The 118,092-nt window shown below is 51.1% G+C and overlaps 23 non-coding genes across 23 annotated transcripts; 19 read left to right on the top strand and 4 right to left on the bottom strand.

Annotated features, from left to right (window-relative positions):
- Positions 1-886: 886 nt before the first annotated feature.
- Positions 887-959, top strand: TRNAK-CUU. The gene has a single exon. It is a non-coding gene; the product is annotated as a tRNA-Lys (tRNA).
- A 2,651-nt stretch (positions 960-3,610) lies between these two features.
- Positions 3,611-3,683, top strand: TRNAK-UUU. Its single transcript has one exon. It is a non-coding gene; the product is annotated as a tRNA-Lys (tRNA).
- A 5,599-nt stretch (positions 3,684-9,282) lies between these two features.
- TRNAE-UUC lies at positions 9,283-9,354 on the top strand. The gene has a single exon. It is a non-coding gene; the product is annotated as a tRNA-Glu (tRNA).
- Positions 9,355-10,575: 1,221 nt separating this feature from the next.
- On the top strand, positions 10,576-10,647 carry TRNAA-UGC. Its single transcript has one exon. It is a non-coding gene; the product is annotated as a tRNA-Ala (tRNA).
- A 5,124-nt stretch (positions 10,648-15,771) lies between these two features.
- TRNAI-AAU lies at positions 15,772-15,844 on the top strand. Its single transcript has one exon. It is a non-coding gene; the product is annotated as a tRNA-Ile (tRNA).
- A 4,350-nt stretch (positions 15,845-20,194) lies between these two features.
- On the top strand, positions 20,195-20,267 carry TRNAK-UUU. The gene has a single exon. It is a non-coding gene; the product is annotated as a tRNA-Lys (tRNA).
- A 2,039-nt stretch (positions 20,268-22,306) lies between these two features.
- Positions 22,307-22,380, bottom strand: TRNAT-UGU. Its single transcript has one exon. It is a non-coding gene; the product is annotated as a tRNA-Thr (tRNA).
- A 1,776-nt stretch (positions 22,381-24,156) lies between these two features.
- On the bottom strand, positions 24,157-24,238 carry TRNAS-GCU. The gene has a single exon. It is a non-coding gene; the product is annotated as a tRNA-Ser (tRNA).
- A 5,205-nt stretch (positions 24,239-29,443) lies between these two features.
- TRNAC-GCA lies at positions 29,444-29,515 on the bottom strand. The gene has a single exon. It is a non-coding gene; the product is annotated as a tRNA-Cys (tRNA).
- A 7,676-nt stretch (positions 29,516-37,191) lies between these two features.
- Positions 37,192-37,264, top strand: TRNAR-CCG. The gene has a single exon. It is a non-coding gene; the product is annotated as a tRNA-Arg (tRNA).
- A 3,507-nt stretch (positions 37,265-40,771) lies between these two features.
- Positions 40,772-40,845, top strand: TRNAN-GUU. Its single transcript has one exon. It is a non-coding gene; the product is annotated as a tRNA-Asn (tRNA).
- Positions 40,846-43,260: 2,415 nt separating this feature from the next.
- Positions 43,261-43,334, top strand: TRNAN-GUU. Its single transcript has one exon. It is a non-coding gene; the product is annotated as a tRNA-Asn (tRNA).
- Positions 43,335-51,924: 8,590 nt separating this feature from the next.
- TRNAQ-CUG lies at positions 51,925-51,996 on the top strand. Its single transcript has one exon. It is a non-coding gene; the product is annotated as a tRNA-Gln (tRNA).
- A 1,094-nt stretch (positions 51,997-53,090) lies between these two features.
- TRNAK-CUU lies at positions 53,091-53,163 on the top strand. The gene has a single exon. It is a non-coding gene; the product is annotated as a tRNA-Lys (tRNA).
- A 2,671-nt stretch (positions 53,164-55,834) lies between these two features.
- TRNAK-UUU lies at positions 55,835-55,907 on the top strand. The gene has a single exon. It is a non-coding gene; the product is annotated as a tRNA-Lys (tRNA).
- A 3,313-nt stretch (positions 55,908-59,220) lies between these two features.
- TRNAE-UUC lies at positions 59,221-59,292 on the top strand. The gene has a single exon. It is a non-coding gene; the product is annotated as a tRNA-Glu (tRNA).
- Positions 59,293-65,254: 5,962 nt separating this feature from the next.
- TRNAK-UUU lies at positions 65,255-65,327 on the top strand. Its single transcript has one exon. It is a non-coding gene; the product is annotated as a tRNA-Lys (tRNA).
- Positions 65,328-72,631: 7,304 nt separating this feature from the next.
- Positions 72,632-72,705, top strand: TRNAN-GUU. The gene has a single exon. It is a non-coding gene; the product is annotated as a tRNA-Asn (tRNA).
- Positions 72,706-82,682: 9,977 nt separating this feature from the next.
- Positions 82,683-82,822, bottom strand: LOC120375939. Its single transcript, XR_005586873.1, has one exon. It is a non-coding gene; the product is annotated as a U4 spliceosomal RNA (small nuclear RNA).
- Positions 82,823-87,284: 4,462 nt separating this feature from the next.
- TRNAS-CGA lies at positions 87,285-87,366 on the top strand. Its single transcript has one exon. It is a non-coding gene; the product is annotated as a tRNA-Ser (tRNA).
- A 2,125-nt stretch (positions 87,367-89,491) lies between these two features.
- Positions 89,492-89,564, top strand: TRNAR-CCU. The gene has a single exon. It is a non-coding gene; the product is annotated as a tRNA-Arg (tRNA).
- A 7,144-nt stretch (positions 89,565-96,708) lies between these two features.
- TRNAS-CGA lies at positions 96,709-96,790 on the top strand. Its single transcript has one exon. It is a non-coding gene; the product is annotated as a tRNA-Ser (tRNA).
- Positions 96,791-98,917: 2,127 nt separating this feature from the next.
- On the top strand, positions 98,918-98,990 carry TRNAR-CCU. The gene has a single exon. It is a non-coding gene; the product is annotated as a tRNA-Arg (tRNA).
- The last annotated feature ends 19,102 nt before the right edge of the window (positions 98,991-118,092 follow it).

Below are 118,092 nucleotides of genomic sequence, written 5' to 3'. Positions count from 1 at the left end.
AAAGCAGCGGAGGCCAGGGCAAGAGGAGGGGAGGACCATGCCTATGTGTGGCCAGCAGACAGCCACAGGGCCAGCCTGCTCCCTGCTGTGCTGAACCCCACTGAAGGCCACCCACAGACCAGCATGTGGGGAGGCTGCTGATGCTCTGTGGCCAACATCAGAAGAGGGTAGGAAAGCAGGGCCAGCCCCCCTGGTGGGGCCTCTGACCGTTCCCCTCATGGTGCTCACTTTGGAAGTGGAGCCGCCCATTTTCTTTGGCAAGTCAGGAAGAGCGAAGGCAAGACTGGAAGCACCTGGGGCTCATGCCCCAGCCTTTGTGACACCCACCCCCCAACTCCTTCCCGGAGCTCTAGCTGAAGGCAGAGCATTGGCCTGAGCGGCCAAGAAGAGGTTCCAGCTGTGAAGAAAGCAGGACTTGCAGCACAAAGTGAGCACAACCATGAGGGGACTCAAATCCTGAATCATCCAATCCACAGGGAGATGCCTTATCCTTTAGGCCACATGATGAAGGGGTCTAAGCTCTTCTTTGGAAAAGCCGGACACTGTGTTTCTCAGGTCATCTGCTGAGGGGGCCGAGACGCTCTGGGCACAAGAAGTTAAGTTCCCAGCGACAAGTGAGACTTAATTGTATGGAGCCAGGTGCAGGGCTTTGGCAGGGAGGCTCGGGCATGGGGGATTGAGGTGCAGCGGATGGACCGGCTGCCTAGGCACAGAGATTTAGTCTCCCTGAGGAGGAGGAGGAATCCTGCTGCCAGGCAGTGGCTGTGCAGAAAAAGAGGAGGGGTTCCTGGGCCTTTTTTTGCCTCTCTTTTGCCTGCCTGCTCACTCTTGCCTGCACACTGGGATAATCACTCTTGTGGTGAATGGTGAAGATGTTTCCTAGCAAGCCCAGGTAGCTCAGTTGGTAGAGCATCAGGCTCTTAATCTGAGGGTCCAGGGTTCAAGCCCCTCTCTGGGTGCTCAGCTTTTAAGTTGCCTTGTGTGCCAGGAGCCAAACTCTGTTCACAGTCACAGAGGGATTCCCAGAAGCCGTGACTATTTCCTGGAAAGGTTCCTTTCCTTAGCAATCAGGAGAAAGGCCGCAGGTGCAGATAGCGCAGGAGCAGGTCTAGAACATTCAGTCTCTGGCTGGCAGGAAGCGCTGTGGGGCCAGGTGCTGAGAAAGCCCAGAGGGGGAGCAGCAGAGATGAGGGGAAGGGAGACAGAGAAGCAGTGAGGACAGAGCACAAGTGTAAAGGGGGCATCTGGTCTGGCTATTGTGGGGAACTTGCCTGGTTTATACATGACCCTGGTGGAATTGGCCAGCGGAAGAATCTGAGTCCCCACCCCCTTACCCAGAGGCTGCCTGACCTCGAGGACTGTTAGGATACAGAGATTCAGGCCTGTCTGCAGAGGCCTGTACTTTAAGAATTTAGGTGTATTTTTATCACTTAGCTAGTTATAAAGATATAAAAGAAAGAATAAAAAATCACTGTCTGTCTGTGTAATGGCCTTCTCTCACTGTGACAGTCTGAGGCCTGGTTGTTCGGCTAAGCAGCAAAGGCAGCCATAAGCTGGGAAGTGTATGGTCACATCCTCACATTCCCAACTAGTCACATTGAAATAAGGTGCGATTGGGCTGTGAGGAATACAATCCTGTCCTGATATTCCATCACCTCCAGAGAAAGGGAAACTTAGTTTGGTAGCATCATCCTGTCTGGCAAGAACTCACTTATCAATAGACACAGCTGGAAAACCCTTATGTCTGTATAGATGTAGTTGTGAAATCCTCCCTTCTGTATTGTTTTGTATGTTTATTTGCATGGTCTCTGTCTGGTTCTGTGATTGTTTCTGTCTGCTGTATAATTAATTTTGTTGGGTGTAACCAGTGAAGGTGGTGGAATATAATTGGTTAGATAATCACGTTACAGTATATTAGGATTGGTTAGTTACATTTCAGTAAAATGATTGGTTAAGGAATAGCTAAGCAAAACTCAGGTTTTACTATATAGTCTGCAGTCAATCAGGAAGGGGGGGAGGGGGGAAATGGGACCGGGGATGGGTGAATTGGGATCCTGTTTTGCTACAGGGGGAAATGGGAACAGGGGATGGGAACAGAAACAGGGACACAGGCAAGGCTCTGTGGTGTCAGAGCTGGGAAGGGGGACACTAAGGAAGGAAACTGGAATCATGCTTGCTGGATGTTCGCCCCAATAAACATTGAATTGTTTGCGCCTTTGGACTTCGGGTATTGTTTCTCTCTGTTCATGCGAGAAGGACCAGGGAAGTAAGAGGGTGAAGGAATAAGCCCTCTAACATTGTCATTTGTTGTTCTAGGCTCCACATTCACATCCCACTCCTGACACAATCACTGTCTTCTGTCTGACGAAATAGCCTAATTTCAACCTCTCCTGTAACATTACACCACCAACTATTCAGCATTTGTATGAGAAAAGTTGGAGGGAATTCAAACATCTTCAAATGGCAAAACTTCCCCCCCGGCCTGGTCACTGAATCCTATGGTGAGAAACTTTCTGTGCATTTCAGTTTCTTGTATTGTTGGATGGGGCCTGAGGTGCTGGAAGGGAAATGTCCATGGAAAACTTGGACATCACTGTTGTCCAAAAAAAGGCAGGTGTTAGACACAATCGCTTCTCGTATTCCCATGGAATCCGAGTCTAGCTGAAGAATTTCTGTCTATCCTATAGAGATCTTCAGGTCGAGTCAGCGCCTTTAAAAAATATTTACTGAGCAAAAAGCCATTCTTTGCCTTGTTGATAAGGATAAGAAGCCCTCTTTTCCTTTCCATTTCAAATGCAAAATGAATGGAGATTTTCATTGAAAAACTTCTGGTTTTCAGGGGGAATTGAACCCAGGCCATGGCTGTTAAAACACCAGAACCTGCTGCTTAAAGCACCAGAGAGGGCTGTTTTTTTCTGACAGCCAGTGTTGTTTTTCTCAGCCTCCTACTTCACCAATGTCAGACTCTGAGTGCAGTTAAGCTCTGGAATAGGCGCCCAAAGGTGTCTGTGGTGTCTCTGTCCTCAGAGGTTTTTAAGAAGAGGTTGAACAAACCTCTGTCGAGGATACTCTGCATATACTTGGTCCCATAGACAACCTGCTCTGGCTCTATCTGCTACCTTCATCGTGTTTGGATGTAAAGGTGGGAAATGATGGGGAAATTGGCCCCTCTTTCAAGTTTAAATGTTGTAACTTCTACATCTAGACCGGGGTGGCCAACCAGAGCCAACGTAACTGCCAAACGTGCACCTTTGTATGCAACTGCTGAGTCAGTTGTGAACCTTGCTACCATTATCATTATCCCTTTGAAATAATGATGGTGATGGACACTTGGCTGTATATCCCAGAGTGCCCTGGACGTCTGCAGGCTGCGTTAGCCAATCCAACCATTCGGCACTTACAGATGGGCACCTCTGTATTGTGCCTGAGTCTTGTACAGCTATGAATGGCTGGTAGATGCCGATATTTTCCCGTCTTTTTAACCAGCACTAATACCCAGCCAGGCCAGGGCTGGGAAGAGAGAGAGAGCAGCAGGTTTCCCCTATTGTGGCCGTCTCGCTTTTTCTTGACTAGCTTCACCTCTGCACCAACTTGTGTTTTTCATATGTGAGCCTGGCTAGCTCAGTTGGTAGAGCATCAGACTTTTAATCTGAGAGTCCAGGGTTCAAGTCCCTGGTCAGGTGAAAAACTTCTTACTGTGAGTATAAAAATCTGTGTCTCTGGAGTCTTGTTCAGTGTTACTCTTTCTCTCCAGGATTTTGCCTTTCCTAAGAAGGGCCTTTCTGTGGGGGGGATTGAAGGAGCAACTCCTTGACATCCCCTCTGTCCTTGCAGGCTGGAGGAATAAAGTCCTCTGGGCATATGGCATGTTCCTCCCCTGCACACACAAACACACAGAATATTCATAAGGAATTAGAATTAGAATCCACCATTTTCCTTGGGAGCTTGTTTCTGTCGTGAATCATCCTCGCTGTTGAATATTTGTGCCTTAGTTGTAATATGAAATTTCTCTTTTCACCTTCCAGCCATTGGGTCTTGTTATGCCTTTCTCTGCTCGATTAAAGAGCCCTTTCATAGCCAATCTTTTCTCTCCATTAAGGCCCTTCAACACTTCAGTGAAATCACCTTTCAATCTTCTTTTGATAAGCTAAACAGGTTGAGCTCGTTCAATAGCAAAGAGCCACCAAATGTTCTGAGGGCTGGAGAAAAATGTCTTCTAGGGAAAGTGGTGGATTCTCCATCTCTTGATATCATTTAATGAAGACTAGATGCCTTTCTGGAATGTGTTTGCCCAAAAGTAGCTATTGTGTCATACAGGAGGCCAGTAATATGCAGGGGGTCAAATAAGATGCTCTAGTGGTCTCTTCTGGCCATAAAGTTGACTAATTTCTGAAAAACTGAGTGTAGCATTGGGAGCAGCATCTGATGTTTTCCTGTCTAGCCGGCTTGCTTCCTAGAACGAACGCTCCTTGAGTGGGGTGATCCACAGGGAGTAGCTCAAACCTCCACAGTGCCTGGCCAGGGGCAGGACATTAGCACAGCAAGAGAGGGGTGTGGCAGTGACATCACAAAGGCCTTTTACAGGACCTCAGACTATTGGTCAAAGGTGGTGGGGAGGTGGTGACCTCACAGAGAGATGCTGACATCAGCCAGGCAGGACAGGGGCGAGGGGCCAGGGAAACCTCAGAGACCCCTGTGGCTTTGCTTCAGCAAGTCTCCTTCTCCAGGTCTCTCTTTGAGGACTGCGAGAGTATTCGGGTTCAGGCATGTGAGTGCCAGGAGGAACCTCTTTCGAGTTTTCTCTTTCCCTTTAGTGATTTTACTAGAAAACAGCCGTCCCTGTTTAGAAGGTAAGAGCCTCCTCAAGGGAAGGGGTGTCATGGGTGTGTCACAGTTCGGATGCCAGTGGCCCCCCTACACTGTCAGGAAGTTCCCGCCACCCTGCTCTGTGTTCGCAGGGCGGGAGAGAGCAGCATCCACGGCAGTGATTTGCTCCTGGCTGCCGGAGCAGAGCAGCAGGCTCAGCTGTCAGAACTTCCCAGAGCAATGAAAGGGGAGGGGCCTGTGGCTCTGTAACAGGAATGCAGGGCAGGCGAGTTCACAGAGGGCATTGTGGGATACTGGGGAAGGCCAGTTATGGTGATATAATGAACAGCAGCGTTTACTCTGTTACTTTAAGTTTCCTGCAAAAAGCTCTAGATTCTGGCAGCCACAATGAGCATTTGGGTGAGAGCTCAGGACCTCTCATCAAAGTCGTTTTATTTTGTCAGCAAAACAGGGCACTTTTGTCACCAGACATGGCATTGCAGTGTGTGCACCAGCCACAAGCTACCGACCGAGAGAGCGTTGTGTGTTTTTCACACACCTGAGCAATATAATTCTGCTGAAACAACTTTGTAGTGCAGACCTGGCCAAAGATTCACACACACACAGCTTGCAAGGAAAACCTCACCTGCTCCTCTGCTTTGCAGAATCCAAACACAAGCAAAGCTTGTCAGGCCCTGGTGGCGATGGCAGGGAGTCAGGTGTGGGCAGACAGTCTGTTATAGCTACCCCCAGGCACCATGGCTTAGTTGGCTAAAGCTTCTGTTTCATAAAAAGAAGATCCTAGGTTTAACTCCCAGTGGGGACTGGTTGTTAGGGCACCTGCTATTGGCTACTATCAGAAGACAAGGTTCAGAGCTAGATGGGCCTTTGGTCTGGCCCAGTGTGGTTTTTCTTATGGTTTAAATAACACTCACAGGCACTGATAATAGAGTTACTGAACATTTGGGAGTTAGGAGCGGGTAGGTCAGTGGTCCAGTCCCCACACAGATGACCCCTGTTTCCCTCTGGGACAGGGGCAGGTCTGAGCTCTCCCCCAAATGCTCATTGTGGCTGCCAGAATCTGTGAGCAGCTTGTTTAGTTTACAGCAAAGGTTGAGTCCTGCTTTGTGCACCGTGTGTGAGAATGAAAATCCTAAAGCCCCCTTTGAAATAACGAAAGCAGCAGGACGTGTGATTGTCCCTGCCCCAAAGCAGACAGACCAATGGAGAAATGCCGTCGAGTCCAAGGTAATACTCCGCTGCCATTTTACCTTTTTTGCTTGCTAAACTCCTTCTTATCTGCCTGGCCCAGGCTGTTCTCTGCCTCAGCTGCTGCTCCCGGCCTGCTCTAGAGTCAAACACGCAGGGCCCCCAGGGGAACAGAGGCTGGGACAGGGCAGCAGCCTGGGCTGGGCTGGGAAGATGCTGGGAGTTCTCGTTCCCTGAGAACTGTCCTGGCTCCCTTCTCAACAGCAAACAAATCAATTCCACGTCCCCTCCCCAGAAAAACCAGCCTGGAGCCAAGGGCAGCAGGGGAGGATTCCCTGCAGTTCCCACCGAGGCAGGAGAGAACCCAGGGTGTTTGTAGCAGAGCTTATGGAACTGACGTGGGGAAACCACCCTTTAATAACAGGCAGTTCCAGTTTAAGCTCAGTGTTTTTAACAATTTCTACAACATTAAATAACCCTTCAATCATAGTGTCACCATCCATAACATTGCTTCAGCCTTATAGGTTCCTAAGTGCACAACTAAACATCTCTTCAAACACAAGGGAGTGGAGATCAGTCAGTGTTCAGAGTCATCCCATATAAAAGAACCATGTTGTCATACATACTGGCCCCATCATGTGGCCATCGCCTTTCCCTCCTCTCTGTTAAAAGTTTTAGTATTTTGCACAGAAACTTTTTTCCCTCAGGAGAGTCCTGGGAACCAGGGCTGCCAGCCAGACAAACACCTTTAAGAGGCGGCATAATCTGTCAAAAAATGATCTCCCTCCTTCAGTTCAGTGACACCCTGAAATGTTACTTATCAGGGCAGAGCCAGAGGATTGAAAGCAGCTACATGAAACCCCTGTGTAGCTAACAGGAATGAACACAAACACTCCCTTGTATCTGAAGAGATGTTTAGTTTTACCCTTGGTAAACTACAAGACTAAAGGGAAAGGCAGTGGTGGTGCCAGATATAAAGAGTGAAACACGAGACAATCATCATAGTTATGCCCATAGTGACTGCAAATTATTTCTAAATTCTTCTTATTATCATCAGTGTATTATTTTCTCTGGAGTCTAGACATTGACTATATCTTGACCAAGAAATTTAGATCTTGATAAAATAATCGACTATCCCTGGTTAAGGCGATGGACTTGATACCCAGTGGGGTGTCCCTACACAGGTACAAGTACCAACAACAGTGGCTGCCTTTTAGCCATAGATTTTAATCAGGGCAATAAATTGATACAAATTCCTGTTAAATAATTTCTCAGCCAGAGTCCATCACGCACATTCCTTAGGGCATTGGGCCACCATGTGGACGTTTCATTTCCCTCCTCAGTTTCACACAGAGACACAATTTCCTTTGCACAGATCCATGAACAGCAAAACCTCCCTGTGTCTCTTGTCTGAGCCAGGGCATTCGATTCCATTGAAACCTTCTCTCCTGCAATGGTGATGGTCAGACAGAGAGGACGTTGCCACTTTCACCTCTGACAGTGAGATATTGGCTCAGCTCTTTCTTTATGCTGCTGTTGTTAGTCCATGAAACATCAGGGATGGAATGCAAGGCTGAGCTCACACACCAACTCCCTGAAACATTTCAGTGCCCCAGAGAAATCCTGACCCTGGCTGTTGGAATGATATGGTGGAGATTCGAATAGGAAAGGGACTGTCTGAATTGTCAGTGTGGGGAATGAACAACAACCTATAGCAATGTCATTAACCACAAACACACTCTCATCCTGCTCCAGCTGGAAGGGAAATGGGCAGGAACTCTTGCTGTTCAGCCATGGACACACTTACACTAATGCAGCCGTGAGTGTGCTGGGGGAGCTGGTCTGAGCAATTTGAAGTGACAATTCTGTGAGAAAAGAATCATGGTGTAGTGAAGTAACTGTACATTAAATACTTGTGGCTGAGTGGTTAAGATGATAGACTAAAAATCTGTTGGGGTCTCCCCACGCAGGTTTGAATCCTGCCAACTATGGAGGCATTAGTATGTTGCTAGTGCCTGAGTGTCCATAGAGCCAGATCTGGTCTCACTGTGAGGCTGGTTACACTTAAAATGCTGCTGTGACACTGCTCTAGCACTGTGGAGTAGACAGCTGCTACAGTAACTGGAGGGGTTTTGCATCCCTGTAATAGCTACATTGACAGAACAATCTTTCTTTTCATTTAGCACTATCTAACCATGGCTTAGGTCAGCTTAATTATACTGGTTTTGGGGTTTTTCACACCCTGAAAGACCATCATGCTCTACCAACTGAGCTAGCTAGATTTAAAGTCAGTCAACTGCCCAGTCTCCATGTAGAAGGAGCCCTGAGGGTGTTTATTTTTGAGCTGAGGTTCCCTGTCTGACATTTGCCTTCTTTCCTGGTCCGTTATGTCTCCAGCGAGCAAACCGGACCTGTCACAAGGCTGGTTAGATGCTGCTTTCTAGCCCAGAGAGCTGGGGTTGATTTAACATGCTGCCGCCATCAGCTGGTCAGAGTAACCAGGGTGGGAGGGTGGAATTTAGGATTCTCCCACCAAGGGGAGGTGCTGTTGGACTCATCTAGTGGGGGAAAGTCTGAGTCTGAGTTCCCCACATGCCACACACACATTTTCACAGGGAATCAGGTCCCCTGGGGAAAAACTCAAAAGAAGCCCAGGCCCAGGAGTGTCAGAGAAAGGAATCACTGTTTGCCTTAAGAGGTGGGTGAGGGAAACCTGCAGGTCCTTAGATCCCTCCAGCGCCTGATAGAACCATTTGTGGGGAAGCCGAGGAGGACAAGGAGACGGGAAAAGGGCTTGCAACTGTTGTGCAATCCCCATGCTCCCAGCAGAAGGGTCCGGGGGGCTCAGCACTCAGAACTCACAAGATGGCAAAGCTCAGAACCCCGTTACACAGAGTCAGACTGTGATCAGCTCACGCTCAGGGGGAGCAACACCCTTCCCTTGGTCTCTATGCCAGAGCTCCTATCAGCTCAGTGTCCTTCCCGCAAGAGCGGGCTGCTGAGACGGTTGCGATGGGGTAAATGAAGGCAGAGGAGGATTGTTCCTCATGTGGTTTTTTTGTGTGGCTCTGTGATCCTGCTGGAGGAAGCATCATTTGAGTTTGTTTCAGTGACTTGGGTTGGGCTGAGGTTGTGATCCTGAGCACAGGGGTTCCTGCACTCTCTGCTCCTAGCCCCTCAGGGAATGGACAATGGAACGATTTCAGAAAGTGGATAGAAAGTAGCCTAAGAAAGTGTAACATAAGTGAGAAGAAAAATAACATCAGCTCTCTGGTGGTCTAGTGGTTAGGATTTGGCACTTTCACTGCCAAGGCCTGGGTTCAATTCCCAGTCAGGGAAAAGTGACTTTAAACCAGAAATGCTTCAGTTATTCTTCACTTGCAATGTAAACGAATCCGTGGTATTTTCCTGATTCCCCCCATCTTCCCAGTGTCTCCATGGCAGGGCTGACTTCAGGCACCACAGCAGCAAGCAGGTGCCTGGTGCGACCAATGGAAAGGGGAGGCTTCAGCAGCAGTTTGGCCCTCTTGGAGGGAAGGACTTGCTGCTGATTGCAGCTTTCCCCCCCCCCCCCTGCTTGGGGCGGCAAAAACGCTGGATCTGGCCCTGCTCCATGGAAGACAATTTGTTAAATCCCAGATGAGTGCAGTTCTATCAGTTCTCAGCCTGAGTCCTTAGGTCTTAATCCTGAGGATATTGTCCCATCATGGGGCCATTTCCCGCCTCTCTTTCCTAGGGAAGCACAATTTTCCTTGCACAGACACAGGAACAGCAAGATCTTTCTCTGTCCCTTGTGCAAAGCAGGAGGCCAAATTCCATGGAAACAATGGACAAGCAGGGGGCCCTGGACACATCCAGCCCTGGCTGTGAGATGTTCCCTCCCCTCTTTCTTTATGCCCCTGTTGTTATTTCATGGATTGTCTGGGATGGGGGAAAAGCTGAGTTCACTGCAGGTGGAGGGGAAAAAGGACCCTGAAAATCTCAGGACCCAACCCCTGCTACCAGGATCACCGAGGTGCTGGGGATTTGAGTAGGAAAGGGACTGTGTGAATTGTCAAGGTGGGGAATGAATAACAATCTACCACAAGATCCACCTCATTAACCACTGACACAGGCTAATCCTGCTGTCGATAGAAGGGAAACTAGGAATGATTCTTTGCTGTTCAGCCATGGAAACAGTGACCCAATTGCACCGCAGTGAATGTGCTGGGGAAAGCTGGACTTCACAGGCAGGTGGAAACACCTGGAGCTCCCCACCCCACTTCTGCGGCCAGGGTGAAGTGTTGAGCTGCTCACAGCGTCCCCCACCATGACCTTGCAGCACGGGGTGGCAGCACCCCCCACCCAATGCAGGGGAGAGGGCTGAACGTATCTAACACTCTCTGCCCCACACATAGAATCTGGCCCTGCTGCAAAGTGACCCCTATGAACAATTAACCTCCAGGAGAGCAGGATTGGCCCTCAGAGAGGGGAATGGGCTTCTCGTGAGGCTTATAGGTCACTGGATGCAGTGGAAACAGGAGGGCTCTGAGTGTAATCCATAGCCCACCTAAACCATCTGGGGATGTAGCTCAGTGGTAGAGCACATGCTTTGCATGTATGAGGCCCTGGGTTCAATCCCCAGCATCTCCAAGTTCATTTTTTCACCCTGGTGCTTTGCTCATGCCCAGAGGGGATGTGGCCCACCAGTCTCCCTGCACCAGTTTCAATCCTGCTCACTAAGGGGCAAGTGCCAATTGCATGGAAGGTCTGGGGGGTGGTTTCTGCTCCTAAGTCACCTTGGTACATGTAAGATTCCCACCCGCTGTGCTGCTTGGGACAAGGGTAGATGAGAAGGGCGAATCCTCCAGCACCGGAGGGAAAGGTCCCATCTGCACAGACTGAGAGGCAAGGAAACACAGGGGCAGTCAGTGCTCAGAGAGGAGAGAGGTCAGTGATTTACACCCAACAGGGGACACTGTCTTTTTGAGGCGAGTGCAGTTTGCTTGGGATGATGCTGATGATGGATAGAAAAAAGGCTGGAGTCAATGACAGATGAGACCACAGAAGGGGAAGGGGAATGGCAGCCCCACAGAAGGTCCTGGGTGCTCAGATGCCCCAGTTATTGCACCCTGGCCTGTCACAGAGAGAGAAAAGACACTGAGGGACCCAGCCCCCCTACAGTGATCCCATGGACAAGAACCTGGTTGGGAGTGGGGTGAAGGTTCCCTCTGGGCAAAGGGGAGCTGAAATCCCTCAGTGTCCTGGAGTTTAAGCAATGGAAGCTTCAAACCCTGCTGAGGTGCATCATCAGAAGGTTGGGCTGGACGGGGCGGCAGGTTTGTACAATTTTTGGTGGTGCCCAGAATGGGACCAAGTCCTGCCCCCCCCCCCCCCCACACACACTTGCCTAAGTCTCTGGGAGGGAGTTTGGGTGTGGGAGGGAGAGGGGCTGGGCTCTGGGAGAGTTTGGGTGCAGGGTCTGGGCTCAGTAGGGGATTGTGCTGCAGGAGGGTGTGCAGGGGGCAAGCTCTTGGAGGGAAGTTGGGTGCAGGTGTGGGGTCTGGATTGGGGTTGGGGGTGCAGGAGAGGGTGAGGGGTGCAGCATTTACCTCGGGCATCTCCCAAAAGCAACCTGCACCCTCCTCTGGCAGCAGCCCCTAAGCGGGAGGGCCAGGGGTGTCTCTGTGCATGGCTGCCCGCAGACTTCACCCTTGCAGCTCCCATTGCCACAGTTGGCAGAGTTGGCACTCAGGGCGGGGCAGCGCACGGAGACCTCCCCCACACCAGGGACGTGCCAGCCGTTTCCGGGAGTGACGTGCCACATGGAGTGAGGGTGGGCAGGAAACCGCCTTAGCCCCCTTGTGCTGCTGGCGGTGGTGGCAGGGGTCCCCGGGCCCTTTTAAATTGCCCAAGGGTGGCAGGCAGCACTGAGGGGGACACTCCCAAGGGCCTAACGTTGCTTTGCACAAGGATAAATCTTGGAACAGGACAGAAATGAAATGGCGGCAGAACCTAAGGAATTAAAAGCCTCCGGATTCTTGTGTGTGCACTGACTCCGAACGGAAACTGTAATTTGACTCGCTTTGTGTCTGCGGCTGGTAAAATATCAAGGCAAAATCATTCCAGTGATTGTGACCCTGGGATTGAGGAGGCTTTGGTCTTATTAAAATGTAACTAGCATGTTACACTTGTGTTTTTAAAGGTGGCTTCCCCAAGCAATCCCAAGTTGTTCTTCCCACAGCTGGCTGATGGGGGCAGCAGGGGATCTCCCCAATCTGGGGGAATCTCTCTGGGCCCCACTGTTAATTCTCCATCCTTTCTCTCCCTAACCATGCCCACCCCTCCCCCCTCCATTATCAACGTTTTGGAGCAACCCCTCCCTCCCTCCCTCCATTTATGGGATACAGACTCTGTGACAGAGTCTGACTGGGGCTCCTCTCTGCACGGCCCCAGTGGGGAAGGAAAGAGACTGGAGGGAGGGGGAGAAGACGGGCAGAAGGAGTCAAATGGGGCTAAACCAAAACAGAGATTTTCTTTCTGTCAAAATATCCTGGAGTCTCATGGCTGAAAAGCCGCATCTTGAGTTAGGTTTGATGCATCAGCCTTTCAATTACCAGGCAAAGGTGTGAATCACAGAGACTGATAACTGCCTGCTTCCCAGCTTTGCCTAAGGCTTTGGCTACACTTGCACTTCAAAGCGCTGCCGCAGCGCTTTGAAGCGCTAAGTGTAGTCAAAGCTCCAGCACTGGGAGAGAGCTCTCCCAGCGCTGTCCGTACTCCACCTCCCTGTGGGGAATAACGGACAGAGCTGGGAGCCGCGCTCCCAGCGCTGGGGCTTTGACCACACTGGCGCTTTGCAGCGCCGCAATTTGCAGCGCTGGAGAGGGTGTGTTTTCACACCCTGCTGCAGCGCTGCAAATTTGCAAGTGTAGCCAAGGCCTGAGAAGCACCTGCACTGGAGACTGAAGGGACAACCATAAAGAACCCAACTGACTCTTCCGATATGGCCGTATTTTTTTTACCCCACTGGGTGCAGCACCGGGTATGGGATGGCCGATAGTGGCGGAAGGGGGAGGAGATTAGGAAGGCCCCCGCCGCCCCTGTGTTTTTCTATTCCCACCTTACATCCTACAGGATTTTCAGTGGGTGGCTAGGTGGAAGGTGCTTCCAGGATGGCTTCATCCGCAACAGTGGACACCCTCACAGCAGTGGCAGCCACAGCAGCAAGCCCACTCCCCATTTCGGCTCAGTCTGAACAGAGGTCAATGTACCACTGGGTGAGACAGGCCAATTTTAGGGAGCTTCCTCTGAAGGTGAGCAACTGTCCCCAGAACTTACTGACAGGAGCTTTAAAGTATTTGCAAATGTGCACAGCCGGCATGTGCAGAGCAAAGGCGGCCCGGGGCACTGTGTCAGGCTCTGGCACCGCTCGAGACAATGGACCATCTTCAGCCACCAGGCGACCCAGGATCTAAGGCAGGAATGGGGTGAGGAAGCAAGTCAAGCTGAGCAAGGCAGGCAAAAATTCATCTCGCCTTCATGGGCGCTCGCAATGATACCCTTTTTGTGTGCCAGGGCTGACAAAAACCTCCCAGACAGAGAAGCAGCAGGCCAAAAAAGCAGCAGTGGTATTCTATCTGCTATCCAAGATCCATAAACGTAGAAATCCTGGATGCCCCATCATTTCAGGCAATGGCACCCTGACAGCAGGATTGTCTGGCTGTGTAGACTCCCTCCTCAGGCCCTACACTACCAGCACTCCCAGCTATCTTCGAGACACCACTGACTTCCTGAGGAAACTACAATCCATTGGTGATCTTCCAGAAAACACCATCCTGGCCACTATGGATGTGGAAGGCCTCTACACCAACGTTCCACACAAAGATGGACTACAAGCCTTCAGGAACAGTATCCCTGATAATGTCACGGCAAACCTGGTGGCTGAACTTTGTGACTTTGTCCTCACCCATAACTATTCCAGATTTGGGGACAATGTATACCTTCAAGTCAGTGGCACTGCTATGGGTACCCGCATGGCCCCACAGTATGCCCACATTTTTATGGCTGACTTAGAACAACGCTTCCTCAGCTTTCATCCTCTAATGCCCCTACTCTACTTGCGCTACACTGATGACATCTTCATCATCTGGACCCATGGAAAAGAAAACCCTTGAGGAATTCCACCATGATTTCAACAATTTCCATCCCACCATCAACATAAACCTGGACCACTCCACACAAGAGATCCACTTCCTGGACACTACTGTGCTAATAAGCGATGGTCACATAAACACCACCCTATACCAGAAACATATTGACTGCTATGCTTACCTACATGCCTCCAGCTTTCATCCAGACCACATCATACAATCCATTGTCTACAGCCAAGCTCTAAAATACAACTACATATGCTCCAACCCCTCAGAAAGAGACAAACACCTACAAGATCTCTATCGAGCATTCTTACAAGTACACTACCCACCTGCTGAAGTGAAGAAACAGATTGACAGAGCCAGAAGAGTACCCAGAAGTCACCTACTACAGGACAGGCCCAAGAAAGAAAGTAACAGAATCCCACTAGCCGTCACCTTCAGCCCCCCAACAAAAACCTCTCCAGCGCATCATCAATGATCTACAACCTATCCTGAAGGACAATGCCTCACTCTCACAGCTCTTGGGACACAGGCCTGTCCTTGCTTACAGACAGCCCCCCAACCTGAAGCAAATACTTACCAGCAACCAAACAACAGAAACACTAACCCAGGAACCTATCCTTGCAACAAAGCCCATTGCCAACTCTGTCCACATATCTATTCAGGGGACACCATCATAGGACCTAATCACATCAGCCACACTATCAGAGGCTCATTCACCTGCACATCTACCAATGTGATATATGTTATTATGTGCCAGCAATGCCCCTCCACCATGTATATTGGCCAAACCAGACAGTCTCTACGTAAAACAATAAATGGACACAAATCACATGTCAAGAATTATAACATTCAAAAACCAGTCGGAGAACACTTCAATCTCCTTGTCACGCATTTACAGACCTAAAAGTCGCAATATTACAACAAATAACCTTCAACAACAGACTCCAACAAGAGACTGCTGAAGTGGAATTAATTTGCAAAGTGGACACCATTAAATTAGGCTTGAATAAAGACAGGGAGTGGATGGGTCATTACACAAAGTCAAACTATTTCCTCATGTTTATTTGTCCCCCTACTGTTACTCACACCTTCTTGTCAACTGTTGGAAATGTGCCGTCCTGATTATCACTACAAAAGGTTTTTTTCTCCTGCTGATAATAGCTGACCTTAACTGCTCACTCTCATTATAGTGTGTATGGCAACACCCATTTTTTTCATGTTCTCTGTATATATATATCTCTTCCTGCTGTATTTCCACTGCATGCATCCGATGAAGTGGGTTTTAGCCCAGCAAAGCTTATGCTCAAATAAATTTGTTAGTCTCTAAGGTGCCACAAGTACTCCTCTTTCTTTTTGCAGATAAATGAATGGAGGTTAAGTCCATGAATGGCTATTAGCCAGGATGGGTAAGGAATGGTGTCCCTAGCCTCTGTTTGTTAGAGGGTGGAGATGGATGGTAGGAGAGAGATCACTTGATCATTACCTGTTCAGTCCCTCTGGGGCACCTGGCATTGGCCACTGTTGGCAGATAGGATGCAGGGTTGGATGGACCTTTGGTCTGACCCAGTGTGGCCATTCTTATGTACTTATGAAGGGAGGGGCAAAGCCTTCTGCCAGAGTTTCTGTAGTGTAGTGGTTATCACGTTTGCCTAATACGCAAAAGGTCCCTGGTTCAAAACCAGGCAGAAACACACTGGCTTAATTTTCCGAGCTCCTACTGGCGTGTCCGTGCTGTTGTAGGAGCAGCAGTGATTTCTATGCTCAGAAGGTCTGTTATACTTCCCCTGCTCCCACTTTTGTCTCCTCTCCCTCTCTGAATGCCTGTGAAGTGGCTTTTCCCCTCCCGCTCCCTCCTGGAATGCTTGTGGGATGAATGGGCTAGTTGAAGAGCAGAAGAGCTCCCAGGTAGACAAGGTGTCTGGGATGCTAATTAGGCAGCGCTCACACACCCAGAGCATGGACACTGCCCAAGGTGGAGTGTGACCAACCAGATGCAGCCAAGTCATCTCTAGTCACAGGCCATGAGGAGCAGGTCCTTAAAAGGGGAAGGGGCCCTGTGCTCAGGAGAGCACTCACAAGCTTGTACCTCCAGTGATTGCCCTTTGCCTGGACTGCCGTACCTTGCAGAATCCTGACATCTCCAGTGCTGTGCCTGTCCTGGGAGCGTGAGTATGCAAGTGTGAGTGTGACACCCCCGCTACCCCCGCTTCTTCTTTTGAGCTTAGCTGTCAGTATAATAAACGTGCTGCTTTCTGCCAAACTCTGGTGGGTCATTAGCTTACTAGCTGGCCCAATTTTGGGTAACACCTGCGATAAACTCAACCCCTGCAAGATAGCGGGTGGTGAAATGAGCTGGGAAAAAGCCTTGGCATCAGCAGGGGAAAGCTAGAGGACCTTGGCCAGTTACCTTTTGAAGCCTTGTGGCTTGGTCTCCTCTGCCCTGGGAGGTTGGCATATGGCGGCCGGCTCTTCCTGCTGGCCTCCTCTGTGTGACTTGCCAAAGGAGGAAGTGAGGCAGCAATGGGGCAAAAGAGGAAAGTCGAGCTGAGGAAGGCAGGGCAGAAGCTAAGCACCTCAGTGCGGCTAAGTGGGGTTAGTAGAGCACCACCAGTCGTTCTGCAAAGCCTGGGGAGGTGCGGTTGGCTGCTGGGAGGTAGAATCCTGTGCCTGTCTCTTGGCTTCCCAGGGATAGCTACTTGCAGCCCAGGAGAAGAAGGACAGTTCTAGGTGAAAGGAAGACAAGCAAAGCTCTGGGAGGAAATTTGGGTGCGGGGTGCGGGCTCTGTGCTGGGGGAGGGGGTTGGAGTGCAGGAGGGGTGGCGCTTACCCTGGGCACTGCAGCTCCCCAAGTGACTGGTACACACAACCCTCCGGCAGCAGGTCCTAGGTGGGCCATGCCAGGGGGTCTCTGTGTGCCGCTGCCTGCAGGCGCTGCCCCCAGAGCTCCCATTGGCTGCAGTTCCTGGCCAATGGGTGCTGCGGAGTTGGTACTCGGGGCAGAGGCAGTGAATGGAGACACTCCCCCCACCGCAGGGGATGCTGGGACGTGCCAACCACTTCTGGGAGCGGCACGGAGGAACGGAGGCAGAGTGGGCAGGGAGCCACCTTAGTGCTGCTGGCACATCTCTGCACAGCGATGGGGGGAGGGGAGCCTCAGAGGGCCTCCATGTGCTGCCTGGGGTAGGGGCAATGCACAGAGCTGCCTCCCCTCCCGGGTCTATTACAGGAGTGGGTGGGTGGTGTCTTTTGGCCTGCAAGGTGCAGCAGGTCGGACTAGATGATCACATTGGTCCCTTCTGACCTTAAAGGCTTTGAGTCTAAAAGGGAGAGGGAAGTAAAGATGTTTTTTTTAAAAAAATAAACCAAACATTGTAATACCAGATAACTCCAACAGCTCATTGTACAGTCCCACCCCTTTCTTCCTCCATTGTGTGTTGAATGACCTGCAGGACATTGATTCTCTCATTTCATTGATAAACTGATACAATGTGACTGAAATAAAACCAATTCCCAGTAGAGAAAATGTCATATCCTTGCATTGGCTGGGAATCGAACCCAGGTCAACTGTTTGGAAGGCAGCTATGCTCACCACTATACCACCAAGTATCAGAGGGGTAGCCGTGTTAGTCTGGATCTGTAAAAGCAACAAAGAATCCTGTGGCACCTTATAGACTAACAGACGTTCTGCAGCATGAGCTTTCGTGGGTGAATACCCACTTCTTCAGATGCAAGCCAATGCATCTTGCAAAAGTGCTACTTATGCTTGCCTAATGAGGCTAGAGCAGCATTGAGGCACTTTTCTGCCTGTTAAAATGTACTGGATTCTCATCACTAAAAAAACACCTCCATCTTCACTTGGGTTTGAACCATCAGCCTTTCAATTAGCCAGCAAAGTTGTTAATCACAGGGTATGTCTACACTACAGCATTATTCCAATTTTACAGAAACTGTTTTTTGGAAACAGATTGTATAAAGTCAAGTGCACGCGGCCACACTAAGCACATTAATTAAGTGGTGTGCGTCCCTGTACGAGGCTACCGTCGATTTCCAGAGCGTTGCATTGTGGGTAGCTATCCCATAGCTATCCCATAGTTCCCGCAGTCTCCCCCGCCCATTGGAATTCCGGGTTGAGATCCCAATGCCTGATGGTGCAAAAACAGTGTCATGGGTGATTCTGGGTAAATGTTGTCACTCAATCCTCCCTCCGTGAAAGAAATGGCAGACAATCATTTCGCGCCCTTTTCCCTGGTTTGACCGGGCAGACGCCATAGCATGGCAACCATGGAGCCCGTTCAGCCTTTTTTCACTGTCACCGTATGTCTACTGGATGGTGCTGACAGACGCGGTACTGCAGCGCTACACAGCAGCATCCCCTTGCCTTTTGCAAGTTAGCAAAGATAGTTACTAGCCATACCGTCCCGTCTGCTGCTTTGCAAGTTGACAATGACAGTGACTAGTCATAATGTACTGTCTGCTGCTGTCATGGGTGCTCCTGGCCGGCCTCGGTGAGGTCGGCCGGGGACGCATGGACAAAAATGGGAATGACTCCCCCGGTCATTCCCTTCTTTACGTTTTGTCTAAAGGGAGAGTCAGTCCTGTCTAGACTATCAGGCAAGCCTACTAAAGAACCAGAGAGGCAAACAGCCGCTCCGGGTCAGAGCCCCAGACATCCCGCAGAAATGATGGGCTGTACGCCATTCTAGGGGGTGCCCCTGCAACAACCACACCCATTGCTTCCCTCCTCCCCCACCCCTCCTGGGCTACCGTGGCAGTTATCCGCCCATTTGAGTGACGAAGTAATAAAGAATGCAGGAATTTGAAACAACATTGACTTTATTGCCTCTGCAAGTAGAGCTCAAAGGGGGGAGGGGAGGGCAGCCTCCAGCTGCTATGATATTCCAGGCAGGACTGAATCTCCATTATACAAAGCTTAAAGAAGAGAATGACCTGGGAGTCATTCACATTTTTGCCCAGGTGCCCCTGGGCGACCTCACCAAGGCCAGCCAGGAGCACTCATGGGACAACGATGATGCATACCAGTCCTACTGTACCGTCTGCCATCTGGAAGGGAAGGGAAGGGAAGGGGATGCTGCTGTGTAGCGCTGCAGCACCACGTCTGCCAGCAGCATCCAGTAGACATACGGTGACATTGAAAAAAGGCGAGCAATGATTTTTTTCCCTTTGCTTTCACGGGGGAGGGGGAGCAACGACATATACCCTGAACCACCCGTGACAATGTTTTTGACCCTTCAGGCTTTGGGAACTCAGCCAAGAATTCAAATGGTTTTTGGAGAGTGCGGGAACTGTGGGATAGCTACAGTCATCAGCCGCCCCTCCCTCCGTGAGTGTCCATTTCATTCTTTGGCTTTCTGGTAAGCTTATCTCAGCTCCTTAAGTTTCAGCACTGTGTTGAGTCCCTGTTGTGGCCTCTGTCCATCATAGCCTGGGAGATTTTTTTCAAATGTTTTGGCATTTCGTCTTTTGGAACGGAGTTCTGATAGAACAGATTCATCTCCCCATACAAAGATCAGCTTCAGTATCTCCCCTACAGTCAATGCTGGAGCTCTTTTTTGATTCTGGGACTGCATGGTCACCTGTGCTGATCGGCGCTCCACGCTGGGCAAACAGGAAATGAAATTCAAAAGTTCATGGGGCTTTTTCTGTTTACCTGGCCAGTGCATCCGAGTTCAGATTGCTGTCCAGAGCGGTCACAATGGTGCACTGTGGGATAGCACCCGGAGGCCAATACCATCGAATTGTGGCCACATTAACCCTAATCCGACATGGCAATGCCGATTTCAGCGCTACTCCCCTCGTCGGGGAGGAGTACAGATACCGGTATTAAGAGACCTTTATATCGATATAAAGGGCTTCGTTGTGTGGATGGGTGCAGGGTTAATGCGATTTAACGCTGCTAAATTTGATATAAAGTCGTAGTGTTGACCAGGCCAGAGAGAGCAGCAGGTTTCCCATATTGTTTCCCGCTCTTGTTTTCTTGACTAGTTTCTCCTCTGCACCAACTTGCGGTTTTTTTTTTGCGAGCCTGGCTAGCTCAGTGGGCAGAGCATCAGGCTTTTAATCTGAGGGTCCAGGGTTCAAGTCCCTGGTCAGGTGATAAACTACTCCCCAAGATCTTACACTGTCTTGCTGGAGTCCTCTTTGATGTTACTTTTTCTCTTCAGGATTTTCCCTTTCCTCAGAAGGGCCTTTTTGTGTGTGGTTTGAAGGGGCAACTTCCTGACAGCCCCTCTGTCCTTGCAGCCTGGAGGAATAAAGGCCTCTGGGCATAGAGCATGTTCCTCCCCTGCGCGCACACACACACACACACATACAAACACACAGAATATCCCTAAGGAATTAGAATCACCTGCTGCCTTCCCCAGTCCTGCTGGATCCCCAAATGAAGATGCTCTTCAGCCTAAACCCATGTCCCCTCTTTTCCCAGTGCCCCTCAGACCCAACCCTCAGTCCCTCCTATGCTCACTGCTCCTCACTCCCAACCAGAGCCTGCTCCTCTTCATCCTTCTCCTCTGTCCCAACCCACAGGCTCCTTCTCCTCATGCTGCTCCTCAATCCCAATCCATGGCTCCCTCCTTCCCTCCAGCAGCAGGTGCTTCAAACCCCCTCAGGAAGATTTTCTTGCAAGGTTTCATATATGAGTCTGCATGTGGATTTTACAGTGTGTTGGAAATAGGTTGGGTTGCTTGCCGAAATGATCACTTGTGGCTGGTGTTGGATTCCCAGTCTCCATGTTATAGGGGCAGGAGAAATAAAGGGTTGTTATCCTTGTTGTGTGAATCGAGGGCAGCACAACTGTGCTTGGCAGACCCCGATTGAGGGACTCACCCTCAATTCAATAGCACTTGCTAGGCAGGGGACAGGGGTTCCAAAGCCAAGTGGGCTGGGGTCTGGGTCCCAATGCTAAAATGTAGGTGTCAGACCAACGTTAGGACAGGGTGGCAGTGGAGGGATGAGTGAGTCCCTAGACAACACAGTGAGTACGGAGCCTTCTTATTTTCCCCCCTTTTCCACCCAGGATGGCAGGTGAACTCTACAGAGGCACCTCTGGGCTTGCACTGACTAAGGACAACAGCTGTGAGTGGGGTGCAGAGAGGGGATGGCTCATGTTAAAGGACTTTTGGTTGCTGGACTTACGAACCGTAGGGAGAAGGACACTGCCCAGCTTATCTGGGGGGTGGGTCTTTCCCTCATGGTTTATGTTTATGTGTTGGGGTTGCTGACATGACTTCTACTAACCTTGGGCTTACATTGCAGTGTAGACATACCCTGAGAGGGCATCTATACTGTGATAAAATCCCACTGGCCCGGCTGGCCTGGATGATCTGATTTGGGCTCCTGGGGCTCAGGTTGTGGAGCTAAAAACTACAGCGTAGACATCTGGCCTCAGACTGGAGCCCAGGCTCGGAGACCCTCACCCCTCGTGGGGTCTTGGAGGCTGGGCTGAAGCCCAAGTGTCTACGCTGAATCAACTGACCCAGGGTTTGAGAATAGTGACTTGGGTGTGTTAATGGCAGTGTAGACATAATGCTAGGCTATGTCCACACTGCAATGAAACACCCACGGCTGCCCCGTGCCAGTGCAGGCTCCCAGGCTAGGGCCATGGGGTGGTAAATTTGCAGCGTAGACCTCTCGGCTCAGGCTCAATACTGGGCTCTGGAAGCCCTCAAGGTTGGGAGGGAGTTTAGCAAGCAAAAAAGGTAAAATGGCAGTGGAGTATTACCCTGGACTCAATGACATTTCTCCATTGGTCTGTCTGCTTTGGGGCAGGGACAATAACACGTCCTGCTGCATTCTTTATTTCAAAGGGCAGTTTAGGATTTTCATCCTCACACACGGTGCACAAAGCAGGACTCAACCCTCGGTGCAAATTAAATGAGCCGCCCACAGGTTCTGCCAGCCACAATGAGCCATTCAGTGTGAGAGCCCAGACCTGCCCCTGTCCCAGAGGAAGCAGGATCATCTGTGACAGGCTGGAACACTGACCTATCAGCTCTTAACTCCCAAATTTTCAGTAAATCTGTTATCAGTGCCTGTGAGTATAATTTAAACAACTATACTGGGCTGGACCAAAGAGCTCTGTGTTTTGTCTTCCCACAGCAGTCAATACCAGGTTGCCCAAAAGTTAGTCAACAAGGCACCACTGGGAATTGAACCCAGGATCTCCTGTTTACAAGACAGGTGCTTTAGCCAGCTAAGCCATGGTGCCTGCCTGTGGCAGCAACACACTGTCTGCCCACACCTGACTCCCTGCCATCCCCACTGGGGCCTGAAAAGCTTTGCTTGTGTTTGGATTCTGCAAAGCAGAGGAGCAGGTGAGGTTTTCCTTGCAAGCTGCGTGTGTGTTTGTGTGTGTGAATCTTTGGCCAGGTCTGCACTACAAGGTTACTTCAGCATCATTATATTGCTCAGGTGTGTGAAAACCACACAACACTCCCTCGGTCAGCAGTTTTTGGCTGGTGCACACACTGCAATACCACGTCTGGCGACAAAATTGCCCTGTTTTGGTGACAAAGTAAAACCACCTTGATGAGAGGCCTAGAGCTTTGTGCAGCAAACTTAAAGTGACAAATGTCAGTGTAAATGCTGCTGGTCATTATATCACCATAACTGGCCTCCACCAGTATCCCACCATGCCTGCCGTGAACTCACCTGCCCTGCATTCCTGCTACAGAGCCATGGGTCCCTCCCCTTTCATAGCTCCAGAAAGTTCTGACAGCTGAGCCACTATCTATACCGGGATTAGCTTGATAGAACTGCATTGCCAGCCTAAGTCATGTAATTACACCAACCTAATTTTGTAGTGTAGGCCTGTCCAAAGAATCACACACAAACCTTGGGAGCAAAACTTCATCTGCTCCTCTGCTTTATAGAATACAAACACAAACAACACTTGTCAGGGCCCAGTGGGGATTGGCAGAGAGTCAGGTGTGGGCCATCTTTATCCCAGGAGAGATGGACTCTAAGGGTACGTCTCCATTGCAATGTAAGCCCAGGTGTAGCACGCTGTGCTCAGAGCAGCACCTGGAAGCCCCATATTCACCACTCTCATATAATGATGACATGGTTTGTACAAGTCTGCCTTGTGACGTATCATTTCAAAAGTCTTGATCTGTTGAAAATTAATATCGTGTTGGATTGTGTGTGCTCGCATTGGTTGGGAAGTTATGAAGTTTTGCTCTGTGTGTGTTACTGAGATATGTTATGAGGTTGGGAAATGCCCCCCACCAGCCTTTCAGGTGTGACAAGGGAGGAGCCAGACTCGCTGCTGGCCCATTGAAGGGATCCACACTCCCAAGGACTATCCCAGGAACCGTGTACAATGCAGACTTCTCCGAGATAGCACAGCGACAATGGACACTGCTTGAGTCACATGGTAACAAAGGAGCTTCCTAGCAAGTTGGAAGAAACTATGAAAGAGGGGAAGAGACATCATGACTTGGTCTCTCTCCCCCACAACTCAGCAGCTGGAAACACACCTGGAGGACAAAGACTGAACTGATTCAGAAATCAGAAGAGAATAATAACAATAATACTTGCAAACCAAAGTCCCCAAACAGACTAGTATTAGTTTTTCAGCAGAAAATTTTCAGTTTGGGGAATTTTGTTTTCTCAGTCAGACCTTGCCAAGGGAAGCAGGGAGAAAATGTTTGAGTTGCCTCCTTCAGAACAGCTTGGCCTAGACACTAGCTCTGGTTCACTGCTCTGGCCTTGCTCGGGTTGAGGGTATTTTAATAATTTGGGCAGGTCCCAGGGTGTTTGGGGAGAAGATGAGGATGTTACCTCTTGAGATAAAAACTAAGAAATACAGCACTAGAGAATTTCTTTTTTAAAGAAATCTGGGATTTAGACATTTTATTTAAAGCAAGGGAGTTCTGAGTTTCTGAGAAGGTTTTTGTTTGCAAGAAGCAAGATCGTTTGAGCTGTCATTGTACCAAAGGGGGAGATGGTTGTCTACAAAGGAGGGGTGAAAACTAAATGCATCCGATGAGGATGGGATTTGAACCCATGCGTGCAGAGCACAATGGATTAGCAGTCCATCACCTTAACCACTCAGCCACCTCATCTGAGCTGTTAAAAAGGGACAGGAGGAGAAATCTAAGGCCAGCAGAGCTAGGGACAATAAGGAGTTTTTAAATACTACGCAGAAGCAGGGGCTGAATGAGCTCCCCCCTCACATCTAGTGAGGAGCTGGGGGAAAGACTTCAGGAACAGACCGTGTTTGCGTAGACACACCTACTCTGCCTAGATATGCAGCATGATGGGGCCGCTTTCCCAAAATGACCAGTTTTGGCTGGTGGTGGGTTACAAATCACTTTAGGATTGAGTGGAATGAAATGTTATTATCCTTCCTGCATGAGTGAAGGGCCGCAGAACATACCTAGTCTGTCCTGATGGAGGGGTGGGTAGGTGAGGAATTGCTTTTATTGGACTTCATAGAAGTGATTGAGAACATCATCCTAAACCAGTGGTCCCCAAACATTTCACTCTGTGCCCTCTTAGCCATGGCTGTGGCCCCTTGGAAGCCGCAGTCAAGAACTGAGGCTGGGAGTGGGGCTGTTGCTTGCTGGGGAGAGGGGTGCAGACAGGGGTAAGGGGGTCGAGGCTGAGCTGGGAGCCAGAGCCCCAGGCTGAGGGTGGGGTTGGGGAAGAGCTGGGGCAGAGTGGGGCTGAGTGCTGCTCCCTCCATGGGGGCTGGCTCAGGCCCTGAGGTGCCCCCATGAATGTTCCTCTGTGTCCCCCTAGGAGTCATGCCCCACATTTTGGGAACCACTGAACCCTACTCACTAATCAGGGGCTAGTGATACCAAAGCCCAGGGAAAGGGAGAACAAGTGTGGGGCCCCCAGCACTGGAGCCATGTGAAGGGGCTGCAGGAGAGGGGCAATGGCTGGTGGCCCAGGGAGTTAAGGGCAAAGGGGGCACAGGAGGGGGCAGGAGTTATGGGTGAAGGAGGTGCAAGGGTTGGGAGTGCAGGAGCTAGCGGTAAAGGGGGAGTGGGGATCGTCCAGGGGCAATGGGGAAGTGCCAAAGTACAAGCTTTGCCCAGGGCACCATTTTCCCTAATGCTGGTCTGAGCAAACAATTGGAAATAACCCTTCAGTGAGACCAGAACCATCGTGTAGAAAAGGCCCTTTGTTAAGTGTTGGCGGCTGAGGGCTTAGGGAGATGGGTTAGAAAGCAACAGGCGTCTTTCTGTGGAGGTTTGATTCTTGCCTGTTAGGCAAGGCTGGTGTGTGGTGTCTCCATGGCTGCACTTTCAGTGTCTGATCTGCCACAGGGAGCCAAGTCTAGACATATTCAGAGGCTCTATGCCAGGGTTTCTCAAATTTCCTTTCACTGCAACCCCCTTCTGCCCAAAAAAAACTTACTCCATGGCCCTGGAAAGAGGGACCAGGCCCCTCCACACTGGGCAGAGGCAGGGAAGACAAAGCCTGAGCCCTGCCCCAGTTGGGGGAGGGCAAATCCAGAGCTTGAAGGATTCAGCCCTGGGTGGTGGGGCTCAGAAATTTGGCTTCAGCCCCAGGCCCCAACAAGTCTAACGCCAGCCCTGGCAACCCCATTAAAACACGGTCACATCCCACTTTGGGGGCCTGACCCACAGTTTGAGAACCACTCCTCTATACTGAGGGGAGACAGTTTTCCTGTGGGTGTAGTTAATCCACTTTGCAAGAGGTGGCAGCTATGTCAGTGGGAGAAGCTATATCGGTGGGTGTGCAAGCTGTGGTGTTTGCCACATTTAAGAAGTTTAATCAAACCCCATTTTTAAAAACCACCTGTGGTCTGGGAATGGCAAAGGAGCTTGATGAAGCAGGGTTTGTCCTTCAAAGTCCTGAAAATCACGATTCCCTACTCAGGTCATTGTGGGGGTATAGCTCAGCGGTAGAGTGCTTGACTGCAGCTCAAGTGATCCTCAAGTGGTCAGATTAGATGCTCTAATCGTCTCTTCTGGCCATAAAGTCAACTAATTTCTGAAAAACTGAGTGTAGCATTGGGAGCAGCGTCTGATGTTTTCCTGTCTAGCCGGCTTGCTTCCTAGAACGAACGCTCCTTGAGTGGGGTGATCCACAGGGAGTAGCTCAAACCTCCACAGTGCCTGGCTGGGGCAGGACATTAGCACAGCAAGGGAGGGGTGTGGCAGTGACATCACAAAGACTTTTTGCAGGACCTCAGACTATTGGTCAAAGGTGGTGGGGAGGTGGTGACCTCACAGAGAGATGCTGACATCAGCCAGGCAGGACAGGGGCGAGGGGCCAGGGAAACCTCAGAGACCCCTGTGGCTTTGTTTCAGCAAGTCTCCTTCTCCAGGTCTCTCTTTGAGGACTGAGAGAGTATTCGGGTTCAGGTACGTGAGCGCCAGGAGAACCTCTTTCAAGTTTTCTCCTTCCCTTTTAGTGATTTTACTAGAAAACAGCCGTCCCTGTTTAGAAGGTAAGAGCCTCCTCGAGGTTTGAAACCTGTTCAGTCTGAGCCATCAGGTGACAGTTGAATTCTAGGCATGGAAAACACGAGCTTAAGGTGGCAGAATTTTATTTCACACTTGGGATTTTGTCCCTGTGACGGGTCTGACACCCCAGCACCCCCTTGTGGCAGGGGCGGGCTGGGGGCCTAGCGCCACACCACTCACTTGTCCTTCAATCTGCCCCTGGCAGCCGGCGTATTACGGCCTAGCGGCCAGAGTCCACAGATGCCCCCTTCGGGGCACGGCAGGGCAGTGCGGCCTAGCGGCCAGAGTCCATAGACGCCCCCTTCGGGGCGGGGCAGCGCGGCCTAGCGGCCAGAGTCCATAGACGCCCCCTTCGGGGCAGGGTATTAAGGTGTGGGGTAGGGGGACTCGGGCCCACCCTCTCCACCGAGCCCCGACCCAGGGCCCTGATTGTGGCAAGCTCTCCTTGCCACCCGCTCCGCGGGGATCCGCCCGCAACACGCCGAGCGGTACTGCAGCTTTAAGGCTGTCAGTCTCTACAATCCCCTGGGTCACTTCCTACCCTGTCTGGCCGGTCATCGGCGTTGTGGGAGCCGTTCCCCCGTAGATCCCTCGCGGCAGGCATCCCTCTCCGGGGTCTCCGGTACGGCCTCAGCTCGGCTGACGCCCCGGTCCACGCTCACTGACTCTCCTTCTGCAGGAGCTGACGGTCTGCATCCTTCTCCCCCGGTGGCCAGCCCAGACTGAGCAGACCTGCAGGCTTTTATACCGGTCTGCCAGTTGGAGCATGCCCAGCAGAACTTCCTGGGCGTGGCTTCCTCTGCTAGCAAAGAAGGGTTAACCCCTGCTGTACCAGTGCGGGGCTGTCCCGCCCCGTCACAGTCCTATAGAATCAGTGGGGACATTAAGGTTTGTCCTTTTTGTTTCACCTTTTCCTCCATCCATCCCTCCCTCCTTTCTCTTCGTCTCTTGCTTCTTTTGTCCTTTCTCCTGTTCCCCTCCCAACAGCAGGAGTGTTGTGTGTGTGTGTGTGTTGCAGGGGAGTGCTCTGCAGCTCCCACTCTGGGAGGTCCACCCAAAAATGTGGGGCTGAAATAGTGCTCAGGCAGTGATCCCCACCGGTGACCTGGGCCATCCTTTGGGCTCTCTGGTGAGAACCCTCAGCCTCCCATCCTCAGTCTCTACCCTGATTGGCTGAGCAGGGGGTTATTGACAGGGAGGAGACTCAGGTCCTTGTTGTTCTCTTTTAAGACCAAGGAAATAAGTCATAACCAGTTCTATGTTTGATTAATTTTGCTGCTTCGCTGCATTAATGGTCTCTGAGCAGATCATGATTCTCTCTAACATTGCAGTTCTCCTCAAATACATGCTGAATAATTACTGTGCACTGTTGTTAGTCTGGAGCTCGTCTGACAGCACTTTATTCAGGTCATTCAATGTCTGAAATTCAAGATCTGATAAACCTGCCCCTGGAAATTTCCACTACTTGCATCCGAAGAAGTGGGGATTCACCCACGAAAGCTCATGCTGCAAAACGTCTGTTAGTCTATAAGGTGCCACAGGATTCTTTGCTGCTTCTACAAGATCTGATGGTTAGTTTGAAAATCAGGGCTCTTATGTCCTACTCCCAACTCTTCCACTGACTGGCTGTGTGACCTAAGACAAGTCAATTCTCCTTTCTCAGCCTTAGCTTCTCCCTCTATCAAGTAGGGATACTAATGATCCGCTCCTACCAGGGCCGGCTCCAGGCCCCAACACGCCAAGCACATGCTTGGGGCAGCATGCCGCAGGGGGCGCTCCACCGGTTGGTGGGAGGGCGGCAGGCGGCTCCGGTGGACCTCCCGCAGGCGTGCATGAGGATGCTCCACCGGAGCCGCGGGACCAGCGGACCCTCCGCCGGCACGTCTGCAGGAGGTCCACCAGAGCCGTGGGACCGGCGACCGCCAGAGCACCCTCCGTGGAGTGCTGCCATGCTTGGGGTGGCGAAATTCCTAGAGCCACCCCTGGCTCCTACCTACCTCACTGTAGGTGGAGGCAGGGCCGGCTCTAGGTTTTTTGCCTCCCCAAGCGAAAAAAATGTTGTCTGCCCCCCCCATCCCCTTGCAGCCTGAGCCCTGGGCTCTCCCCTCCCTACACCTGCACCCCCTGCCTCCCCAGCTCTGGGCCTCCCACCACTTGCACCCCCCTGCTGCCCCAGCCCTGGGCTCTACCCCCTGACCCTCACCTCCCTGCCAAGCCAGCCCTGGGCTCTCCCCCACACACATCCTGTGCTGCCCCAGCTCTCGACTCTCCCCTTCCCCCCTACCAGTGCTCCCCCACCCACACCCGCCCTGCTGCCCCAGCCCTGGGCTCCTCCCCACACTTGCACCCTCCTTCCTCCCCAGCCCTGGGTCACTGGTAACTTGCTCCCAGTTTAATAGAATAGAAAAAAGAGAGGATTGAATGTGTAACAGGGAGTTTGGTAAATCTTGGTTATTTTAGTTTTGCAACAGGCTCCTGTCCACCTCCAGTAGAGTTTTCAGTCCCAATGGCAACTTACTTACCAAATGTAATACAGACTAGTCCATGCCTCCCAAGGGGATGTGGTTCTTGTTCTTCTGCACATTGTAGCCCATGGAGGCCAAGGACCTGCAAATGTCTCTTCATGGGCCTTTGTTTCATTGATGAAAACATAAACTAGACTCTTAGAGGATTGGAACTGATTTCAGCTGGGGGACATATTTGTTAGATTTTTATGCATTTGCACAGGAAAATGTTGAGTGTTTCCATTCATCCCTAGTCAGTGGAGCTCCTGAACATAATGGAAATGGATATGCAATTACTTTTTGTTGAAGGACCAGGCTTTTAAGGGGGTACTTGGATTTGAACCAAGGCCCGTTTGATCTGCAGTCAAACACTCTACCACTGAGCTATACCCCCTGACAATTACATTGGCAAGTCAGTGATCTTAAGTATCTTGAAACCTGAGAGTGGAGTTTGTTTCTTCCACACCAGTGTTGCTGTCTGTGCATTCCAGAGCTATGGGGTGAGTGGGAAATGCCCACAACTAGCTTGTCAGTATCAAGAAAGGAGCAGCCGACATCAGGACCAACGAGACGTGTTGGTGGCGCATCAGGAAGAATCCACACTCCCAGAGACTTCTCGGCGAGGGCACGGTACACAATGGGGGCTACCTACCTGCCACGTCCCATCAAGGGTCTTTCTAGTCCCACTTCAGCGTTACCCAATTTCTAATCAGGCTTTGGCCCAGATTCCCTCCCTGAGCGGCACCAGCACATACCTGGGCCCCCTGCTAGTGTTAAATCTGCCTTGAGCTGGGACCCAGCTTGGCAAAGAGCCTGCAGCCCCCTCTATGCTGGAGGAGTGAGAGCAGCCCTGGCACTGGGCAGGGCAGCCCTGAGGGAATGACCCCGATGTGCCCGTGAGGCACTGATCCAGAACCTCTGCCAGGCAGCTTGTGCTGCTCGGGCGTCTCTAGTCTCCAGCGAGGATTCAAAGCTTCTCTGCTCCAGGGGAACCCCTGGGGGAGGGAGGCAGGGCTCCTGCAGGATAAATCTTCCTGCTGGCAGAGCTCCGGTCCCCTCCTCATGGGCACAGGGCGTTGCACACGGCACCCACCACATCCACACACCCCTCTGTGGGGAGAATCAGCTCTGGGATATTGGGTCAACCCCCCCCACCTCCTCCCTGCAAACCTTCTCCTGGCTTCAGTGAGGGAATGGGGGCGTGAGGGGCTAGTGCGGTAACAGCAGCAGCGTGGCTGTGGGGCTCGGCCGGTGGCTGGGGCCAGTCGCCTGAGCATGAACCCAGCCGACCCCAGGAGATGGACCCGGGTCACCAGCCCAACCCACCACGCGGCTGCTGCCGCTGCCCCGTTAGTGCGTGAGCTCCCACAGACCACGCTGGGGAGAGCCCCCAGCTGCAGGGGAGACGCCCCTGAGTGCCTGGCAGGGCCCAGCTCCTGGCTGACCTGCACTGCTGGGGGTCAGGGGGCTGGGTGACAGGGAGGCGTTGGCTCTGGGGTGGGACTGTCACTTCCCCCCCTGCCAAGCCAACAGGATCACAGCAAACGAAACCAGCTCGGCCAGCAGGGGAAGAGTTCAGTCCAGGGCCTGGTGCATTCTGGGAGCAGGGGCGGTGCAGAGAAAGGGCAGATAGGGGGCAGCTCTGAACACTCCGCGCAGAACTGCCTGTCCTGTCCCGCAGCCCCTGGTACAGGGGGCTTTTAGCCATAGTTTTAATCAGGCCAATAAATTGAACCACACCCCTGTTAAATCATTGCTCAGCCCGAGTCCTTCACCCACATTCCTTAGGGCATTGGGTGTTTCATTTCCTGCCTCAATTTCACACAGAGACACAATTTCCTTTGCACAGATCCATGAACAGCAAAACCTCCCTGTGTCTCTGGTCTGAGCCAGGGCATTCGATTCCAGTGAACCCTTCTCTCCTGCAATGGCGATGGTCAGACAGAGGGGACGTGGCCCCTGCATCCCTGCCAGGGAGATATTGGCTTGGCTCTTTCTTTCTGCTGCTGCTGTTAGTCCATGAAACATCAAGGGTGGAATGCAAGGCTGAGTTCATGCACCAGCCCCCTGAAAAAATTTCAGTGCCCCAGAGAAATCCTGCCACCTGCTATTGGAACGATGTGCTGGAGATTTGAATGGGAAAGGGAATGTCTGAATTGTCAGAGGGGGGAATGAACAACAACCTACAGCAATGTCATTCACACAAACACACTCTCATCCTGCTCCAGCCGGAAGGGAAATGGGCAGGAATTCTCGCTGTTCACCTAAGGACACACTTACACTGATGTGCAGCCGTGAGTGTGCTGGGGAAGCTGGTCTGAGCAAACCATTTGAACTGACAATTCAGTGAGAAGTGAATTATCGTGTAGTAAAACAATGGTATATCAAGTAGTTGTGGCTGAACGGTTAAGGCGATGGGCTAGAAATCCTTTGTGGTTGCCCCGTGTAGGTTCAAATCCTGCCAACTACGCAAGCACTGCCCTGTTGTTATGATTACTTTAGTTTTAGTGCCTAAGCATCCACAGTGCAAACTGGAGCTAAATCTAGTTTCACTCTGTCTACACTTAAAATGCTGCTGTGGCACCTGCTATAGCACTCTGGAGTAGATAGTCAGTGGAGAGGTTTTCCCATCCCTGTAATAGCTGCATTGACAGAACAATACTTCCTTTTCTTTAGCACTATCTAACCAGGGCTTAGGTCACTGTAACTATATGGGTGGAGGGGGGGTTTCACACCCTGAGAGACGTCGCTCTGCCAGTGAAGTGCCCAGAATACACCAGCCCTTAGATCCCTCTTGGTATTTCAATGCAGGCACTGACCTGTGAGAGGAAAACATCAGCTCACAAACACAGAGACTGAATTTCCCACATTTAATCTCGCTGCACTTTCCAGAAAGTCACGAAATTCAATTCATTCTTGCTAGGACAGAGAAAAAATAAGTGACACTAAGTTTTTGTCTTGGTTAAATAAAATTAAGTGTTTAATTAATATAGTAAAAAATCTGTCCTGATTCCTCTAACTAACACCACAGCGTGAAATAGGAACAGAGACAAATCTTGTCAGTGATGACTAATTTCGCAAATGATCTTCCCATTATTAATTTCCACGCTGCCCCCATTGGAGGTCTGGGCATCTCCAATGTCATTGCTCTGCATTCACCTTCCCCTTGGAATTGTTCTCAGACATTCGCCTTCCTCTGCAGGGTGGGGCTCGGGTCACTTGCTGGAGGATTCCCTGCACCTTGAGGTCTTTAAGCCACGATTTGAGGACTTCAATAACTCAGACATAGGTTAGGGGTTTGTTACAGGAGTGGGTGGGTGAGATTCTGTGGCCTGTGTTGTGCAGGAGGTCAGACTAGATGATCATAATGGTCCCTTCTGACCTTAAATCTATTAATCTATTCCCAAATTTGGAAAATTGTGCAGCTCAGAATGTGAATAGTGACCCCGTCTCCTTCCTGCACCTGCTCAACATTGCTCCACAGCAGCTTCTCCACCTGCAGTCACCCCAGCACTGCAGTGCAGCTGCCCAGGGTTCAGCAGGAGCCCCTGGCAAGGACCGTGGGTGCAGCTAACAGCCCGGTGTGCCTGGCAGTGAGGCAGCTGTAAAAAAGCAACACCCCCCCCCCCAAGAAGTACAAAGACTGAATTCCCCAACTTTAACATCATGACCCTGTGTAGAAAGCCACACGTGTCAGTTGTATTTTCACAGGGAGATGCAAAAATCAAGTGACACCAATTTTTAAGTTGAGTAAATAAAGTTGAGGCGATAGTTATTAACTTCCCAAAAATATACTAAAGATCCCTCAACATAACACCTGAAGGTGAAATGTGAACAGAGACAAACCTTGTCAGCAAAGGCTCATTTCCCAAACTATCCTCAAAATGTTACTAATTCCCACCCCTCCTCTGCAGGAGCTCTGTGCAGTGTGACTGTTCTGCAGGCAGCTTCCCATTCAATGCTGTTGTGGGACATTCCCAGGCCTGGAAATGTACCAACGACAGAATTTGAAGAGCAAACCTGGCTCCCCGCACCAGGCGGGATTTGAGTGTTTTGTCTTTGTCACTTAGTCTTTGTCAATAGTACAGACGCCAGGGGCAGGACTCCAGGCTCTGCTTGAGGGATCCTGGCACAGGGCTGAGGGAGGAGAAAGGATTGTAGATTCTCACCTGTGCTCTGGAGAGGAGGTAATAATTGAAGGGGGCATTTCCCACTCCTCCCCTCCTCAGTGTCCCAGGGCTGGAATTCTACATTCCACAGGGCCAAATGAGGGGGTGATGTCATGTGATTAATGAAAACCAGTGCTCCAGGTGAGATTTGAATTCACAACCTCAGCATAGCTCCTCTCAGCACTGCCCTAGAAGTACTGTGCACTAACCAATTGTACCACTGGAGCACCTGTAGAATAGCATTTTCTGAAACCCCCCTAGGCTGATAAAGCCAAGGCGTGACCCCCAAAGCATTCTCAGTGGGGCTGGGAGCAGGTAGTGACAAGTGTTGGTACTTGGTGGGGTGGATTCTTCTTAAGGGTTCCAGGCCCCATTTCACCCTTTTGTTCTTCCCTGTGTAATAACCGAGCTGGTTAAGACTCAATGGAGAGTCTTGCTGCAGCCCAACAGATCTGAAATCACTGATAACCAGCTCTAAGCATTAGTCCTGCTTTGGGACAGTGTCTCTCCTGCAAGAAACTGCCCAGTCTGCGCTAGCAGTGAGGCTCCCTCACTAACAGCTGAAATCAGGGAGAGCTGTGTGAAGTGCAGGGCCCCAGAGGTGCCTGAACAGGGGGGAACAACACCCCAGGGCTTTTAAAAATGGGAGGGCTCTGCCTTGCCACTTTCTAATGACCATAAGGGCGAGTGAGGGTGGGGAGGGGACGGAGAGCAGTGAGCGGGAGGAGGGGTCTTGGGCGATGAGGCAGCGTAGGAGCCTCTTGTGGGAAATATCTCCTGCCCCACTGCCAAAAGGAGCCCCTTGAGTGGGAACGGTCAGAGGCCCCACTCGGGGGCTGGCCCTGCTTTCCTACCTGCTTTTCAACTGCTGCAAAAACATCCTGAGCAGAGAAGCAACGGGCCAAAATACTTTTAAGCAGCTGCCAAAGTAGCTCAGTTGGGAGAGCGTTAGACTGAAGATCTAAAGGTCCCTGGTTTAACCCCAGCCTTTGGCAGCTTGTTCTCTGGAAGCACAGCGGTGCCTGCACCCAAGGTGAGCAGGGCTGGCCTAGGGCAAAGCAATTTTGGGGGCCCTTTCCATTAAAAAAGTTGCCATACTGTATTCTCATGGGGCCCTGAGAGATGAGAGCTGTCTTTCCGAACGTGGTGGCCCTCAGGAATGGTGCCAGAGGGCTGCTGGGCAGTGGCAGGCAGGCATTGGGGATGAAAACTCCTCTGCGCAGCTGAGCAAGGGCAGTGCCCTGGAAGGGGCAATCTGTGAAAGTGGCCATGTGGAAGGTGGCAGGGATTTGGGGGCCCAGAAGGAGGTGCTTGCTGTTCAGTGCCTTGGAGCAGCTGGACTTGGCCATGGTGGGTGTTCAGGAAATGCACATTAACAACTCTAGGGTAGCTCAATAGGCAGAGGTTGATTGGAGGAAAGGCCTCCTGGACAGGGAAGAATGATGGGGCTGGAGTCTTGTTCTTCACATTCACGGTGCGAGTACAGAAGGTGGTGGAGCTTAGACCAGGGAGGGCATTGCTGGTGGCTTTGTGCTCTGTGGCACTGGTTACTGCTATATTAGTGTGTATGGTCCCCAGTTAAGGCATGAGAGGGAAGATCAAAGGCTCCCTTCCTCTGGGCTGCATGATGTTTGGTGTTGGGGGGGATTTTAATTATGTCAGCCGGCCTGAGCACCGCTGGTCCTGTTTTCCCAACCTTCAGAGGAAACATTTTTACAATGAGCACTACCTGGCGCAGGTCTGTAGTGAGGTCGGCTTAGAGGAGCTCACTCCAGCCACAGAGGGGGTTCACCTTTCTGCGGGGACAGACCAGGACTCGCATTGACCGGATTTATGCTCAGCTTTTGTGTCTTTAGCATGTTGCTTCTCAGATTCTTTCTTGGCCTGACTTGTTAGACTTTGACAATTAACAGGCCAGAGTTTGTGCACCTTCCTATTATCCTCACTAGGATCTGATTTCCAAATTTTAAGGAATGACTTTTTGCCTCTAATGGCCTCCATTACTTGGCCGTTTACCCAGAGTGGCTTTCTGCTGGTCCTCCTATTGTCGCTGCTGATTTAGGGCAAACGTTTCATCTGAGCCTCTAACTGCGGTGGTTTTAAACGCGCTGCATGCTGCTTGCAGGCACCTAACACTTGAGACAGCAGCTCCTTTTAATTCCCATCCAACCATCTGTACTTATGCTGATAGGTCGACTTTAGGTCTTTAACTTTGAGCGGTAGCTGAGAAGATGGTAAATCGGGCAGAAACCCATTCGACAAACCTCTTTATTTCCTTGTTATTTCCTGACTTAGTCATTCATGGCCTTTTCCTTATTTCCTGGGTGAGGCGGCAGCCTGCCAGGGAGCTCCCTGGCACCTCTGGCTGCCTGGGCTGAAGGCAAGAGGCAGGCCTGGGCGTGGCGCGGGCCTCCTGTCCTGGAATGAGGCTGCAGTGCTTCCTGGTCCCCTTTTCCCACCCACACCGGCAGGCGGCTGCTGCGGGAGAGCACGAGGGAGGCTCTGGGGGCACTAGGCAGCGCTGTGTGTGTGGCTGTCAGGGGAAAGAGCCGAGGCTCCGGACTCGACCTGCCATTGACTCGCGTGGCTCTGCGCACCGTCAGCCGGGGCGGGGTGGGCCAGGCCGCGGACGTGACTCAGGCTTGGGCCGCATGGCCGTGCTTTCCTGACGAGGCATGAGGCAGGCCAAGAGCTTTGCACAGCGTACAGGGAAGTGGGAGCGAGGTGTCTTTGAGCCGGCCTGTCTCCTCCGCTTCTCCCTTGCTCCTTGGGCGGAGGCGGGAAGGGAGCGAAATGTTCCCGGCTGAAGGTTTTGCGCTCGGCCTTGAGGATTAAGCCTGAGGCTCTGGCACGGCTGCTGGGAGATGGGCTTTTGCAGCACGGCCCCCACACTCTTGTAGGCAGCAGGTGAATCCACTGTGTCCAGGAGGGAGCCTTCAACGTGGCAAAAGGGGGACATCACGGCTCCCAGCAGACCTTGAGGAGCCCATGAGGAGCCTTCAGTGGCATCCCTGGGGGAGCATAATCCCCCCTCCTTTCCATTAACAGCTGCACTCACTGACCCATGATACCACAGAGACACCTACCAGCAACTGGTTTGCCAGGGCTGCTGCCCAGCACCCTGCAGCGCTTCCTGCCAGTGCCAGAGCTCACCAGGCGCTAGCCTGGAGCCAGGGCCGCTAGGCGCTGCTGAAGAAAAGCCAGCAGAGGGACACAGTGGAAGCATCCTGTGCCCATAACACAGAGGTGGATCAATCAAAACCCTCTTCTGCCAGCACCAGGCCTCCTGCTTCTTACACTGGGCCTGCAAGCGAGGGGGCGGCTGGCACGGTGCCAAGAGTCTAACCTGTGAGGCAGGAGGCGGCTGACGCCTGCAGCCTGCTGGGGAGCTCCCAGAAGTTATTAAGGGACAGAGACTCCTCAATGCCCTTAGTAACAAGGGTTTGGGGGTCACAGAGGCCAGTAAGGGGGTCACTGTGTCGGCCTTATAACCCTGGGTGTCAGGTCACTGTGCAGCTTTGATCTAGAGCTCGGATCCCAACAACCAACCAGCAGCCCACAGCCTCCCCCTGGGTCTGCCCCACCTGGTTACTCCTTACAGGCCGACCTTACCCCCCTTCCAGCCCCGGATTCACCCCCTAATCATCCTACTGCCGCTCAGAGCCACAGCCGTGGAGGTGCTGAAGGAGGGAGGGGTGACTCCAGGGTGAGGTTCTTCTCTCAAGGTGGCTGGCAGAAAGGTGGTGCTCAGCTCTGTCAGCAACCTGCCCAGTTGCCTCGCTGCCAGGGGATGCAGACATTTCTCTAAGGCACATAAAGGGGCTATTTAGTGTTGAAGCAAATGCGAGGAATGTGCATTTGTGAGAGGAAATTTCCATCTCTTCAACAGTTGTATATCAGGGCTCCAGTGGCCTAATGGATAAGGCATTGGCTTCCGAAGCCAGAGATTGTGGGTTCAAGTCCCATCTGGGGTGAAGATCTACTTCTTTCCTCTATATTGCAAGGAAAGGGCCTTATTTTCAGCCAGGAAGCTGGGAGATGTTTCTTTGTTTGAGCACAAAGTCCTGGATCTTGGGAACAATCACCAAGGATATTAGAAGGTTCAGTCTGGTGACCTAATGGATGCAACCACACACCCCCATCCCAGGGCAACCCCATCTGAGAACCAGGATCCATGGAGCCACATTCCCCTCCTGCCCTGACAGGTGGGCTGTGCAGATGATGGTGGAGGGCAGCAGGATGGGAGGTTGCAGTAGCACTGCCTGGGCTGTATCTGCGCCAAGGATAAATGGAAGGGGTCATGCAGCCTGTGCCTGACACTCCACAGTGCTACATTCACTCCAGGAACAAGTCAAATCCTGCACCAAGGGTGGTGAATTCTCATGTGAGCACACAGTGCCCCTGTGCACCACACATGCTGCACACACATCAACTGCAGCAAAAGAGACACAAACTGCACACTGAGGAGACAGCTGGTTTGTTTCCAGGTTGCTTTATTTCCAAAGGTACTGAAATGTGGTCTCTCTTCTTTTTCCGTGGGCAGAAACTCAATGGAGGAGAATCTCACATCCCTTAGCTGCCAGGTGACAGTGGCAGGAAGAAAACGCACTGCAATGAAATTTAAAAACCACTCATAAATAATTTAACAATGAGAAGTAATTAAATAAAAAAAAATCCAATGGACACACATGCTGGTGGCTTGTTCCCACCCCAGAGAGCGAGGGGCAGGGAGTGTGTGAAAGGCAGGTGGTTAAGTCTGAGGGAGCATATTCATATTTCGTACAAGTTAAACAAATTATAGCAGACAGCTACAAAATACTCCATTTGGTAACATCAATACAGAATATATAAATCTACAAGCAATACAGCCATACACAGGGTGTCCACTTAATACCAGAGTTCCCACAGCCAAATAGCTGGAAGTGCCTTCACAGTCACTGCTAAACGAAACAACATTGTGCAGAACCAAGAGCAGCCCTGCTGTGCTGTTAGGAAGCCTGCAGGAGACTCAGCAAATCAATCTATGATTCTGTGCTTCTGCTTAGTAGTTACCAAGTGTGATCAATGGAAGCGGGGGGGAGGGTTGCTCCCTTTTTTGGACACCCAGCCAGCCAGTAGCTATAAAATCCCTCGGAGGCCTGGTCTACACTATGACTTTAGGTTGAATTCAGCAGCGTTACCTCGATTTAACCCTGGACCCATACACAAGACAAAGCCCTTTTTTTCAAATTAAAGGGCTCTTTAAATCGATTTCTTTACTCCACCTCCGACGAGGGGATTAGCACTGAACTCAGCCTCGCCTGGTCGAATTTAGGGTAGTGGTGTACACAATTTGAAGGTATTAGCCTCCAGAGCTATCCCAGAGTGCTCCATTGTGACCACTCTGGACAGCACTCTCAACTCAGATGCACTGGCCAGGTAGACAGGAAAAGGCCTGCAAACTTCTTAATTTCGTTTCCTGTTTGGCCAGTGTAGTGTGCTGATCAGCACAGGTGACCATGCTGAGCTCATCAGCATGATGTGCACATTGCCGGGGCACATTGCCCAGCCCATACTTTGTGAGAAGTCTATGACCATGTCTATGTCCTCATCACTCTTGTCACCGCACTGCTGTCGCCTCCTTGCCTGGTTTTGCTTTTGCAGCTTCCGGTTCTGCGCTGAGAAAAGGTGTGAAACAATTGTCTGCCATTGCTCTGATGGAGGGAGGGGCGACTGACGGCATGGCTTACAGGGAATTAAAATCAACAAAAGGGGTGGCTTTGCATCAAGAAGAAACACAAACAACTGTCACACAGAATGGCCCCCTCAAGGATTGAACTCAAAACCCTGGGTTTAGCAGGCTGTTGATTTCACAAAACAAATCAGGTCAATTTCTTGTTTTGATGCATCTAGCTTTTACATTTTTAGGCTGGGAGCAAACGGGGCAGTACAACTGCTAGCCATCGTCATCGCCTGGTTGCTTGGCAGAAGATGGGAATGACTTGGCTGAGTCACTCCCTTGTCTGCCCAGGTGCCCCAACTGATCTCACTGAGATCAGCTAAAAGAGCACCTAGGAGTACAATGACAATGGCTACCAATCATAATGCACCTTCTGCTGCCAAAAGCCAATGAGCTGCTGCTGTGTAGCAATGCAGTCCCATGTCTGCCAGAACCCAGGAGACGTACGGTGTAACAGTGAGCTGAGCGGGCTCCATGCTTGCTGTGGTATGGCATCTGCTCAGGTAACCCAGGAAAAAAGGTGCGAAATGATTGTCTGCTGTTGCTTTCACGGAGGGAGGGAGGGTCTGATGACATGTACCCAGAATCACCCGCGACACTGTTTTTGCCCCATCAGGCATTGGGATATCAACCCATAATCCCAATGGACAGCGGAGATTGCGGGATAGCTACCCACAGCTACCCAAATTGCAACGCTCCAGAAGTCGACGCTCCCTTGGTACTGTGGATGCAGTCCAGTGACTTAATGCACTTAGAGCCCTTTGTGTTGGGACACACACAATCGACTGTATAAAAACAATTCCTAAAAAAACCACTTCTATAAATTTGACCTAATTTCATAGTGTAGATAGACCCCAAGACACTTGATCACAGCATGGATAGGCTAAGAGACTACTTACACTTTTGCCTGGTTTACACTGGGGGAAGGGTGGGGGAACAGGGTCAATGTAAAACACAAAACTTCAGCTACAAGAATAGTGTAGCTGAAGTTGATATATCTTATTGTGACTTACCTCCCGTCCTCACAGCACAGGATTGACAGGTGGGGCTCCCCCATCCACCCCACTCCCACCCTGGTAAAGTTGCAGAATCAACAGGAGAACATTTGGTGACTGATTTACTACCTGCAGACAAAACACAATAAATAAAAGTCCAACAGATGACTTACTACCCAACAATTCAGTGAACAAAAGTAATATACCCTTGGATCTGGGCTCTAAAGAGCCGAAAAACAAGGCTGACACCCTTGGCTGTTACACAGCCTCTCTGCCCCCACTGCTTTCTACCTCGCCATGACGAGCTCCCAGACACGCACCAAACACCATTCACATGACTTTGAAAATTAGGTAACTAAGTGAGGATCACTTCCCCGAAATGACTCCAACTGAGGATTTCAAAGCAAGAACCATTAACACAGAATGCTGTTCAGAGAGAAGTCTTTCAGCCTCCCTCCTCTCACTGGTTCCTCGCCTTCCTTCTGTTCAAAGACAGTTCCCTGTACACTCCTACTTTCCACAAACCCACCCACTGACCTGTGACTAGCAGTCTCTCACTGTTAACTCTTCCAGCAAAACGGACCAAAGAAAGTGTATGCGAGCGCTGTACCACAGCCCCGTTGCTCCTTTCATTCCTTCCCACAGAACTTTCGCTCCATACCAGTCCAGTTCCTTGCTGTTGCTTGGCTAACCACTGCATGCATGTGCTATACCGTACCCTGAGCTGATGCCCGGCTTTTGTGCTCAATACAGCCTTGCCCCTCCGTGTCTCTGTGGTGCAATGGGTCAGCGCGTTCGGCTGTTAACCGAAAGGCTGGTGGTTTGAGCCCACCCAGGGACGACACCAAGCCTGTGCTGCTTCCCCGAGGCCTGTGGTGGGGCCTCAAAGGTCCCATTTTGCTGCCTCTTGGCCTCAGTGCTTTCAGCTGGTGGTCCAAAGAGCAGGCTGGATGCCATTCAGAAACCCATCTGCCAGCAGCCGTGCCGGAGGCTCAGGTTTAATCCTCAAAGCCGAGCACAAAAACTTTCAGCCGGGAACATTTCGCTCCCTTCCCGCCTCCGCCCAAGCGGCAAGGGAGAAGCGAAGGAGACAGGCCGGCTCAAAGACACCTCCCTCCCACTTCCCTGTACGCTGTGCAAAGCTCTTGGCCTGCCTCATGCCTCGTCAGGAAAGCAGGGCCATGCGGCCCAAGCCTGAGTCACGTCCGCGGCCTGGCCCACCCCGCCCCGGCTGATGGCACGCAGAGCCACGCGAGTCAATGGCAGGTCGAGTCGGGAGCCTCAGCTCTTTCCCCTGACAGCCACACACACAGCGCTGCCTAGCGCCCCCAGAGCCTCCCTCGTGTTCTCCCGCAGCAGCCGCCTGCCGGTGTCGGTGGGAAAAGGGGACCAGGAAGCACTGCAGCCTCATTCCTGGACAGGAGGCCCTCGCCACGCCCAGGCCTGCCTCTTGCCTTCAGCCCAGACAGCCAGAGAGCTCCCTGGCAGGCCGCCGCTTCGCCTCAGCCACCTCTTGCCCCATGGCCTAGGCTCTTGGGGCTCTGCTGGTCACCGGCTCGCTTGAAGGCCCAGAGGGAAAAGAAACAAGCGCACGTGTGGCAGAGAATGGTTTCGATCCAGCGACCTCTGGGTTATGGGCCCAGCACGCTCCCGCTGCGCCACTCTGCTACTTCTTCACACTCTCCCCCTGCCACCTAGCCGCCACTATCCGGATTAGTGCCTTACACGCTCTCGCTCTGGCAGGCAGATGCGCAGGCTGCTAGGCAGCTGCCCTGGTCACAGGATTTTACAGCTAGCTTCTACAGGGTAAAAAGGATCTAGTTGGGGTTTGGACCCCACTGGGAGCTGGGTAGCTGAGTGCCGGAGATGGGAGCACTTCTTAAACTGTTTGCAGTTACGCTTGTGGGGGACGAGGTTCAGCCTTGGATCCGTGTCTGCAGCAGGCAAGCACCTCTGGCTCAATCGCCCCCCGCCGTATTAGCAGACTAAAACGCGGAGCAAACGCACACGCCTTGCAAAGAAAAAGGAGCCGGGATCTCGAACAAAAGTCAGCATTTTATTAAGATGAGGTTCAAAGAAAAAAAAGTGTATGGTACAGAGTTTCGGCGTAGAAGTTTCTGGTGCTCAGGGAACAACGTACAGCTTACCCAAGGGGTGCAAAGTTCGGTTTAAAATGGGGTGGCGTAAGGAATACATAATCTGCAATAGCCCTAACTGGGGGTAAAAGGTTAACGTACAGACACTGAGTTAGGAGGGTATGTTGTCCATATGAGGGCTACGTTCGGGTGTGGAGTATAACGAGCGGTTACGACGATGAGGATGGATTGACCCGCGTTAGGTGAGTTTTAACGTTCGGTGTTTTGGAATCTTTGCCACAATCTAGTTGAAGCAGGGTCAATATGAAGTCTACCCTGCCATCTGTTGGTGATCTGTCGTCAAGGCCTTTTGGGGCTGATGTCATTTGCATGGTTTCACCCACCCCAGATTGCATGATGGGAGTGCTTGTCCAAACGCTCATTTCAGCTGCTGCGGGATCCCCAGTCTCTTTATTATTGGGGCAGGAGTAATCCAGTGTATTTTCCTGTTGATTTTGGATCAAGGACAGAGTAACTGTACCTGGCATTTGAGGCCTGAGAGCGTCACCCTCGCCTGAAAAGTACTCACCATTAAGGGGTATGGGTTCCTAACGGCAGCACATGGAGGAAAGTAGAAATGGTTGTTTGTTGGTCTCTTGTAGGTGCTGCTGATGTTCTTTCTGCTATTCCTGGTGTGGAGAAGCAAAGGCAGAGGCAGTTTTGAATCTCTTCAAATTGTTGTGAGTGCTGCAGTTGCTCACCCTAAGCTTATGCTGTTAGGTCTCTTTCACAGTGTATTTTGGTCCTGAGAGGCAAAAGGTGTGGTGTTAGGGAGTGAAGTAGCAAACGTTACTTGCAGAGGTGGTGCATGTGCCACAGAAGTGGTGTGCCCCACCCCCATCCCTGCTCCTGTCCAAGAGTCCAGTATTTGCATAAACCCACCCACTCACCTGTGACTAACAATCTCGCTCTGCTAACTCTTCCAGCAAAACAGGCCCAAGAAAGTGTATGCGAGCACTGTACCACAGCCCCGGTGCTCTTTTCGGTTCCTTCCCACAGAACTTTCCTCCCATAGCAGTCCAGTTCCTTGCTGTTGCTTGGCTAACCACTGCATGCATTTGCTATACCGTACCCTGAGCTGATTCCCGGCTTTTGTGCTCAATACAGCCTTTCCCCTCTATGTCTCTGTGGCGCAATGGGTCAGTGCGTTCGGCTGTTAACCGAAAGGGTGGTGGTTCGAGCCCACCCAGGGATGACGCTAAGCCCTTGCTACTTCCTTGCTTGCCTGTGGGGGGAGCCTCAAAGGTCCCATTTTGCTGCCTCTTGGCCTCAGTGCTTTCAGCTGGTGGTCCAAAGAGCAGGCTGGATGCCATTCAGAAACCCATCTGCCAGCAGCCGTGCCGGAGGCTCAGGCTTAATCCCCAAAGCCGAGCACAAAAACTTTCAGCCGGGAACATTTCGCTCCCTTCCCGCCTCCGCCCAAGCGGCAAGGGAGAAGCGAAGGAGACAGGCCGGCTCAAAGACGCCTCCCTCCCACTTCCCTGTACGCTGTGCAAAGCTCTTGGCCTGCCTCATGCCTCGTCAGGAAAGCACGGCCATGCGGCCCAAGCCTGAGTCACGTCCGCGGCCTGGCCCATCCCGCCCCGGCTGACGGCCGCGCAGAACCACGCGAGTCAATGGCAGGTCGAGTCGGGAGCCTCGGCTCTTTCGCCTGACAGCCACACACACAGCGCTGCCTAGCGCCCCCAGAGCCTCCCTCGTGTTCTCCCGCAGCAGCCGCCTGCCGGGGTGGGTGGGAAAAGGGGACCAGGAAGCACTGCAGCCTCATTCCTGGACAGGAGGCCCTCACCACGCCCAGGCCTGCCTCTTGCCTTCAGCCCAGGCAGCCAGAGGTGCCAGGGAGCTCCCTGGCAGGCCGCTTCGCCTCAGCCACCTCTTGCCCCATGGCCTAGGCTCTTGGGGCTCTGCTGGTAACCGGCTCGCTTGAAGGCCCAGAGTGAAAAAGAAACAAGCGCACATGTAGCAGAGAATGGTTTCAATCCATTGACTTCTGGGTTATGGGCCCAGCACGCTCCCGCTGCGCCACTCTGCTGCTTCTTCACACTCTTCCCCTGCCACCTAGCTGCCACTATCCGGATTAGTCCCTTACACGCCCTCACTCTGGCAGGCAGATGCACAGGCTGCTAGGCAGCTGCCCTGGTCACAGGATTTTACAGCTAGCTTCTACAGGGTAAAAAGGATATAGTTGGGGTTTGGACCCCACTGGGAGCTGGGTAGCTGAGTGCCGGAGACGGGAGCACTTCTTAAACTGTTTTCAGTTACGCTTGTGGGGGACGAGGTTCAGCCTTGGATCCGTGTCTGCAGCAAGCAAGCACCTCTGGCTCAATCGCCCCCCGCCGTATTAGCAGACTAAAACGCGGAGCGAACGCACACGCCTTTCAAAGAAAAAGGAGCCGGGATCTCGAACAAAAGTCAGCATTTTATTAAGATGAGGTTCAAAGAAAAAAAAGTGTACGGTACAGAGTTTCGGCGTAGAAGTTTCTGGTGCTCAGGGAACAACGTACAGCTTACCCAAGGGGTGCAAAGTTCGGTTTAAAATGGGGTGGCGTAAGGAATACATAATCTGCAATAGCCCTGACTGGGGGTAAAAGGTTAACATACAGACACTGAGTTAGGAGGGTATGTTGTCCATATGAGGGCTACGTTCGGGTGTGGAGTATAACGAGCGGTTACGACGATGAGGATGGATTGACCCACGTTAGGTGAGTTTTAACGTTCGGTGTTTGGGAATCTTTGCCACAATCTAGTTGAAGCAGGGTCAGTATGAAGTCTACCCTGCCATCTGTTGGTGATCTGTCGTCAAGGCCTTTTGGGGCTGATGTCATTTGCATGGTTACACCCACCCCGGATTGCATGATGGGAGTGCTTGTCCAAACGGTCATTTCAGCTGCTGCGGGTTCCCCAGTCTCTTTGTTATTGGGGCAGGAGTAATCCAGTGTATTTTCCTGTTGATTTTTGATCAAGGACAGAGTAACTGTACCTGGCATTTGAGGCCTGAGAGCGTCACCCTCGCCTGAAAAGTACTCACCATTAAGGGGTATGGGTTCCTAACGGCAGCGTGTGGAGGGAGGTAGAAATGGATGGTTGTTGGTCTCTTGCAGGTGCTGCTGATGTCCTTTCTGCTGTCCCTGGTGTGGAAAGACAGAGGCAGAGGCAGTTTTGAATCTCTTCAATTTGTTGTGAGTGCTGCAGTTGCTCACCCTAAGCTTATGCCGTTAGATCTCTTTCACGGTGTATTTTGGTCCTGAGAGGTAAAAGGTGTGTTATTAGGGAGCGAGGTAGCAAACGTTAGTTGCAGAGGTGGTACATGTGCCACAGAAAGATTTTAAGTGTATGCTTAACACATTATTTGTAGTAGGATAATAATTAATTCTATTTTTCAACTAAAGAGAGAGGAAAACCATAAAATGTGCATTTAGAGAGTTCAGAAGAATCTCATGATGTTAAACACATATATTTTTTTCAATCTTTCTTAAATTGCTATTTTTTGGAACCCATGTCCCTTGTCTAATGATTTTTATGTAGGTTCGGGTGAGTCCCGAAATCATGAACTGCTAAGTACCGTTCTACTGTTTTTGATTCATATGACCAGGATTACTACATTTTATTACTCCTGCCCTATTAAGAAAGAGTTTGGGGATCCCACAGCAGCCAAAATCACCATTTGGACAAGCACCCCCATCATGCAATTTGGGGTGGGTGTGACCATGCACATCAGCAACAAAAGGCCTTTACAACACATCACCAACAGATGGCAGGGTAGAGTTCATTCTGACCCTGCTTACATCCTCCCCCCAGCCAAGAATTGGTGATCCTGATAAATCACACTCCCTATTATACCAACTGACTGGTATTGAATGCTGATGTTATTGCTAGCAAAAGTAGCCACCCATCTCTGCCCTGTAGCATCCAGCTTAGCCCTTGTTAACACAGAAGTCAGTGGATTGTTCTCTGTCCATAGCTGAAACTGAGCACTGGACAAGTAGTCTGGAAATTTCTCAGTGATGGCCCATTTCAAGGCCAAGAACTGCAGCTGGTGGATGGGATAGCGAGTTTCGCTATCAGACAGTCCTCAGCTGGCAAAGGCTACAGATTTACATTTACCTTCCACTTCCTGGTAGGAGACTGCTCCCAGACCCTCCAAACTGGCATCAGCATGCAGGATAAACAGTCTGTTGGGTCAGCAAGGACTAGGACTGGCACATGAATCAGGCAAATAATGATTTCCCGTAAAGCCCTGTCACATCTCTCATCCCGCCATGTCCCCAATGGAGAGGAGAGGAGCCCCTCCCCTGTCCCAGGCCAGGCACACCAGATCTTTGGGGGGGAGGTGTCCATGTCCCAGCCTAGGTGTGCTGGAGCTGCTGGAGAGAGAAGTTCCTTCCTCAGCCCGAGCCCACCAGAGTTGATGTTTCAGTGGGGGAGAGGTATCTCTCATCTGGTTTTTAGATGCTTTGATGAGAGGGAGCAGGCGAAAGATTTTTCTTCTCCTTCCATTTCAAACCCTTCACCCTGCCCCCAACCATTTTCTGCTCTAGCCTGATCTCTCTCTCACGTCTCCCGGGCTGTCCTTAGCCATAGGTAGCCACGTAGGGCACTGCTAGGTTTGGGGGCACAGCTCTCTGGGGAGCCTGGACAGATGGGAAGCAGTGGAGCAGGCTGCTGGATCCTAGAGAGAGCTGAATGCAGCACAGTCTGAGGAAGGGGATTGGCTGCTGGGGTCTCTGGGAAGGTAAGGGGGGAGGGGTTGAGGAAGGAGCTCACCTGTGAGTGTGACTCTTTTCCCCCTGGCTGAGGTGAGGTGAGGCAGGCTCTGCGGCTCTGGAACCAGTATCCTTGTCCCCCATAACATCCATTCTTCTCCCGCCCTGCCCCATGGAGCACCCCCTCCTTTTTCCTCTGTCCCCAGGAGCATCCCTCTCTCTCTTCTCCCTCCCCTCCATCAGGGCTGGGTTGGGTGAGGTGCTGGGGGGTAGGTGGGGGGAGGCTGGCTACCTGCTGAGGAATGAAAGTGAAAGTAACTCACTTCCTCGGCCAGGATTGGAATGTCACACAGGGCTGGGCTGGGGTTAGCCAGATGTGTGAAAAATCAGGACAGGGGGTTGGGGTAGGGTGAGCAGATATCCCTATTTTATAGGGCCAGGCCCAATTTTGGGGTCTTTTTCTTATATAGGCTCCTTTTACCCCCCACCCCCTGTCCTGATTTTTCACACTTGCTGTCTGGTCACTCTAGGTGGGGGTAATTGGTGCCTATATAAGACAAAGCCCCAAATATCGGGACTGGCCCTATAAAATCAGGACATCTGGATCTGGTCACCCTAGCTGGGGAGCGCCTCTCCCCCGGGCTGGCAGCTGCCAGTGATCCATCTCATCCGGGGGGAGCTGCACAGGGCAGGATGAGCTGCTGTGGCTCCATGGGTGACCTGTCCCTGAGATCAGATGCTGGGCTAACTTCACCATGGTCCGTAAGGCTGGTGGTAGTGCCCATTGGCGTGTGATTGGACCTGAGGGTTTGCTGCTGCTGTTGCCACTTTGCACCCCAAGAGGTGGATTTTGGGGTCTACTGCAGCTGTTGGACCAGCAGGCTTGGGGGTGAGCCAAGCATGAAAGCAGTACTGTGTTGCCATTTAGATTGTCATTTAACAACTTAGTTTGCCAAAAATTCTTGCTAACAATCCTGAATCCAATTTCAGTATTTAAAGAAAAAAAATCAATATCTTAGCCAAAAACAGAAAATTAATTTGTTGACAATTATTAGTGACAGGTTTGGTTTGAGGCAGGGAGTGGGTCAGTTTTCATCAGAGAAACAAAAAATGTCGACTGATTTTCCCATAGCCTGTTACTCCTGATAAGAGCCCTCCAGCAGCTGTAATATGCTCATCTCCTTACTAGCGTATAAAGCAGGGGTCGGCAACCTACGGCACACGCGCCAAAGGTGGCAGGTGAGCTGATTTTTGATGGTACGCAGCGGCAGGCTGAGCGGCTCAGCCCATCACTGCTCTGGGGTACCGGCTGCTGCCCTATTGCCAGCTGGGATACCGGCCATCGGCCCCACTCAGCACCTGCTGCTGACCTGGGGACCCCCAAGGAACCCCAGGCTGGCAGCGGGCTGAGCAGGTCGGCTGAACCACTCAACCTGCTGTCAGCCTGGGGTTCCATTCACTCAGCCGGCAGCGGGCTGAGTGGGCTGGTGGCGGGCTGAGCAGGGCCGGTGTGGGGGTTGAGTGGCTCAGTCTGCTGCCAGTCTGGGGTGCCGGCAGCACTCAGCCTACTGCTACGCCGGGGTTCCTGCTGCCGGCCCCTTGCCAGTCAGGAGCCCAGCCGCCGACCCCTGTCTGCCTCCTGCCAGCCTGGGTGAGCAGAACCCCAGGTTGGTAGCGGGCTGAGGGGGGTTGGCGGCCGGGATCCTGGCTGGCAGGAGTTGGTGGTCAGAACCCCAGACCAGCAGCGGGCTGAGCAGGGCCTGGGATCCTTGTCTAGGGTTCCAGCCACCAGTCCCGCTCAGCCCGCTGCCGGTCTGGGGTTTCACTTACTCAGCTGGCAGTGGCCTGAGCAGGACCGGTGGCCAGGACCTCAGATAATAGTTTATTTATATAATATACACATAGAGAGAGACCTTCTACAAACGTTAAAATGTATTACTGGCACGAGAAACCTTAAATTACAGTGAACTTGGCACACCACTTCTGAAAGGTTGCCGACCCCTGGTATAGACTGACCATATGTTGTACTAAGATTCTCCTGCTTTTTTTTCCCTGTGAGTCAGTATAGCTTTTGCCAGCCCAGAAGTTGGGCAGCCAATGTTTTACGTTTTCACAATATTTTCTCCAACTTTCATAAAGTAAATACATAGTTAATATGAGTTAAAAAGGCCAGGGACACTTCCTTGTGAAGAATCTGTACAGCAGATCATGCTAGAGCTGTGAAAATGTCAGTTTTTGATGGAACTTTAGAGGCAGAGATTTATCATGTATTTTATCATGTGAATGTGCTGCTATTGCTAATGTCTTTCCAAACAAAATAAGGCACAATAGGACTTCTGTAACATTTCTGTGCTACCTTAATCTAGATGAGATGATTCTGTGCTGACTTCATTTTGGTCACTTTGTGCTTTACCTAGCAGTAAAACTAGGGTTATATTTTCCCACTGTTTGGAAACCCAGCTTATTAAACTGATTTTGCAGCCAAAAAAGCCAGAAAGATTGCTTTTAATTAAAAACAAATCTTTGTTTCAATACCGCTTCATATAAAATTTCCAATAACATTTTGACAAATTAAAAAAAAATATTATTTGCATCATTCTGTCAAATCAGAATTTTTTCTATAGTGCTACTTCTTTAGTGCTAGACCATCAGCATTACAGTGTGCTTAGTTAAGTAAAACTGGTTTTAATAACGTGAATGTGGCAAGTTTTCCAATACTGTATGCTTATATTTGTGTTGCTAAGAGCAGAACAGGCACAGGGGCACCAGTTTAATAATCTCACCTAGGGCACCATAAATCCTAAGTACGGCCCTGCTGGTGAGTGCGGATCTCCCTCAGCCTCCCCCGCAATGCTGGTCAGTTTTATTGTCACTGTGATAGTTGGTGCTTTCCTTCAGGGCCGGCCCTAGAGGGGTCTGTGACAAATCCCCCCTTTCCTCCCCAGGCCCTGCTCCCCACCCCACCCCACCCCACCCCTTCCCCCAAGCCCCCACCTCTGTCCCATCTCTTCCCAGCTTGCACCTTCCTGCCCCATTCCTCTCCCTTCCCCACCTCCTCCAGTCCCTGCTCCTCCCCCTCCCTGCCCAGCGCCTCCTGCACCCCACTGAACAGCTGATCACTGGCAAGTGGAAGTCACTGAAGGGGAAGAGGAGGAGCTTGTCAGCAAGGCCTGTAGTGGGGGGAGGGGGAGCTGGCTGCCAGTGGGCGCTGAGCACCTATTTTTCCTCTGTTGGTTCTGCAGCCCCGTAGCTCCCATGGAGTCGCTGAATTGGCTCCTGTCACACTCTAGAGAGAGGAGCAGAACCAGGGCTATGGCTGATCTATAGGGCACTAGGTGAGTGGCCGAGGCTTCAGATGCTGAGAGTTTGCCCGACCCCTCAGGGACACAGTGTGAGGTGGTGTCCCAGGGATCTCTATGAAAGGAGCAGAACAGGATTTACTTGGGGTGGGGAGAGAATTGAGAGTGTCTCAGGGGGTTGTACAGAGGTATTGCCCCAGTGAGACACCTGCTAAAACACAGACTTCGCTGTGAGCAGGATTTGAACCCGCCTACTGGATTTTGATTCCAACACCTTAACCACTCGGCCATCACATCTGTTAGCACAAAACTGCCCCAATGCCAGAGAAACTGGTAAAGAATCCCAATGCCCAGGCGTGAAGTCATCTGAACTACAAAATTCCCACCGCAAACCTGGCTCCCAAAGCACAGGGGGGATTTGGGTTTGTTCTCTTTGCTTAGCCATGTGCAGTCGCACAGAGAGCACATTTAAAAGTCTCCCCTCCCACAGAGGGGGAAGGGGAAATGATTCTCAACTTGAAGCCTGATGTAGGGTGACCAGACGTCCTGATTTTATCAGGACTGTCCCGATATTTGCCTGTTTGTCCCGCGTCCCGACCGATGTTTGGTCAGGACACTGGACAAACAAAAATTTTGCCCTCTGCTCCAGCACACAGGCAGAGCCCGAAGGAAACTCGCCCCTGACTCCGCCCCTCCTTCCCCCATTGGATCCCTCCCCAAATCCCCACCCTGGCCCTGCCCCCAGCCCCACCCCCTCACTGCCCCATTGGATCCCTCCCCAAATCCTCGCCCTGGCCCTGCCTCTTCCCCAAGCACGCGGCATCCTCCTCCCTCCCAGGTTTGCACACGGGCCATGGCCATGGCTGGGAGCGCAGCACGGAGGCTGCTCCAGCCCTGGAGCCTGCGGGGCAGCGCAGTGGGGCTGGGGGCAGTGCGGAGCGGACAGGACCCATGTGGGTGCGGGGCGGAGACACATGTGGGGCAGACACGCTCCTGCCAGGAGGGCCTGGGCCCGGCTGCCTGGTTCGCCCCTTGCCCAGGAGCTGCAGGAGAGACCTGGAGTATGGCTCGGCTGCAGAGCTCAGAGCCCAGGCTGGGCCCAGGAGCGAGGGGATGGGGGAGCTGGGGGTGTATCGGGGGTCGGAGCCGAGAGTTGGGTGGAGATGGGGCTGTGCCACTGCCACCTGGCGGTGGGGGGGGGAGCCTCCGGCTTTTTTTTTTGCTCCGCCACCCGCGTCCCAATATTTCATCTTTGACATCTGGTCACCCCAGCCTGATGTGAATGAGGATGTCTGGACCAAGGGGGCAGGGACTGGCCTTTGCTAGAGAAACCACTGTCAAGTTTTAGCCAATTAGGACAAGTCAGCAAATAAGAACAACCTCAGGTCTCAGTAACTGCTGCAGGTAGCAAAGTCCTTCAGGGAGCAGTTTCTGGCACTACACCTGCGCAGCTCTGCTCCCCAGCTCTTCTCCGGCTCCTGCTCTCTCCTTAGCTCTGCCCCACTCTGGCCCAGGCAGTTCCAGCTCCCACGGAGGATGGGACCCCCCTGGCCTGGTGACTGCCTGGCCTGTCAGTGCGGCTAACTTGGAGCTTAGGCCTCTCCCCATTGCCCAGGGGACTGTCAGTCTCAGGGGCCTGATTTCCCATTGGCCCTTCCCCCTTCTATTGGGACTGGGAACTAGCCAACCAAAAACCCCACTAAGGTTTAGTAAGGGGCCAACAGTCCCTTACATGAGCCAGTCCCGTGAGGGTCACCAATGTGCAGAAAAAGCAGCAGGAGCTGGTCCCATGGTGTAACGGGCAGCACTCAGGACTCTGAATCCTGCAATCTGAGTTCAAATCTCAGTGGGACCTTGTGTTGGCTTGTGGTGAAGCCCTGGAGCTTGCAGTGCTCAACTTTCCTGTCTCCAGTTGTAGGAGAACAAGTCTTTCCCTTCTGGCTGTGGTGGGTCAGGGCTCTAGAGCTGGGTACTGGTGTCTTAGGGTTGGGATTCTCATGGCTTTACCTGGTGCCCATAAGTCTGGTACATGCCACTGTGCTTGAAGGAAGCAGGGCTGGGCAGGTGGGAGCCCAGCACCTCTCCTCCTCTAGGCACCTAAAGCAGAGGCAGCTGGTGCTGACAGCTCCAAGGGAAGGCTTAAAAGCAACTGAGGGCAGGGCAAGAGGAGGGGAGGACCATGCCTATGTGTGGCCAGCAGACAGCCACAGAGACTCCCTACCATGCCAAACCCCTGCAGGGCAGCTGCTGATGCTCTGTGGCCAACATCAGAAGAAGGTAGGAAAGCAGGGCTGGGCCTCTGAAGGTGCTCACTTTGGCAGTGGAGCCGCCCATTTTCTTTGGCAAGTCAGGAAGGGCAAAGGCAAGACTGGAAGCACCTGGGGCTCATGTCCCAGCCTTTGTGACGCCCACCCCCCCCCCAACTCCTTCCCGGAGCTCTAGCTGAAGCCAGAACATTGGCCTGAGCGGCCAAGAAGAGGTTCCAGCCCTGAAGGGAGCAGGACTTGCAGCACAAAGTGAGCACAACCATGAGGGGACTCAAATCCTGAATAATCTGATCCACAGGGAGATGCCTTATCCTTTAGGCCACATGATGAAGGGGTCTAAGCTCTTCTTTGGAAAAGCCAGACACTGTGTTTCTCAGGTCATCTGCTGAGGGGGCCGAGACACTCTGGGCACAAGAAGTCGAGTTCCCAGCGAGACGTGAGACTTAATTGTATGGGGCCAGGTGCAGGGCTTTGGCAGGGAGGCTCAGGCATGGGGGATTGATGTGCAGCGGATGGACCGGCTGTCTAGGTTGGGAGATTTAGTCTCCCTGAGGAGGAGGAGGAATCCTGCTGACAGGCAGTGGCTGTGCAGAAAAAGAGGAGGGGTTCCGGGGACTTTTTTTGCCCCCACTTTGCCTGCCTGCTCACTCTTGTGGTGAATGGTGAAGATGTTTCTTAACAAGCCCAGGTAGCTCAGTTGGTAGAGCATCAGGCTCTTAATCTGAGGGTCCAGGGTTCAAGCCCCTGTCTGGGTGCTCAGCTTTTAAGTTGCCTTGTGTGCCAGGGCCCAAATTCTGTTCACAGCCACACAGGGATTCCCAGAAGCTGTGGCCATTTCCTGGAAAGGTTCCTTTCCTTAGCAATCAGGAGACAGGCCACATCCACAGGTGCAGAAAGCGCAGTCTCTGGCTGCCAGGAAGTGCTGTGGGGCCAGGTGCTGAGAAAGCTCAGAGGGGGAGCAGCAGAGATGGGGGGAAGGGAGAGAGAGAAGCAATGAGGACAGAGCACAAGTGTAAAGGGGGCATCTGGTCTGGCTATTGTGGCAAACTTCCCTGGTTTATACAGGACCCTGGTGGAATTGGCCAGGGGAAGGATCTGAGTCCCCACCCCCTTACCCAGAGGCTGCCTGACCTCAAGGACTGTTAGGATACAGAGATTCAGGCCTGTCTGCAAAGGCCTGTACTTTAAGAATTTAGGTGTATTTTTATCACTTAGCTAGTTATAAAGGTATAAAAGAAAGAATAAAAAAATCACTGTCTGTCTGTGTAATGGCCTTCTCTTACTGTGACAGTCTGAGGCCTGGTTCTTCGGCTAAGCAGCAAAGGCAGCCATAAGGTGGGAAGTGTATGGTCACAACCTCACATTCCCAACTAGTCACATTGAAATAAGGTGCGATTGGGCTGTTAGGAATACAATCCTGCCCTGGTATTCCATCACCTCCAGAGAAAGGGAAACTTAGTTTGGTAGCATCCTGTCTGGCAAGAACTCACTTATCAATAGACACAGCTGGAAAACCCTTATGTCTGTATAGATGTAGTTGTGAAATCCTCCCTTCTGTATTGTTTTGTATGTTTATTTGCATGGTCTCTGTCTGGTTCTGTGATTGTTTCTGTCTGCTGTATAATTAATTTTGTTGGGTGTAAACCAATGAAGGTGGTGGAATATAATTGGTTAGATAATCACGTTACAGTATATTAGGATTGGTTAGTTACATTTCAGTAAAATGATTGGTTAAGGAACAGCTAAGCAGAACTCAGGTTTTACTATATAGTCTGCAGTCAATCAGGAAGGCAGGGGGGAGGTGGGAAATGGGAACAGGGACTGGGGATGGGGGAATTGGGATCATGTTTTGCTACAGGGGGAAATGGGAACTGGGATGGGAACAGAAACAGGGACACAGACAAGGCTCTTTGATGTCAGAGCTGAGAAGGGAACACTAAGGAAGGAGACTGGAATCATGCTTGCTGGACGTTCACCCCAATAAACATCGAATTGTTTGCGCCTTTGGACTTCAGGTATTGCTGCTCTCTGTTCATGCGAGAAGGACCAGGGAAGTGAGAGGGTGAAGGAATAAGCCCCCTAACAGTTATTTGTTGCTCTAGGCTCCATTCACATCCCACGTCTGACACCATCACTGTCTTCTATCTGACGACATAGCCTACTTTCAACCTCTCCTGTAACATTACACCACCAACTATTTAGCATTTGTATGAGAGAAGTTGGAGGGAATTCAAACATCTTCAAATGGCAAAACTTTTCCCCCGGCCTGGTCAGTGAATCCTATGGTGAGAAACTTTCTGTGCATTTCAGTCTCTTGTATTGTTGGATGGGTCCTGAGGTGCTGGAAGGGAAATGTCCATGGAAAACTTGGACATCACTGTTGTCCAAAAAAAAGCAGGTGTTAGACACAATCGCTTCTCGTATTCCCGTGGAATCCGAGTCTAGCTGAAGAATTTCTGTCTATCCTAGAGAGAATCATTCCATTGTAAATACAAATGAAATGAGATCTTCAGGTCGAGTCAGCGCCTTTTAAAAATATTTACTGAGAAAAAAGCCATTCTTTGTCTTGTTGATAAGGACAAGAAGCCCTCTTTTCCTTTCCATTTCAAATGCAAAATGAATGGAGATTTTCATTGAAAAACTTCTGGGTTTTAGGGGTAATTGAACCCGGGCCATGGCTGTTAAAACACCAGAACCTACTGCTTAAAGCACCAGGGAGGGTTGTTTTTTTCTGACAGCCAGTGTTGTTTTTCTCAGCCTCCTACTTCACCAATGTCAGACTCTGAGTGCAGTTAAGCTCTGGAATAGGCTCCCAAAGGCGTCTGTGGTGTCTCTGTCCTCAGAGGTTTTTAAGAACAGGTTGAACAAACCTCTGTCGAGGATACTCTGCATATACTTGGTCCCATAGACAACCTGCTCTGGCTCTATCTGCTACCTTCATCGTGTTTGGATGTAAAGGTGGGAAATGATGGGGAAATTGGCCCCTCTTTCAAGTTTAAATGTTGTAACTTCTACATCTAGACCGGGGTGGCCAACCAGAGCCAACGTAACTGCCAAACGTGCACCTTTGTATGCAACTGCTGAGTCAGTTGTGAACCTTGCTATCATTATCATTATCCCTTTGAAAGAATGATGGTGATGGACACTTGGCTGTATATCCCAGAGTGCCCTGGACGTCTGCAGGCTGTATTAGCCAATCCAACCATTCGGCACTTGCAGATGGGCACCTCTGTATTGTGCCTGAGTCTTGTACAGCTATGAATGGCTGGTAGATGCCGATACTTTCCCGTCTTTTTAACCAGCACTAATACCCAGCCAGGCCAGGGCTGGGAAGAGAGAGAGAGCAGCAGGTTTCCCCTATTGTGGCCATCTCGCTTTTTCTTGACTAGCTTCACATCTGCACCAACTTGTGCTTTCCACACATGAGCCTGGCTAGCTCAGTTGGTAGAGCATCAGACTTTTAATCTGAGTGTCCAGGGTTCAAGTCCCTGTTCAGGTGAAAAACTCCTCACTGTGATTATAAAAATCTGTCTTTCTGGAGTCTTGTTCGGTGTTGCTCTTTCTCTCCAGGATTTTGCCTTTCCTAAGAAGGGCCTTTCGGGGGGGGGGGGCTGGTAGGCGCACATCCTTGACCTACCCTCTGTCCTTGCAGGCTGGAGGAATAAAGTCCTCTGGGCATAGAGCATGTTCCTCCCCTGCACACACACACACACAGAATATTCATAAGGAATTAGAATTAGAATCCACCACTTTCCTTGGGAGCTTGTTCCTGTCGTGAATTATCCTCGCTGCTGAATATTTGTGCCTTAGTTGTAATATGAATTTGTCTCTTTTCACCTTCCAGCCAGTGGGTCTTGTTATGCCTTTCTCTGCTCGATTAAAGAGCCCTTTCATACCCAATCTTTTCTCTCCATTAAGGCCCTTCAACACTTCAGTGAAATCACCTTTCAATCTTATTTTGATAATCTAAACAGGTTGAGCTCGTTCAATAGCAAAGAGCAACCAAATGTTCTGAGGGCTGGAGAAAAATGTCTTCTAGGGAAAGTGGTGGATTCTCCATCTCCTGATGTCATTTAATGAAGACTAGATGCCTTTCTGGAATGTGTTTGTCCCAAAAGTAGCTATTGTGTCATACAGGAGGCCTGTGATATGCAGGGGGTCAGATTAGATGCTCTAATGGTCTCTTCTGGCCATAAAGTCAACTAATTTCTGAAAAACTGAGTGTAGCATTGGGAGAAGCATCTGATATTTTCCTGTGTAGCCGGCTTGCTTCCTAGAACGAACGCTCCTTGAGTGGGGTGATCCACAGGGAGTAGCTCAAACCTCCAAAGTGCCTGGCCAGGGGCAGGACATTAGCACAGCAAGGGAGGGGTGTGGCAGTGACATCACAAAGGCCTTTTGCAGGACCTCAGACTATTGGTCAAAGGTGGTGGGGAGGTGGTGATCTCACAGAGAGATGCTGACATCAGCCAGGCAGGACAGGGGCGAGGGGCCAGGGAAACCTCAGAGACCCCTGTGGCTTTGCTTCAGCAAGTCTCCTTCTCCAGGTCTCTCTTTGAGGACTGAGAGAGTATTCGGGTTCAGGCACGTGAGTGCCAGGAGGAACTTCTTTTGAGTTTTCTCCTTCCCTTTTCGTGATTTTACTAGAAAACAGCCGTCCCTGTTTAGAAGGTAAGGGCCTTCTCGAGGGAAGGGGTGTCATGGGCGTGTCACAGTTCGGATGACCCCCTGCAATGTAAGGAAGTTCCCACCACCCTGCTCTGTGTTCCCAGTGTGGGAGAGAGCAGCATCCACGGCAGTGATTTGCTCCTGGCTGCCGGAGCAGAGCAGCAGGCTCAGCTGTCAGAACTTCCCAGAGCGATGAAAGGGGAGGGGCCCATGGCTCTGTAGCAGGAATGCAGGGCAGGCAAGTTCACGGCGGGCATTGTGGGATACTGGGGAAGGCCAGTTATGGTGATATAATGAACAGCAGCGTTTACTCTGTCACTTTAAGTTTGCTGCAAAAAGCTCTAGCCCTCTCATTGAAGTCGTTTTATTTTGTCAGCAAAACAGGGCACTTTTGTCGCCAGACATGGCATTGCAGTGTGTGCACCAGCCACAAGCTACCGACCGAGAGAGCGTTGTGTGTTTTTCACACACCTGAGCAATATAATTCTGCTGAAACAACTTGTTAGTGCAGACCTGGCCAAAGATTCACACACACACAGCTTGCAAGGAAAACGTCACCTGCTCCTCTGCTTTGCAGAATCCAAACACAAGTAAAGCTTGTCAGGCCCTGATGGTGATGGCAGGGAGTCAGGTGTGGGCAGACAGTGTATTTTAGGCACCATAGCTTAGCTAGCTAAAGCTTCTGTTTTGTAAACAGGAGATCCTAGGTTCAACTCCCAGTGGTGCCTTGTTGACTGGTTGTTGGGGCACCAGGTATTGGCTACTGTCAGAAGACAAGGTTCAGAGCTAGCTGGGCCTTTGGTCTGGCCCAGTGTGGTTTTTCTTATGGTTTAAATAACACTCACAGGCACTGATAACAGAGTTACTGAACGTTTGGGAGTTAGGAGCGGGTAGGTCAGTGGTCCAGTCCCCTCACAGATGACCCCTCCCTCTAGGACATGGGCAGGTCTGAGCTCTCACCCAAATGCTCATTGTGGCTGCCAGAATCTGTGAGCAGCTTGTTTAGTTTACGCCAAAGGTTGAATCCTGCTTTGTGCACTGTGTGTGAGAATGAAAATCCTAAACCTCCCTTTGAAATAATGAATGCAGCAGGACGTGTTATTGTCCCTGCCCCAAAGCAGACAGACCAATGGAGAAATGTCGTTGAGTCCAAGGTAACACTTCCCTGCCATTTTACCTTTTTTGCTGGCTAAACTCCTTCTTATCTGCCTGGTCCAGGCTGTCCTCTGCCTCAGCTGCTGCTCCCGGCCTGCTGTAGAGTCAAACACGCAGGGCCCCCAGGGGAACAGAGGCTGGGACAGGGCAGTAGCCTGGGCTGGGCTGGGAAGATGCTGGGAGTTCTCGTTCCCTGAGAACTGGCCTGGCTCCCTTCTCAACAGCAAACAAATCAATTCCACGTCCTCTCCCCAGAAAAACCAGCCTGGATCCAAGGGCAGCAGGGGACGATTCCCTGCAGTTCCCACCGAGGCAGGAGAGAACCCAGGGTGTTTCTAGCAGAGCTTATGGAACTGATATGGGGAAACCAGCCTTTAATAACAGGCAGTTCCAGTTTAAGCTAAGTGTTTTTAACAATTTCTACAACATTAAATAACCCTTTAATCATAGTGTCACCATCCATAAAATTGCCTCCTAAGTGCCCAACTAAACATGTCTTCAAATCCAAGGGAGTGGAGATCAGTCAATGTTCAGTGTCATCCCACATAAAAGAACCATGTTGTGGTACATACTGGCCCCATCATGTGGCCATCGCCTTTCCCTCCTCCTCCAGAGTCAGAATGTGATCAGCTCCCACTGAGGGGGTGCAACACCCCTCCCTTGGTCTCTGTGCCAGAGCTCCTATCAGCTCAGTGTCCTTCCCACAAGAGTTGGCTGCTGAGAGGGTTGCAATGGGGTAAATGAAGGCAGAGGAGGATTGTTCCTGATGGGTTTTCTTTGTGTTGCTCTGTGATCCTGCTGGAGGAAGCATGATTTGTGTTTGTTTCAGTGGCTTGGGTTGGTCTCAGGTTGTGACCATGAGTACAGGGATTCCTGCACTTTCTGCTCCTAGCCCCTCAGGGAATGGACAATGGAGCAGCTTCAGAAATTGGATAGAAAGTAGCCTAAGAAAGTGTCACATAAGTGAGAAGAAAAACAGTATTATTGCCTCCCTGGTGGTCTAGTGGTTAGGCTGTGGCACTTTCACTACCATGCTCTGGGTTCAATTCCCAGTCAGGGAAAAGTGACTTTAAACCAAAACTGCTTCAATTATTCTTCACTTACAACATAAACAAATCCATGGTGTTTTCCTGATTCCCCCATCTTCCTAGTGTCTCCATGGCAGGGCTGGCTCCAGGCACCAGCACAGCAAGCAGGTCTGTGGGGTGGTCAATGGAAAGGGGAGGCTTCAGCAGCAATTGGTCCCTCTCAGAGTGAAGGACTTGAGGCCAAAAGCGGCAGAGGTAGATCTGCATTTGACTGCAGCTTTTTTATTTTTTTTTCCACTTGGGGTGGCAAAAACACTGGATCTGGCCCTGCTCCATGGAAGACAATTTGTTAAATCCCAGATGAGTGGAGTTCTATCAGTTCTCAGTGACCCTAAGAACCAGCAGCCTCCAGAACAGCAGGTTTGGCCCTCAGAGCAGGGAATGTGTCCCCCATGCTGCTCTTAGGCCACTGGATGCTCTGGGAATAGGACAGCTCTGAGTGCAGCCTGCAGCCCAGCTGGCGATGTAGTGCAGCAGTAGAGCACATGCTTTGCATGTATGAGGTCCTGGGTTCAATCTCTAGGTTCTTTTTTTCACCCTGCTACTTTGCTCATGCCCAGCTGGGATGTGGCCCAGCACTCTCCCTGCAGGAGTTTTAATCCTGCTCAGTGAGGGGCAAGTGCCAATTGCATGGAAGGTCGGGGGGGGGGGTTCTGCTTCTAAGTCACCTCAGTACATGTAAGATTCCCACCCGCTGTGCTGCTTGGGACAAGGGTAGATGAGAAGGGCGAATCCTCCAGCACTGGAGGGAAAGGTCCCATCTGCACAGACTGAGAGGCAAGGAAACAGAGGGGCAGTCAGTGCTCAGAGAGGAGAGAGGTTAGTGATTTACACCCACCAGGGGACACTGTCTTTTTGAGTATCACAGGGGTAGCTGTGTTAGTCTGGATCTGTAAAAAGCGACAGAGTCCTGTGGCACCTTATAGACTAACAGACGTACAGGAGCATAAGCTTTCGTGGGTGAATCCCCACTTCGTCAGATGAATGGAGTGGGAATTCTGTGCCTGGCTAGCCAACTACAAAAGCAATTTCTCCTCCCTTGGTGTTCGCACCTCAGCTGCTAGAAGAGGGCCTCATCCTCCCTGATTGAACTATCCGCCTTATCTCTAGACTGATTCTTACCTGCATATTTATACCTGCCCCTGAAAATTTCCATGACATTCATCTGACAAAGTGGGGATTCATCCAAGAAAGCTTATGCTCCAATATGTCTGTTACTCTGTAAGGTGCCACAGGACTCTTTGTCTTTTTGAGGCGAGTGCAGCTTGCTTGGGATGGTGCTGACGATGGATAGAAAAAAGGCTGGAGTCAATGACTGATGAGACCACAGAAGGGGAAGGGGAATGGCAGCCCCACAGAAGGTCCTGGGTGCTCAGATGCCCCAGTTATTGCACCCTGGCCTGTCACAGAGAGAGAAAAGACCCAGTGGGACCCAGCCCCCCTACAGTGATCCCATGGACAAGAACCTGGCTGGGAGTGGGGTGAAGGTTCCCTGTGGGCAAAGGGGAGCTGAAATCCCTCAGTGTCCTGGAATTTAAGCAATGGAAGCTTCAAACCCTGCATGTGTGTGGGCTGAGGTGCATCAGCAGAAGGTTGGGCTGGACAGGGGTGGCAGGTTAGTATAATTTTTGGTCGTTCCCAGAATGGGACCAAGTCCTGCCCCACCCCACAGCTGTGTAAGGCTCTGGGGGGGAGTTTGGGTGTGGGAGGGAGAGGGATTGGGCTCTAGGAGAGAGTTTGGGTGCAGGGTCTGATCTCAGTCAGGGGATTGTGCTGCAGCAGGGTGTGTGGGGGGCAGGGTCTTGGAGAGAGTTTGGGTGCAGGTGTGGGGTCTGGGTTGGGGGTGCAGGAGAGGGTGAGGGGTGCAACCTTTACCTCGGGCATCTCCCAAAAGCAACCCGCACCCCCTTCTGGCAGCAGCCCCTAAGTGGGAGGGCAGGGGGCGTCTCTGAGCATGGCTGCCCGCAGACTCCACCCCTGAAGCTCCCATTGCCACAGTTCTCAGAGTTGGCTCTCGGGGCGGGGGCAGCACGTGGAGACCCCACCCCCCACCCCAGGGGCTGCAGGGACGTGCCAGCCGCTCCCGGGAGTGGCGTGCCACATGGAGCGAGGGTGGGCAGGAAACCGCCTTAGCCCTCTTGTGCTGGTGGTGGTGGTGGCAGGGGTCCTCTGGCTCTTTTAACTTGACCGGGGCAGCAGGCAGGACCAGGGGGGACACTCCCAAGGGCCTAACGTTGCTTTGCACAACAATAAATCTTGGAACAGGACAGAAATGAAATGGCAGCAGAACCTAAGGAATTAAAAGCATCCGGATTCTTGTGTGTGCACTGACTCCGAACGGAAACTGTAATTTGACTCGCTTTGTGTCTGCGGCTGGTAAAATATCAAGGCAAAGCCATTCCAGTGATTGTGACCCTGGGATTGAGGAGGCTTTAGTCTTATTAAAATGTAACTAGCATGTTACACTTGTGTTTTTAAAGGTGGCTTCCCCAAGCAATCCCAAGTTGTTCTTCCCACAGCTGGCTGATGGGGGGCAGGTGGGGATCTCCCCAATCTGGGGGAATCTCTCTGGGCCCCACTGTTAGTTCTCCATCCTTTCTCCTCCTAATCACAGACACCCCTCCCCTCCCCATTATCAGTGTTTTGGAGCGACCCCTCCCTCCCTTTATGGGATACAGACTCTCTGTGACAGAGACTGACTGGGGCTCCTCTCTGCACAGCCCCAGTGGGGAAGGAAAGAGAACGGGTGGGGCAGGGCGGGGAGGCGGGGGGAGAAGACGGGCAGGAGTCAAATGGGACTAAACCAGAATCGAGGAGATTTTCTTCCTGTTAAAATGTCCTGGAGTCTCATCACTGAAAAGCTGCATCTTGAGTTAGGTTTGATGCATCAGCCTTTCAATTACCAGGCAAAGGTGTGAACCCCAGAGACTGATAACTGCCTGCTTCCCAGGTTGCTTTAAAAAGCACCTGCAGTGGTGCAATTGGTTGGTATAAAGGGGGCTACTGCTGGGGTTATGAGTTCAAGCCTTGTCTGAGGCACTGGTGTTCATTATCCATGTAGTTTCCCCAGCTTGCTTTGCCCAATGCATAGGGAAAGGAGATTGAGTTTTAACATGTGGCAGTGGGTGCACAGCTTGGAAACATCCCCCCTGTGCTGCCATTAGCTCCAGTACATTATTCACTGGCAGGGAGAATTGATTTATTTGCTCCTGTGAAAGCCGCCAGGACAGGTCTGTGGGCAGCAGAGCTCCCTGCTTTTTCCAGCACACCCCTGGCTCCTTCCCTGCCCCAGTCACTGCTGTAGGAGGATCCTATATGTACTGAGCCTAAACATTTCACTGGGCCTTCTTAGCACAGTTGGCAGCATGTCAGTCTCATAATTTGAAAGTCTCGAAGCTCAAGCCTCAGAGAAAGAAATGGTTCTGTTTCCTGCTTTGGATTTTCTAAAGGAATTCAGAGAAAAGAAAGTAGAGGAAAGTGGTTTTTAGACACCCTCCCACCCATCTAACACACAGAGGCTTTTCCAAGGCATTAACTTTTCCTTCTCTGTGCAGTTTGTATTCTCCATAGAGCAAAATAAACCAAAAACATGCAAGTCTAAGCCTAATACAGTACAAAACTCAATACAGATCAAATCTCACCCTCAGAGATCTTCCAATAAGCTTCTTTTGCAGACTAGACTTATTTCTTGTGTAAGCAGAGTCAGGATGAGATCTACCCTGACATCTGGTGGTACATTATGAGGAGTGGGCAAAGGAATTTTAGGAATGTGCATTTGCATTGGTAAACCCACTCCACTTAGCATAACACACAGCAGCATGGGATGGTTATTTTCACACTGTGGAATCCCCAATTTCTTTGTTATTGGGGCAGGAAGGAAAAAAAGTGCTGTTACCTTAATTATGTGAATGAGGAACTATGAGACTGCTTTATGACAGAAATGACTCAACCTACATTAAATAGTACTTGCTAGACAAGGGACATGGGTTCCAAAACCCAGTGAAGGGAGAGAGGCTGGGAACTGGTGTGTGTACCTGATGGGATGGGTCCCTTTTGAGGGCCTGGAACACCAATTGTACATCCTTCTTTGTCCACTGTTAAAGAGCAGAGCTAATTTTGAATCCTTTAGGAGTCCATCTGGAGGCTGCTGACCTGAATTCACGTTGGGCCAAGGTGGCACTGGCGCTCCTCTACTACAAGTTGAAACCACTAAGAGCTGAAATCACTAAAAGAGCTAAGCTTACTGAGCTGAGATCACTGTGTGGGGGACCCTGAAGATCGATCGCTAAGCAGCTGGCAGAGCAGAGCAGTCTGCAGCACGTTGGCGCAGCCCATGGAACAGTGAGCAGTGTGGAGCGGTTCGCAGGGACGGCTGATGCGGTTTACAGGTCAGCTGGAGGAGCGGCACAGCTGGTGGAGTGGAGCCAGTCGTGGTGAAGGCTGCAGCAGAACTCCACGGAGAAGTGGGGCAGTCGGCCCTGGCCCACGTAAGGTGTCCCTTAACACCCTGTGTGTGCCCCCACCATTTCCACCCAGGCTGGGGGGGGGGGGGTAAAACTCTGCAGATAAACTTTTGAACTCTGGGGTGGCACTGACCAGAGACAGAGACTCTTGGGTTGTTGGACTTTGGGGTGATTGGACGTAAGACTCTAAGGGGGAAAGGACAGTGCCAAATGTGCTTGGAGGTGGGTTTTTTTGCTTATGGTTTGTGTATAGTCCTGGTTGTGGTGTCTCTCCAACGTGATGCCGCATTGTTTCCCTCCTTTATTAAAAGGATTTTGCTACACTCGGACTCTGTGCTTGCGAGTGGGGAAGTATTGCCTCCTAGAGGCGCCCGGGGGGGGGGGTAGGTAATTGTCCCAGGTCACTGGGTGGGGGCTTGAGCCAGTTTTGCATTGTGTTATTGAAACGGAACCCCTGGATACTGAACCCAGCCCTTGTTGCTGCCAGCTCAGAGGGGCAGAAGGGTTACACTTGTCTGGGACCAACCTTTTCACCTGGTATAGCCCTTGTTCCAGCTCAGGTGGTAGCTAGGGGATGTCTCATGACTGCAGCCACCTTTGTTCTGTTCCACCCCCTTATACAGCTTTGGTACAAGGCAGGAATCTTTTGTCTCTCTCCTGGGGAAAAGCCCCAGGTTTAAGATGGATTCCTGTACCAGGTGACATGGTCACATGTCCTGTGAGACCCCCAAGCCTTCATTCTTCCTGGCCTGACTCACAGATGGTGCAGGACAGAGCCATCTCCAGTCAATTGTCCTGGTTAATGGGAGCCATCAAGAGTCCAAACCACTATTAATGGCCCTCACTTTGCATCATTACAACAGGACCTCAGAGTTATAGTTCATATTTCTAGTTTCAGATACAAGAATGATCGGTTCATACAAATAGGATGAACACACACAGTAGATTATAAGCTTTGTAATGATACTGCACAAGAGACCTTTTGCATGAAGCATGTTCCAGTTACATCATATTCACACTCATTAGCATATATTCATAAAATCCTATGGAGTGCAACGTCACAGCAGGGAAAGGGTTTTACTGCGGCACTTGGGAGCAGTTGAGTTTCATGTTCAGGCTGTGGTATGAGTTCCTCCAGGTTTCTCGTAAGCACACAGGGACCTTCGCGGGTGCTCTCGATACAGGAATGGCCCAGACATGATAAAGTGATGTAGTTTGTATTTTCCTTTTTTATTTCTGTATTTCCAATGGCATTTCTGTTTGTGATTTTGTTTTGCTTTGTATAACTGTGTTTTCTCCTGGATTTGTTATTTAACTAAAAAAAGAATAAGGCCTCAGGGCACCGGATGGAGAAGCAGGCTGGGGCTAGGACTGCTAAGAGAGCCAGAGTAGCAGGTTTTCTGTATTGTTTCCTGCTCTCATTTTCTTGATTAGTTTCTCTTCTGCATGGAATTTGCTTCTTTGAAACATGAGCCTGACTAGCTCAGTTGGTAGAGCATCAGACTTTTAATCTGAGGGTCCAGGGTTCAAGTCCCTGGTCAGGTGAAAAGTAACCTTTCCCTGTTGGATATTTCCCCCAGAACTGATGAAGGCATCTCTCCAGGATGTTATTTGAATCACTTTTTCCCCCCAGGAATTCACCTTTCACTAGGAAGGGCCATGTACTGCCTGGGACTGAAGGGGAAACTTCCTCACATGCCCACTGGCCTTTCACAGTCTGGATTAAGAAAGGCCTCTGGGAGGTGCAGCAAACTGCTGCATGACAACTTGGTGAGCAAATGCAGGGCTGCCCGCACAGGGTCATACACACCAGAGCTCAGCAGAGGTCTGGGTGTTCCCTATTGGTCCCATGGTGTAAGGGCAGCACTTGGGACTTTGAATCCTGCAATCTGAGCTGAAGTCTCGGTGGGATCTGAGGACAATTCCTGTGCCACAAACCCTGCTGGGTCTTCCAAGGCTCTATCTTGCTCTCTCCAATGCCATGAATGCCTGTCTTTCACCCGCTAGCTGTTGTGACTTGAGCACAAGAGGGGATGTTTGATCCAGAAGCCTGGCCATGCCTGGAGTCCTGTAGGTAGGGATGCAAGCTCCATTTCCTGTGAGTCCTGAAGCTGGGCTGCAGCCTGGCCTAGCAGGCAGCCCTGTTGGTTCACCTACTGGCCCAAAGTCACTTGGGCGGTGTTGGTGTTCCCCAGGGATGCTGAAGGGCCTAAGGGAGGGAGGCTCAATGCTCCCCCCATCAGTCAGGGCGGAAGGGGAGGGCTGAAAGAGTGGGCAGGTTGATGGCTGGGCCTTCTAGCGTTCGGTTGCGGTTGAGGTGGGGAACGCGAACTGGGAGAAATGGTTGCTGGCCTGTGAGGAATGGCTCAGCCGGTGGCGTAAGGGGACCTTGTCATTAACCTCAGCCATGTATTTCCCCCTGCTCCACGAGTGCTACTGAGACCGAACACGATGGCCTTCCACTTCTTGTGGGGCCATAGGACGTCCCTACCTAGTCAGGAGAACTGTGGCTTTTCTGCTGTATTAGAAGGGGGGTTGGGCCTGGTGGGCTTTGAAGCCTTGTACGGTTCTACTGTTTTGTTTTTCAATTTTCAGTGGTGGCTCAGCTGGAGAGCAGGTCAAAGCCCAAAGCCCTGCCCCCGCCCCCCTCGCTCCACCCTTCCCCCAAAGCCCTGCCCCCGCGCTGTGCCCTTCCCCTGCCAAACCCCTTTCCCCAAAGCCCTCCCCTGCCCCGCCCGCCCCAAAGCCCTGCTCCTGCCCCCTCACTCTGTCCTTTCCCCAAAGACCTGCCCCCACCCCGAGGTCCTGCCCTCACGCTGCCCCTAACCCCGAGGTCCCCTCACATCGCCTGTTCCGCCTAATCCCTGCCCCTTTCCTGAAGTCCTGCCCCGCCCCGTCCCTTCCTCCAAGGCACCACCCTCGCATTGCCCCTTTTCCCAGCACCCCACCCTCACTCTGCCCCTTCCCCGACTCCCCACTCCCACATTGCCCCCAATACACCCCTCCCTGCACCCTTTCCCCAAGGACCCACCCCACATGGCCCCTTCCCCCGAGTTCCCGCCCTTGAGCTTCCCTTTCTCCTCGAGACCCCGCCCCTGCACTGCCCCGTCCCCCCTGGAACCGCATGCCTGCACCACCCCTTCCCCTGAGACCCTGCACCGCCCCTTCCCTGGGACCCCGCCCTTCCCCTGGGACCCTGCGCCTGCACCGCCCATTCACCTGGGACCCTGCCCTCACATTGCCCCTAGACTCCGCCCCTGCACCACCTGTTCCCTCTAATCCCTGCCCCGCCCCTTCCCCCTGGGACCCTGCGCCTGCACCGCCCATTCACCTGGGACCCTGCCCTCACATTCCCGCTAGACCCCACCCCTGCAGCACCTGTTCCCTCTAATCCCTGCCCCTGCATTGCCCCTTCCCCCGAGACCCCACCCACATGCTTCCCCTTTGCCCCGAGACCCTGCCCTCACAGCGCATCTTCCCCCAAGTCCCCAGTGCCACACTGCCCATTTCCCCCTGAGTCCCCGCCCCCACACTGCCCCTATGACCCCACCCTCACATTGTCCTGAGACCCCGCCCTCCCACTGCTCCTTCTCCTGAGACCCCGCCCCTGCACCACCCACTAACAGGCCAGACCCCGGCGGGGGAGGAGGAGAAACATGCTGTGCTCTGCCACAGACTTCCCGAGTGTCCTTGGGCACATCACTCAGCCTCTCTTCTCCCGTCCAGGAAATGGGGCTGGTGGCGCTTCCCGCCCTCGCACGAGCTGGGACGAGAACTACCCTGTGAATTAGGAAGATGCTCCCAGTCCCCCTGCTCCCACCTCTAGACCCACCTCTGCTCCTAGAGCCAGGAATAGAATCCAAAGGTCCTAGCACCCAGCCCCCTCCCTGTTCTGACCACTGACCCCCACTCCCCTTTTAGGCTCACTGCCATTTCTATCCACCCACCCCACCTGTCCACCCCTTTGCTGCAGGTTTCTGGGGTGTCACCCCTGCTCTGCACTCCCCCAGTGCAGCCACAGGCCTTTTTTCCCCCAACTACACATCCTCTCCCCCTCATGCTGGATCATCTGCTTGGCCCCCTGCCCCCTCTCGGGGTGCGCTGTGCGGCGTGGCTGGGGATTGTGCAATGGCCCAGCACCAGGCAACGCAGAACGTAAACCACAGGCCCTGCCCCACCCCACTGGAGCTGCCCTCCAGGTGCATTTGAGCCCAGCACCTTGCATCTCTGCTCTCCTGCCCCACGAGGGGTGAGCTGCAGTCCCCACCATGCTCTGCAGCAGAGAGAAGAGTCAAGCCAACCAGCCCATTTAGGATGGGGGAATCAACACCCTTTTTTCTGCACAGCCACTGACCATCAGCGGGATTCCTCCTCCCTCCTGTGCCTCAGTGCAACTAAATCTCCGCACCTAGACAGCCGGTCCATCCGCTGCACCCCAGTCCCCCGTACCTAAGCCTCCCTGCCAAAGCCCTGCACCTGGCTTCATAGAATTAAGTCTCACATCTCACTGGGAACTCGACTTCTTGTGCCCAGAGAGTCTCAACCCCCCTCAGTAGATGACCTGTCTGAGAAACACAGTGTCCGTCTTCTCTAAAGAAGTACTTGGAGAGCATTTGCTAGTGTGACCACGTGGCCTAATGGATAAGGTGTCTGACTTTAAATCAGGTAGTTGAGAGTTCAAGTCCCTTTGTGCTCGTGCAGTTTTACCTTTGGGCTGAACGTCCTGCTCCCTTCAGGGCTAGAACCTCTTTTTGGTCACTCAGGCCAATGCTCTGGCTTCAGCTAGAGCCCCGGGAAGGAGTTGGGGGGGTGGGTGTCACAAAGGCTGGGGCATGAGCCCCAGGTGCTTCCAGTCTCACCTTTGCCCTTCCTGACTTGCCAAAGAAAATGGGCGGCTGCCCGGGCTAGTGTGTGGAGCAGTTTCCCTCTTCCAAGTGTGCGCCTGTCCCTGTGCTGGAGGGGGTTGCTCCATAGCACCTTGGGAGCCTGGGTGTTTCTCTGCTTCTCGCCAGCTGGGGAAAAGCCTCTCGGGGTAAAATCTCCTGCCCCACTGCCAAAGTGAGCACCTTGAGTGGGAACGGTAAGAGGCCCCACCGGGGGGGCTGGCCCTGCTTTCCTACCATCTTCTGATGTTGGCCACAGAGCATCAGCAGCCGCCCCGCATGCTGGTCTGTGGGTGGCCTTCAGTGGGTGTTTGGCATGGCAGGGAGCAGGCTGGCTGGGGGTCTTTGTTGCTGTCTGCTGGCCACGCATAGTCATGGTCCTCCCCTCCTCTGAACAGCCAGAGTGAGTCTGTGCTTAGAAAGCAGAGACACAGGAGACTGGAGACAAGAGGGTGAGAAAGATTGAGAAAGGGCCTATGCAGACAGCCCACACCACAGGGACGCTGCCTGGTTAAGGGATGTGGAGGCACCAAATTGCCCCAAATTTCCCGGTGCCCTGCGCAGCTGCGTACTGCTCCAGCGGGGAACCCGATCCCCCGGCTGGCTGAGCCGGCCAGGAAAGCTGCCCCTGCCCCTGCTCCACCTCGTCCCCACAGCCCCCACCCTGGTCTGCCCCCACCCCCTCTTCCCACCCCTGCTCCACCCCATCCCCACTCCGCCCCTTCCCCTGAGCTACACCCCGGTGGACGGCAGGAGGGATCAGGCGCACCCGGCACTCACTGGGCGGTGGGAAGTGGAACGACCTGGCCCCAGCCTGCTCTGCTCCACTAGCTCCCAGCCGCGCCACTGGTGAGTGCTGGGGGGGCGTTTCCCCCCCAACTTCCAAGGGAGCAGAGTGCAGCAGGCTGGAGCCGGATCACTCCACTTCCCGACGCCCCGTGAGTGTGGGGTCGGGCCTGCCCTGCAATTACCGGGCAGCAGGAAGTGGAGTGACCTGGCCCCAGCCTGCTCCGCTCTGCCAGCTCGGGCTGGGGGACGGGGGTGCCGTGTAGGGCACCAAAATGTCTAGGGACAACCCTGAATAGATCATTTTCCCACAGGGACCGATGGCTGTTAGACTAGAGATATTCAGGCTGCCTGTACAGGCCTAGACTTTAAGAACTCAGGTGTATTTTTATCTCTTAGCTAGTGACAGGGCTATAAAAGAAAGACCCAAAATCCCAGTCTGCCTGCGTCTGGGCCTTCTCTCCCTCGGAGAGTCTGAGCCTTGTTTGTAGGCGAAGGCCTTTGGCTAAGCAGCAGGGGCAGCCATAAGCTGGGAAGCGAACGGTCCCATCCTCACCTCCCAAACCCGTCACACTGAACTAAGGTGGGGTTGGGCTGTTAGGAAGACGATCCTGTCCCGATAGTGCCCATCACCACCAGATAACGAAACAGATCTTAAGGGAGCATCCGGTCTGGCAAGAAATCCCTTCTCAATGGTTGTGGTTGTGAAACCCTCATTTCTGTAGGGTTTAGCTTTCTGGCCCCACTTTTCTATTGTCAATCTGTCTGGTTCGCTAATTGTTTCTGTCTGCTGCAGAATTAATTTTGCTGGGTGTAAGTTAATTAGGGGAGTGGGATGTAATTGGTTAGAGAATTCTGTTACAATAGGTTAGAATTGGTTAGTTACAATGACTGGTTAAGGTCTAGCTGAGAATATTACTGTATAAACTGGGGTCAGACAGGAAGTGGAAGAGGAAATTGGAATCATGCTAACAGGGGGATGGGAATAGGGAACAGGGACACAGACAAGGCTTTGCAGTGTCACAGCTGGGAAGGGGGATGTGGGGTAAACACTCTGCAGTGTCAGAGCTCATAGACTCATCGACTTTAAGGTCAGAAGGGACCATTGTGATCGTCTAGTCCGACCTCCTGCACAACGCAGGCCACAGACTCTCACCCACCCACTCCTGTAACAAAGCCCTGGCCTATGTCTGAGCTAGCGAAGTCCTCAACTCGTTGTTTAAAGACTTCAAGGTCAGAGAATCCTCCAGCAAGTGACCCATGCCCCATGCTGCAGAGGAAGGTGAACCCCCCCAAGGGTCTCTGCCAACCTGCCCTGGAGGAAAATTCCTTCCCGACCCCAAATATGGCGATCAGCTAAACCCTTAGCATGTGGGCAGGACTCAGCAGCCAGACACCCAGGAAAGAATTGTCTGTAGGGATGTGGGGTAAACGCTCTGTGGTGTCAGAGCTGGGAAAGGGGACACTGGGGAACAGACTCTGTCGGTCTATAGAGATAAGCCCGACTGGTGTGAAGGGCTTCGGAATCTGCCTGCTTGGAAACTTGTAAACATCCCTTTGTCTGCGCTTCCGACTTCTGGTCTTTTGCTGCTTGCTGCCTGCGTGACAAGAGCCAGGGAAGTGGGCGGGGGAAGGGAAAGCCCTGTAACAATGGCTCCTTGCTCCTCTCACTCCAGGCTCAGGGGTCAAGGATGGGCAGGACTCCAGGCTCTGCTTGAGGGATCCTGGCACAGGGGCTGGTGGGGGAGAAAGGATGGTAGATTCTCATCTGCGCTCTGGAGAGGAGGTAATAAATGAAGAGGGCATTTTTGACTCCTCCCCTCCTCAGTGTCCCCAGGGCTGGAAGTCTACATTACGCAGGGGAAAATGAGGGGGTGATGCCACTTGGCTAATGAAAACCAGTGCTCCAGGTAAGGTTTGAACTCACAACCTCAGCATAACTCCTCTCAGCACTGCCCTATAAATACTGTGCACTAAACAATTGCGCCACTAGGTTGATACACGTGAGGGGTGACCTCAAAACATTCTCAGTGGGGCTGAGAGCAGGTAGCGACAAGTGTACTCGGTGGGGTGGATTCTTCTTAAGGGTTCCAGGCACCATTGACCCTTTTGTTCTTCCCTGTGTAATAACAGAGCTGATTAAGACTCAATGGAGAGTCTTGCTGCAGACCAACAGATCTGAAGTCACTGAGAACCAGCTCTAAGCATTAGTCCTGCTTTGGGACAGTGTCTCTCATGCAAGGAACTGCCCAGTCTGCACTAGCAGTGAGGCTCCTCACTAACAGCTGAAATCAGGAGAGCTGTGTGAAGTGCAGGGCCCCAGGGTGCCGGAACAGGGGAACAACACCCCAGGACTTTAAAAATGGGAGGGCTCAGCCTTGCCACTTTGTAAAGACCGTAATGGTGAGTGACGGGGAGGGGACGGAGCGCAGTGAGCGGGAGGAAGGATCTTGGGGTATGAGGCAGTGTAGGAGCGGGGCCTTGGGGAGGGGGTGGTGCAGGGGCGTGGCCTCAAGTGGAAGGGGTGGGGCTACTGCTTGGGCTCTGGTGGCCGCCACTTTTAGGCAGGGACACCCGGGGGGGGGGGGAAGTGGGGCAAAAACCCCTCAGCTGGTGGTCGAAAGAGCGGGCTGGATGCCATTCAGAAACCCATCTGCCAGCAGCCGTGCCGGAGGCTCAGGCTTAATCCTCAAGGCCGAGCACAAAAACTTTCAGCCGGGAACGTTTCGCTCCCTTCCCGCCTCCGCCTGCCGGAGTTGCTCACCCTAAGCTTATGCCATTAGATGTCTTTCACGGTGTATTTTAGTCCTGAGGTAAAAGGTGTGTTGTTAGGGAGAGAGGTAGCAAACATTAGTTGCAGAGGTGGTGCATGTGTCACAGAAGTCGTGTGCCCCCCCTGCCCCCGCTCCCGTCCAAGAGTCCAGTATTTCCATAAACCCACCCACTGACCTGTGACTAACAATCTCGCTCTGCTAACTCTTCCAGCAAAACAGGCCAAAGAAAGTGTATGCGAGCGCTGTACCACAGCCCCGTTGCTCCTTTCGGTTCCTTCCCACAGAACTTTCGCTCCATACCAGTCCAGTTCCTTGCTGTTGCTTGTCTATCCACTGCATGCATGTGCTATACCGTACCCTGAGCTGATGCCCGGCTTTTGTGCTCAATACAGCCTTGCCCCTCCATGTCTCTGTGGCGCAATGGGTCAGCGCGTTCGGCTGTTAACCGAAAGGATGGTGGTTCGAGCCCACCCAGGGATGACGCTAAGCCTGTGCTGCTTCCTTGCTTCCCCGAGGCCAGTGGGGGAACCTCAAAGGTCCCATTTTGCTGCCTCTTGGCCTCAGTGCTTTCAGCTGGTGGTCCAAAGAGCGGGCTGGATGCCATTCAGAAACCCATCTGCCAGCAGCCGTGCCGGAGGCTCAGGCTTAATCCTCAAGGCCGAGCACAAAAACTTTCAGCCGGGAACATTTCGCTCCCTTCCCGCCTCCGCCCAAGCGGCAAGGGAGAAGCGGAGGAGACACGCCGGCTCAAAGACGCCTCCCTCCCACTTCTCTGTACGCTGTGCAAAGCTCTTGGCCTGCCTCATGCCTCGTCAGGAAAGCACGGCCATGCGGCCCAAGCCTGAGTCACGTCCGCGGCCTGGCCCGCCCTGCCCCGGCTGACGGTCGCGCAGAGCCACGCGAGTCAATGGCAGGTCGAGTCCGGAGCCTCGGCTCTTTCCCCTGACAGCCACACACACAGCGCTGCCTAGTGCCCCCAGAGCCTCCCTCGTGTTCTCCCGCAGCAGCCGCCTGCCGGGGTGGTGGGAAAAGGGGACCAGGAAGCACTGCAGCCTCATTCCAGGACAGGAGGCCCTCACCACGCCTAGGCCTGCCTCTTGCCTTCAGCCCAGGCAGCCAGAGGTGCCGGGGAGCTACCTGGCAGGCCGCTTCGCCTCAGCCACCTCTTGCCTCATGGCCTAGGCTCTTGGTGCTCTGCTGGTCACCGGCTCGCTTGAAGGCCCAGAGGGAAAAGAAACAAGCGCACGCGTAGCAGAGGATGGTTTCAATCCATCAACCTCTGGGTTATGGGCCCAGCACGCTCCCGATGCGCCACTCTGCTGCTTCTTCACACCCTCCCCCTGCCACCTAGCCGCCACTATCCAGATTAGTGCCTTACGCGCTCTCGTGCTGGCAGGCAGATGCGCAAGCTGCTAGGCAGCTGCCCTGGTCACAGGATTTTACAGCTTCTACAGGGTAAAAGGGATCTATTTGGGGTTTGGACCCCATTGGGAGCTGGGAAGCTGAGTGCCGGAGATGGGAGCACTTCTTAAACAGTTTTCAGTTAAGCTTTCAAGCTTGTGGGGGACGAGGTTCAGCCTTGGATCCGTGTCTGCAGCAGGCAAGCGCGTCTGGCTCAATTGCCCCGCGGTATTAGCAGACTAAAACCCGGAGCAAACGCACATGCCTTGCAAAGGAACAGGAGCCGGGATCTCGAACAAAAGTCAACTTTTTATTAAGATGACGTTCAAAGAAAAAAAATTGTACAGTACAGAGTTTCGGCATAGAAGTTTCTGGTGCTCAGGGAACAACGTACAGCTTACCCAAGGGATGCAAAATTCAGTTTAAGATCGGGTGGCATAAGGAATACATAATCTACAATAGCCCTGACTGGGGGGTAAAAGGTTAACGTACAGATACTGAGTTAGGAGGGTATGTTGTCCATATGAGGGCTACGTTCGGGTGTGGAATATAACGAGCGCTTACGACGATGAGGATGGATTGACCCGCGTTTGGTGAGTTTTAACGTTCGGTGTTTTGGAATCTTTGCCACAATCTAGTTGAAGCAGGGTCAGTATGAAATCTGCCCTGCCATCTGTTGGTGATGTGTTGTCAAGGCCTTTTGGGGCTGATGTCATTTGCATGGTTACACCCACCCCGGATTGCATGATGGGAGTGTTTGTCCAAACGGTCATTTCAGCTGCTGCGATATCCCCAGTCTCTTTGTTATTGGGGCAGGAGTAATCCAGTGTATTTTCCTGTTGATTTTGGATCAAGGACAGAGTAACTGTACCTGGCATTTGAGGCCTGAGAGCGTCACCCTCTCCTGAAAAGTACTCACCATTTAGGGGGTATGGGTTCCTAACGTCTACTCGTGGAGAGAGGTAGAAATGGATGTTTGTTGGTGTTTTGCAGGTGCTGCTGATGTCCTTTCTGGTGTGGAAAAACAGAGGCAGAGGCGGTTTTGAATCTCTTCAAATTGTTGTTAGTGCTGCAGTTGCTCATCCTAAGCTTATGCCATTAGATCTCTTTCACGGTGTATTTTAGTCCTGAGGTAAAAGGTGTGTTGTTAGGGAGTGAGGTAGCAAATGTTAGCAGAGGTGGTGCATGTGCCACAGAAGTCGTGTTCCCCCCTGCCCCCGCTCCCGTCCAAGAGTCCAGTATTTCCATAAACCCACCCACTGACCTGTGACTAACAATCTCGCTCTGCTAACTCTTCCAGCAAAACAGGCCAAAGAAAGTGTATGCGAGCGCTGTACCACAGCCCCGTTGCTCCTTTCGGTTCCTTCCCACAGAACTTTCGCTCCATACCAGTCCAGTTCTTTGCTGTTGCTTGTCTATCTACTGCATGCATGTGCTATACCGTACCCTGAGCTGATGCCCGGCTTTTGTCCTCAATACAGCCGTGGCGCAATGGGTCAGTGCGTTCAGCTGTTAACCGAAAGGATGGTGGTTCGAGCCCACCCAGGGACGACGCTAAGCCTGTGCTGCTTCCTTGCTTCCCCGAGGCCTGTGGGGGAACCTCAAAGGTCCCATTTTGCTGCCTCTTGGCCTCAGTGCTTTCAGCTGGTGGTCCAAAGAGCGGGCTGGATGCCATTCAGAAACCCATCTGCCAGCAGCCGTGCCGGAGGCTCAGGCTTAATCCTCAAGGCCGAGCACAAAAACTTTCAGCCGGGAACATTTCGCTCCCTTCCCGCCTCCGCCCAAGCGGCAAGGGAGAAGCGGAGGAGACACGCCGGCTCAAAGACGCCTCCCTCCCACTTCCCTGTACGCTGTGCAAAGCTCTTGGCCTGCCTCGTGCCTCGTCCGGAAAGCACGGCCATGCGGCCCAAGCCTGAGTCACGTCCGCAGCCTGGCCCGCCCCGGCTGACGGCCGCGCAGAGCCACGCGAGTCAATGGCAGGTCGAGTCCGGAGCCTCGGCTCTTTCCCCTGACAGCCACACACACAGCGTTGCCTAGCGCCCCCCGAGCCTCCCTCGTGTTCTCCCGCAGCAGCCGCCTGCCGGGGTGGTGGGAAAAGGGGACCAGGAAGCACTGCAGCCTCATTCCAGGACAGGAGGCCCTCACCACGCCTACGCCTGCCTCTTGCCTTCAGCCCAGGCAGCCAGAGGTGCTGGGGAGCTCCCTGGCAGGCCGCTTCGCTTCAGCCACCTCTTGCCTCATGGCCTAGGCTCTTGGTGCTCTGCTGGTCACCGGCTCGCTTGAAGGCCCAGAGGGAAAAGAAACAAGCGCATGCGTAGCAGAGGATGGTTTCGATCCATTGACCTCTGGGTTATGGGCCCAGCACGCTCCCGCTGCGCCACTCTCCTGTTTCTTCACACCCTCCCCCTGCCACCTAGCCACCACTATCCGGATTAGTGCCTTACGCGCTCTCGTGCTGGCAGGCAGATGCGCAAGCATATGAGGGCTACGTTCGGGTGTGGAATATAACGAGCGGTTATGACGATGAGGATGGATTGACCCGCGTTTGGTGAGTTTTAACGTTCGGTGTTTTGGAATCTTTGCCACAGTATGAAGTCTGCCCTGCTATCTGTTGGTGATGTGTTGTCAAGGCCTTTTGGGGCTGATGTCATTTGCATGGTTACACCCACCCCGGATTGCATGATGGGAGTGCTTGTCCAAATGGTCATTTCAGCTGCTGCGATATCCCCAGTCTCTTTGTTATTGGGGCAGGAGTAATCCAGTGTATTTTCCTGTTGATTTTGGATCAAGGACAGAGTAGCTGTTCCTGGCATTTGAGGCCTGAGAGCGTCACCCTCTCCTGAAAAGTACTCACCATTTAGGGGTATGGGTTCCTAACGGCCGCTCGTGGAGGGAGGTAGAAATGGATGTTTGTTGGTGTCTTGCCTGTGCTGCTGATGTCCTTTCTGCTGTCCCTGGTGTGGAAAAACAGAGGCAGAGGCGGTTTTGAATCTCTTCAAATTGTTGTTAGTGTTGCAGTTGCTCACCCTAAGCTTATGCTGTTAGATCTCTTTCACGGTGTATTTTAGTCCTGAGGTATAAGGTGTGTTGTTAGGGAGTGAGGTGGCAAACGTTAGTTGCAGAGGTGGTGCATGTGCCACAGAAGTTGGGTGCCCCCCCCCTACCCCCGCTCCTGTCCAAGAGTCCAGTATTTCCATAATCCCACCCACTGACCTGTGACTAACAATCTCGCTCTGCTAACTCTTCCAGCAAAACTTTTCTACCAGGTTCTTATGCAGCGGTATATTTCTACCAACTTTAGCTTTTAAGTACCATCAAAGACAACCTGTTTACGTATAACTAAAATTCCTGCTTCTGCATTGAAGATTTTCAGTGTATGCTATAACACATGATTTAAAAAAGAATAATAATTAATTCTATTTTTAAACTAAAGAGAAGAAAACCATAAAATATGTGTTTAGAGATTGCTAAAGAACCCTATAGTACAAAACACAAATATTGATTTTCAATCTCTTTTAACTTGCTATTGTTTGGAACCCATGTGTCTTGTCTAAAGATTTTTATTTTGGTTTGGGTGAGTTCTGAAATCAAGAACTGCTAAGTACCGTTCTACTGTTCTTGATTCATGTCACCAGGATTACTACACTTAATTACTCTTGCCCTAATAAGAAAGAGTTTGGAGATCCCACAGCAGCCAAAATCACCATTTGGACAAGCACCCCCATCATGCAATGCGGGGTGGGTGTGACCATGCACATCAGCAACTAAATGCCTTTGCATCACATCACCAACAGATGGCAGGGTAGAGTTCATTCTGACCCTGCTTACACCCTCCCCCCCAGCCAAGAATTGGTGATCCTGATACATCACACTCCCTGTTATACCAACTCATTGGTATTGAATGCTGAAGTTATGGCTAGCAAAAGTAGCCACCCATCTCTGCCCTGTAGCATCCAGCTTAGCCCTTGTTAACACAGAAGTCAGTGGATTGTTCTCTGTCCATAGCTGAAACTGAGCACCGGACAAGTAGTCTGGAAATTTCTCAGTGATGGCCCATTTCAAGGCCAAGAACTGCAGCTGGTGGATGGGATAGTGAGTTTCGCTATCAGACAGTCCTCAGCTGGCAAAGGCCACAGATTTACATTTACCTTCCACTTCCTGGTAGGCGAGTGCTCCCAGACCCTCCAAACTGGCATCAGCATGCATGATAAACCGTTCGTTTGGGTCAGCAAGGACTAGGACTGGCACATGAATCAGGCAAATAATGATTTCCCGTAAAGCCCTGTCACATCTCTCATCCCGCCATGTCCCCAATGGAGAGGAGATGAGCCCCTCCCCTGTCCCAGGCCAGGCACACCAGATCTGTGCGGGGAGGTGTCCATAATGGTCACCTGGTTTTAATAAGGTGAATGTGGCAAGTTTTCCAATACTGTATACTGCGTGCTGGAGCTGCTGGGGAGAGAAGTTCCTTCCTCAGCCCGAGCCCACCAGAGTTGATGTTGCAGTGGGGGAGAGGTATCTCTCATCTGGTTTTTAGATGCTCTGATGAGAGGGAGCAGGAGAAAGATTTTTCTTCTCCTTACATTTCAAATTCTCCACCCCCACCCCTAACCATTTTCTGCTCTAGCCTGATCTCTCTCTCTCATGTCTCCAGGGCCGTCATTAGCCATAGGCAGCTGCCTAGGGCACCACTAGGTCTGGGGGCACTGCTCTGCTGGGAGTCTGGACAGACGGGAAGCAGTGGAGCATGTAAGAGCAGGGCTGCTGGGTCCTAGAGAGAGCCGAATGCAGCACAGTCTGAGGGAGGGATTGGCTGCTGGGGTCTCTGGGAAGGGGTTTGGGGTTGGGGAAGGAGCTCACCTGTGAGTGTGACTCTTTCCCCCCGGCTGAGGTGAGGTGAGGCAGGCTCTGCAGCTCTGGAACCAGTGTCCTTTGTTGTCCCCCATAACATCCATTCTTCTCCCTCCCTGCCCCATGGAGCACCCCCTCCTTTCTCCCTCCTCCTCAGGAGGATCCCTCTCTCTCTCCTCCCTCCCCTCCATCAGGGCTGGGTTGGGTGAGGTGCTGGGGGGTAGGTGGGGGGGAGGAGGCTGGCTGGCTGCCTGCTGAGGAATGACAGTGAAAGTAACTCACTTCCTCAGCAGTGAGCCAGGATTGGAATGTCACAGGGGGCTGGGATGGGGTTAGCCAGATGTGTGAAAAATCAGGACAGGGGGTTGGGGTAGGGTGAGCAGATATCCCTATTTTATAGGGCCAGTCCCAATTTTGGGGTCTTTTTCTTATATAGGCTCCTTTTACCCCCACCCCCACCCCCTGTCCTGATTTTTCACACTTGCTGTCTGGTCACTCTAGGTGGGGGTAATTGGTGCCTATATAAGACAAAGCCCCAAATATCGGGACTGGCCCTATAAAATCAGGACATCTGGATCTGGTCACCCTAGCTGGGGAGCGCCTCCCCCCGGGCTGGCAGCTGCCACCGATCCATCTCATCCGGGGGGGAGCTGCACAGGGCAGGATGAGCTGCTGTGGCTCCATGGGTGACCTGTCCCTGAGATCAGATGCTGGGCTAACTTCACCATGGTCCGTAAGGCTGGTGGTGGTGCCCATTGGCGTGTGATTGGACCTGAGGGTTTGCTGCTGCTGTTGCTATTCTGCACCCCAAGAGGTGGATTTTGGGGTCTACTACTGCAGCTGTTGGACCAGCAGGCTGGGGGTGAGCCAAGCATGAAAGCAGTACAGTGTTGCCATTTAGATTGTCATTTAACAACTTTGTTTGCCAAAAATTCTTGCTAACAATCCTGAATCCAATTTCAATATTTTTTTTTTTAAAAAAATCAATATCTTAGCCAAAAACAGAAAATTAAGTTGTTGACAATTATTAGTGACAGGTTTGGTTTGAAGCAGGGAGTGGGCCAGTTTTCATCAGAGAAACAAAAAATGTCGACTGACTTTCCTATAGCCTGTTACTCCGGATAAGAGCCCTCCAACAACTGTATTATGCTCATCTTCTTACTGGTGTATAGAGCAGGGGTCGGCAACCTACGGCACACACGCCAAAGGTGGAAGGTGAGCTGATTTTTGATGGTACGCAGCGGCAGGCTGAGTGGCTCAGCCCATCACTGCTCTGGGGTTCCGGCTGCTGCCCTATTGCCAGCTGGGATACCGGTCGTTGGCCCCTCTCAGCACCTGCTGCTGGCCTGGGGCCACCCAGGGAACCCCAGGCTGGCAGCGGGCTGAGCAGGCCGGCTGAACCACTCAACCTGCTGTCAGCCTGGGGTTCCATTCACTCAGCCGGCAGCGGGCTGAGTGGGCTGGTGGCGGGCTGAGCAGGGCCGGTGGAGGGTTGAGTGGCTCAGTCTGCTGCCAGTCTGGGGTGCCAGCAGCACTCAGCCTACTGCTACTCCGGGGTTCCGGCTGCCGGCCCCTTGCCAGTCAGGAGCCCAGCCGCCGGCCCCACTCTGCCTCCTGCCAGCCTGGGTGAGCAGAATCCCAGGCTGGTAGCGGGCTGAGGGGGGTTGGCGGCCGGGATCCTGGCTGGCAGGAGTTGGTGGTCAGAACCCCAGACCAGCAGCGGGCTGAGCAGGGCCTGGGATCCTTGTCTAGGGTTCCAGCCACCAGCCCCGCTCAGCCCGCACCCGGTCTGGGGTTTCATTTACTCAGCTGGCAGTGGCCTGAGTAGGACCTCAGATAATAACAATAGTTTATTTATATAATATACACATAGAGAGAGAGACCTTCTACAAACGTTAAAATGTATTACTGGCACGAGAAACCTTAAGTTACAGTGAACTTGGCACACCACTTCTGAAAGGTTGCCAACCCCTGGTATAGACTGACCATATGTTGTACTAAGATTCTCCTGCTTTTTTTTTTCCTGTGAGTCAGTATAGCTTTTGCCAGCCCAGAAGTTGGGCAGCCAATGTTTTACGTTTTCACAATGTTTTCTCCAACTTTCATAAAGTAAATTCATAGTTAATATGAGTTAAAAAGGCCACGGACACTTCCTTGTGAAGAATCTGTACAGCAGATCATGCTAGAGCTGTGAAAATGTCAGTTTTTGATGGAACTTTAGAGGCAGTGATTTATCATTTATTTTATCATGCGAATGTGCTGCTATTGCTAATGTCTTTCCAAACAAAATAAGGCACAATAGGACTTCTGTAACATTTCTGTGCTACCTTAATCTAGAGGAGATGATGCTGTGCTGACTTCATTTTGGTCACTTTGTGCTTTACCTAGCAGTAAAACTAGGGTTATATTTTCCCACTGTTTGGAAACCCAGCTTATTAAACTGATTTTGCAGCCAAAAAAGCCAGAAAGATTGCTTTTAATTAAAAACAAATTTTTGTTTCAATACCTCTTCATATAAATTTCCAATAAAAATTAGACAAATTAAAAAAATTATATTATTTGCATCATTCTGTCAAATCAGAATTTTTTCTATAGTGCTACTTCTTTAGTGCCAGTGCATCAGCATTACAGTGTGCTTCATTAAGTTAAACTGGTTTTAATAAGGTGAATGTGGCAAGTTTTCCAGTACTGTATGCTTATATTTGTGTTGCTAAGAGCAGATCAGGCACAGGGGCACCAGTTTCATAATCTCACCTAGGGCACCATAAATCCTAAGGACGGCCCTGCATGCCTCAATTCTCTTTTTCCTGGCCTTGTTCCAGAGCCCTCACAGCCCAATTCTCTGCCCTAACATTGAGCCCTCTACTGCACCCTGAACCTCTCATTCCAACCCCACCCCAAAGCCTGCACCCCCTAGCCAGTGCTCTCATCCCCCTGCACTCCAACTCTCTGTCCCCTGTAGCCTGATTTAGGGTATACTAATAATATTAATTTGGAAAATATGATGAAAATTTAATTTATTAGCTTACATTTAATTTAATTTAATTGAGTTATAAAGTTACAGTTGCATTACTGCTATTCAAAACTTACATATGGCATTATATGCAACAAAGTTTTGGTTAATATACTCACACCCTTCCTTGATAACCTGGTGGTAAGAGACACAGGACCAGCCTTGCAGTTCAGGTTTCTCAATTCTTGAGTGAAAGATGCAGTGCTTCGAAAAAGCTAATGTTACTTTGGGTTTACTTGAATAAGTTAAACTTAAAATCAAATCCTAATAAACAAAGAATAAAAACGTAGGGAAACCAAGCTTAGCCGAGTTACTTTGAAACTTAAAGTTTAAGAACAAGAACGGCCTACTGATAGTAGATAGAGAGAGAGTGGAGGAAGTATGATAGAAGAATGATAGAGCAACGTGCTCTAGCGAGGTGGGTTACCTCTTTTATAGGGCACAAGCGCCTGAAATCCTTCCTCCTATGCCCAAATTTCATTCCTTACCCACAAAACGTTAGGGTACGCTTACTTCATAGGCTAGTATGTTTGTGCGTGTTGATGACATGTACATATGCACATAAGTTCCCTTGTGGTGTACGTGTTAATTCTGTGGGTACAACACTGAAAAACACCTTATGCCATTCTCCATTGTCGATTGGTCTAGGTAAAGGTCTTAGACAAGCGTGGGTACTTCTCTCTTTATTTAACAAGATAAAGGTCAATTTTCCTTTCTCTATAGCATCTCTATAGTGTAAAAGGTCACACTATAGAGATGCTAACTTTGCCTTAGCTTAACATACAGGATATGGCCTGTAGGTTCTCTTAAGTCATGTGCCCGAGCCCCCTAATCATTTTTATTGCCCTCTGCTGGACTCTCTCCAGTTTGTGCACATCCATTCTCATGTGGGTCCCAACCCCAAAAGTACTCACATTTCACCCCAATGGCTCCAAAATGTACATAGGGTGCTGCCATTGTCAAGTCACTCCCGAGCTCTCCAGTGGAGCCTGCTGGCAGAGAACAAGGTGAAAATTAGCCAGGACGTTGCTCAGTCAATTCCCTCTGCTCCCGGCAGGTGGTATCGGAAACCTCCAAGATGGCTCACTTCCCTTTCTCTCATCATCTTCAGGCCCCAGGGTTACAAATGCACAAACCAGTTGAGATTCTCCCCTGGGCTCAGGGTGTGGGGCTGCTCTGAGGGGATGGACTTGCACATTTGGGATATTAGTGCAAAGATACAATTTCAATTTCTCATAGAGAAAACTGAGGGCATTGGGAAAAGTTTTCAACTAGCAATAATCACGCCTCGGATTAACCTCATTGGCTATGATACTGCCACTTCTTATTTAGTGAAAGGAAAGCTGCAGTGACAGCCTGGTTACTGAGATGCAAAACACTTTCCTCCTGGGAGAAACAAGAAGTTAGAATTAGAAATTTACATAGTTTGTTCCAGTGTTGGCACAGGTTTAATTTTGCTTCTGTGTAGGTTTGTTTCAGGCTGTGACTGTTTTGGTTTATTGGGTTGTTTTGTTTTTTTTTAATTGGAATGGAGCTTTTAATTGACATTTGCTGGATTCGAATCGCTGACCTGCAACACCAGTTTTGACATAGTTCTGCATATTTTATACAGATTTGGCCAGTATTCAAGGATGTGATTCCTTTATGGGAGGTTTTAGTGGTCAGGCTTATTTATTTTATGTTATTTTCTCATCCTGCTGTAGCACACCTTTTTGATAAAATGTTGAAATTATTAATTTATGGCATTTGTTAGTTTTTATTTTTAAAAACAACGTTTTTCTTAATGTTTGGGTTTTAAATTAAGCATTGTTTTTTGTTTCAATTTTTCATTTAGGTTTTTGTTGTTGATGGGATCTTTAAGAACTTTGGATTTAAATAATATTTTTATCTCAAGGTTCCAAAGACTCAGACAAGGTTTTCATCTCGAGGCCAAAAGACCAAAAACATCAAGACACTTGATCATATCCTTGGATAGACCAAGAGACTACTCACACTTGATCTGAGCTCATAGTATTAAAATTTGGACAGAATTAGATTATTAAAGTAAACCGTTTACTATTTTATTTTAATAAAGGTTGTATTGCTTCCATAAAGGATGGAGCCTGCCCCCCAATTTTTTTTGTCTAGCCCATCTCAGTCCCCCAGCAAACGAGAAGAGTCTGATGCCACCCCTGCTGGTCACTGGGTGTCACTGCTGCTCCATGGGAAGCATGCTCTGTGAATTACTCAGATTGATGGGAAACACACTCTGTGCCTTACCTTGACTGGTCCCTGGGTGTCACTGCTCCTAGAAGGCAGACACACGCTGTGCATTACGCCACCTGGCCACTGTGTGTCACTGCTATATCAAGGGAAACACATTCTGTGCATTACCCTCAATGACCACGAGGTGTCACTGCTGCACCAACGGAGACACCTTCTGTGCATTACCCTGATTGGCCACTGGGTGTCACTGCTGCGCCAAGGAGACATAAGAGCAGCCAGACTGGGTCAGACGCAAAGTCCATCTAGCCCAGTATCCTCCTGTCTTCTGCCAGGGGCCCCAGAGGGAATGAACAGAGCAGGGAATCATCCAGTGATCCACCCCCTGCCGCCCATTCCCAGCTTCTGGCAAACAGAGGCTACAGGCACCATCCCTGCCCACCCTGGCTAATAGCCACTGATGGGCCTGTCCTCTGTTAATTTATCTAGTTCTTTTTTGAACCCTGTTATAGTCTTGGCCTTCACAACATCCTCTGGCAAGGAGTTCAACAGGTTGACTATGCAACTGCCCTGAGTCTCCCCCCACCACCCCGGGTTGTATCTGGAAAAGAGGATGAGGCTGAGGAGAGCCATGATGTGTTTGTCACTGGCTGGTGCATCAGTTTCCTCTAGGCAGCAGTGCTGCAGGCTCCTTTGGTTGGTTCCCATGCAGCTGTGTCGGGGGAAGGGGGAGTAGAGGCTCATGGTCCCCAGCCCCACGCCCCTCCCCCAGCAGCTGGGGAATCCAGGCCAAATGTAACCCTGGTAGCTGGGCCGGGATTAGCCTGGGCCAGGATAGGGCTGGGGAGGAATTGCGGGGGAGACAGATACACCCGCTGTGAGGGGAGATCCTCCCATTCCCTGCCAACCCCCCTCACTCCTTGCAGCACGGCGCCCTCTAGCACGTCTTTCTCTGTTGTGGGGGTGTCTGCTGCCTGCTTCTCCCTTAGCATCATCTCTCCCCACCCTGGGGCACTGGTGTCACCCGTCCTGTGCAAACAGGCAGGCCCCGGTGTGCCCCATGGCACTGCCCTGCAATTGGGGGGGGCAGCTGTTGGATGGAGCCATATCAAAATATGGGGGTGGGCAAGGCTGGGGACCAGGACTCCTGGGTTCTCCCCCCAACTCTGGGAGTAGAGCGGAGGTTAGGGGGTAGAGTGGAGGAGGGGCAGGGCTGGGATCCAGGGCTCCTGCTTTTTCTCCACCTCCTGCATCTGCCTTGGTCCTTTCAGTGTGTTTCCTGTTCCAAATTCATTTGCTGACTTGTGCAACCCACCCCAGAGGTGGCTGCATCTCAGTGTTGGGTGAGGCATCTTTGGCTGCATCACCTCCTAACCGCGTCTCTCTTGCCCTGCAGGTGACCCTGCAGCACTCAGCAAACATCCGCAAGATCGTGGGGCGCTTTGAGCATTGGGCAGGCAGGGGCCAGGAGCCCAGTCCCTCTCCCCCGACCAGAGAATGGGACCCAGCACCCACCCTACTTTTTACAGGGATTAAAGAGGAGCAAAGGGGGGCAAATCAGAGGAGGGGGGTGGCCAGGGTCTGAGCAGGGGGTGAAAATTGACTGGTCGGGGGGGTCAAGCAGCTGGAGGCAGAGTTAGGAGAGGGGCAGAAGGGCAAAGTCAGGGAGGGGGGAAGGAGCCGGAGTTAAGCCCAGGGGGAGGCGCTGCCAGAGGGTTAAACCCCGGCACAGGCAGGAGCAGAGGGGTAACAGTTACCCGGGGGCTGAGACTCCAGTGTTTGCAAAAACAGGGTGGGGGGAGCAGAGGGCTGTTCTATTTCCCCTCCCACAGGCAGCACCTCTCAGCATGGGCTTCCCAGGGCTGGGCTCTTAAAGGCACAGGCATCCCACTGCCTAGACACTGCAGCTCCTCTCTGATGTGACCTACTGAGGTGCTGCAGTAGGAGACTCAATTCAGTGAAACTGGGCATTCCCTATACGCCCCCCAGCCAGGGGGCTGTGCACCCCCTTCCCCGAATTTCCCCAACACCCCCCCCCCCCCAGTGGTCAGGTAGTTACATGCAGCGCTGCCAATGTTGTCATTGGTTGCAAATCTAAATGGAAATTGCAACGTTAACAAACACTTTAAAAGCAGCTCCAACGTATGACAAATACTTGTACCTGAGAAAGTAAAATAGGTTTGAAAAGTCTGGACAAAGCCGGGTTTCCTCACCCAGCTGTTGTGTTTGCTGACAATGTCGGTGCATTGGCTTCGGCAATGTTGGCCAACCTCAGAATTTCAAATGATGATTTGGAAGCAAGGTGTGGATGAGCTCTGCCCTGACAGCTAGTGACGAGCCAGGGTTGGGGGAGGCTTTGGGACCAGACTGTATTTACATGAACTCACCTACTCTGCCCAGGTATCCAGCAGACAGAGCTGGGCCGCCTCTGCTCTAGGTGCCCAGAGGAGGAGGGAAGGTGTGTGGGGCTCCAGCCTGGGAATCTTCTTCCCTCCTGCCAAGCCCTGACCCTCCTTTCTTCAAGCACCATGTGGGCCCCAGGAAAAGTGTGGCAGGAAGCACCAGGGCCAAACTTGTGGGCATCAGGTGAAGCAGCAAGGATCCCAACTGTCAGGGTAACAAGTTCTAGAGCCCCAACCCACTGTGGCCACCCCAGCCAGAGACCTGGCTCTAGGAGATGTGAGTCACCCAGCAGGAGGGGAAAGACTGGCTCTTGCACAACTGGAGACAGGGAAGTTGAACACTGGGAGCTCCAGGGCTTTACCACAAGGTCCCACTGAGATTTGAACTCAGATTGTAGGATTCAGAGTCGTGAGGGCTGCCCATTACACCATGGGACCAGCTCATGCTGCCCTCTCTGCACATCGGTGACCCTCACGGGGCTGGCTTGTGTAAGGGGGCTCTTGGCCCATTACTAAAACTTAGCGTGGGGGGGGCGGGGTTTGGTTGGCTAGTTCCCAGTCCCGGGGGAAGGGCCAATGGGGAATCAGGACCCTGAGACTGACAGTCCCCTGGGCAATGGGGAGAGACCAAAGCTCCAAGTTAGCTGCACTGACAGGCCAGGCAGTGTAATGGGGGAGTCACCAGGCCAGGGGGTCCCATCCTCCGTGGGAGCTGGAGCTGCCTGGGCCAGAGTGGGGCAGAGCTAAGGAGAGAGCAGGAGCCCAAGAAGAGCCAGGAAGCAGAGCTGCGCAGGTGTAGTGCCAGAAACTGCTCCCTGTAGGACTTTGCTACCTGCAGCAGCTACTGAGACCTGAGGTTGTTCTTATTTGCTGACTTGTCCTAATTGGCTAAAACTTGACAGTGGTTTCTCTAGCAAAGGCCAGTCCCTGGCCCCTTGGTCCAGACATCCTCATTCACCTCAGGCTTCAAGTTGAGAATCATTTCCCCTTCCCGCTCTGTGGGAGGGGAGACTTTTAAACCCGCTCTCTGTGCGACTGCACATGGCTAAGCAAAGAGAACAAACCCCCAATCCCCCCTGTGCTTTGGGGGCCAGGTTTGTGGTGGGAATTCTGTAGTTCAGATGACTTCACACCTGGGCATTGTGATTCTTTACCAGTTTCTCTGGCATTGGGGCAATTTTGTCCTCACAGCTGTGATGGCCAAGTGGTTAAGGTGTTGGAGTCGAAATCCAATAGGGTTCCCCTGCTCAGGTTCAAATCCTGCTCACAGCGAGGCCTGTGTTTTAGCCAGTCTCTCACCCGGGCAATACCTCTGTACAACCCCCTGAGACACTCTCAATTCTCTTCCCACCCCAAGTAAATCCTGTTCTGCTCCTTTCACAGAGATCCCTGGGACACCCCCTCACACTGTGTCCCTGAGGGGTCAGGCAAACTCTCAGTACCTGAAACCTCTGCCACTCACCTGGTGCCCCATAGATTAGCCATGTTGACGTGCTCTCCTTCACGTAAATCCGGTCAGTGCGACTCCTGGTCTGTCCCTGCAGAAAGGTGTATCCCCTCTGCAGCTGCTGTGAGCTTGGGTCAGAGGACTAGGAGGCTACCGCCCACCCTCCACTGGTTCTGCTATGGAGAAACAAGTCCTCTAAGCCAACCTCGCTACAGACCTGCACCAGGTAGTGCTCATTGTAAAAACGTTTCCTCTCACAGTTGAGAAAACGGGACGGCTGAGACAATTAAAATCCGCCCCAACACCAAACACTGTGTGGTCCAGAGGAAGGGAGCCAGTTCCTACCATGGATCTTTCCTTTCACACCTTAACATCAAGTGCCTCCTCTTGGGCCTCTGAATCCCTGCCATATTCCAGGTGCCAGATGCCCCTTCCCCAGCACTGTCGTCACTCAGCTTTGCAGAGGAGCTTTCCTCCCAAGTCCCTGCCCCCTCTGGCACCATCTCCGAGGGCCGTCCTGCCATTTTGGGTGGACAAATAAGTCATGTGGGAAAGACAGCTCCCATCTCCCATCCTTATAGGTCAGGTGGGCCAACTAGGGGGAGAAGCCCATGCTCTCTGTTGTCCTGCTGGGGAGCTCAAAATCAGGTACCTGCCCCAGATAAAGGTGCTGCTGCCCTCCCAGAAAACAAGCCCCCCCTGCACAAAGAGGGATGAAAGGGCCTGCCAAAGCCTGGGATTGAAACAGGGGCCTTTGGATCTTCAGTCTAACGCTCTCCCAACTGAGCTACATTGGCAGCTGTGTGGCAGTGTTTTGGCCTGTTGCTTCTCTGTTCGGGATGTTTTTGCAGCAGTTGCACACAAAAAGGACGTCATTGTGAGTGGCCCATGAAGACAAGACTCGCTTTTGCCTGCCTTGCTCAGCTTGACTTGCTGCCTCACCCTGTTCCTGCCCTAGTGCCCGGGTTGACCTGGTGGTGGAAGGGGACTGGGGGCCAGTGGCGCGGGGAGGAAGTTGAGCTGGACCCTGAGCTAGACTAGACCCTGGCGGTGAGAGTCTAGCCACCACCTGCCGCCCCACTCTGTTGTCCTGGCTTCCCCCACTGGGCGTCATTTCGGGAGGGAAGTGGGGCTTCTGCCTCCCCGCCCCGATTTTCACACCGCAGAGGAGTGCGAACAGGAAAACGAACGGCTGCTCCACACCCCCACCGGAGGAACCCTACGCCCATAGCTGCTCCCACTGCTCCCCCCCACCAATGCTACTGAGTGGAAGCCTCCTGGGCCCATAACACAGAGATCGATCAATCAAAACCCTCTTCTGCCAGCACCAGGCCTCCTTCTTCTTACACTGGGCCTGCAAGCGAGGGGGCGGCTGGCACAGCACCAAGAGTCTAACCTGTGAGGCAGGAGGCGGCTGATGCCCACAGCCTGCTGGGAGCTCCCAGAAGTTATTAAGGGACAGAGACTCCTCAATGCCCTTAGTAACAAGGGTTTGGGGGTCACCAAGGCCAGTAAGGGGGTCACTATTTCGGCCTTATAACCCTGGGTGTCAGGTCGCTGTGCAGCTTTGATCTAGAGCTCGGATCCCAACAACCAACCAGCAGCCCACAGCCTCCCCCTGGGTCTGCCCCATCTGGTTACTTCTTACAGGCCGACCTTACCCCCCTTCCAGCCCCGGATTCACCCGCTAATCATCCTACTGCCGCTCAGAGCCACAGACGTGGAGGTGCTGAAGGAGGGAGGGGTGACTCTACGGTGGGGTTCTTCTCTAAAGATGGCTGGCAGAAAGGTGGTGCTCAGCTCTGTCAGCGACCTGCCCAGTTGCCTCGCTGCCAGGGAATGCAGACGTTTCTGTAAGGCGATTAATTGGTGTATTTGACTTCTGATTGAATGTGAGGAATGTGCAATCCTGAGAGGGAATTTCCATCCCTCTTTCCACTGGTTTTCAGGGCCCCAGTGGCCTAATGGATAAGGCGTTGGCTTCCTAAGCCAGAGATTGTGGGTTCAAGTCCCATCTGGGGTGAAAACTCCTTTCTTCTTGTACATTGCAAAGAAGCCTTGGTGCTATTTTCACCAAGGAAGCTGGGAGACGTTTGAACCCAAAGTACTGGATCTTGGGAGCAATCCCCCAGAAACGGTATCTTCCACTTGACAAATGCTGTCTAGACCCATCAGTAGCAAACAGTTAATACTAGTGTTTGTCTGAGAATAGAAGGAAGGAGTGTTTACTCCGACACCTCAGCGAGTGAAACAGACAGAAAGAGCAAGGCTGTCCTGAAAGAGAATGGATCTGTCTGGAGACAAAGCAAAACCTGAGAATGAGCAACAGTGTGAAAAGAAGAACTTCAAATGTGTGTTAGGTGTTAGTTAGGTTGGTCTGACAAATTTCAAGAAAATACCAATGCTCGTAGACTGATGCGGACACTGGCTGCTTCTGATCTTTTACTGAGAGGTCATTGAGAAATATTTTCCTTAACTATGATATGGAATATTGGGTGGGCTATGAAGGTACCATTCCTCCTGCTTTCGCCCTTGGAGACAACATGGCTACATGGCATGCAGCCAATGCTCACCTTCCAGTCAACTGCTAGAGAAGGCAACACAGACAGGGATGGCAGCAGGGCAGCCTGGAGCTCCATGGAGACGGTGGGACCAGGTCTCATCAACAGGGAGGTGGCCACCCCACCATGCACAAGGCTGAGCCAGCAAGTGCGGCATGTGCTTCACTGTGTCCCTACTCACTGCACATGGTGGTGGAGGGCTGTCCTGCCTGGCTGATGTCAGCATCTCTCTGTGAGGTCACCACCTCCCCACCACCGTTGACCAATAGTCTGAGGTCCTGCAAAAGGCCTTTGTGATGTCACTGCCACACCCTCCCTTGCTGTGCTAATGTCCTGCCCTGGCCAGGCACTTTGGAGGTTTGAGCTACTCCCTGTGGATCACCCCACTCAAGGAGCGTTCGTTCTAGGAAGCAAGCCGGCTAGACAGGAAAACATCAGACGCTGCTCCCAATGCTACACTCAGTTATTCAGAAATTAGTCGACTTTATGGCCAGAAGAGACGATTAGAACATCTAATCTGACCCCCTGCATATCACCGGCCTCCTGTATGACACAAGCCGGCTTCCAGAAAGGCATCTAGCCTTCATTAAATGACATCAGGAGATGGCAAATCCACCACTTTCCTTGGTAGCTTGTTCCTGTGGTGAATCATGCTCGCTGTTGAATATTTGTGCCTTAGATGTAATATGAATTTGTCTCTTTTCACCTTCCAGCCATTTGCTCTTGTTATGCCTTTCTCTGCTGGATTAAAGAGCCCTTTAATACCCAATATTTTCTCTCCATTAAGGCACTTCAACACTTCATTGATGTCACCTGCCAATCTTCTTTTGATAAGCTAAACAGGTTGAGCTCATTCAATAGCTCACTAGAAGGCATTTCTCCAGCCCTCAGAACATTTGGTGGCTCTTTGCTGCCCCAGCTCCAATTTCACAACATCTTTTTCAAATGAGGACACCAAAACTGGAGGCAGTATTCCAGTATCAGTCTCACTGATGCCGTGTCACCTCCTGTGACGTTATTGACATAATCTGTAACTGTACAGATCACTGTTGCGACCACTGTTCTATATTTGCAGCCAATATTGTAGAAAGGTTGTTGTGTAAGGGGTCTACGGCGAGGTTCTGATTGGCTGATTCTAATGATGCTATCTCTAGACGTGTATCATTTTTGTAGCTGACTTTATGAATATTGGCTGTATGCTGCTCGTATTTCAAACTTGTGCTCTGCTTCCGGGGAACACCCCAGACAAGTTGGTGTCAGTTCTGTCTAGCCTGTTTGATGGGTCATTAAGGAACATCAGCTGTACAATTGACCCATTGAGAGAAGGCAGATATGGCTCCCTGGCATGCCAAACCCCCGCTGAAGGCCACTCACAGACCAGCATTCGTTCTGCGGCCAGCATCACAAGGCGGTAGGAAAGCAGGGCCAGCCCTCTGACCGTTCCCACTCAAGGGGCTCCTTTTGGCGGTGGGGCAGGAGATATTTCCCCCAAGAGGCTTTTTCCCAGCTGCTGAGAAGCACAGAAGTACCCGGTGTGTTTGCTCTTGCGGTGAAAGGGGTTAATACGTTTAGGCGGCCTGGCTAGGTCAGCTGGCAGCACCTCTGGCTCTTACTCTGAAGGTTGAAGTTACAATTCCCTGTTTGGGTGCTTGGGGCTCCTCTTCAACAACACAACACACAGTCTGCTTAAGCCCCCACCCAATAACCTGGGGAAACTAACCCTGGCCACTGGGTGCCTCTAAGAGGCGATACTTTCCCCACTCACAACCACTGAGTGTAGAAAAGAAACTTTAAGAAAAAGGAGGAAAATCACCTTGTATTAACTTGGGAAAACACCACAATCAGGATTCATAACACAACACTATGAGCAAAACACCCACCCCACAGTGCGCTGGGCAGTGGCCTTTTGCCTCGGGCTCCTAAATCCAGACACCAGAAGCTCTGTGGATGTGCCCCTCCCTTCACTGCACCTCACCCACAGCTGCTGGCCTGGGTCAGTGAAAACCCAGAATTCACCTCTCACCTCCCGGGGGGAAAGCCCCTTTCTCCCTTCGCTGTCTGGCCACATTGCCGGCCACTTGCCGTTCCCCCCTGTCACCGCTCTGCTGGCCACCCTCTCTGCTCTGGGACGTCTTGTGGTCCCACCAGGAGCAGAACAGGCTCCCTAAAAGCAGGGCCACCCAGAGGATTCGGGGGCCTGGGGCAAAGCGGGGGAGCGGACATAAAAAAGGCGCCACTCGCTGCGGCACTTGTACTCACTGGGCGGCATCCAAGTCTTCAGTGGCAGCGGGTCCTTCACTCGCTCCGCGTCTTCGGCAGCACTGAAGGACCCGCCACTGAACTGCCACCGAATACCCGGACTGCTGCCGGATGAATACAAATTAAAAAGGCGTTGGAGTTATAGTTCTGCATATTTTATACAGATTTGGCCAGTATTCAAGGATGTGATTCCTTTATGGGAGGTTTTAGTGGTCAGGCTTATTTATTTTATGTTATTTTCTCATCCTGCTGTAGCACACCTTTTTGATAAAATGTTGAAATTATTAATTTATGGCATTTGTTAGTTTTTATTTTTAAAAACAACGTTTTTCTTAATGTTTGGGTTTTAAATTAAGCATTGTTTTTTTTTTTTCAATTTTTCATTTAGGTTTTTGTTGTTGATGGGATCTTTAAGAACTTTGGATTTAAATAATATTTTTATCTCAAGGTTCCAAAGACTCAGACAAGGTTTTCATCTCGAGGCCAAAAGACCAAAAACATCAAGACACTTGATCATATCCTTGGATAGACCAAGAGACTACTCACACTTGATCTGAGCTCATAGTATTAAAATTTGGACAGAATTAGATTATTAAAGTAAACCGTTTACTATTTTATTTTAATAAAGGTTGTATTGCTTCCATAAAGGATGGAGCCTGCCCCCCAATTTTTTTTGTCTAGCCCATCTCAGTCCCCCAGCAAACGAGAAGAGTCTGATGCCACCCCTGCTGGTCACTGGGTGTCACTGCTGCTCCATGGGAAGCATGCTCTGTGAATTACTCAGATTGATGGGAAACACACTCTGTGCCTTACCTTGACTGGTCCCTGGGTGTCACTGCTCCTAGAAGGCAGACACACGCTGTGCATTACGCCACCTGGCCACTGTGTGTCACTGCTATATCAAGGGAAACACATTCTGTGCATTACCCTCAATGACCACGAGGTGTCACTGCTGCACCAACGGAGACACCTTCTGTGCATTACCCTGATTGGCCACTGGGTGTCACTGCTGCGCCAAGGGAGACATAAGAGCAGCCAGACTGGGTCAGACGCAAAGTCCATCTAGCCCAGTATCCTCCTGTCTTCTGCCAGGGGCCCCAGAGGGAATGAACAGAGCAGGGAATCATCCAGTGATCCACCCCCTGCCGCCCATTCCCAGCTTCTGGCAAACAGAGGCTACAGGCACCATCCCTGCCCACCCTGGCTAATAGCCACTGATGGGCCTGTCCTCTGTTAATTTATCTAGTTCTTTTTTGAACCCTGTTATAGTCTTGGCCTTCACAACATCCTCTGGCAAGGAGTTCAACAGGTTGACTATGCAACTGCCCTGAGTCTCCCCCCACCACCCCGGGTTGTATCTGGAAAAGAGGATGAGGCTGAGGAGAGCCATGATGTGTTTGTCACTGGCTGGTGCATCAGTTTCCTCTAGGCAGCAGTGCTGCAGGCTCCTTTGGTTGGTTCCCATGCAGCTGTGTCGGGGGAAGGGGGAGTAGAGGCTCATGGTCCCCAGCCCCACGCCCCTCCCCCAGCAGCTGGGGAATCCAGGCCAAATGTAACCCTGGTAGCTGGGCCGGGATTAGCCTGGGCCAGGATAGGGCTGGGGAGGAATTGCGGGGGAGACAGATACACCCGCTGTGAGGGGAGATCCTCCCATTCCCTGCCAACCCCCCTCACTCCTTGCAGCACGGCGCCCTCTAGCACGTCTTTCTCTGTTGTGGGGGTGTCTGCTGCCTGCTTCTCCCTTAGCATCATCTCTCCCCACCCTGGGGCACTGGTGTCACCCGTCCTGTGCAAACAGGCAGGCCCCGGTGTGCCCCATGGCACTGCCCTGCAATTGGGGGGGGCAGCTGTTGGATGGAGCCATATCAAAATATGGGGGTGGGCAAGGCTGGGGACCAGGACTCCTGGGTTCTCCCCCCAACTCTGGGAGTAGAGCGGAGGTTAGGGGGTAGAGTGGAGGAGGGGCAGGGCTGGGATCCAGGGCTCCTGCTTTTTCTCCACCTCCTGCATCTGCCTTGGTCCTTTCAGTGTGTTTCCTGTTCCAAATTCATTTGCTGACTTGTGCAACCCACCCCAGAGGTGGCTGCATCTCAGTGTTGGGTGAGGCATCTTTGGCTGCATCACCTCCTAACCGCGTCTCTCTTGCCCTGCAGGTGACCCTGCAGCACTCAGCAAACATCCGCAAGATCGTGGGGCGCTTTGAGCATTGGGCAGGCAGGGGCCAGGAGCCCAGTCCCTCTCCCCCGACCAGAGAATGGGACCCAGCACCCACCCTACTTTTTACAGGGATTAATGAGGAGCAAAGGGGGCAAATCAGAGGAGGGGGTGGCCAGGGTCTGAGCAGGGGTGAAAATTGACTGGTCGGGGGTCAAGCAGCTGGAGGCAGAGTTAGGAGAGGGGCAGAAGGGCAAAGTCAGGGAGGGGGGAAGGAGCCGGAGTTAAGCCCAGGGGGAGGCGCTGCCAGAGGGTTAAACCCCGGCACAGGCAGGAGCAGAGGGGTAACAGTTACCCCGGGGGGCTGAGACTCCAGTGTTTGCAAAAACAGGGTGGGGGGAGCAGAGGGGCTTTTCTATTTCCCCTCCCACAGGCAGCACCTCTCAGCATGGGCTTCCCAGGGCTGGGCTCTTAAAGGCACAGGCATCCCACTGCCTAGACACTGCAGCTCCTCTCTGATGTGACCTACTGAGGTGCTGCAGTAGGAGACTCAATTCAGTGAAACTGGGCATTCCCTATACGCCCCCCAGCCAGGGGGCTGTGCACCCCCTTCCCCGAATTTCCCCAACACCCCCCCCCCCCCAGTGGTCAGGTAGTTACATGCAGCGCTGCCAATGTTGTCATTGGTTGCAAATCTAAATGGAAATTGCAACGTTAACAAACACTTTAAAAGCAGCTCCAACGTATGACAAATACTTGTACCTGAGAAAGTAAAATAGGTTTGAAAAGTCTGGACAAAGCCGGGTTTCCTCACCCAGCTGTTGTGTTTGCTGACAATGTCGGTGCATTGGCTTCGGCAATGTTGGCCAACCTCAGAATTTCAAATGATGATTTGGAAGCAAGGTGTGGATGAGCTCTGCCCTGACAGCTAGTGACGAGCCAGGGTTGGGGGAGGCTTTGGGACCAGACTGTATTTACATGAACTCACCTACTCTGCCCAGGTATCCAGCAGACAGAGCTGGGCCGCCTCTGCTCTAGGTGCCCAGAGGAGGAGGGAAGGTGTGTGGGGCTCCAGCCTGGGAATCTTCTTCCCTCCTGCCAAGCCCTGACCCTCCTTTCTTCAAGCACCATGTGGGCCCCAGGAAAAGTGTGGCAGGAAGCACCAGGGCCAAACTTGTGGGCATCAGGTGAAGCAGCAAGGATCCCAACTGTCAGGGTAACAAGTTCTAGAGCCCCAACCCACTGTGGCCACCCCAGCCAGAGACCTGGCTCTAGGAGATGTGAGTCACCCAGCAGGAGGGGAAAGACTGGCTCTTGCACAACTGGAGACAGGGAAGTTGAACACTGGGAGCTCCAGGGCTTTACCACAAGGTCCCACTGAGATTTGAACTCAGATTGTAGGATTCAGAGTCGTGAGGGCTGCCCATTACACCATGGGACCAGCTCATGCTGCCCTCTCTGCACATCGGTGACCCTCACGGGGCTGGCTTGTGTAAGGGGGCTCTTGGCCCATTACTAAAACTTAGCGTGGGGGGGGCGGGGTTTGGTTGGCTAGTTCCCAGTCCCGGGGGAAGGGCCAATGGGGAATCAGGACCCTGAGACTGACAGTCCCCTGGGCAATGGGGAGAGACCAAAGCTCCAAGTTAGCTGCACTGACAGGCCAGGCAGTGTAATGGGGGAGTCACCAGGCCAGGGGGTCCCATCCTCCGTGGGAGCTGGAGCTGCCTGGGCCAGAGTGGGGCAGAGCTAAGGAGAGAGCAGGAGCCCAAGAAGAGCCAGGAAGCAGAGCTGCGCAGGTGTAGTGCCAGAAACTGCTCCCTGTAGGACTTTGCTACCTGCAGCAGCTACTGAGACCTGAGGTTGTTCTTATTTGCTGACTTGTCCTAATTGGCTAAAACTTGACAGTGGTTTCTCTAGCAAAGGCCAGTCCCTGGCCCCTTGGTCCAGACATCCTCATTCACCTCAGGCTTCAAGTTGAGAATCATTTCCCCTTCCCGCTCTGTGGGAGGGGAGACTTTTAAACCCGCTCTCTGTGCGACTGCACATGGCTAAGCAAAGAGAACAAACCCCCAATCCCCCCTGTGCTTTGGGGGCCAGGTTTGTGGTGGGAATTCTGTAGTTCAGATGACTTCACACCTGGGCATTGTGATTCTTTACCAGTTTCTCTGGCATTGGGGCAATTTTGTCCTCACAGCTGTGATGGCCAAGTGGTTAAGGTGTTGGAGTCGAAATCCAATAGGGTTCCCCTGCGCAGGTTCAAATCCTGCTCACAGCGAGGCCTGTGTTTTAGCCAGTCTCTCACCCGGGCAATACCTCTGTACAACCCCCTGAGACACTCTCAATTCTCTTCCCACCCCAAGTAAATCCTGTTCTGCTCCTTTCACAGAGATCCCTGGGACACCCCCTCACACTGTGTCCCTGAGGGGTCAGGCAAACTCTCAGTACCTGAAACCTCTGCCACTCACCTGGTGCCCCATAGATTAGCCATGTTGACGTGCTCTCCTTCACGTAAATCCGGTCAGTGCGACTCCTGGTCTGTCCCTGCAGAAAGGTGTATCCCCTCTGCAGCTGCTGTGAGCTTGGGTCAGAGGACTAGGAGGCTACCGCCCACCCTCCACTGGTTCTGCTATGGAGAAACAAGTCCTCTAAGCCAACCTCGCTACAGACCTGCACCAGGTAGTGCTCATTGTAAAAACGTTTCCTCTCACAGTTGAGAAAACGGGACGGCTGAGACAATTAAAATCCGCCCCAACACCAAACACTGTGTGGTCCAGAGGAAGGGAGCCAGTTCCTACCATGGATCTTTCCTTTCACACCTTAACATCAAGTGCCTCCTCTTGGGCCTCTGAATCCCTGCCATATTCCAGGTGCCAGATGCCCCTTCCCCAGCACTGTCGTCACTCAGCTTTGCAGAGGAGCTTTCCTCCCAAGTCCCTGCCCCCTCTGGCACCATCTCCGAGGGCCGTCCTGCCATTTTGGGTGGACAAATAAGTCATGTGGGAAAGACAGCTCCCATCTCCCATCCTTATAGGTCAGGTGGGCCAACTAGGGGGAGAAGCCCATGCTCTCTGTTGTCCTGCTGGGGAGCTCAAAATCAGGTACCTGCCCCAGATAAAGGTGCTGCTGCCCTCCCAGAAAACAAGCCCCCCCTGCACAAAGAGGGATGAAAGGGCCTGCCAAAGCCTGGGATTGAAACAGGGGCCTTTGGATCTTCAGTCTAACGCTCTCCCAACTGAGCTACATTGGCAGCTGTGTGGCAGTGTTTTGGCCTGTTGCTTCTCTGTTCGGGATGTTTTTGCAGCAGTTGCACACAAAAAGGACGTCATTGTGAGTGGCCCATGAAGACAAGACTCGCTTTTGCCTGCCTTGCTCAGCTTGACTTGCTGCCTCACCCTGTTCCTGCCCTAGTGCCCGGGTTGACCTGGTGGTGGAAGGGGACTGGGGGCCAGTGGCGCGGGGAGGAAGTTGAGCTGGACCCTGAGCTAGACTAGACCCTGGCGGTGAGAGTCTAGCCACCACCTGCCGCCCCACTCTGTTGTCCTGGCTTCCCCCACTGGGCGTCATTTCGGGAGGGAAGTGGGGCTTCTGCCTCCCCGCCCCGATTTTCACACCGCAGAGGAGTGCGAACAGGAAAACGAACGGCTGCTCCACACCCCCACCGGAGGAACCCAACGCCCTTAGCTGCTCCCCTTGCTCCCCCCCCAGCTGTGCTACTGAGTGGAAGCGTCCTGTGCCCATAACACAGAGATCGATCAATCAAAACCCTCTTCTGCCAGCACCAGGCCTCCTTCTTCTTACACTGGGCCTGCAAGCGAGGGGGCGGCTGGCACAGCACCAAGAGTCTAACCTGTGAGGCAGGAGGCGGCTGATGCCCACAGCCTGCTGGGGAGCTCCCAGAAGTTATTAAGGGACAGAGACTCCTCAATGCCCTTAGTAACAAGGGTTTGGGGGTCACCAAGGCCAGTAAGGGGGTCACTATTTCGGCCTTATAACCCTGGGTGTCAGGTCGCTGTGCAGCTTTGATCTAGAGCTCGGATCCCAACAACCAACCAGCAGCCCACAGCCTCCCCCTGGGTCTGCCCCATCTGGTTACTTCTTACAGGCCGACCTTACCCCCCTTCCAGCCCCGGATTCACCCGCTAATCATCCTACTGCCGCTCAGAGCCACAGACGTGGAGGTGCTGAAGGAGGGAGGGGTGACTCTACGGTGGGGTTCTTCTCTAAAGATGGCTGGCAGAAAGGTGGTGCTCAGCTCTGTCAGCGACCTGCCCAGTTGCCTCGCTGCCAGGGAATGCAGACGTTTCTGTAAGGCGATTAATTGGTGTATTTGACTTCTGATTGAATGTGAGGAATGTGCAATCCTGAGAGGGAATTTCCATCCCTCTTTCCACTGGTTTTCAGGGCCCCAGTGGCCTAATGGATAAGGCGTTGGCTTCCTAAGCCAGAGATTGTGGGTTCAAGTCCCATCTGGGGTGAAAAACTCCTTTCTTCTTGTACATTGCAAAGAAGCCTTGGTGCTATTTTCACCAAGGAAGCTGGGAGACGTTTGAACCCAAAGTACTGGATCTTGGGAGCAATCCCCCAGAAACGGTATCTTCCACTTGACAAATGCTGTCTAGACCCATCAGTAGCAAACAGTTAATACTAGTGTTTGTCTGAGAATAGAAGGAAGGGGAGTGTTTACTCCGACACCTCAGCGAGTGAAACAGACAGAAAGAGCAAGGCTGTCCTGAAAGAGAATGGATCTGTCTGGAGACAAAGCAAAACCTGAGAATGAGCAACAGTGTGAAAAGAAGAACTTCAAATGTGTGTTAGGTGTTAGTTAGGTTGGTCTGACAAATTTCAAGAAAATACCAATGCTCGTAGACTGATGCGGACACTGGCTGCTTCTGATCTTTTACTGAGAGGTCATTGAGAAATATTTTCCTTAACTATGATATGGAATATTGGGTGGGCTATGAAGGTACCATTCCTCCTGCTTTCGCCCTTGGAGACAACATGGCTACATGGCATGCAGCCAATGCTCACCTTCCAGTCAACTGCTAGAGAAGGCAACACAGACAGGGATGGCAGCAGGGCAGCCTGGAGCTCCATGGAGACGGTGGGACCAGGTCTCATCAACAGGGAGGTGGCCACCCCACCATGCACAAGGCTGAGCCAGCAAGTGCGGCATGTGCTTCACTGTGTCCCTACTCACTGCACATGGTGGTGGAGGGCTGTCCTGCCTGGCTGATGTCAGCATCTCTCTGTGAGGTCACCACCTCCCACCACCGTTGACCAATAGTCTGAGGTCCTGCAAAGGCCTTTGTGATGTCACTGCCACACCCTCCCTTGCTGTGCTAATGTCCTGCCCCTGGCCAGGCACTTTGGAGGTTTGAGCTACTCCCTGTGGATCACCCCACTCAAGGAGCGTTCGTTCTAGGAAGCAAGCCGGCTAGACAGGAAAACATCAGACGCTGCTCCCAATGCTACACTCAGTTATTCAGAAATTAGTCGACTTTATGGCCAGAAGAGACGATTAGAACATCTAATCTGACCCCCTGCATATCACCGGCCTCCTGTATGACACAAGCCGGCTTCCAGAAAGGCATCTAGCCTTCATTAAATGACATCAGGAGATGGCAAATCCACCACTTTCCTTGGTAGCTTGTTCCTGTGGTGAATCATGCTCGCTGTTGAATATTTGTGCCTTAGATGTAATATGAATTTGTCTCTTTTCACCTTCCAGCCATTTGCTCTTGTTATGCCTTTCTCTGCTGGATTAAAGAGCCCTTTAATACCCAATATTTTCTCTCCATTAAGGCACTTCAACACTTCATTGATGTCACCTGCCAATCTTCTTTTGATAAGCTAAACAGGTTGAGCTCATTCAATAGCTCACTAGAAGGCATTTTTCTCCAGCCCTCAGAACATTTGGTGGCTCTTTGCTGCCCCAGCTCCAATTTCACAACATCTTTTTCAAATGAGGACACCAAAACTGGAGGCAGTATTCCAGTATCAGTCTCACTGATGCCGTGTCACCTCCTGTGACGTTATTGACATAATCTGTAACTGTACAGATCACTGTTGCGACCACTGTTCTATATTTGCAGCCAATATTGTAGAAAGGTTGTTGTGTAAGGGGTCTACGGCGAGGTTCTGATTGGCTGATTCTAATGATGCTATCTCTAGACGTGTATCATTTTTGTAGCTGACTTTATGAATATTGGCTGTATGCTGCTCGTATTTCAAACTTGTGCTCTGCTTCCGGGGAACACCCCAGACAAGTTGGTGTCAGTTCTGTCTAGCCTGTTTGATGGGTCATTAAGGAACATCAGCTGTACAATTGACCCATTGAGAGAAGGCAGATATGGCTCCCTGGCATGCCAAACCCCCGCTGAAGGCCACTCACAGACCAGCATTCGTTCTGCGGCCAGCATCACAAGGCGGTAGGAAAGCAGGGCCAGCCCTCTGACCGTTCCCACTCAAGGGGCTCCTTTTGGCGGTGGGGCAGGAGATATTTCCCCCAAGAGGCTTTTTCCCAGCTGCTGAGAAGCACAGAAGTACCCGGTGTGTTTGCTCTTGCGGTGAAAGGGGTTAATACGTTTAGGCGGCCTGGCTAGGTCAGCTGGCAGCACCTCTGGCTCTTACTCTGAAGGTTGAAGTTACAATTCCCTGTTTGGGTGCTTGGGGCTCCTCTTCAACAACACAACACACAGTCTGCTTAAGCCCCCACCCAATAACCTGGGGAAACTAACCCTGGCCACTGGGTGCCTCTAAGAGGCGATACTTTCCCCACTCACAACCACTGAGTGTAGAAAAGAAACTTTAAGAAAAAGGAGGAAAATCACCTTGTATTAACTTGGGAAAACACCACAATCAGGATTCATAACACAACACTATGAGCAAAACACCCACCCCACAGTGCGCTGGGCAGTGGCCTTTTGCCTCGGGCTCCTAAATCCAGACACCAGAAGCTCTGTGGATGTGCCCCTCCCTTCACTGCACCTCACCCACAGCTGCTGGCCTGGGTCAGTGAAAACCCAGAATTCACCTCTCACCTCCCGGGGGGAAAGCCCCTTTCTCCCTTCGCTGTCTGGCCACATTGCCGGCCACTTGCCGTTCCCCCCTGTCACCGCTCTGCTGGCCACCCTCTCTGCTCTGGGACGTCTTGTGGTCCCACCAGGAGCAGAACAGGCTCCCTAAAAGCAGGGCCACCCAGAGGATTCGGGGGCCTGGGGCAAAGCGGGGGAGCGGACATAAAAAAGGCGCCACTCGCTGCGGCACTTGTACTCACTGGGCGGCATCCAAGTCTTCAGTGGCAGCGGGTCCTTCACTCGCTCCGCGTCTTCGGCAGCACTGAAGGACCCGCCACTGAACTGCCACCGAATACCCGGACTGCTGCCGGATGAATACAAATTAAAAAGGCGCCTCTAGCCAGGGAAGGGATTCTTGGCCAGGGCTCGCGGGGCCCCTGTGGGGTCCGGGGGTTGGGGCAAATTGCCCCATTTGCCCCCCCGGGCAGCCCTGCCTAAAATTAGTGGCCACCCGAGCCTGAAGAGTAGCCCCACCCCTTCTACTCGAGGCAACGCCCCTGCCCCCCCTTCTCCCCAAGGCCCCGCTCCTGCGCTGCCTCATCCCTCAAGACCCCTCCTCACGCTCACTGCTCTCCATCCCCTCCCCACCCTCACTCGCCATTAGAAAGTGGCAAGGCAGAGCCCTCCCATTTTTTAAAGTCCTAGGGTGTTGTTCCCCCCTGTTCAAGCACCCCTGGGGCCCTGCACTTCACTGTCCCAAAGCAGGACTAATGCTTAGAGCTGGTTATCCGTGATTTCAGATCTGTCGGTCTGCAGCAAGACTCTCCATTGAGTCTTAATCAGCTCTGTTATTACACAGGGAAGAACAAAAGGGTCAAATGGGGCCTGGAACCCTTAAGATGAAACCACCCCACCGAATACACCACTTGTCGCTATCTGCTCTCAACCCCACTGAGAATGTTTTGGGGTCACTCCTTGCCTGTATCAACCTAGGGGTCTCAGAAAAGCCTTATGAATAGGTGCTCCAGTGGCGCAATTGGTTAGCGCACAGTACTTATAGAGCAGTGCTGAGAGGAGCTACGCTGAGATTATGAGTTTAAGCCTCACCTAGAGCACTGGTTGTCATTAACCAAGTGACATCACCCCCTCATTTGGCCCTGTGAAATGTAGAATTCCAGCCCTGGGGACACTGAAAAGGGGCAGAGTCAAAATGCCCCTTCACTTATTACCTCCTCTCTAGAGCACAGGTGAGAATCTACAATCCTTTCTTGCCCCTGTGCTAGGATCCCTCAAGCACAGCCTGGAGTCCTGCCCTGGCGTCTGTACTGTTGACAAAGACTAAGTGACAGGGACAAAACACTCAAATCCCGCCTGGTGCAGGGAGCCAGGTTTGCTCTTCAAACTCTGTCGTTGGTACATTTCCAGGCCTGGGAATGTCCCACAACAGCATTGAAGGGGAAGCTGCCTGCAGAACAGTTACAATGCACAGAGCTCCTGTGGAGGACGGGCGGGAATTAGTAACATTTTGAGGATCGTTTGGGAAATGAGCCTTTAGTGACAAGGTTTGTCTCTGTTCATATTTCACCTTCAGGTGTTATGTTGAGGGATCTTTAGTATAGTTTTGTGAGGTTAATAACTATCTCCTCAACTTTATTTACTCAACTTAAAAATTGGTGTCACTTGATTTTTGCATCTCCCTGTGAAAATACAACTGACACGTTTGGCTTTCTACAGGGGGCCATGATGTTAAAGTTGGGGAATTCAGTCTCTGTACTTGTGTGAGGGGATGTTGCTTTTTTACAGCTGCCTCACGGCCAGGCACACCGGGCTGTTAGCTGCACCCCCACTGTCCTTGCCAGGGGCCCCTGCTGAACCCTGGGCGGCTGCACTGCCGTGCTGGGGTGACTCTGCAGGTGGCGAAGCTGCTGTGGAGCAATGTAGAGCAGGTGCAGGAAGGAGACGATGTCACTATTCACATTCTGAACTGCACAATTTTCCAAATTTGGAAAAAGATTAATAGATTCATAGACTTAAGGTCAGAAGGGACCATTATGATCATCTAGTCTAACCTGCACAACGCAGGCCACAGAATCTCACCCACCCACTCCTGTAACAACCCCCTAACCTATGTCTGAGTTACTGAAGTCCTCAAATCGTGGCTTAAAGTCTTCAAGGTGCAGGGAATCCTCCAGCAAGTGACCTGAACCCCACGCTGCAGAGGAAGGCGAATGTCCGAGAACAATTCTAAGGGGAAGGTGAATGCAGAGCAATGATACTGGAGATGCCCAGACCTCCAATGGGGGCAGCATGGAAATTAATAATGGGAAGATCATTTGCGAAATTAGTCGTCACTGACAAGATTTGTCTCTGTTCCTATTTCACGCTGTGGTGTTAGTTAGAGGAATCAGGACAGATTTTTTACTATATTGATTAAACACTTAATTTTATGTAACCAAGCCAAAAACTTGGTGTCACTTATTTTTTCTCTGTCCTAGCAAGAATGAATTGAATTTTGTGACTTTCTGGAAAGTGCAGCAAGATTAAATGTGGGGAATTCAGTCTGTGTGTTTGTGAGCTGATGTTTTCCTCTCACAGGTGTCGAAGAAAACTCAGTTCTCGCTTTTGTTTGGGTGCAGCAAAATTAAATACTTTATTATTTCTCCAGTAATTACAATGGAGGGAGAGAGTGCCATAGGACACAGGGTCCTGGACAGGTCTCTCAACTGGTAAACAATTACATCAAGCCTTTATACCATTGTTTCAGACAATTTCTAGCAATAATACAGACAGTAAAAGCAACAAATACATTTTGTTTATACATAAGCTTTTCTGCTATCTCACTAGAAAAACAAGACTGCAAGACTGCATATTGCAAGGTCGTAATAACTTTCACACAATTCACTCTGTCTTACATTATCTTGCTTCCTCATGTCACCAGGGTCACAGTTAACCTAACTCATGCTAACTAACATTCATTAAGATCTCTTCAAAACCTTGTTAATTATTTACTGGCTTCCACACTCCCTTTTGTACTTCTAGTACAACAAACAATTTCAAATCTCAATTCGCATGAAACCATGGACTTCAGATTCTACAGCAAACATGTCAACCATCATGGGACATAATGACAATGCATGATTAGCATGAACATGAAAGGTATTGCTATTCTTACGTTATTTACAACAACAACAACAATAATATAAGCCTAAATTAACTAACAACACTACAAACAATAACAATCCCATAGAAATAATATAATGGGGCTGTTGTACAATTGCGAACACAAAGCACAAAACATCATACCTAGTACATAAAGTAAACACTCTATAAGCTGTATGAAAGGCATTCCTTCCAGCTTGATATATATTCTAAAGCATGGGAATTTGCCCTTGCAATTCAGAGATTCTTTGAACCTTTGGTAACAATGAAAGCAAATTTTGAAACCAATCAGGCACTACTCTAGTTCAAGGAAAAATATACTTGAAATCTAAAAGCTACTGGCAACATTCTATCTGCAGGCCAGGAAATGATAGGATTGCCTGCAGCAGTGGTAAAATCAATATGTATATCTTGTAAAGTGGTGGCATTAACGCACACACAGCTATCATTAGCTTGAAAAAGTGGGTGTCCCGTCAGGGTAGTTCCTTGACCTCCACCCTCTCAACAAAAATTGTCATAAACAGTGACAATTTCCCCTAGCTTCAGTTCATAGATACACTGAGCTGTGGTGGTTCTAACGGTCAAAATGTCCATTGACTCTCTATTTTTATCCAAAATGTCAGGTGTCATTCTAGGGGTACTGTCTAGAAATCAGTTGGAGATACCAGGTGGTCTAATTTCCCCAGATGTCTCGGTAAACAATTACAGTCCCACAGGCAGCCTCCCCATGGACCCAGCAGGATTCGGTATGTGGGAGCCCACACCCACCCTAACCGGTCCATATGCTTGGAAGGAGCACTGTGAATGTCCACACTTCCATCCAGAAAGTGTCCAAGTATGTCTTCATGACCACAGATCAGATGGTACTCCTGACGTGTCTGGAAGGGCAGTGGGCCAAGTCAGGTCTAGATCCCACTGCAATACCTTCCCAGCCTCAGTGATATGCAATACCATCTCTGTCAGTAACTTCTGGGTCATAGAACTAAGGGTGGAAATGACATGTAACTCACCAACTCCAGCCTGTACTGAAGATAGCTGAGTTTCAAGAACAAGGCTAGTAGCCTTTTCTAGTTGGCCCAATTTCTTATCATGTTCCTGGCTTTTAAGAATAGTCCAAATGGCTACTACACTATTGGCTCCAGCCCACAGGGATCTGGTCAATTCCCTTTTTGTCCAGAGGAAATAACCCAGGCCTTTTGTTGTGCTAATCTAATGGCAGCCCCTTGTGAGCAATCTGGGTATGTAGAAAACTGGATAAGGGCAATGTCAGGTAAAATCCAATTAGGGAGGGCAATACATACTGAAGGATTTATCCAGAACACAGGGCGCAGCCTGTAGAATAAACCCCAAAATCCAATTAATACCACAGTCCCAAGCATGGGTCCCACAAATTTCTTCCTGCCAGTATGTAATTCTTTGTTTCTTCACCAGGGTCAGTTCTCAGTGTCCTTTTCAGTCAGGAATTCCTGGACTTTGGCAATGTCAGTGGAATGAGTGTTTCTTCTTCTTTCCCAAAACAATCAAGGTTTAGCATCCTACAGGGGAGAGGTTTCCAGCACATATCACCCTGTAATGGCTTTGCTTTTTCTAGAAAAGTCTAAAGGCACAGTTGGTCTGTCAGTGGACAAGGGAGCTTTTTCCCTGCTGTCCAGAAGCACAGTAGAACTAGAAGAAAGAATAGGCTAATCATCAATAGGAAAATTCTCCTGATGTGGAGGGGTCTTTTTGCAGTGAGAATCCTGGGTCCAAGCAGTCAGTCTGTGGCACTTCACAGCGGTGTCGGTAGTCAGCAGGACTTGGAAAGGGCCTTTCCAGCATGGAGCCAAGGCAGACTTTCGCTGATGGATCATTATGTAGACCCAGGCTCCTGGTTCCAACGAGTGGCAAGGTTGCACAGGATCCTTTGGTAGTGCTTCCATCACCTGTGTATAAAAAGACTTAACACATTTCATTAGTGCCTGACAATATTTAAGCATTATGTTATCCAGCAAATGAATGTCCATCTGAGCTGGGGTCAGTGGGGGTGCAGTTGGTAGTCAGCATTGGGTGTCCTGTCAAATTTCATGAGGGCTGAGTCCAGTCGTTCGATTGGGAATGGTTCTCATACACATCAGTGCCAAAGGAAGGGCATCTGGCCACTTTATTCTTTAAAATCCCGTTCTGGCGTTCCACTGTCCCAGCAGATTCTGGGTGGTGAGGGCAGTGAGTTGCACATAACTCCTTTACAATCCGTCCAGTAAAGTGAGTTCCACGACCACTGTTGATAGTCACAGGGATGCCAAAACGTGGTACAAAATCTGTAAGCAAAGACCTCTACTGTCCTGCAGGGAAAAGCTTCAACCCAAGTGGTAAATACATCAACTAAAACTAATACATATTCATAACCACAACATTTAGACATTTGAATAAAATCAATCTGAATATTTACAAAAGGTCCCAAGGAGGAGTGGGCTGGCCGCTGCACACCAATCTCGTGTAACTGGAGTAACCATTCCCCCCCGCTTCCCTTGGTAAGCAGCCAAGCGGTGTCCTTGACTGGGGCCAGCGCATGTTAGCCATTCTCTGGTTGTTTTTTCCATGTAACCTACAAAGGAAACTTTTACTCTTCAATTATACACCTTTTTCATACCATGAACACATAAACAGTACTGTTATACAGTACAGAAGTATTATCATTCAATGTATGCCACATATACCCTTTCACTAAAATAACCTTATTACAGAACTTTGGAAGAACAAGCCAGGACAAGCACACCCACTTTGAGAAGTTCACTTAATATAACTTCTAGTCCAATAGCTATCCACCATTCCCAGCCCTCTGGCTAAAAGTCTGAGGTAGCCAGAAGGATCCCTTGTACAATATGGGGAGTGGGTTAACTTTTCATGTCCTTGCTTCCAAAGACTGTCAGTATGCAAATTTTAACAACAATTCTCAATTAAAAGATTTGGCCAATGTAGTTTCTTTCTCTTACTTAAGAAAATGTATTAGACTTTAGTATATCACATTTTCTGATGTAACCAAACACTTTGTATTCTAAATTGAACAAAACAAGTATCTGCATTGCAATGCAACATATTCGCTTGATGTCAAATCAGACCATCTCATGAAAATATTAAACACAACAATTTTTTTTCCACGAGACAAAACACCACAAAACAGAACATAGAACACACAACATAATTGTGACTGCCAGTAAATCATAGTACGTTGAATGCTGTGCAGCTGGCATTAATGTTCTTTGATTATCTGAAAGACAAAAACAGAGGTCCACCCCTTCGGGGCAGTTAAATACTTACAATATACAAATACTCTTGTTGATTCTAGGCAAAACAGAGGAATTACCCCATATTTTCTCGTATGTGCTTCTTAGACAGCCCTGGTTCAGCGGCCTCTACCTTATCAGTTAGTTAATTTGCATTAACACAGATGCTTTCCGGCTTGTTTTTTTTTTTTTTTTTTTTTTTTTTTTTTTTTTTTACTGTTAACTCCTGCTTTTAAACACTGAAAGAATACCATCCCCACGTATAGTGCCTGTAGGGCCTAATAAAATTTCATTACATAGCACTGTATACATTCTTCAACTGATTTAACAAAATTGTTCATAGCCAAATGAGTGCAATCTAATAATTTCTTTGCCTGAATTCATTCACAAACATGTCAAAGACACCAAAAAACTGTTCTCTTTAGCATTTTAACAAAGTTCAACTGCTGTTCCCCCCAGCAAACACAGAGTCAATTTTTCATTTTCCCTTAAAAATCAATTGCTTTTTTCCTTCCAACAGCCACTTTACCAATGCAAATCACCATTCCAAATATCCTTCTGAGTATTTGAAATCCTCATGCTTATATTCACTTACTCCTTCTTTCCACTACACCCTCAAAAGTTTCCAACCTGTTTTCCAATCACTCTGTCTGTTGCCCTCCCGCTTGGGCCCGATCCTTTTTTCCTCACTGAATCGTCCCGTCCATGGACACTAGCTTGTTCCACAACCAGTTCTTAGCTAGGAGGGTGGGCTACTCAACTAGCCCAACCCTTCTGGTCTTGTCCCCAAAACATTTCTACTCACAAGACTACCTGAGTCCTTCCTAGTAAGGCTTGCCACCTGGGCAAAAATACATGGCCATTCACTTAACACATAATCCAAACCCCTTTGGGGTCTACCCAGAGACCCACCCATTTGTCTGCTGACACTTAAACAGAAAAGAAAATTACACAGAGAGCAAAGAAAATTACAGTCTAAGCCAAATTTTTCTACTTCTATTACATTGTCCGCTACAGGGGGGGCGGGACTGTAAAATCTCAGGACAACCTCAGAGCTTCATCGCACACATGGCTTCCACCCTGAGGAATTACGAACGAGAAGTTCAGTTCCGCTCACAGACCTAATGCCCAAATGAACAGAGCAGAAAAACATCAGTAACCGGTTAAACAAAACAGAGCCAAAGCTAAATAGTGCACCAAAACCAAATAGTGTTTCCTTATTCTATTAGAGCTCACCTTTAACCATACAATCCTTATCATATAATACTAAACAATACCAAACAAAGCAAACATAAAATAACAAGGGTAAAACAGATAGATGGTGTAAATTCTACAGGGCTTCCCAATTCTCTATTGCTCACCAAACTGTGACAAATTTCTGTTACTAATTATCCCTTATGTCAGGTGATCAAACTGACATTGCAGGACTGGGGGGGGTAGATAGAGAAATCACACCATATATCCAAATTTTAAAGCTTCATTAAAAATAATAAAACAACAATGGAGAGTATTGGGAACACTCCCACATCACTCAGGAAAAATATGAATGCCCCAAGCCTTAAACCACTTTAATACTCACACATATCTCACTGGGAAGTTAAGCTTTGCAAATATAATTCCAATTCTGTAACTTGTAGTGCCTCTATTTTCCACAAGCAGCTGGGGCTGAAAGCAGTTTTCTTTGCACTTAGCATAGTCCGTACTAATTCATGACCTTGAACACAAAACAACTTCTCCTTTATCTCAGGGCTAAGCCGAATTTCAAATTAACCCGTTCCTAGACAAATTTCTCACTGTGACAGAGGTTTTGCTTTGTGATTAAAGCTCCACTGAGATATATGATCTTATCTAGATTGAAGGTACCTTCTAATGGGCATTGTTTAAATGAATTTTCACGCGTGTACAGATTCCAATCATTTAAATACCTGCAGGTTTTAGGACCATAATTGTCATAAGTAGTTAGTTAAGGGTTAAGGTCTACCTGTAAAGGGTTAACACAGACCTGGTGAAACACCTGACCAAAGGACCAATCAGGGAAGAGAATTTGAAAATCCCAGAGAGCGGGAACTTGGGTCTCTGTGTTCTTTGTTCTGAGTTCTTAGCCGTCTGGACCTACACCAGACCAGACGCTTAACCAAGTCTGCTCATCTTTCTGAACTAATTTCTCCTATTCAAGCTAGTGAGTATTAGAAGAACTGGGTAATTGCATATAAGAATCTTGTGTCTGCAATTCTGTGTGTTTGCATTGATTATTCGTAATTTTGCCTGTATTGTTTGTACTGAGGAAAAGGGAGAAATTTCTCCAGGGATTAATAAGATTAGACCCTATGAATGTCTATCTTGGATTCATAGAGATTGTGTATTTTTTCTCTTCTTTCTTTTATTCTCTTAATAAACTCTTTTAAGTTCAGGACTTGGTTAAGTTCCTTACCTGTGGATTCAGGGGAAGGAAGCTAGGCGCCACTCTGTGGAGACAAGAGTTGTCTCCAAGCAGAGAGAGAGCAGGAGAGGAGGGGAAGTGGGCTGCTTCCTGTGTGTAGAGATTCAAGGGATTTGAATCTGGGTTCCCCAGGGGAAGCTTGGGGGACAGGCCGTGCGTCAGACACGTTAACCTGACTGGTGGCAGCGAGAAGGAATCCTACCCTAAGGGTTAGGGTGGGGGGAGAATACCTGCGGGTCCCCTCTTTGAACCCACAAGCTCAAAGTGGGGGTGAGATCCCATGACATGGTGGCAGCGGAGTTTCGAACCCATTGTTAGAAGGAGTTTTTTCAGCTGGGCTACACTGAAGGAAGCTATTCTCTTCTTCTAGAGCAGGAAAGCAACCTGAGAGACGAGTTGAGTTTACTAGTCTTCTGTTTCTAAGTGGTATTGTTAGAAGCAGGTTCAGCAGTTTGGCTGGAGGGAATTAAGTTTCCAGCAGGCTTTGTTGGAAGCAGTTTTTCTTTTGGGTTGCTTGGACAGGCAGCTTGAGGAAAAAGCAGTTTTCTTTCGGGTGGCATAGAAAAGCACCTTGGAGGAAAAGAAAGTGTGTGCATTCCTTAGGTGGGGGGAAGTGCCCTCACAGGTTTGCTGGGGAGATAAGGAATCTCAAGACAGAGGTTTTTAGCTCTGGTTGCAAGGAGGTGTGTCCCTCCTTTGTGTGATCAGGATTCCTTGGGTGGGGGGAGTGCTCCTCCGAGCTCATCCCGTCCAACAGGGAAAACAGGTTTGGCGAGGAGAGAAAGCTCCTGAAGCCAGTTTTTTTTTCCTGTGACTTTTGAAATGCAGAAGCCAGGAAGCCAGTGAGATTTTCACTAGTCTTTTCTCGCAGAGAGACAGAGAGTTTTTTAGATTTTCCCTGTTGCTCAGTACAGAACAATAGAGAGTTGCAACACACAATTTGCTATACACAGGATTAATTACCCTTTCTCTACTCAAGTTATCATAAACAGGGAGGGGGTGTCCAGCACCCCAAGGCACAGATATGACGGAAACAAGTGACCAACTAGAGCTTGCTCGATTGCAAATAAAAATCCTGGAAGCCAAAGAGAGAGAACACAAGATGGCCATGGCAGCCATGGAGGCAGAGCAGAAAGCCAGAGAGGCAGACCACATCAGACAAATGGAATTAAGAGAGAAAGATCTGGAAATCCAGAGGCAGGCTCTGGAAGTAGAACAGGCTAAGCAGCATAATCCACCACCCCATCCACCTACTGATCAAACTTTTCGAAGAAAATTTCCCGCCTACAGGGCAGGTGATGATGTTGAGGCCTTTTTAGAAAACTTTGAGAGGGCCTGTATTGGATACCGTCTTCCTAAAGACCAATACATGATGGAGCTGAGGTCACAGCTCAGCGGACAATTATCCCTTGTGGCAGCTGAAATGCCTAGAGACCAGATGGACGACTTTCCACTGTTCCTAACCAAGGCCAGACTCAGAATGGGCATCACCCCTGATCACGCCCGTCAGCGTTTCAGAGCCCAGAAATGGAAACCAGAGATGTCATTTCCAGAGCACGCTGCTTACCTGGAAAAACACTATTTCTCATGGATATCAGGATCCAAGGTTAAGGAGCTAGACGACCTACACCTCCTGATGATGATGGAGCAGTTCCTAGATGGTGTTCCTGAGAACATTAGACGCTACATCCAAGATGGTAAACCAAAAACTCTCACTGAGGCAGGAGAGATTGGAGCCAGATGGATGGCATCGGTAGACAACACGAAAGCTACTGCCATAGGGAGCGAATCACACAAGGTACCCACCGAGACTAAACCTTACCATCGAGGGCCAATCAAGCCCACACCTACAACCCAAGCACAGTCACACCCTACCTCTTCTTCTACCTCACCAGTTTCCAGTAAACCAACACAACCCCGTGACCCATCAAGTGGGCGATGTTTTGGATGCAATGAACTGGGGCATATCAGAGCCAAATGCCCAAAGAACCTGAACCGGGTCCAACTCCTTGCACCTGCACACCAAGGAAACCCGGAATTAGATATCTCTCAAATACCCGTATGCTTTAGGGAAACTTTGAGAGTGGACGGAAAGGAAGTTATCGCATGGAGAGACACTGCAGCACATGTGTCAGCTATCCACCGAACCTTCGTGGACCCCAAATTCATCAACCCGAAAACCAAAGTGACAGTTCGCCCCTTCATGTCAAAACCTGTAACATTACCTACAGTGCGTTTACCTGTCCAGTACAAGGGCTGGTCAGGGACGTGGACTTTTGCTGTCTATGACAATTATTCTGTCCCCATGATACTGGGCAACCACTTGGCCCATCACGTTGAGCCGCCAGAAACAGAGGGAGTGGTTACACGCAGCCAAGCCAGACGAGCTGCTGCACCCATCCCTGTTCCTGAGCCATCCACCAAGACCCCGTCTGTGTTACCAGAGACCCAGACAGAGGTGGTGGAACCGGATCCCATGCCAACACCTACAGCAGCCATACTACATCCAGTCCCAGAACCGGAACTGGAAGAGCAACCAGCGGCAGTACCAGCGCCAGCACCGACGCCAGCGCTTACAACTCCACCGCCAGAGGGCGACAACGGGCCTGAACTGGAAAAACCAGTGCACAACCCTACCCTAGAGGCTCAGCCGGAGCCTGAAATAACACCTCGTGGACCAGCGGAGAGCGGTTCACAGTCAACAGAAACAATCTCATCACCTACATCACTTCCAGAGGAACTGGTGTCTCCCGCCTCAAGGGAACAGTTCCAGACAGAGCAGGAAGCCGATGACAGCCTCAAGAAAGCATGGGCGGCGGCACGCAGCAACCCACCGCCTCTCAGCTCCACTAACCGATCCCGGTTCGTTGTGGACCAAGGACTTTTATACAAGGAAAGTCTTTATGGTGGACACCAGGAAAGCTGGCATCCTCAAAAACGGTTGCTAGTTCCGACGAAGTACCGGGAAAAGCTCTTAAGCTTAGCCCATGATCATCCCAGTGGCCATGCTGGGGTGAACCGAAGCAAAGACAGGTTGGGAAGGTCCTTCGACTGGGAGGGGATGGGCAAGGACGTTGCCAAGTATGTCCGGTCTTGTGAGGTATGCCAAAAGGTAGGAAAACCTCAAGACCAGGTCAAGGCCCCTCTCCAGCCACTTCCCATAATTGAGGTCCCATTTCAACGAGTAGCTGTGGATATTATGGGTCCTTTCCCAAAAAAGACCCCCAGAGGAAAGCAGTACATACTGACTTTTGTGGACTTTGCTACCAGATGGCCGGAAGCAGTAGCTCTAGGCAACACCAGGGCTCAAACGGTGTGCCAGGCCTTAACTGACATTTTTACCAGAGTGGGTTGGCCCTCTGAAATTCTTACAGATTCGGGAACAAATTTCCTATCAGGGACCATGAAAGACCTGTGGGAAACTCATGGGGTGCATCATTTGGTTGCCACCCCGTACCACCACCAAACGAATGGCCTAGTGGAAAGGTTTAATGGAACATTGGGGGCCATGATCCGCAAATTCGTCAATGAACACTCCAATAATTGGGATCTAGTGTTACAACAGTTGCTGTTTGCCTACAGGGCTGTTCCACATCCCAGTTTAGGATTCTCACCATTCGAGCTGGTATATGGCCATGAGGTTAAGGGGCCATTACAGCTGGTAAAGCAGCAATGGGAGGGGTTTACACCTCCTCCAGGGACTAACATTCTGGACTTTGTAAGCAACCTTCAAAACACCCTCCGAGACTCTTGGGCCCTTGCTCGAGAGAACTTAAGAGATGCTCAAGCGGAGCAAAAGGTCTGGTATGATCGACATGCCAAGGAGCGGTCCTTCAAGGTAGGAGACCAGGTCATGGTCTTGAAGGCGCAACAGGCCCATAAGATGGAAGCGTCCTGGGAAGGACCATACATGGTCCAGGAGCGCCTGGGAGCTGTTAACTACCTCATAACATTCCCTGATTCCTCTTTAAAGCCTAAAGTGTTTCATGTTAACTCTCTAAAGCCCTTTTATCCCAGAGAATTACAGGTCTGTCACTTTACAGTTCAGGAAGGAGATGACACCGAGTGGCCTGAAGGTGTCTACTACGAAGGTAAAAGAAATGGTGGTGTGGAAGAGGTGACCCTCTCCACAACCCTGCAATGTCTGCAGCGGCAACAGATCAAGGAGCTGTGCACTCACTTCGCGCCCTTGTTCTCAGCCAACCCAGGACGGACTGAGCAAACCTGCCACTCCATTGACACAGGTAATGCTCACCCGATTAGGACCCCACCCTACAGGGTGTCACCTCATGCCAAAGTTGCTATTAAACAGGAGATTGACAACATGTTGGAGATGGGTATCATCCGCCCTTCTACCAGTGCATGGGCATCTCCAGTGGTTCTGGTTCCCAAACCAGATGGGGAAATACGCTTTGTGTGGACTACCGTAAGCTCAATGCTGTAACTCGTCCAGACAACTATCCAATGCCACGCACTGATGAGCTATTGGAAAAGTTGGGACGTGCCCAGTTCATCTCTACCATTGATTTAACCAAGGGATACTGGCAGGTACCACTAGATGAACCCGCCAGGAAAAATCTGCCTTCATCACCCATGCAGGGGTGTATGAGTTTACTGTGCTTCCATTCGGACTGCGGAATGCACCTGCCACCTTCCAAAGGCTGGTGGATGGTCTACTAGCAGGATTGGAAGACTGTGCAGTTGCATACCTCGATGATGTGGCCATTTTTTCTGATTCATGGCCTGAACACCTAGAACATTTGAAAATGGTTTTGAGCGCATCAGGCAGGCAGGACTAACTGTTAAGGCCAAAAAGTGTCAAATAGGCCAAAACAGAGTGACTTACCTAGGACACCAGGTGGGTCAAGGAACCATCAACCCCCTACAGGCCAAGGTGGAGGCTATCCAACAGTGGCCTGTCCCAAGGTCAAAGAAACAGGTCCAATCCTTCTTAGGTTTGGCCGGATATTACAGGCGATTTGTACCACACTACAGCCAAATCGCTGCTCCACTAACTGATCTGACCAGGAAAACCCAGCCAAATGCAGTTAAGTGGACTGATGAGTGTCAGGAAGCCTTTATCCAGCTTAAGGCGATGCTCATGTCTGACCCTGTATTAAGGGCCCCGGACTTTGACAAACCCTTCCTAGTTACCACTGATGCATCTGAACGTGGGGTAGGAGCGGTACTAATGCAGGAAGGACCGGATCACAACTTCCATCCTGTCGTGTTTCTCAGCAAGAAGCTGTCTGAGAGGGAAAGCCACTGGTCCGTCAGTGAAAAAGAGTGTTACGCCATTGTGTATGCCTTGGAAAAGCTACGCCCATACCTTTGGGGACGGCAGTTCCAGCTACAAACCGATCATGCTGCGCTAAAGTGGCTGCACACCAACAAGGGAAACAACAAGAAACTTCTCCGCTGGAGCTTAGCTCTCCAAGACTTTGACTTTGACATTCAACACATTTCAGGACCTTCCAACAAAGGTGCTGATGCACTCTCTCGTGAAAGTTTCCCAGAATCTAGTGGCTAAAAAGTGTTCTTTACATGTTATATGCTTAGTAGTATATGTAATAGTGCATGTGTTTATTAATCTGTTGGTTTTGCAGTTTAGGAGGAAATCACCGCCAGTGCTCCCACTGTTGGTGATTTGGGGGGCGTGTCATAAGTAGTTAGTTAAGGGTTAAGGTCTACCTGTAAAGGGTTAACACAGACCTGGTGAAACACCTGACCAAAGGACCAATCAGGGAAGAGAATTTGAAAATCCCAGAGAGCGGGAACTTGGGTCTCTGTGTTCTTTGTTCTGAGTTCTTAGCCGTCTGGACCTACACCAGACCAGACGCTTAACCAAGTCTGCTCATCTTTCTGAACTAATTTCTCCTATTCAAGCTAGTGAGTATTAGAAGAACTGGGTAATTGCATATAAGAATCTTGTGTCTGCAATTCTGTGTGTTTGCATTGATTATTCGTAATTTTGCCTGTATTGTTTGTACTGAGGAAAAGGGAGAAATTTCTCCAGGGATTAATAAGATTAGACCCTATGAATGTCTATCTTGGATTCATAGAGATTGTGTATTTTTTCTCTTCTTTCTTTTATTCTCTTAATAAACTCTTTTAAGTTCAGGACTTGGTTAAGTTCCTTACCTGTGGATTCAGGGGAAGGAAGCTAGGCGCCACTCTGTGGAGACAAGAGTTGTCTCCAAGCAGAGAGAGAGCAGGAGAGGGAGGGGGGAAGTGGGCTGCTTCCCTGTGTGTAGAGATTCAAGGGATTTGAATCTGGGTTCCCCAGGGGAAGCTTGGGGGACAGGCCGTGCGTCAGACACGTTAACCTGACTGGTGGCAGCGAGAAGGAATCCTACCCTAAGGGTTAGGGTGGGGGGAGAATACCTGCGGGTCCCCTCTTTGAACCCACAAGCTCAAAGTGGGGGTGAGATCCCATGACAATAATGTACGTACATGTAATATGCTGGGGCACCCTTAGGGGGTGAGGTGGAATATTTAGACAGTCCCTTACCCATTTTCCACTCACACAGGAGAGACTCACAAGGAAAGGGGAGGGAAGATGGATTCACACACTCCTAGACCTAGGCAGCTTCCTCGCCGGACTATGCCAGGCTGAGTCAGCCCACCGTGGGTCGGATCTCCTAAAGATCCACTAGTTACCGGGCTAGCCCGGTAACAGCCACTCACACTGGTGTACACACACACACACCAAGGCCTCCTTTTCTTCCTTTTTCTTTTTCTTTTTAACCTTTTTTCAACCTTTTTATCTTTTTTTTTTTTTTAAAACCATGATGCATCTTTACCTGGTCCGGACCAATACCATGAGGTGGTATGACAACCCCTCTTGAGGCGGTAAAAACCCCTCAGCACCGGTGCATTCTAATGCATTTGCCTATGCATTACCTTATGCATTACCTTATGCATTTCCTTGGCCAACTCAGCAGTTCCCAGTACTGCTATAAACTAACCTTATTGGGGCCTCTCCCCAATACCACTTTGCATCTGATCCTGCTGCACAGTCAATAAGTTCAGATGGCGTGAGCCCAACAGAGAGACAGACGTCCTCAGGGACAGTCCTCCTCCGATACCCCAATAGAGATTTCAAAAGGTCTCATACCTCTCATGTGGCGCCATGGGGTTCGAAGGGGAATGTGGGTCTGTGGGTGTTGCCATCCCGGACGAGCCCCCAAATTGTCGAAGAAAACTCAGTTCTCGCTTTTTGTTTGGGTGCAGCAAAATTAAATACTTTATTATTTCTCCAGTAATTACAATGGAGGGAGAGAGTGCCATAGGACACAGGGTCCTGGACAGGTCTCTCAAATGGTAAACAATTACATCAAGCCTTTATACCATTGTTTCAGACAATTTCTAGCAATAATACAGACAGTAAAAAGCAACAAATACATTTTGTTTATACATAAGCTTTTCTGCTATCTCACTAGAAAAACAAGACTGCAAGACTGCATATTGCAAGGTCGTAATAACTTTCACACAATTCACTCTGTCTTACATTATCTTGCTTCCTCATGTCACCAGGGTCACAGTTAACCTAACTCATGCTAACTAACATTCATTAAGATCTCTTCAAAACCTTGTTAATTATTTACTGGCTTCCACACAGGTCAGTGCCCGCATTGAAATACCAAGAGGGATCTAAGCGCTGGTGTATGCTGGGCACTGAACTGGCAGAGCGACGTCT

The sequence above is a fragment of the Mauremys reevesii genome, linkage group 12 (genome assembly GCF_016161935.1).
Source record: "Mauremys reevesii isolate NIE-2019 linkage group 12, ASM1616193v1, whole genome shotgun sequence".
NCBI lineage: Eukaryota > Metazoa > Chordata > Testudines > Geoemydidae > Mauremys > Mauremys reevesii.
Note: the sequence above shows the minus strand (reverse complement) of the source record. Positions and strands in the feature narration are given on the sequence as shown.